We start from the raw sequence: 101,242 nt of genomic DNA, 5'->3' as shown, positions 1-101,242 counted from the left end.
CTGCAATGTACCTAGTCAGAAGGTGTGTCTAGAGTTCACTAGAACAATGTAGGAAGCCAAAAACAGATCATAATAGAACTGGAGAAATAAAATGATGGCAAGTGCCAGCTTGGGGTCACCCCTGCAGAATACACTGAGGTATACTGCAAAGTGCGGTTATTTCCTCAGGTGTAGTTGAGTCACCTTGTATCACATACAATGGATTCCAGTTAAATGGGCCATTGGTTTACTTGGGGCAGCCACTTATTTGGGACAATTCTTAAAGAACAAAAACTAATTGAGAAAATAGTCAGGGTTCCCTTCATTTATTTGGGACACTATGCCACTTAATTGAGATAGGAGACTTGCTGAACAGCTTCTAACTAGCATCAGTCATGTGCACTTGCGTGGCTGTTAGACACTATACCATGCTCAGAACAAACAGCTTTTAAATAGCATCTGTGTTCAAAAATCAGTGATTTTTGTCACTGATAGTTGGCTAGAAATAAGCAGTAAGGTAACATAATAGTATACTAATTTGATTATACTATTATGTTACCTTAGTATGTTATGTTTAAATTACATTGTTTGTATCACTTTTTTTTCTGTATTAATATTTCCTGTAATTTTATTATATTCTAACAGTGTATTAGTGCCTATATGGTTTACCATTTTGTATACTTATTCAATAAAAAGATTTAAAAAGGAAGAAATAAGCAGTAAGATAATTTAAAACTGTTTTGCTCAATGCTGTTTCAAGCATTCGGGTATGGAGATGCCAGAAATGGCTGGGAGTGAAAATAAAATGATTTCACTACTTCAACAAGTTAGGAACTATGAAGAATTTGAAGTTATTGACAATCATCTTGAATGTTGCAATGGAAGTGAAGATTTGTAGAACGCAATTGTCGAGAGCATTGTATGAAGCCACTCCATTATCTGCACTGATTTTGTTCATTTACAATCAATCAAAAAATCATGGCAGTGTACCCTGGATGAATTCCTCTGTCAATAACTATTAGGAACTAATACACAATCTCATAGTACTGTATTGGTAGGGTTCTAATTTGTTCTGTGTTTCATTTAAATACATATTTGGCTATTCACTTAAACAGTAGTTTGTCTTTAAACCTTTTTATCAATTTCCATGAAACTCTGGCTTTTTGGGGCAGCCACTTAATTGGCAGCAGGAGGTGCATTTGGCTGCAAGAACAGCCTTCTGTGCCTTCCTCCAAGCATTCTGTCAGTGGTGAACCAAGATCCTGGTGGACGGGACCTCCACTGTTGGCTCCACCATGGGGAACAATGGAGGTTGGTAGCCATGAAGCAATTCAAAGGATGACATACCTGTGGAGAGGAGGTGTGTAGATTGTGAGACAGTTCAGCCCAGCAGATACATCTTCCATGTGGAAGGGTTGGAGGCGGCGAAGCATCAGAGAAACTTTCCCACTTGTTGATTGGCTCTTTCTGACTGACCATTGGTCTGCAGATAATAGCCAGAGGGCAAACTCACTAAGGTGTGGAGGAAGGATTAGAAGGCTCACCAGAAGCCGGGGACAAATTGTGACCCCCAGTCTGACACAACATCCCGAGGGAAATTGAGGAGGTGACTACATGTTGGAAAATCAGGTCCACCATATCAATGACTGATGGAGGTTTGGGGAGGACAATGAAGTGAGCCGCCTTGGAGAGCTGGTCCACCACTGTCATGATCACCCTGGCCCCATCAGAAGATGGCATACCTGTGATGAAATCCATGGTGATGTGGGACCGCAGGTGTCCAGGGACTGGTAGGGGCCGCAGGAGTCCAGAGGACCACTGGTTGGAGGAATTGGACTGAGTACATTGAGAGCAGGCAGCGAGGAACTGATGTACATCTGTGATCATGGTGAACCACCAGGACTGGTGACACAGAAAATCCGGGGTTCATCACGAGCCTGGATGGCCAGAGAGGGGTGAGAAGTGGGTCCACTGGAGTACCTCAGAGCACAAGGCTGCCGGCATATACACATATGTCAACCAGAGCAAGCTTGTGCTGTTGGGCTGGGCGAAAAGGCTTCTCAAGATCCCAGACAATTGGATCGAGGATCTGAATCTGAGGGCAGGTTTCCATTTCAGCTGGGTCAAGCTGTTGTCACAAAGCATCTGCCTTAGTATTCTTGGAGCCGGTGAAGTTGAAGTGCTCAAAGAAGAAAGCACTGTGAGCCTGATGTGGGCTGAGTCGGCAAGTCTGCCGTATGGCTAGGAGGTTCTGGTGGTCAGTCCAGATCAGGAAGGGGTCAATGTTTCCCATCAGAAAAATGTCCCCATTCCTCCAATGCCCATTTAATGGTGACCAGTTCCCTGTCTCTTACTCCATAACAGCGCTGTGTAAAGTTGAATTTCCATGACAAGAAAGCTCAAGAGTGAGTCTTCACCTCCAGTCCTTGCTGAGAGAGGATGCCCCAGGGCCCACATCAGATGTGTCCATCTCTACCATAAAAGGTCCAGAGGGATTCCGATGGCGGAGAATGGGAGTGGTGGTAAAGCTGTCTCTTGAGCTCCTCGAAAGTGTGACTGCAGCTGCAGGCCAGTTTATCCGTGAGATAGGTGATATGGTGAGGGAGGTGAGAGGGCCAGCAATTCGGCTGTAATTCCCGATGAAACGGTGGTAGAAGTTGGGGAAGCCCAAGAAGTGCTGGAGCGTGTTCGGGGCCACACAACAACGGCGTGCACTTCCTCTGGGTCCCTAGATATGCCTTGGGGTGAAAGGACGTAACCCAGGAAGGAAATAACTGAGATGGCATACTGACATTTCTCTAACTTGGTTTTCAAAGAGATGCCGATGGAGTGAATGGAAATGACAGTGGTGGTCTTGTTGCGGTGGGGGTGGGGGGGTCGGTGGAGAAGATGAAAATGTCGTCAAGGTAGACAAACATATTCTTGTGTAGCATATCTCATACGATCTTATGAATGAAGGCTTGGATAACGGCTGGACTACTGGGAAGTTTGAAAGACACCACCAAGTATTCATAGTAGCCAGTGGGTGTTATGAGTGCCATCTTCCATTCATCCTACTGGCAGATGCCAATCGTGTTGTACACAGTCTGTCAATCCGGTATGGTGAAGATCTGGGCCCTGCAGAGTGTTTTGAATGTGCTATCCATCAAAGGGAGAGGGTAGCTGTCCTTAACAGTGATTTTGTTGATATGTATATATAGTGCCTATAAGAAGTAATCACCCCTTTGGAAGTTTTCATGTTTTATTATTTTATAACAGTGAATCACGGTGGATTTAATTTGGCTTTTTTGACGCTGATCAACAGAAAAAGACTCTTTTGTGTCAAAATGCAAACAGATCTCTACAAAGTAATCTAAACTAATTACAAAAATAAAACACTCCACAGCAAGTGTCCTAAATTCCACAGTAAAATGCCGCTCCAAGCGGGAGCCTTGACATAGGCAAAGTATCCAATCCTCTGCCTTCCTTCCACCTCCTAGGCAGTTGAAAACCCGGTGCATCTCAGCAGTGAATTCCATATAATGATTGCATATGGTGGTTTTATTGTACCATTTAGCAGTGGCCCAGTCAGAGGTCACCCAGTCGAGAGAGATGATAAAGGCATTCTTAGCTTAGTCCATAGAATACAGAGATGGCTGGAGCTCAAAATGTAAGATGCACTGGGATAGGAAGTTGTGGCGTCACGTTGGCGATCCATCAAAGCATTTGGGCATCGGGATCTGAGGTTCCATCGAAGGAGGCTGAGTGGCACAGGGTTGCTGTAACGGGACAGAGAATTGGTTGAGAGTGGTGATGGTTCTTCTTCAGTCAACTTCTGATGCTCTAGAACATCTTTAGCACGTACAAGGAAATGGAAGTTTGAATACTGAATGTCAAATAATGTTGACTTTGCTGATGGCTCAATCACTGAACGTTTAATATCAAAGTTCAAAGTTCAAAGTAAATTTATTATTAAAGTACCTATATGTCACCATATACAACCCTGAGATTCATTTTCTTGTGGGCATACTCAATAACTCTATAGAATAATAATAACAACAGAGACAATGAAAGATTGCCTATCTGGGGTATTCAACCAGAATGCAGAAGATAACAAACTGTGCAAATACAAAAAAAAATTAATAAATAAACAGGTGTAATGCCCTGGTTAAGATTTTTACTGCTGTGCTGTAAGTATCTCAACTTAGCAGTTCTGTAAGAATAGTCTGTTCTGCTTTCAGCCTGTTTGGGTTTGAGCTGAGATAATGGGCTTTGTTGCTCGACATCAGAATGTGGTGTCAGCCAATCAGGATGGTGGAGTTGGGAGAAGGTGCTAGAGAATGCTGGGCAGAGCATTTTTTTGTGAAGGACACTGTTGTGGCCGAGGTCTTTGTTGGCAAGAGCTGGGACAAGACAGGAGGAAGATGGCTGAGGATGCTGTCCCTGTTGCACAAGGTGCTTTGTGCAGATGAATGACTTCAAGGAGGAAGGACCAATACTCCCGTGGGCGAGCCCATTTGTTCGAGATGGATTCTGAGCAACGTTCAGAAGGTGCAGTGTCTACATCAAAAACAACAACTTCTGGAAAGTTTGAGCTCCACTATACACATGTGACTGTTTAAGAATAACTGGCACTTTTTGTTTTTTTCTTTCTTTCCTTTAATAACTGATTGCTTAAGTTAATGTTCTTAAATATACTTCTTTATGTACAATCTGATATTTCTTGCCGATGGGCAATTGCCAGGAGCATTGAATCACACAGCAGTCACACAAACCGGGGTTTGGGTGGGCAAGACATCCCAGCCTCATGGGATTTGGCGGGACCAAAATCATATGCACCTTAGATGTACAAAGCCCAAGAAAGGTGGGTTTCTTGCCACGGAGTCCAGAGGCTGTTAGCAAGGGCCTAACAAGCTGCATTTCCAGAAGGCACCCAGTAAAGAGCGTTTCACAAGCAATAAATATCATGAAATCCTTGACAGCAAGTCTGTAGGTTGAGGGAACATTTCAATGATGGGGCAAGTGAACTTGAGTGAAGTTATCCCCTTTAGTTCAAGAGCCTGATGATTGAGGGTGGTGTGAGTCCTGAGGCTCTTGTACTTTCTTCCTGATCATTCAGGGATAGTAACTGTTCCTGAACCAGGTGGTGTGAGTCCTGAGGCTCTTGTACCTCCTTCCTGATGACAGCAGTGAGAAGAGAGCATGTCCTGTGTGGTGGGGGTCCCTGATGATGGATGCTGCTTTCCTGCAAAGGCATTTGATGTAGATGTGCTCAATGGTTGGGAGGGCCTTACTCATGATGGACTTGGATGTATCCAGTACTCTTTGTAGGATTTTCCATTCAAGTGTGTTCACGTTTCCTTACCAGGCTATGGTGCCACCAATTAATATACTCTCCACCACACTTCTACAGGATATCACATACACCTTTATTTTTTGCTCAGGTTATCATTTCAGAAAGACATATTTTAGAGCAAGATTTGCCTTGGAAGGCTTTCCCGCATACCTGTGTGTGTGAGGAATTAGCTACATCTAATGGATGCTCAGCTGGTTCCCGGCTGTGCTCTGCTGCAGACGTGCTGGAACCAGTCCTGCCGCAAGGTGCTGACCCTGTATGAAGTGCTGATATGCTCTGGTCACTGTTGCACTCAGTGCCATGTGTGATAGCTTTACAGTCCCCTGTTTGGTGCTCTATTGAGGAACAACATTTGGAACATCTTGAATGCTCCTTTATAAAGCATCTCTGGTCTGCAAGTGGGTTTTCTCTGAATCCTCTGCATTTCCTTAAGGGGTGAGGTTTCTTTTAAACCATTCATTGTCTACTGGGGATCATGATGGAGTTTTCTACTTCAGTGTGGTTGACCTTAATAGGGGTTTTGGTTTCCCATGCTTTTCTCTTTGAATGATGAGTTACCAGAGTAGAGGGCATAAAACTTGGGTCACTTCGCATGACTGCATTGTGGCAGACAAATTTCATGAACAATGAAAATGGTGGCTAGTGAGCATGATGCTTTGTTTTATACTTGAACCCTTCAGTCATCCATTGTCCTAGGATATTGTTTAGCAGTTTCTCCACTCTAAGGTTTATTCCTCTTGCGGTGTCCAAAAAACTCAGTCCTGGTAGGTAACCCTCGATTATTGCAGTTCGCAGTTCCGACAACAGATCTGCAAGCTCCTGTAACTTCTGTGGTCCTTTGTGTGAGAACTTTGGAAAAATTATTTTGTCTGCTGAAGAGGGATTCTTCAATTGCCTCTGGAGAGCCATAACATTTGTCTGGTCTCTGCCACAGCATCTGTAAACCAGTAGATGGATTATTAATCTGCATTGCCCTAACTGTGTTGCAGCGACTCTCCATCAAGCCACTTGCAGAGAAGTTCTAGTTCTTCATCCAGTTTGAGACTGAGTCCTTACACAACATTTCAAAAGCTTGATTTCCAGTACAGATGACTGGCAGACTGGTTGTCTTAGTTCTGCTGTGACTAGGTCTTGATCAGCCAGATACCAAGCTAACTGAAATACACCCGTGGCTCCTGAATGAGGGCATTGTGGAGACTGGTTTGCCAAATGTGTGTCCTGGGATGGATGGAAGTTCAGTCTGTCCATGTCTGTGCAGATCAGACTGGCATCAATAGAAACAGTTATCTGAAGTGTTTGCTCTGATTAAATTGCTGAAGGGGGTGTTATGGGTCTTTGCTGGCTGTAGTCCTTGACTGTCAATATCTCAACCATATGAAATGCATGCTGGCTGTGTGGGGTGGACAACTTCTCCTTGTAGAGCTGGAGCACTGTCTTTTTCATAACTAAAATGCATTTGGACATCTCAACGTTGCTGGTGAACACAGCAGGCGAGGCAGCATCTCTAGGAAGAGGTACAGTCAACGTTTCGGGCCGAGACCCTTTGTCAGGACTGGCGAAGGGTCTCGGCCCGAAATGTCGACTGTACCTCTTCCTAGAGATGCTGCCTGGCCTGCTGTGTTCACCAGCAACTTTGATGTGTGTTGCTTGAATTTCCAGCATCTGCAGAATTCCTTGTGTTTGCATTTGGACATATTCTTTACTAAGCTGCATTGGCTGTTGTGATGGCAAAGCATGATAGATTCTGGTTGTAAACTCATCTGTCTTAAGTCAGCTGCTGTTTCATACACCTTTGCATCTGCTAAGGTAATCTCAGCCTCATGCTCTTCCTTGAGTGCACTTAATGTAGCTTCTACCTACCAATGCTCTCTTCATGTCTATGTGAGCTTTTCTGTTTGCATCTCAACTTCATGCTTAGCATTAGCCATTCTCAATCTTGCCACTTCGGCCCTGGCATGGGCACGTGCTACAGCTATTCTAATCATGGGTTAGTTTGAGCAATGCAAACTAACCCATGATTAGTTGACTTGACTTCCAGGTCTTGGCATTTGATGTTGCTTGGGTCAGAATCTGATGTTGTCATATACAGTGTTTAGTTGCCTCTCCAATCCATGGGCAATGTCTTTGAAGACAAGTTATCTTTTTCACTCTACTGGCGGAGGAGCTTAGGAGGACTAATGGCGCCTAACAGCGACTCCTTTGTTTGCATCTTCAGAAGCAGCTTTATTCCATCTTTAATATCTCTATTTTTGCCTTTCAGTGTTTTTTTGAAGGCACTGACCTGGAATTACACTGACTACGGTTCTTTGTGGGAATGGGCCCCGCTCTCGGGGTTTCACAACTGGCTGTTATTTGGCATGCCAAGGGCTCGGCGTAAGAGCTCAGCTCGCCTTCACAGGGCCAAGATCTCAAGGCTCTGGAGACGAGGGAATTGGGGGTTGGCGTCTGGGCGGGAGACCGGTGTTTCATGGGAGATGGAAGATCTAAGGCTGTGTGCCCAGAGACCTGAGATCTTTGGGCACAGAACTCAAAAAAAGTAATGCAATGGACTTTTAACATCATAAACCAGCGAGTTGTTCGTTATGCCTCCCCTCCTGCTGTGAAACGGAGACACCTCTTTCTCCCTTATTAGAGAGAGAGAGAGAGAGAGAGTCTGTGGTATGTCGAATACCGGGTGAGCAAGTAGTCTTTGGAGTACTGCAAGTCTGTATCTTTGCTGCTGTTTTGCTCACGCTTGAGTGCTTGGTGGTGGGTGCTGATGCTATTTTTTACCAGTGGGGGAAGGGGGGATTGTTGTTCACTGCCACTTATGCGTAGGAGGGAGGGAAGCTGGGGGGATCTTTGGGGTTCTAACATTTAACTGTCATTCATTCTTTGGGGAACTCCTCTGTTTTCGTGAATGGTTGGGAAGAAAAAACATTTCAGGATGTATATTGTGTACATTTCCCTGACATTAAGTGTACCTTTGAAACCTCGCAGTGCGGATATACAAAGCTATGCAGTGAGTTGAAAGCTTTCTCAAAAATCATCCGAGCTGGAAGCTTCCTTCATGGTTTTTAATGAGATCTTACTTGTGAAACTGCAGAAATTTAAGTAAAATACATATTAAGCTCAATACAGAATCACCACACACCTGAATATATTGATTGCTGATTATTCTTGCAATAAGTGTTAACCAAAGTACAATACAACACTCCATAACTATGCCATGTAAACAAGGGTAATCTCACGGTGCAACAATATCGTAATAATGATAGGTAATAAACAGAATACTTCCTTCAAAATATATCTACTAAAAGTCCTCCTTCAATCTTTTATAAACCTACTGAGTCCCACAGTTATCTTGACTATACCTCTTCCCACCCTATCTCCCTTAAAATTGTTATTCCTTTTTCTTAGTTCCTTCACATCTGTTCCCAGGTTGTGGCTTTCCCAGGATCAGAGATGTCCTCTTTCTTCAAAGAATGGGGTTTCCCTTCCTCCTCTCTTGATGCTGCCCTCACCTGCATCTCCTCCATTTCCTGAGCATCAGCATTCACCACATCTTCCCACCTCCTTAACAGTGATAGATTTCCTCTTCTCCTTACCTACAATTCCATGAGCTTCTACATTTAACAGATCATCCTCTGCAACCTCTGTCATCTCCAAAGGGATCCTACCACTAAACATATCTTTACCTCCCCATCTCTCTCTGCTTTCTGCAGAGATCACTCCCTCTGTAATTCCCTTGTCCATTTATTCCTCCCCACTGATCTCCCTCCCTGCACATCCCTACAGGCAGCCTGAATGCCACACCTGCCTATTCACCTCCTCACTCATCTCCATTCAGGGCCTGAAGCAGGTGAGGCAACACTTCACCTTTGAGTCTGCTGGGGCCGTGCATTGTGTCTGGTGCTCCCAAAGCGGCCTCCCCTACATTGGTGAGTCCCATTGTAATTTGGGGGACTGCTTCATCGAGCACCTCTGCTCCAACCACCACAAGTGGGACTTCCCAGTGGCCAAACATTTTAATTCCAGTTCCCATTCCATCACGTGCCAGGGTGGAGAAGCAACACCTTATCTTCTGTTTCGGTAACCTTCAACCTGATGGAATGAATATTGATTTCTCCTTCTGGTAAAAAAAATTCCTCCCCCACCCTGCAGATACACTAGTGAAGCTTAAGAGACTACTAGACAGGTATATGGAGGAATTTTGGGTGGGGGGTTATATGGGAGGCAGGGTTTGAGGGTCAGCACAACATTGTGGGCCGAAGGGCATGTAATGTGCTGTACTATTCTATGTTCTATGTTCTATTACCTACTCTGGCCTCTTATATCTTCTCGCCTTTCTATCAACCTCTCCCTGGGTCCCTTGCTCCTTCCTTTTCTCATATGGTCCACTCTCCTCTCCCTTCAGAATCCTTCTTCTCCAGCACTTTATCTTTCCACCTGGCTTCATCTAAAACTTTCTAACTATTAACTTCCACTACGCTCACCTTCTTATTCTGGTGTCTTCCCCTTTCCTTTTCAGTCCTGAAGGAAGTTCTTGGTTAACTATCAACAGTTAATTAATTTCCATTGGTACTTCCTGATCTGCTGAGTTCCTCCAGCTTTTGTGTATGTGACCAATAAATGTTTACCAATATTAACAAAACTTATAATATAGTAGTTTTAAGGGTACATAAAGAAAGAATGGAGATGGATGTCTTTGTTGGTGTTGGATTTCAAGAGGGGAATTTGTAGAATGCCTATGAGATGGCTTTTTAGAGCTCACTGGGGAATCAGCTATTCTGGATTGGGTATTGTGCAATGACCAGAATTGATTAGAGAGCTTAAGGTTAGGGGAAAGTGATCATAATATGATTGAATTCACCCTGAAATTTAAGAAGGAGAAGCTCAAGTCAGATGTATCAGTATCACAGTGGAGTAAAGGGAATTACTGAGGCATGAGAGAGGAGTTGGCCAGAATTAATTGGAAAATAACACTAGCAGGGATGACAGCAGACCAACAATGGCTGGAATTTCTGGAAGAAATTCGGAAGGCACACGATATATACATCCCAAAGAGGAAGAAGTATTCTAAAAGCAAAATGACATAGCTACAAGAGAAGAAAAAGCCAATATAAAAGCAAAAGGGAGGTCATATAATAGAACAAAATTAATGGGAAGCTTTTATAAAACAACAGAAGGTAACTAGAAAGTCATTAAGAAGGTAAAGATGGAATATGACAGTAAGCAAGCCAATAATATTAAAGAGGATACCAAAAGTTTCTTTAGATACATGAAAGGTAAAAGAGAGGTGAAAGTGGATATCAGACCACTGGAAAAAGATGCTGGAGAGGTAATAATGGGGGACAACAAAATGGCGGACGAATTGAGTAAGTATTCTGCATTAGTCTTCACTGTGGGAGACACTAACAATATGGTGGAAGTTCCAGGTGTCAGGGGTCATGAAATATGTGAAGTTACAATTTCTCAAGAGAAGATTCTTGGGAAACTGAAAGGTCTGAAGCTAGATAAGTCACCTGGACAAGATGGTGTACAATCCAGGGTTTTGAAAGAGATGGCTGAAGAGACGGTGGAGGCATTAGCCATTAGATTCTGGAATGGTTCCAGAAGACTGGAAAACTGACAAATGTCACTGCGCTCATCAAGAAGGGAAAAAGGCAAATGAAAGGAAACTATAGGCCAGATGGTCTGACCTCAGTGGCTGGGAAGATATTGGAGTTGATTACAAAGAATGAGGTTTCAGGGTACTTGGAGGCACATGATCAAATAGGCCATAGTCAGCATGGTTTCCTCAAGGGAAAATCTTGCCTGACAAGTCTGTTCTTTGAAGAAGTAACAAGCAGGATAGACAAAGGAGAATTGGCTGATGTTGTGTACTTGGACTTTGAGAAGGCCTTTAACAAGGTGCCACACATGAAGCTGCTTAACAAGCTATGAGCCCGTGGTATTACAGGAAAGATTCTAGCATGGATAAAGCAGTAGCTGATTGGCAGGAGGCAAACAGTGAGAATAAAGGGAGCCTTTTCTGGTTGGCTGCTGGTGACTTGTGGTTTTCCAGAGTGGTCTGTGTTGGACCGATTCTTTTTGTGTTACATGTCAATGATTTGATGATGGAATTAAAGGCTTTGTTGCAAAGTTTACAGATCATATGAAGATAGGTGAAGGGGCAGATAGTTTTGAGAAAGCAGAGAGGCTACTGAAGAACTTAGACAGATTAAGAGAATGGACAAAGAAATGACAGATTGAAGTGTCAGAAAGTGTATGGTGAACTGTACAGCAGAAGAAATGAAAGAGTAGACTACTTTCTAAATGGAGAGAAAATTGATAGATAGATAGATAGATAGATATACTTTATTGATCCTGAGGGAAATTGGGTTTCGTTACAGCCGCACCAACCAAGAATAGAACATAAATATAGCAATACAAAAACCACAAACAATCAAACAACAATATGCAAACTATGCCAGATGGAAATAAGTCCAGGACCAGCCTATTGGCTCAGGGTGTCTGACCCTCCATGGGAGGAGCTGCAAAGTTCAATGGCCACAGGCAGGAACAACCTCCCGTGACGCCCAGTGTTGTATCTCAGTGGAATACGGCCGGAGTCCAACAGCAAAATACAAAAAACTGAGGTGCAGAGGGACTTGGGCGTCCTTGTGCAGGATTCCCTAAAGGTTAATTTGCAGGTTGAGTCCGTAGTGAGGAAGGCAAATGCAATGTTAGTATTAATTTCAAGAGATAAAAGCAAGGATATAATGTTGAGACTTTATAAAGCACTGGTGAGGCCTCACTTGGAGTATTGTGAGCAGTTTTGAGCCCCTGGTCTTAGAAAGGATGTGCTGAAATTGGAGAGGGTTCAAAGGAGGTTCATGAAAATGATTCCTGGATTGAATTATTTTCATATGAAGTGTGTTTCATTGCTCTTGGCCTGTATTCACTGCAATTCAGAAGAATGAGGGGTGACCTTATTGAAACCTATTAAATGGTGAAAGGCCTTGATAAAGTGGATGTGGAGAGGATGTTTCCTGTGGTGGGAGAGTCTAAGACCAGAGGACACAGCCTCAGAATAGAGGGGCTATTTTAGAATAGAACTTAGAATACAGAATGGAGATGAAGAGGAATTTCTTCAGCCAGAGAGTGGGATTCTTTGCCGCAGGCAGCTATGGAGGCTGAGTCTTTATGTATATTTAAGACAGAGGTTGATAGAATCTAGACCGGTCAGGGCTGGAGGGGATATGGAGGAAGGCAGGGGAATGGGGCTGAGGGAAAGTTGGATCAGCCATGATGGAATGGCAGAGCAGACTCAATGAGCCAAATGCCCTAATTCTGCTCCTATATCTTATGGTCTTTTCACCATGCACTTTAAATTGAAGAGTGTGAGAGAGAGAGAGGGAGAGAGTGTGAAGGGCAGTGCATAAGGTTAAAATAAGAAAGATAGCTGATCTTGTTGGCTGTTAGTGATGATAAGATCCAGAGTGGGCAGAAGACTAGGTGTCCAAGAAGGAGAGGGTTGAAGTCAAGAGAAGGTGAGCAGTGGGGAATCTTTGCCAAAGAAGTAGGCTCAGAGACAGATGAACTTGGCATCCTGACGGGGCAGGGGGACTAAGATCGCCTCTGTTAGAGGGGAAAAGCTAACTAAGTGGAACTTAGTTAAAGTCGTGTACTCTGGGCTGCATTTATTGCTGACGGGAATGCACGCTCGATGCACGCGGTTGGTGGGGTAGGGCCTGGGGGTGAACGTGTGCGCGGACGGTGGGCGGGAATTGAACGTGCGCGCGGGCGGCGCGCGGGCAATGAACGTGCGCGCGGGCGGCGGGCGGGAAATGAACGTGCGCGCGGGCGGCGAGCGGGATTTGTTGTTGGCCTCCACGCAATTTGGAGTTGTTTATCGCCGGGATCGGCTGCAGTCTGTGCAGTGGGACGGTTTGCCGCCGGGAACGGTGTAAGTAAGGCACTGGAGCTCGGTGAATTGGCGGAGGGAACGATGACGGGCCGGGGAAGAGGTGAAGCACGAATCCCACGGCAGGAGTGCCGGATGCACAAATAACTGGACCCTCCGCCCACATACCCGGGCACTGCCCGTCGGTTGTAAAGACAATGCTCCACAAGCTTGCCATCGAAGATGCAAGCTGGCTGTATTGTCTGATCCCTGCCTTAGCTGTTCATCAACGCAGGGAATCAAAATCTTTTAAATCTCTGATGTAGCAAATCAGAAATGCAGTAGTTCCCTGGAAACACTCAGCAGGTGCGGCTCCATCAGTGGAGGGGGGAAACGGATGACGTTTGAGGTTGCAAACCTTTCCTGTCACCCACACAGGGAGCTTGAGGCTGATCCCACTAAGTACCTCTTCCTATACTGTACTCTCTCTCTCAGAGCCCGGAGAAACGGAGTGTTTGTACCGTTGAAAGGAGGTGACAGAAGTGGCTGTAAAGCAGAATTTTCAATTTTCTCCCCCAAAAGAGCAGATCCATCTCCCCCCCTCAACCACATTTCAATTTTGATCTGGGAAGGAGGCAAATACATGGAGTGGATGGTGAAGGAGCTGAATGGGGCGTGAACACTGAGTGCTATGTATTAACGAGTAAATTAGATAAGTGCCGGGAAAAATGTTTTTGTATATATATTCAATTAAATAGTAATAAATGCCACAGTCAAAAATAAATCTAAACACGGCGATCTGCAATTTAACGCATTCCAATTGTGTTCACAAAAACAGAATCTGTCTATTTCTAACAATTTGATTGGTGGACTAGGTTGCTAATCTATATTCCATGAAATGGTTACCGGTGACCAATCAGATGTGAGTACTCTGCCCTCCTATACAGTATTCCAATTTAAAAACTTAAGGAAAGTTAGAAAGAGCAGTAGGACATTTAATTGAATGTATCATCGAATCGTACGTAATCACGAATTAATCTAATTACCTGATTCACCTGATAAAAGATAAGATTGTGTATTTGAAATGAAGCCTGTTCAGCCACAGATGTGATAAAATGATCTCTGGCTGATAGTACCTGATGTTTCTCTGCCATTCGGGTCTCAGCCCAATTGCCCTAAACCACTTGTGTTATGCCATATTTTCCCTAGGCTACAAATGGAGAAAACTTGTGTAGTATATTAAACTGACAGAAACAGAAAGCCCCTGGTTGTCCGGTTTGTCATCACAAGTTTTGTTGTGGTTCCCAGTCATGGCTGAAGAAAAATGGTCTGGCTAATTTGAAATCTGTGAAAGTCTCTGAACCTAATCACCACTACTTACTTTTATCTTGACACCCAAGAAGCAATAAGATAATTTCTGCTGCTTTTGTTAGATGTGACCCATGACTCCGAGGGGTGGAGAGAAAAATAACTTAAAAAGAAAAAGCAAATAATCAAGACTCAAGGAGAGAGATGGGTTCTTATTATTTTAATTAGAACAATGCCCTGGGGAATCAACAGATATCAATTAATAGACACCATTGTTTCTTGGACAGGGAATTTATTGACTCATGCTAACCATGTGATTGTTAATCCAGTTTACCCTCACCCAAAGTGAACATACACTCAGTAGCCACTTTACGAGGTACGAGAGGTATATTGATGCCAGTATTAGTGGTGACAGTTAATCCAGTTTACCCTCAACATACACGTGCTAGAATTAGTGATAAACGGCAAAGTATGGGGGGGGAAATTGAGAAAAGGCTAATGTTTGTGGTATACAGTACTGGGCAAATGTCTTAGGCACATATATGTAGGTAGGTGCCTAAGACTTTTGTACAGTACTGTATTTGTCAACGTGGAGCAGAGAGCAAGTTTGTAAATCTGGTGGGAGCAAAGGATGTTGGGAATGGTGAGAGTGCATTGCCGGCAGAGGGGTGTGGGACAGGTGGCAGAAGAGGAGTGCCAGGGGCAGGAGGTGGCGTGGGTGCAGACACAAACAGCCTTGAGACACAAGGCAAGGTCATTTGATTCCAAACAATTGGTTTATTAATAATTACAGAATATCTCTTCGGTGCTTCCCACTCCTTCCCTCCCCCTTCCCATTCTCAGTCTCCAGTTGAGACCCACATCAGACTCAAGTTCATCATCATTGACGTCATAAAATTTGTTTTTTTTGTGGCAGCAGTACAGTGAAATATATAAAATTACTATAGTACTGTGCAAAGGTCTTGGGCACCCTGGCTATATATATATGTGTTAAAGACTTTAGCACAGTACTGTAAATTTGAAAATAGAATTTGCATTTTAAATGTAATGAGTTAATTGGCAACAGACTGTCCGTGTATCATGATTTTGTTTCAGTATTACATATATATAAGATTTAAAACAATTTAATCTAAAGAACAAGGATGAGATCGCTAACGAGATAAGTGTCCTGACCAGCTGCATCACTGTCTGATGCAGGAATTGCGAGGCATCTGACCGCAAGTCCCTACAAAGGGTTGTCAAGACTACTGAGTGGATCATCGGGGTCTTTCTTGCACCCATCTGAGATATTTATCAGGAGTACTGCATATTCAGGGCCCTTAGCAGTTTCAAAGATCCCTCCCATCCGTTCCACAATCTCTTTGTCCCCCTACCATCAGGTAGGAGGTACCATGGCATTAGGGCAGGGACTGTTAGATTAGGAAATAGCTTCATTCCTGAAGCAGTAAGAACTACTGAACTCCCTGCCACCATCCAGGTTTCATCAGGTATAAAGTACCAGTAGCATTATACTGTTTTAGCTTGTGTCGTAAATACATCTTATCCTAGATATCAGTCTTTTAGAATATATTTTATTTTTTGTCAGTTTATTTGTAGTGATATTACTTTGTGCTGTGTGTGAGTTATATGTACTGTGTTGTGCACCCTGGTACGGAGGAACATTGTTTTGTTTGTCAGTATACATGTATACGATTGAATGACATTGAACTTAAACTTGAGAAATCCTCTGTTATTTTAAATTAATGTCCTTTCCACTTCAATGTGCGACTATACACGTGCTTTGCTTTTGCAGGTGGAACCTTGTAGTTCTTCAGCAACTGGTACCATGACATTGGAGAAAATTATCCATGACTCATTGGCCCAGTTTGTTCACTCGTACATCCCTGATGCTGATCTCAGGTGAGTGATGAACGCAATGAAGAAGCTTCCATTTACGAAGAGCTTTTTCCAACTATGGATCATAGAGCATGTGCAGCCTCTTGATTATTCTTGGAACTATATTCTTTGATGGAAATTTGACAAAGCCTCGGTAATGAAGTACAATTGGGTAATCCGAAGTCAGGTGGAGGGTAGATATTGACAAGACAGTTGGGAGAATTCTTTTTATGATTCTTCACATTCAATTGAGTATTTTAACACCCCATTTGAAAGATATTACATCAGACAGTGTAGCAGTTCTCCTGTACTGGACAGGGCATGTTTACATACCTTGAACATTCTGATGCAGAGGAAAATGTCTGCAGAATACGAGTTCTCAGGATGACTGGAAACTCAATGCTTTTATTCATTTTTGCCCACATGAGTATTTTTACTCCAAACTTGAAATGGATTCTGACCAAGGCTTTATCAGTAAGTTTGCAGATGACACAAAATTAGGAGATGTTGTTTGATAGTGAAGAAAGTTGTCATAATTACAAGGGGATCTCAATCAGTTAGGGAATTGGGCTCAGCACTGGCAAATAGATTTCAATACAGATAAGTGTAAGGTGATGTATTCTGGAAAGTCAAATCAGCGTAGGACTGGTACTATGAATCGGAAGGCTCCAGGGAGTGTAATGGAACACAGGGACTTAGGGGTACAAGTATGTCATTTGTTGAAAGTGGTGTCACGGGTAGAGAGGTTGCTGAAAAGATATGTAGCACGTTGGCCTTCATCTGTCTGGGCTTTGAGCATAGAGTTAGATAAGGCATAGATAAAGAAAGATGCCTAAAGAAATCTTTTCCCCAGGTTGGGGAGCCCAAAAATGGGGTGTACATATTTAGGGTGAGGAGGGAAGATTTAAAAGGCAGCTGAGGAGCAAACGTTTACACACAGAGAATGCTGAGTATGTTGAACGAACTGTCAGGAAAATATTTGGTTGAGCTGCAATAATATAATTCAGGAAGCATTTGGATAAGTTCATGGAAGAGCAAGGATTAGAGGGATATGGGTGGGCACTGTGGTCAGCGTGCACTGTTTGAGCCCTGGGGTCTGTGTATTAGGTATAAGTATGCCCACATCAGGTTATGGACAGAGTTATGGTTTTGAGGATTTTTGAAGTGTTCTTTTCAGTGGGCAGTGATTGCCTCTCTGTGATTGTTAGGTTCACCTATATTTTTGGCTGTCATTGAGGTGGGGCCAGTGTCTGGGCTATCAGTGGCATGATGGTGCCCCCAAAGCTGAGTGTGTCATGGCAGTTGTGGAGTTGCTGGATATCTTGTACTCTTTCCACCCACTATCTGTTCTTCAGGTCATGGGCTTTCTGCTGGACCTCAGCCTTCAGGTACCTGCAGAGCTCCTTGGGTTGTGATGGAGTTTAAATGAATGCATTTGTGGTTAATGAACTAGATCTCCTTGTCATTCTGATCAAATCTTCCCCTGGTTTCTCTGGTCTTCAGGGCAATCCAAACACTGAACCAGTTGTGGCTGGAAATCATCAGGTTACCTATGAGGCTCTGCTGAAAAGAGCTACCTTTGCAGGATCCTTAAGAGCAATAACATCTAGTGTTTTAGTGTCAGGTTTTTTGATGATAACAGGCTGGATAAGGCAGTGTGCACTCTGGTGGTCTGGTTCCTGTCATGTTCTAACTTGCTGATGCTCTCCATTCGCCATCTTCACTCCTGAGCCTGGCCTGCCCCTGTCTGCCACCTTGCTGAACTTGACTCCATTGACCAGAAATCTGACTGTCCTAGGCTTGTTGCCTTTTCTGCCCAAGAGGTCACAAAGCCCATATATCAACTGAAAAACAAGAGACACTTTGGAGCAAGCTCTTTCACTGATGAGGTTCTAAAACGTGCCAGCGAGTGCTTCAGTCACAAATCCACAACATTATTGTCCAGTTCTGAGAAGAGGACATGCCAGGGAATCTTAGAGACTTCAAAATAGGGTGCAAATCTGACAGCAGTAAGTACAGTAACATCTTCCTGCTGTCATCCATGGGCATTGGCATTGCCAAAGTCCTCGTCAGCTGCCTCTTCTCAGTGGCAGAAGAGTTACTCTCTGAATTCCTTCCATCTAGAGGGCAGTGTGCATAATCTAACTCCCTATGTAACTAGACCTCAATTTCTTCACTTGCAGACCCCAGTCAATACAGATTGTCAACAACATCTCTTCCGCAATCACCATCAGCACACGTGCACCAGAAGGCTGTGTGCTTAGCCCCCTGCTTTACTTGCTTTATACCTATGATTGTGTGGCTAATTACAACTCCAATATCATATCTAAGTTTGCTGATGGCACCACTGTTGTTGGCCGAGTCAAAGACATCGGCATACTGGAGGAAGAATGAAAATCTGTTTGAATGGTGCCATGATAATAACCTGTCACTCAGAATCAAAGTGTTCTGGCCTCTAGAGGTGCAGGTCATTTTGAATGAACATCATTTCCTATACATAAGCTTTTGTTTTTATATCATTTCCTGTACTGGTTAGTTATTTTCCATTTGAAACGCACGGCAGAAAGTCATTCATCTCTGTCCACTCTCGATTTGCCCTTGAAGCAGAAATATCTTTTAACAAAAAAGAGATCTCACTTTCAAAACCCTGAAGAAAACTTCTGTCTTGACCGCCTCACTGTGTACATACACAGAGTGAGGGCAATAAAGTGAAAAGATAGCTTGTCTTCCGAGGCATCACCATTGGACTGGAGACGTCTGAACACCATGCACAGTAAGGTCAGCTTCCAACCCGAGCAATATCGATCGCCAAGACCTGGATCAGAATGTGACTCAATTGTTGTCTCCAAGATGCTCAAGCGACACCACAATTAGCAGAGCTACAGTACGAGCTAGTGCCGAAGCTGAAGTAGTAAGGAAGAGAGCAGCTTGAGCTAGGCATGAAGTTGAGATGCAAATGGAAAAAGCATGTATAGATATGGAGAGAACATGTATAGGGTTACATCACATGCACTCAAGGAAGAGTGTGAAGCTGAGGTGTATGACAGAGGAGCTGACTTAAAAAATGGTGAGTCTATAACCAGAATCAGTCATCCTTTGCCCTCACAATAGCCAATGCACCTTACTAAAGAGCATGTCCAAATGCATTTTGCCTATAACAAAAGACAGTGCCTCAGCTCTACAAGGAGAAGCTGCCCACACCACTCAGCCAATATGCCTTTTATGTAGTCTAAAGTATTGACAGTCAAGGTCTACAGCAGCATGACTCAAAATACCCCATTCCACAGTTCAACCACTACAAAGACCTCAGTCAAGATTTGCCACTGATAGAAAGCCTATTTGCATAGACATGGAAATTCCATTCATCCCAGGAAACACATTTGCCAAACCAGTCTTCACAATGCTCTCACTCAGGAGCCACACATGCATTAGATCTGGCTCGTCAAGACCTAGTCACAGTGGGACTGAAAGTGTTTAACAACTGGTCTGCCAATTATCTGTTCTGGGAAGTCAAGCTATCGCTATGCCTTGGAAGGTCTAAATCTGAAACCTAGCAAAGAGCTAGACCTCTGAAAGTGGCTTTAAGAGGAGTCACTGTAACGTGCAAGAAGGGTTAGGGCAGTTTGCATTAATAATCTATCTACGAGGTGTGTCAAATGCTGTGGCAGGGATTGGACAAATGCTATGGCTCTCCAGAATAAATCAAAGAGTCTCTGTTCAGTAGATTTGATCATTTTCCAAAGATCTCTCACAAAGAACCACAAAAGTTTCAGGAGCTTGCAGATCTGTTGTCAAAACTGCAAGCCGCAAAAAACGAGGGTTACCTACCAGGACTGAGTTTCTAGGACACTGCAAGAGGAGTAAACCCTACAGCGGAGAAACTACTGAGCAATATGCAAGAACAGTGTGTGACTGAGAGTCTCAGGTGTAAAATGAAGAATAATACCCTCTATCCTCCATTTTCATTCTTTGTGGATTTCATCTGCCACCACACAGAAATGTGAAATGATCCCAGTTTTATGCTCTCAGCTTTCAGCAATATCTCATTCAGAGAGGTCTCCAGCAAAAGCATGGTCAGCAAAACTAAAATGGAAAACTATCATGAACCCCGATAGACAATGCACTGCACTGTCCATAAGAAACCTTACCTCTTAAGGAAATGCAGAGGCTTCAGGGGAAAATCGACTTGCAGACTGGAGAAACTTTCTAAAGGGGCACTCAATATATTTCAAATATTGTGGTTCAACAGCACACCAAGCAAAAGACTAAAGTTATTATATACTACACTGAGTGCAACAGTGACCAGCATATATCAGTATTTCATTCAGGGCCAGCAACTTGGGGTACAACTGGTTCTAGCACACCAATAGCAGAGCACCGGGTGGAACCAGCTGAGCATCCATCGGATGTAGCTACTTCATTCACAGAGATATGTGGGAAAGGCTTCCAAAGCAAATCCTGCTCTAAAATATGTCTAGTCAACATCTACCTGAAAGGATATTCTGAGCAAAAAGTAAAGGCATATATGATATTAGATGATCAGAGCTATGTGTCTTTGACAAAATGAATATTCTTTGACACATTCAATTTTCAAAGCTCTGTTTCCCATACACTCTAAAGACATGTTTTGGAACTTCAGAAATTGCCAGAAGAAAAGCCAGTGGATTTGTTGCAAAGTCAGTAGGAGGGGAGGTCTGCTTACCGTTGTTAACCCTCATCGAGTGCGACTATATTCTGAATGGCAGGGATGAGATCCCAACTCCTGAAGCTGCATGTGGTCATTCACATATTAAGGCCGTAGCTGACAAGATTCCCACACTTGACTCTCCTGAGGTTCTCCTGTTACTTGGCAGAGACACCATTCGTGAACTTAAGGCCATGTGAACAGTGCGATAGTTGGCTTTATGCACCTTATGTCAAGCGACTGGACCTCAGTTGGTCATAGTGGGTGAAATCTGACTTGATGGTGCTCATCGGCCCACTGTCAGTACGTTTAAAACTGAAGTCCTGGAGAACAGGCACCCAAGTAATTTCAGACCCTGTGAGAGTAGATTGTAGGTAAACAAACAAAGTGTTGTAACATAACTCTGCTCAACCAGATTTAGACAAGCTGGTCCTTTGTCACTTGGAAGATGATTATAAGCTGGCACTTTCCATCGAAGACAAGGTCTACCTTTGAATCATGAGCAAAAAGTTTAGCAATGACGAGTGAAACAGTTGGGTAGCTCCTCTTCCTTTCTGCTCTCCTTGACAACCCCTATTGAACAAATCAGAGCAAGCCCTTAGTCAACTGATGTCCCTCAGTCTCACATTGAGAAGGAAACCAGAAATGAAAGGTCATCATGTGGAATTCATGGAGAGACTCTTCAGGCATAATCATACTGAGACAGCTGCTTCATCAGATCCCAACAAAGAAAACTGGTATTTGCCCAGCTTTGACGTTTACCACCCCCAGAAACCTGCACAAATATGAATTATCTTTAATTCAAATGTACACTTGAAAGGCATATTATTGAACAATGTGCTCTTGTGGGGTCCTGACCTCAATAACAGTCTGCTCGGGGTCCTCATGTGCCTCATGTCTTCCGCAGTGATGGCAGACATCGAACAAATGTTCCACTGCTCAGTGGTGAGAGGATCATCGAGACTACCTCAGATTCTTGTGGTTTTGTGACCACCAATTGAACAATGAGATTCTGTAGTACCAAATGATAGTTCATGTTTTTGGTAACTGTCCCTCACCAGCTGCAGCAATCTACAGCCTTAACAAGACAGCTATCGAGGGAGAGAAGGAATTTGAGACTGAAGCACGCAGGTACATAGAAAGGCATTTCTCTATAATGTCTATAATGGTTTTAAATCGTTTTCTAGTGCAGAATAAGCAGTCAGCATGCTGAAAACAGCACAACATAGCGCAGTCTAATTTCAGACTGCATAAGATCACACCCAGTAGTGCTGAGGTCCTGCTTGTGTCATGGTGTGCCATCAATGAACAACAGCCTATTTGACCCTCTTGAATTTGCTGCTTCAGTCAATATTCAGGGACATTTCATGTTAAGAGAGTTGACCTCGGACACTTGTGGGTAGAATGTCCCAATCCCTAAAGAAATACGTGAAGTATGACGACAGTGGTGTTCTTCCCTTTAGGATCTTATTGCTTGAAAATTTCAAGAACCTCCACAACAATTCCACTATCTACAGCCCACAAGAAAGTGGCCTGCATTATCTGTGATGAGTCGACTAAAGCTATTGCTACTGTTGCATTCCTGAAGGTCACAGAGACTACTGGATATAGTGAAGTTGGATTCATCCTGATTAAGGCAAGGCTCGCTCCCAAGCTAGATCTCCCCCTACCAAGACTTGAACTCAGTGCTGCTGTTCTAGCAGTTGAGATGGCAGAGGTGATAACTGGAGAGTGGGCACACAACTAGATTATACTGTATCAAGTTCTTAACTGACTGTAAGGTTGTGCTCCATTATATATTTAATGAAACAGGGAGATTCTACGTTTGTGCACATAATGGGATCCAGCGTATCAGGTGGTTAACCCAAAAGAGCCAATGGAACTATGTTTCTACTGACCTCAACCCATCTGAGGGTGCCATGCGACAAGCTAATTACCTCATCCTCTCCTTATGGTTAACTGGCTCAGCATTTCTTGCTAATCTGCAACATGAACATAGTCAGCAGGAAACTTTTGACTGAGCAAACCCAAAGGCAGATGTAGAAATACCACCTCAAGTGTCAACCAACATCACTTGATTATCACCACTCCATCTTGGCAGTACAAGTTGTTTAGTCGCTGCCCAGTGAGGGCAGTAGACAAAAAGCTGATTATTGACTAAGCAAGGAGGAAGCTAAAGGTTTGTGAGCCCGTTCTCTTTAGGGTATTGGAGGTGGAGAGTGCCAGTAACTTTAAATTCCTTGGCTTTACCATATCAAAGGATCCAGTCTGGATCAGCACACAAGTGTCATTGCAAAGGAGGCCTCTACTAAGAAGTTTGCATAGATTCTGCATTTCATCTAAAACTTTGACAACTGTCTATAAGTGCACAGTGGAGAGTATCCTGACTGGTTTCATCATGGCCTGGTGTGGAACACCAATAGGCAGAAATGGAAAAGTGTACAAAAAGTGGTAGGTATAGCCCAGTCCATCACAGGCAAAGCCTTTCCCATCATTGAGTACATTTACAAGGAGGTCTACCACAAGAAAGCAGCATCTATCATCAAGGCCATGCTCTCTGCTCACAACTATCAATGGGCAGGAGATACAGGAGCCTTTGCTCCTGCACCACCAGGTTCAGGGACAGTTATTACTCGTCAACCATCAGGCTTCTGAACCAGTGTGGATAACTTCACATACCTCAATTCTGAGTTGACTCCACAACCTATAGAATCACATTCAAGTTCTCTACAACTTAGGTTCTCAGTATTTTTATATATTTTAAAAAATATTTGCACAATTTTGCACATTAGTTGTTTGTCAGTCTTTGTTGTTTATAGTTTTTCATAAATTTTACTGTACTTTATTTTCCCCGTAAATGCCTGCAAGAAAATGAATCTCAAGGTCATGTATGGTGACATATATTCATAGTCATAGTCATAGTCATACTTTATTAATCTCGGGGGACATTGGTTTTCGTTACAGTTGCTCCATAAATAATAAATAGTAATAGAACCATAAGTAGTTAAATAGTAATATGTAAATTATGCCAGTAAATTATGAAATAAGTCCAGGACCAGCCTATTGGCTCAGGGTATCTGACCCTCCAAGGGAGGAGTTGTAAAGTTTGATGGCCACAGGCAGGAATGACTTCCTATGATGCTCAGTGCTGCATCTCGGTGGAATGAGTCTCTGGCTGAATGTACTCCTGTGCCCACCCAGTACATTATGTAGTGGATGGGAGACATTGACCAAGATGGCATGCAACTTAGACAGCATCCTCTTTTCAGACACCACTGTGAGAGAGTCCAGTTCCATCCCCACAACATCACTGGCCTTATGAATGAATGTATGACTATATGTATTGTGACGAGAATACACATAAAATTAAGATGTTTGCTGGCCTGGGTTAGCATCAGGGACATCAGCAAGTGGTCTGCCACCTGCCCTCAGGGGAAGGAGAGATAAGGAACAATGGAGCAGCGTCTGGAGATGTGTAATGAAGGGACGGGGGAGAGAGAGCTGTCTGGAGCGGCTCCCCCCTTTGAACCTTGAACTGTTTGAAGTGATGGACAGGCGATACCCCAGCAGGGGGATAAAAAGGGACAGGTTCGCTAAGGCAGGACACACACGACACCCGAGGTAACGAGACCCTGGAAGCGGTGCGCCTCTCACGAGTCGGTGAGAAGTATCAGACAACGGCCAGGGTGGAAAGGTACGATCAGCGGGAACCCGGTGTGTGTCCGCCCTTGCCTGGGTGCCGGGTTCACTGCAGAGGATCGACCGCATCTGGAGGAGGGGTCACAGTCGGTGACCTCAGGTGACATCACCAAGGACCCGCCCAAAAGTTGCTTATGAGCCATATCGCCGGTCTGTGAGTGAAGCCGTTCTGAATGATCAGTTGTTCCTGTTCTATCTCTCTCTTCCCCCACGTTGTCCATCGCCATGGCAACGATTACTGCGAACTGAACTACTAACTGGACTGAACTTTGAGTCACTTTGAAATTTGGTCATTTACCCCTAGACAACGATAGAGCTTGATTGATGCTGTTATCTTAATTCTGTGCACATGTGTGTTTATCATCGCTGAACTGTTGCATTTATTATCCTTTCGATTACTGTGTTGCTTGTTTCTTTAATAAAACTTTCTTAGTTCTAGTACTCCAGACTCCAACTGAGTGATCCATTTCTGCTGGTTTGGCAACCCAGTTATGGGGTACGTAACAGTATGAATGTACGAATATATGTTGATAATAAACTTACTTTGACTTTACCGTACAATAATCCGAAGAGAAATGCAGGAACCACTAATTACTCCACAGAACTCCATGCAATGTCATTAAAGCCTATGGCTCTCCCTGTCAGGAGCGGTTGTGAGAACTCTCCTTAAATTTGGCTCCCAGGGAAATTCACCTGTGTACAACCAAACAGAACAATATTCATCTGGAGCATGGTGCACCTACAAAACATATATCAGACACAGCAAGTAAAACAAAATATTATCACAAGTAAGTTAATAAAATATAATTCAAAGTGTATGTAGTGCGCAGCACAGCTAAACAGTAAAGAGCTTGCTGTCCTAGTGACCTCAGTGGTGGCAGGGTATTCATTAGTCTTACAGCCTGAGGGAAGAAGCTGTTACCCAGTGGCAGTTCTAGTCCTGATGCTCCTGTAGCTCCTTCCTGACGGTAGGGGCCATTGAGATTGTGGTGGTAGAGATCCTCAACGGTGCTTTGGGCCTTGTGTATACAATGACCCTGGTAAATGTCACAAACAGGAGGAGGGAGATTGCTATGATCTGTAAAGCCTTGCGGTCCGATGTGCTACAGCTTCCGTACCACATAAAGATGTCGCCAGACTGTACACTCTCGATGATGCTCCTGTAGAAAGGTTTTGAAATGGGGAGAGGGAGCCTTGCAAGTCCCAATCTCCTCAGAAAATGTAGACGCTGCAGTGCCTCTTGACTATTGAGGAGGTGTTGTAGGTCCAGGTTAGATCTTTTCATTAGGTGCACACCAAGGGACTTGTGCTCTTCACTCTTTCAACAGCAGAGTCATTGATGTGCAATGGAAAGTGGTCAACCTTGTGCCTTCCTGAAGTCCACAATCATCCCTTTTGTCTTGCCCACATTGAGACTCAGGTTCTCACACCATTTAACAAGTCACTATACCCCCTGTTAGTGTACCGACTCATCATTGTTGCTGATGAGGCCAACCGTTGTATCATCAGTGAATTTGATGCATTTTGAGCTGGAGCTGGCAGCACATTCGTGAGTCAGCAAGATTGAACAGCAGTGGGCAGAACATGCAAACCTGGGGGGCACCAGTGCTCAGCATGAGATGTTGCTGCCAACTCTGATTGACTGTGGTTTTCCCTTCAGAAAGTCCTAGATCCAGTTACAGAGAGGTGTTGAGTCCCATTGAGGACAGTTTACCCATCAGCCTCTGAGGGAAGATTGTGTTAAACACAAAGCTGAAATCGATGTACCTGGTGTATCAGATATCGTTTTCTAGGTGGGACAGGATGGAGTGGAGGGCCAAGGCTTGGCATTATCAGTGCACCGGTTTGAGCGTTAATCGCACTGGAATAGGTTCAATGTAACTGGAAGGTGGGATTTTATATGATCTATTACCAGCCACTTAAAGCACTTCATGATTGTTGAGGTCATTGCCACTGGACAGTAATTGTTTAGGCCAGTTACCGTTGTCTTTTGGGAACCAGAATGATGGTGGCTGCCTTGAAGCCTGCAGGGAAGTGGACTGTTGTAAAGATGTTCATTAAGACCTCTTAGCTGGGCCATACTATCCCTCAGCACCTGACCAGGTATGTTGTTTGGCCCCCTCAGCTTTGCATGGGCTTACCCTGGCTAGGATCCTTCTCACCTCAGCTGCAATCAGAGGGTGCCTGTTCCTTGGGGGGGGGGATGCTTTCCTCAATGTCACATCATTCATTGTGTCAAATTGTACATAGAAGGCATTCAGTCTATCAGGAAGGGAGTCATTGCTGTCATTGACGCACAGGTTGGTCTTGTAATCGGTTAAAGTGAGATCTTAAAAAAATGTTATCACTTTCCACATCTCTCCGCCAACTCAGCAAATGATGAAATTCAACATTGCCTTTATGCACTAGGTGAGGAAAACCTGTTTGAAGGGCAAGACCATAAATTTAAAGCAAAGTTCTTAGTTTATAAGTAGCAATGACTCCCCGTTCTTCCATTTACTGTAGCTTTAAGACCTGGACTGCCTGCAGTATGTGCTTCAAAGCACTGGAGATATACCATCAATGCTGACTTCATAAAATCCTCAAATCTACAGTAGAAGTGAACAAACATTAGCATCTTCTCTAAACCCAACCCTCTCGGCATCCTCTAATTGTACTCCATTGAGCAGACAAAGTCATTTGCATGTAGTAATTTGATAATCAGTGAGTACTGATTTAATTAAATAAAAGTGCACCTCATTTGCAGTGCTATAACTTGTCTGAATGTGCATGAGTGTGGCTTTTTGGGGATAAAATAGCTCTTGGAAGAACAAAAAAAATGTAGATGGTGGAAATCTGAAATAATAAGCTGAAAATGCTCCAAATACTCAACAAATCGGGCATTATATGTGGAGGGAGAAAAACAGTGGAGATTCCAGTTTGATGACTTTGCATCAGAACTAATAAAAGTTAGAAAGCAAATATGATTTAAGTTGTAGAGAAAGGAGGGTGGTGGAAAGAGTGGGAATATTTCTGGAAAAAGTGAAGACCAAGAAAGACTGCAGGCATAGGTGATGGCATTTCAGACCGAGAGGATGGCAAAGATTTGTTTATTGCAACTGATCTAGTTGCAGAGGGGAGGAGAAGATGGTGGCGCAACGCACTGTGCGCAGCGCTCCGAATTATATCATATTTGTGAAGTAGGATTGTGCCGTGCACAATCCTGATTTGATGGAGACAGACGTGAAGAAGCACGGAGGAACATCTGGAGAAACTTCTGAAATGCCTGCTTCGCTGCCGCTGCTACTGTGCAATTGAGAATCTCCGGAGGGAAAGACCCCAGATCCTCTGCTTTGCCTATTGCCTGTTGCCGGGGCCGGGGTCGAAGCGCTCGGCAGAGATGGTGCTCAGTGCTCGGTGTCGGAGGGCTGGTTGGAGCCTCGAAGTTTTCGGACGGACTCAGAGTCGGACTGTGGTCGGGTGCTTCCAGGATGCTGCATCGGCAAGTTTGCGGCACTGGAAGCTCATGGCAGGGAGGGTTTCTCCCTTCGACTGTCTGCGTGAGATGATGGGACTTTCAAGAGATTTTGAGACTTTTTTTACATGCCCATGGTCGTCTTCATCAAATTACGGTATTGCTTTGCACTGTTGTAACTATATGTTATAATTGTGTGGTTTTTGTCAGTTTTTTTAGTCTTGGTTTGTCTTGTGTTTCTGTGATATCATTCTGGAGGAACAAATTGTATCATTTCTTAATGCATGCATTACTAAATGACAATAAAAGAGGACTGTGTGTCCTCATAATCTAATCTAATCTATTTGGAGAAGATATAAAAACTGGAGGTGGGTGAAAACCAATCCAAACTGAGATGCAAAATATTGCAGATGTTGGAAATCTGAAATAAATTATCTCGGGTTATCAGGACTCGCTTTTCACCTGCAGATTGTGCTCCTCCCCTCCCCCACCCTCCACCTTTTTATTCTGGCTTCTGTCCTCTTTCTTTCTAGTCCTGATAAAGGGTCTCGACCAGAAACATCGTCTGTTCATTTCTCTCACAGATGTTGTTAGACCTGCTAAGTTCCTTCCGCATTTTGTGTGTTGCTCCAGATTTACAGCATTTGCAGAATTTCTTGTATCTCATTCTGACAAACTATTCTGACTGATTACCTACATCAATGTGATGTTCTGAGAGCTGTAGTTCGCTGTATTGTCAGATGAGCTGCCACTCCTTTGTACCTTGTCAGCACTGGGTTTTGTTTTAATATTGTAGGAGGTCAAAGACAAAGATGTTTGTGAGTTTGGGATGAATTCCAATTGGCAGGCAGCTGGAAACTCAAGCTCACTCTGATGTACAAAACAGAGATATTCTGCAAGGTGATCACCCAATATGCATTTCATTTCCCTAATGTAGAGAAGACTGTCATGGACATTAAATGCATTAAGTTGAAAGAGGTATGAGTGAATAGTTTCACCGGGAAAATATGTTTGGGTCCACAAACGGTAGAAAGAGGAGAATTCAAACTGCAGATGTTGCATCTCCTGCAGTTATGCATTAGGATATTGTAAACTTAAATTTGCCTGACCAAATAATCACACCACACACAAGTCCTTTAATCTTTTCACCAGTTTATTGTTTGAGCGCAGCCGGTGAGAACCTTGAAGCCGAACATCAAAAAGAGACAGAAATTCTCTCTCTCTCTCTCTTTCTGGCAGCTCAATGAGCTTCTAATTAACACTCAGAAACACTACAATTTATAAGGACTAGCGATACAAAGAGCAATCAGTTAAACAAAGAGCCAAGTCAGTTAGAGCAAAACTTAATTACCTAGTTAAGAGAATCCACCAAACCAAGGCCCCAGAAGTAAATGCATGTACTGTCAAATGCCCATCAGTGTCCTCCCTTTCATTAAACAATAAGGGAACTCAGCTCAGCTCCTGTGAAAACATAAAACAGACTGTGTGCCACTGATAAGCAGACCCCAACCATCAGAGCATAACATTCTCAGGACACCTGCAAGATCATTAGTCTGAAACCTGCCTCAGGGGATTACTCAGAGCAGAATGAATAGAATGTTTGTAGCAATTTTAACCCGTTGTTTACAAGAGTCCAAGAATCATTTCTTACATCCCCAACACCCTTAAAACTTCATCAATATCAGCTTGAATCTATGCAACAGTCCATGTTTTAGATCTACACAGGCTCCTCTTTCACCTTTTTTCCCAGTATGTTGGTGATTGAGTTGCTGCTGCTTCCTGATAATGGGACAAAATTCGCATATCTCATCACTTTTGCTGCAAGCTTCCACCCAACTCTCTTTCACATGGTTAGTCTCAGTCTCTGACTCTTCCCTTCCTTAACAAATCTATTTCAGTTTTGTGGATTAGACTCAAGATCAGCAATCATTATTAGCACAGTGACTCATGCGGCGGTTTTTACTGTATCCCTCACCATTTTCCCTGCAGCATTTCATCTTCCCATTTTTTTCAGTTCTGACTTCCCATTCTGTTGACATTTTTCATGACTGTACTTGCAAAGGTATTTATCCTTAATCACAGTCTCCCCTCCACCAGAATTGACATTGCTCGCAACTGCATCTGTAGCATTTCCTACATTTCAGCTGTCATTCTTTCTAAACCACCAGAGGAAGGTTAGGATTCTGTGTGTTCTTGCCTTCCATCCCACCAGTCTTCATAACCTGTTGACCAATAATTTGGATGCCCCAGTGGTTCAGTATCTCATTCACTGGCACTCTGGTTCATGCACCCCCTGTAATCTTGACGGGTCCACTGGAAGTTTTATTATAATGCTGTGTAACAGCTAGGAAGTCAAGTAAATATGTGTCTGGCAACACAGCAGCAAGCAGTTAGTGTAATACTATTACAGTATTAGCAACTCGGGTTCAATTCCCCTGCTGTTTGTATATTCTCCCCATGACTGCCTGGGTTTCCTCTGGGTGTTCTTGTTCCTCGATAGAGCTGGGACCTCGAGTTTTGAGGCTATGATTATAAAAGAACATCTTTGGTGGGCAGGGCATGTCATGCACATGAAGGATTCCCGAATCTCCAAGCACTGGGCAAGAGGAATCGAGTCAGGTCCCGTAAGAGGTTCAAAGACTGCACGAAAGCTAACATTGCACACACTGGACTAGTACCAAAACGGATGAATAGAGTGTATAAGACTGGGGCAGCTGGTGAGCCTTGGTTAAAACTGCTCACAACAACCTGGAGGAGAGACACCGAGCAGTACTAATTGCTGCCTGACAAAGAAAGAAAGCAAAAGCATTGGCTTCACTTCCAGATCCAGCACAGTTAGAAACATAGAAACATAGAAAATAGGTGCAGGAGTAGGCCATTCGGCCCTTCGAGCCTGCATTGCCATTCAGTATGATCATGGCTGATCATCCAACTCAGAACCCTGTACCTGCTTTCTCTCCATACCCCCTGATCCCTTTAGTCACAAGGGCCATATCTAACTCCCTCTTAAATATAGTCAATGAACTGGCCTCGACTGTTTCCTGTGGCAGAGAATTCCACAGATTCACCACTCTCTGTGTGAAGAAGTTTTTCCTCATCTCGGTCCTAAAAGGCTTCTCCTTTATCCTTAAGCTGTGACCCCTCGTTCTGGACTTCCCTAACATCGGGAACAATCTTCCTGCATCTAGCCTGTCCAATCCCTTTAGAATTTTGTACGTTTCAATAAGATCCCCCCTCAATCTTCTAAATTCCAGAGAGTATAAGCCTAGTTGATCCAGTCTTTCTTCATATGAAAGTCCTGCCATCCCAGGAATCAATCTGGTGAACCTTCTTTGTACTCCCTCTATGGCAAGAATGTCTTTCCTCAGATTAGGGGATCAAAACTGCACACAATACTCCAGGTGTGGTCTCACCAAGGTTTTGTACAACTGCATAAGAACCTCCCTGCTCCTGTACTCAAATCCTCTTGCTATGAATGCCAACATACCATTCGCCTTTTTCACCGCCTGCTGTACCTGCATGCCCACTTTCAATGACTGGTGTACAATGACACCCAGGTCTCGTTGCACCTCCCCTTTTCCTAATCGGCCACCATTCAGATAATAATCTGTTTTCCTGTTCTTGCCACCAAAGTGGATAACCTCACATTTATCCACATTAAATTGCATCTGCCATGAATTTGCCCACTCACCTAACCTATCCAAGTCACCCTGCATCCTCTTAGCATCCTCCTCACAGCTAACACAGCACACGCCATTATTGTGGACGTCTATGTCACTCACAGCTTGGACTCAGCAGCCCCGACAAACACACAACAGAACTGCACAAATCTATCATCATCAGATACAACGGATAACCAATCATTACAATACCAATGGCTGTGGTTCAATTCTCCTGCGGCTTGCAAGGAGTTTGTACATTCTCCCCCTGACTGCACAAGTTTCCACTGGGTGTTCCTGTTTCCTTCCACATTACTAAGATGTATTGATTAGTGGGTTAATTGTTCACACAGGTGTAATTGGTGGCGTGGGTTTGTTGAGCTGGAAGGGCCTGTTACTGTGCTGCATCTCTAAATAAAATAAAATATCTACTAGTCTGGAAACTCCACTGGTCTAGCTCAAGTATAGAGCATGCCAGACTATCAGAGTCATGAGGTATTTTAGTTCCCCCCATTCCTGCAAGGGAATTGTAGAATATTAGTGGGTTTTTTGATTGACCAATCCTAAATCTATTGGATATCATTTTCTTACAAGCTTTTGCAAATATCAGTGTAATGAAGCTAAAGGTGTTTGATGCAAACTGTTCTTTGATTTAGAAAAGCTTGCTAATGCATTAGAGTTAAATTAATGAAAAGTATCTTGCACTCATTAAGGATGCTTTAAATGCTATATATTTGGTTTTGACAAAACCATTCCTACATAATAAAAGATAATATTTATATTTCCTTGCCCCCACAGTGTTATGGATGAGGTAATTCTTTCCTACATCACTGGTGTGCTGGAGGAGCTTGGATCTCCAGACTCGTCGGAAGAGAATTTTGATGTGGAGATGTTTGTCGAGATGATGGAGGCCTACATCCCAGGCTTTGCAGAAATAAGTAGGTAGGGGATTCTTGCTAATATATCTCATTGCTGGATCTCTAAAGTTTTTGTGGTAGAACCTCAGGACAGAAATGACCAACTGATTTGACTAACGTTTAAATTAAGAGGAAAAATGCTTTCTTTTGTTATTTTCTTGACAGGTGGAATATATTAGTTTTTTTCCCACAAATTTGCTGCTTTCTTTCTTTAAAGACACTGTCCGGAGATCATTGAAGAGTGACTAGAAATTTCATCTCGGGTGTGTTGAAAAACAGGAGAGTGGTTGGTAATTATCACTCAGCCGGCAGGGTCCACTGTGATTTATTTGGCTGTACTTTTATCTTTGAGTTGCAGTGTTGGAGGTTCCAGTTCCTTTTCAGTGATTAAGGCACATAATCTTCAGGAATATTACAATGCAATGCACTAGGAATGCTAGGCTTTCAGAGTGCCTTCTTTTGGATAGGATGTTAGCTCAGGGTCCACATACCTCTCTGATGTATGCAAAAATAATCAGCATTAGTTTGAGGAAAAGCTGTGGAGTTTTTCTAAAATCATCACTAATATTTAGTCTGCTAGCCATACTGGCTGTAAAGGCTTGGGACACCCTCAATGTGAAAGACAATTCTTGTTTAAAAACCTCAGATCAGGGACGAGAGGAAACCATGTTCATTCTGTATTTAGCAGACACTATCTAATATTGATCAGTGTATTGTTGTGCACTTGCGCAGATCTTTCACCAGTCATGAATAGGAGATACTTGGAGAGATGAGGCAAAAGGGATTATATTACATAGGCACCTTGTTCAGCATGGATGAGTTGGACCAAAAGGCCTGTTACCGTGCTATGTGTATATTAATACTGCATGTACAAGCAATTTGGGTATTACTGTGCATAATGCTCCAAATGTACACAGCCAAATTATCTATTTACAAAAGCAGTAATGACGATGGGAAGTACTAATAGGAAGATCCTGAATAAGATAAAGGATTCTGCTGTCCTTATGAAAGAACATTGATTAGGTCTCATCTCTAGTAAGCCTGATTTTAGACCACCTAATTTTGAATTATTGTGTTTGGTCACAGCAAAAAAAATTCTCCTGAAGTAAATGTGAAGTATGCATAATGGTAAGGGATAGTTATAGACTGATCACAGTCATCCAGTTGCAGTAAAAAAGTACTTTTGTAATTGCCTTTTCTCTTTTATTTATGCCCTCTTCACATAAAAATCAATAGAATTTAAGATAAGTTCCTGATTTCCCATTGAGGCTGTTTACTTACTTACTATCTGACCAGGAGGTGGGAAAAGTTGGCTGCTTGTTCTCATCTGAATGCTGGTTCATTCAGTGGAGTTAAGCAGTGCCTGAGAATCAGTCACTCGTGCAATGATCAAATCTTGAACCTTGTACATCTGTGTAGCTTGTCCATTGATAAATGTAATTAGAAAGGAACTTTCAAGACGAATCGTGCAGATTAAAATGAACCTTTTTCATTTTTCAGTGTCGCTATTTATGATATGATGTTTAATTTGGCTGCACAGTTAATTGAAGCTCGTAACAAAGGTAAGTCCCAAAAACTGCTGAGTGAGACTGTTGTAGAAACATTCCAGAGCAGGCTGAATGATCTAGGCCAGAGGGTCTTGGGTTTAGTCCCTGCTCAGAGTGAAATTGAATCAGTGTAATAGTTTGGTGTGATGTAATTGTTATCATTGTCTGTTTCCCTTTTTTCTATCCAGTTTTGATGCTATTTGTAATACACACAAAATGCTGGAGGAACTTAGCCGGCCAGGCAGCATCTATGAAGAAGAGTAAGCACTCAGCATTTCAGGCCGAGACCCTTCATCAGAGCTGGGGGGTAAAAAAAAGAGAAGTCAAAGTGGGGAGGAAGAAGAACAAAGTGATAGGTGAAACTGGGAGGGGGGGAGGGGTGAAATAAAGAGCTGGGAACTTGATTGGTGAAAGAGATAAAGGAGAAGAGGGAATCTGATAGGAGAGGGTAGAAGGTAGAAACGGGAGGTGCGGGTTAGGGGAGCTATGAGGTTGGTGGCAGTGAATGGGAGATCCCTATAGATAATAAGGTTAGTGATGTTGCAAGTGACAATGGCCTGGAGCTTCTTAGTGGGTTCTTGTTCAAGAGGTAAGTAAGAGGAGAAGTCTGGGAGTTGTCACCTAGCCCTAGCAGGGTAGAGATCAGTCTGCTAGACTACTACAGCAACCCCCTTATCTGCGGGTTTGATGGTGAGGTTAGGATTAGTGCGGAGAGAGATTATCAGGTTAGGGTTAGTGTGGAGAAAATATTTCTCTCTCACTTTTTAGGCGATGTAAGTTCTATAACTTAAATTATCAAAATTTACATCAAAATATGGGCTTCAGCTCTGCTATAACAAATAGTGCTATTTGCAATGATAGATTAGTGATTTTACTAGGGCAGGATCTTGATCTGTATATGCAGTGAGAAAGTGAGAAAGAAACATGCTCTGGTAAATGCTATTACTCCATGTGCAGGGGTGTAAACACCAACACTAATTCATTAAAACACTAATTTTGCTTGAGGCTATCAGTCATGTTTATGACCTCTTTTATCTCATACACATTTCTATGAAAGCAATAATACAGTGACATTTCAAAAATTTATTGTAATGACTGGAATGAAATGAATGTCTATGCAGCAAACTGTGGGAGGATTGTAAAGGCTGCATTTCATCCCCCATCCGTTTTTTTTAAACAGTTTTGCAAATTATCAGTCCAGTTTTGGGCAATGTAAAATATGTAACAAAAATGATGAAAATTTACATCAAAATATGGGCTTCAGTTCTGCATTATTTATGTTCTGAAAAACAGTAAGAATTGAATTGGGATGTTTCTACATAATTTACCATTAAATTTGTAAGTACTTGGTGCTAGTCATGTCTTAGATCATGGTTCTTCAAGGAAATAACAGCATTAAGTTAAAACACCCTGTTTAACTCCTAAAATAATACCAACTTGGGCAGTCTTCAGGGTTGGGGAAGACTTGTTTACACTGATTTTATGAGTTCAGAGGTGACCCATGAGTTGTCTGCAGGGTCCATGGACTCTGTCACAGGTGGAGCATGGAGCTCAATGAAGCAGGTTGATGGGTATTAGAATATTGTATGCTCTCCACTGTTTGCATTTGACCTCCACAAACTTGCACTGGGGAGATTTGAAGAGTGCGGTGTGCTCATTTATGAGCTTTACTGCTTATTTGGTGGTTTTGTTCTAAAGATTTCCAAATCAGGATGAAATGTATTTATTTAAGGGGCTTTAATGACATCCTTGAAGTATTTTATTTGTCTTGGGAGTGATTAACTCTGCTTCAACTGTCTAGAGTCCGGTGTATAGACAATGTGATGTCCTCAGAACTGTTAGAGTGTGATCAGAACTGTGAATCTGAGGTTATTAATCTGGAGTAGACACTGTCACTGGTTCACCTATCCTGACAGTGTGTTTGTAAGAATTATAAAGGCACGATTGATGGATTTCTCCAGTACTCTGTATTTAGTTCATATGTCCAAAGTATATCTGCTATGTGGTGGACCATGCACTCGGTGATGTGTTTGTGTTTGTGTTTGTGGTCTTTGACTCCTTGGGCTGAAAATTCTCCTTGACCATCTGAGGTAGTGGTGTACATGGGGACTGATGAATGATCTTCCAGCATCTTGTTAGTGATCCACTTTATAATCTGGTGAATTGGGGGCAGATTTGTCATGGCCTTGTCTTCAGGATATTTAGTGTAAGACCTATCTTCTTGTATGCTTCATTGAAGGAATTAAAGTTCAAAGTAAATTTATTACCAATCTACATATGTCACCATATGCTACTCTGAGATTCATTTTCTTGTGGGCATTCATAGTAGATAGAAAGAAATACAATGGAATCAATGAAAAACTACACATAAAAATAATGTGCAAAATATGACAAATTGTAAGTACCCCAAAAAAAATAATGAGGACATGAGTTGTAGAGAATGAAAGGGAGTTGAAAGTGAGTTCATACATTGTGGAGTCTGTTCAATGTTCCACGCTGGTTCAGGAGCCTGATTGTTGAAGGGTAATAATCGTTCCTGAACCTGCTAGTGTGAGACCTAAGGCTGCTGTATCTCCTTCCTGATGGCAGTGGCGAGAAGAATGCATGGCCTGGATGGTGGGGGTCTTTGGTCTTGTGGCAGTGTTTTTTGTAGATGTAGGCTTTTCCTGTGATGGATTGGACTGTATCCATTACATTTTATAGGCTTTTGAAGTTTGTGTGGTAAAGGTACTCGCATAAAGGTGTTAAGTTTGGGGTTCCAGGACATGGATCCCATGACGATATATTTCCAAGTTTGCTACCTGCATTTCTAGGTGATAGAGCTTGCACCTTTTGGAAGATGCAGTTGGGAAGATGCGGTAGTACATCATTTATAAATAAAACAAACCACAGTTACTGTGCTGGTGGTGAAAGCAGTGACATTTTAGAGGTAGGTTATGTGATGATCAACAAATCTGTTTTCTATGTTGTGTTGGAGCTGCACATTGGCAGTTTATTCTGTCACATTCCTGTTGATGGTGCGATGGCTGTGAGGATTAGAGAGTGAGTGTCCCATTGCAGCGTCCAGCTTCTGATTGCTTGGGTAGCTATAAAATTTGTGATTGGTTCCATGTGTTTCTGGTCATTGGTTTTCCCAGTTGAAAGACAGGCGAATACAAGAGGGAACTGCTTAGATTTTCTCTTGTTAGAGATGGTCAGTGTCTGGTACTGTTGGTGTGAATGTTACACATATCATCCCAGGTTTTTGTGTTGTTCAGATGTTGCTGCATATGTAGCCACTTAAGATATCATTATTTAACTGTGATTAGAACAGCAGACCCCACAACTATCAGTCAGTATTCATATTCCTAACATGGTGGGCAGGAGGTCATTAATGAATCAGATGTAGATGGTTTATCCCAGGACACTTTATAAAGTTCTCTAACATAGATAATAGAACTGCTGCCTCACAGCTCCAGTGATCCAGGTTCAAAGCTAAGCTTTGGTGCTGTCTGTGTGGAGTTTGCATGTTCTTGTAATTGGGTTTCTCTCGCATCCCAAAGATGTATGGTTTGTTAGACTAATTAACCACTGTCAATTGTTGTTGTATGTGGGATAGGTGATGGGAATGGGTCTTGATGGATGTTGTAGACCTGGACCTGTTTCTGTGCAGTATGACTGCGTCTATTCAGCAGTGTCTTGAGGCTGAGATGATAGACCTCTGTCAATCACAACCACCCCTTTTTATGGCATTTTCTTTCTCCATCTCTACCTTCTGCACGTCCTCTCTACATATGACTTTGTCATCTCCCCCTCCATATCCTACTTGCTCCTTCCTTGTCAACACCTTCTTAAGTGCATATCTGGTCAAATACTGTTTTAATAGTAGATATTTAGATAGTCACTTTAGCCTAACCTCTGGAATTCAGCTCCTTTGCCTTTGGATGGAGACCAGTGGTTAAACCAAAACTGAGTGTTTTATATTGGGTAGGTGCTGTTTAGCTAGCGCTTTTGAAAGCACCTTTCATTACTTTGCTGCTGATTGATGATAAGCTGGGCCATAATTATATGTATCTGATTTCCTTTCTCCAGCTTTTATGTGGAAAAGATCTTCTTGAATTTCATGCACTCTCCTGTTTCTTGATGTAAAATGGAGTGCATTAAATTTGATGAAGATTGTTTTCTATGAAGGTGAGGATTTCAGGGTCACCCTCACATGAAAGGTGGTCTTGTTATCTAGCAGAAAATGTTTGTTAATGCTCACCATGCAAGTTCTGAACTTAGCCTTCACTGAGCATGGGAATATTTGTTGTGCAACTTTCTTTACCTTATTTATGATTGCAAGTGAAATGATTGTAGAGTTTTGATGTGAGTTATCTATACAATTGCTTAGCTCTGACAATAGTATGAGGTACTTTATCTTCAGTATGCATGTGAGCCTGCTTGTAACTTCAAGTTGGTATTTGGGATAATCTTTAGATATAACTGTAGTTCTCCTTGGTGTGATCTTCTGCACTGCTCATTAGACTATGGTGGATTCCCAGCATTAGAGTAGGCAATTTACCAGGACATGGCCTTGGATTGTGATGGAAAAATGTCTGCTAGTGTTGATAGGGCCTCAACACTTCATGGCCCACTTTTGAACTGTTGAATCAGTTGTGAATCTAATTAATCTTGCTCCATAGAATAAATGTTCCCAGTGTGAAAGTGGAACAGTCTCCTCAAGCACTGCATGGTGCTGTGTTTTGTCATGGACAGATGGAGCTGCAGTTTGGTCATTTATCTCTGTTTGCGCATAATTTGATTGCCAGATTTACCAATGAGAGAGCAGTTCACAATCCTTGAAGAACTTTGCACATTAAGAACATAAGAAATAGGAACAGGAATGGGCCATCTGGCCTGTTGAGCCTGTTCTGCCATTCAATAAGATCATGGCTGATCTGATCATGGACTCATCTCCACCTACTTGCCTTTTCCTCATAATCCTTAATTCCCCTACTATGCAAAAATATATCCAACCTTGTCTTAAATATATTTACTGAGGTAGCCTCCACTACTTCGTTGAATTCCACAGATCCACTACTCTTTGGGATAAGCAGTTCCTCCTCATCTCTGTCCTAAATTTACTCCCCCGAATCTTGAGGCTATGTCCCTTAGCTCTAGTCTCGCCTACCAGTGGAAACAACTTTCCTGCCTCTATCTTATCTATCCCTTTCATAATTTTATATGTTTCTATAAGATTTCCTTTCATCCTTCTGAATTCCAGCAAGTACAGTCCCAGGCGACTCAATCTCTCCTCATAGTCTAACCCCCTCATCTCTGGAATCAACCTGGTGAAGCTCCTCTGCACTGCCTCCAAAGCCAGTATATCCTTCCTCAAGTAAGGAGACCAGAACTGCGCACAATACTCCAGATGTGGCCTCACTAGTACCCTATACAGTTGCAGCATAACCTCCCTGCTCTTAAATTCAATCCCTCTAGCAATGAAGGCCAACATTCCATTTGTCTTCTTGATAGCCAAGATTTTGTGATTCATGCACAAGCACTCCGTCCTTCTGTACTGCAGCATGCTGCAATTTTTTACCATTTAAATAATAATCTACTCTTCCATTTTTCCTTCCAAAGTGGATGACTTTGCATTTACCAGCATCATACTCCATCTGTTAGACCCTTGCCCACTCATTTAGCCTATCTTTATCCGTCTGCAGACTCTCCTTATCTTCTGCACAATTTGCTTTTCCACTGAATTTAATATCATCAGCAAACTTAGGTACACTTGGTCCCCTCTTCCAGATCGTTAATGTATATTGTGAACAGTTGTGGGCCCAGCACCGATCCCTGTGGCACACCGCTCACCAGCGATTGCCAACAGAGAATCACCCATGTATCCCAACTCTGCTTTCTATTTGTTAACCAATTTTCTATCCATGCTAATACATCACCCCCAACTCCATGCATCCTTATCTCATGAATAAGTCTTTTATGTGGCACCTTATCGAACGCCTTCTGGAAATTCAAATAAATAACGTCCACCTGTTCCCCTCTATCGCTTGTTATATCCTTAAAAAACTCCAGTAAGTTTGTCAAACAGGACCTGCTTTTGTTGAGGCCATGCTGCGTCTGCCTGATGGATCTATTTCTTTCAGATGCTTCACTATTTCTTCTTTAATGATAGCTTCAAGCATTTTCCCAACTACAAATGTTAAACTAACTGACCTATAGTTACGCAACACACATCAAAGTTGCTGGTGAACGCAGCAGGCCAGGCAGCATCTCTAGGAAGAGGTACAGTCGACGTTTCAGGCCGAGACCCTTCGTCAGGACTAACGAAGTCCTTACGAAGGGTCTTGGCCTGAAACGTCGACTGTACCTCTTCCTAGAGATGCTGCCTGGCCTGCTGCGTTCACCAGCAACTTTGATGTGTGTTGCTTGAATTTCCAGCATCTGCAGAATTCCTGTTGTTGACCTATAGTTATCTGCCTTTTGCCCACATACTTTTTTGAATAGTGGCGTGACATTCGCCTTCTTCCAATCTGTTGGGACCTGCCCAGAATCCAGAGAATTTTGGTAAATTATCACCAAAGCCTCAACTATAACCTCTGCCATTTCTTTCAGTACCCTGGTATGCATACCATCAGGACCAGGGAACTTGTCTATCTTTAGGCCCACAAGTTTGCTCAGCACTACCTCTTTTAGTGATAACTATTGTATCAAGGTCCCCAACTTCCATCGCATCCATATCCTCTCTCTGACACAAGGCAGCATAATTTATCTGTTGGATTTTTTCCCCTGTTTAAAACTTTTACTGTCTATTGCATTCATTCTCTATGTCTCTTTCCCTCACCTGGTAGGGCATGGTAAGTCATGTCTGAACAATCAAGAAAGTTGATGAAGGAAAAGCAGTGGGCATTGCCTATACGGATTTTAGAAAGGCCTTTAACAATGTCGTGTGCTGAAGGGTCCGTTGTTGTTTATTAACTTTATTACTAATTTAGGTCAGGGGTTCCCAACTTGATTGGTGGTATTGGTCCACGGTGTAAAAAAGGTTTGGAAACTCTGATTTAGACAATAATATGGTAAACTGAATTAGCAAATTCGTGGATAACACCAAGGTTGGGGATGTAGTGGACAGCAAGGAAGGGTATTAAAGTTTGTAGCGTATCTTGACCAGCTAGAAAAATAGGCTGAAAAATGGCAGATTGAATTTAATGCCTACATGTGTGAGATAGTGCACTTTGAGAGGACAAACCAGGCTAGGACTTACATAGTGAACGGTAGAATTCTGTGTATACTGTAGAACTGTGGTTCCTGAGAATACAGAAATTCCTTGAAATTGGCATCACAGATAGATAGGATTGTAAAAGGAGCTTTTGGCACATTGGCCTTCATAAATCAAAGTAATGAGTACAGCAATTGGGATGTTCTCTTGAAGTTGTATAAGATGTTGGTGAGGCCAAATTTGGAGTACTGTATGGTTTGCATTTGTGGTCTCCTACCAAACAGGAAAGATGTAAATAAGAGTACAGAAAATTTACAAGGATGTTTCCGAACCTGAATTATAGAGAAAGGTTGAATAGGTTAGTACTTTATTCCCTAGAGCAAAGAAGAATGAGGGGAGATTTGATAGAAGTATACAAAATGGAGGAGGATAGATGAGGTGAATGCATGCAGACTTTTCCCCCTCAGGTTGGTGAGACTAGAACTAGAGGTAATTGGTTTAGTGTGAAAGGTGAAATATTTAAGGGAAACTTCACTCAGAGGGTTGTGCGAGTGTGGAATAAGCGGCCAGTGGAAGTGATACGTGCGGGTTCAATTGTAACATTTAAGGGAAGTTTGGATAAGGTGCATGAATGGGAAGGGTTTGGAGGGATGTGGTCCGGGTTCGGGTGGATGGGACTAGGCTGAAGATCAGGTTGGCATGAATTGGATGGGCAGAAGGGCCTGTTTCTGGGCTGTGACTCTTATTGCTTTTTCTCTCTCCAGTACCCCATGTACTGAAGTCAGTATTAATATAGTGATCTAATTTGATTGCAATATGTCTGTGGTAGATCTGAGGGGAAAGAGTGTCTCACCTCATCCTAAGGCTTCAGTTCCTCTCTCACCACACCTCCAACTGTAGTAGAATGGGGGTGGGGGGAGTCATTTTTTCTTGATGGCAACACTCCACCAGAGACAGCACATGAAACCTGATCCTCTCTACCCAGCAGCAGAGCGGGCAATGTCATTTTCCAGAAATAGTTTTCACCCTTGATATCCTAATGTCGGAAGTGAATACTCATTATTAAAAATAAAAGCTGGCTTTGCTTGAATGCATAATTTTTGTAGAGTGCAGATTGTTGTATATCTAATGCTAACAACAATAATAGCACTTCAAAAGTGTTTAATTTTCCGGCTGGCAAGCTGTAACTAGTTGCGAGCCACAAGAATCAGTGTTGGGGCCTTGACTATTTATAGTCTGTTAATGACCTAGAGGAAAAAAACAGTGTATTGCATCCAGAATCATTGAACGCGAAGAGATTGATGGAAAGCAATAAAATACCTTATAAAGCTGAATAAAGACAAAACAGAAAAACAATCAGCATATTGGAGTGAGATAGGACGCCTGTTTGAATGGTGCAATATTAACAACCTCACGTTCACTGTCGACAAAACTGAGCAGCTAATCATTAACTTCAGAAAGGGGAAGTTGGGAGATAACATTACCTGTTTCCATTGGTACATTAGTGGTGTGTAGAAGAGCATCTCTGAGCACACAACACATCAAACCTTGCAGTGGAAGGGCTTCAGCAGCAGAAGACCAGAGATGTTCACTTAGTGGCCACTTTATTAGGTACTGGAGGTGCCTAATAAAGTAACCACTGTGGGTGCAATATTCTTTCCTAATAAAATGAAGGGTCATTTCCATAGAACAATGCAGTGAATGAACACAAGTTACAGACCAATAATTTATGTAAAATCAGTTTGTCTTTTATAGTATTGCAGTAGACTTGACTGCCAGTATTGACCACAATCTGCACTCTGTTTGGGAGCAGCATTACCCCTAAGTGCAGCCTATTCCACATCCTTTTTATAGTATGACATCCAGACCTATTCAGAGTGCTTTGTATGATCAGGACTGGAAATTTTGTCCTCCTCTTCAGATACTGCCGAGAGATCGTCACCATTCATCTGAACCTATCTGGCAGAAGAACTAACAAATGAACCTTGCACAAAACTAAATGATGTATGTTATATGAAGTTCCTTTCAATGTATTGAGCAAAACTATATTTGGTTACCTGGTTAGCCTATGCCTGTAATAATGTGTGATTTCATATTGTATTAGATTCCCATTTCAAATCCAATTTGTCACTGCTCCCCATTTCCAGCCATCCCTAAAAAGCAACCTTCTCCAATAAGCAAGAAAAGTTCTGTGGATTCTACAACTTAAAAATTAAAGACGGTGGTGATAATATCAGCAGGTCAGGCAGGACAAATAGGTTTATCATTTCAGGATTGACAATGTTTTATCATAGACAAGAAAATTTAGAAATATGTTTTAAAATGTAGTCTAAAATCAGTCTACCTTATGAAATGTACGCCTTCAGTGATCCACTACACTCTGAACTTCATCCTCAATTTCCTATACTAGTCCAGTGAAATTCAATATAAGATCCACTTTAGGCTTAGTTAATTATTCTGCTATTCTCGTTTACACCTTGATGTTTTGGAATGATCCTATTAGTTGGCAATCTGGCCCTTGCTTGTTATTGATCGATGGTTTGTGACCTTGTATTAAAGATAGTTTAGCTTATAGAAGTAATTACGGATACAATATAGGAATAATTGGTATTAGTTCTTGCTTTGCACATTCAGTGGAGATTTGCATATATTGAAAGGTGGTTAAATGAATCTAACATTTTTTTTTGTAAATTTACAGAAAATGTTCCACCTCCTGCAGGCTTGCAAGATACCGTACCTTCTTTGAACAAGCAATCAAGTGACTGGGAACAGAAATCATCAACGGAGTTGGAAAGTGGTTTGATGCCAGGAGTAGGAGCCACTGCAAAGGTTCAGTATTCTACAAATTATAATGGACGCTGACCATTGATCAAAGCCCTTATACCTTGTACTGAGAGCAGAAGGCAAAGAATACAACAATAGGGAGTTCATTCTTCAGTCATACAGCACTTTGGTGAGACCCTATCTGGAGTGCTATGTCCAATAAAAGGCTCCTTGCTTAAGGAAGGATGTAAATATTTTGAAAGCAATCCAGAGAAAGTTTGCCAGACTCATTAAAGGATATACACTGGAACCACTCAGTAGGTCAAGCAGCTTTGATAGAGGCTCCCCATTGGTCGGGGTTGACCATAGATATTGCATCCTAACTTTCTACATGATAAACAAGCCAGAGCAGTACAATATGGAGTGCAAGATGTTGCTATTTGAGACTCATGTCTTTGGGAGCATTTAATAGGTAGTGGGAGCTTATCCCCGCTACCTTCCCCAGCTATGACAACTTTAAGGAATCTACTCCACAGCATCAGCAGGGAGAGAAACCATCAAGGACTCTTCATCAGCAGAATCAAACCCAATAAAGGCTCCTTAACTTTAAGTATCAATTCTGCTTCTGTCCTTATTAATGCTATTTAACCTCCTGAGTATGGTTCCTGATTTTGTTTCAGATTTTCAGTATCTGCAAATATTTAGCTATGCTTAATGGACTGTTAAGTGCAATGGTGTGTTTTATGAGAAAAGATTGAGCAGCCTAAGTAAGAGGTGACTTCATTGAAACATACTGTATATCTTGAGTAGTCTTGATGTGGAGAGGAAGTTTCTCTTTTAAGAGAAGTTAGAAATAAGGGATACTTTAAGAATAATGACAACCAATTTAAAATAGAAATGAGGTGATTTTCTTTTTCTGCCAGGGTTGAATCTTTTATCTCTCTGCTTCCACTGCTCTTTTGAGATGAGTAGGTTCTTAATAAGCTATGAAAAGTAGGTGGGAGCTAAGATTGCTGTCAGAGGAACCATTCTCTAACTGAATGACATAACATACTTGAAGGATAAAGTAGTAACCTAATTCACATGATGATATAAAAGTTCTACTGCCTTCCAGATTTTTTTTTATTAAATACATGACAGGACAGTAAGGACTTTAATGGAATACTATCCACTTGCCTGGATGAGTATAGATCCAACATTTTGTGCTAACCTCTTCCAGATGAACCAGCTCAGAACACCCTCCATGAGCCTCCTTGCCATTGTTGCTCTCTGCTTGCACTGTGCACCATCCACAGAATGCACAGGAGTTACTCAGCTGGTGCATGGCAACACTGCCAATAGTTGCTTCACCATCTGAACATCTTGCTTGGGAATGTTGTACTTCTTCACCATTTCAGGGTCAAGATTATGGAAGACCCCACCTTTTATTGAAAAACTGCAGCTTTCTGCCACTTCTAAATTATTAATAGCAAAAATTGCTGGGAACAATGAACAGCTCATGCAGCACCTGTAAAAACAAACAGTTAGTGTTTCAGGACCAGGACCCTTCATTAGAACTCATGATGAAGGGCAATGGAATTGAAATGGTAACAATTTCTCATTCCACAGATGCTGACTGACCTCATGATAATTTCCAGCAATTTGTGTTTTTATTTCAGTTTTAAGTATTTTTAAAACATTTCACCACTTCCTCAAGGGTAGACAACAAGTGCAGACTTCCAACAAGTACTTCATCCCATAATGCTGAGTTGAGTGGGGCGAACATTAAATCAGACAGAGCTGACTCTCTTATTAATGTCAGAATTTGAAGAATAAAATCCAGTGCAACTTATTAGGTAATCATGATCTTACTGCATAGTAATAGGTCCTTCAACCCAACTGCTCCTTGTCAACCAAGACGTCCAGCTTAGCTAGTCCCATTTCCTAACGTTTGGCCCATAACCTTCTACACCTTTCCTATCAATGCACCTGTCCATCTGTCTTTTAAAAGTTGCTCTTGTCCCTGCGTCAACCACTTCCTCTGGCAGCTTGTTCCAGATAATTTTTTAAAAATTGCTGCTCAAGTTCTAGTTCACTCTCTTTCCTATTACCTTAAACCTGTGCCTTCCAATTCTTCATTTCCCAGCCCTGAGGAAAATACTGAGTGCAGTCACACTATCTGTGACCAGAAAGATTTTAATAAAAAATTATTATGGTAATAATACTGTAACTTTATTTATAGAGCACTTTTCACGCAGATGATGTTGTTCAAAGTGCTTTACAATGGGATAAAAGTACAAATGTGAAAATAAAATTTTAAAAAATAAACATGAAACTAAAAGACAAAACGATGTTAGTTAAAAGTAAGGTTAAGTAAACAGGTTCTGAGCTGGTGTATAAAAGCGTCAACTGAATCTGCATCCCTTAGAGCTTTAGGTATTGAATTCCACAATTTAGGATCGTAGTTCAAAACAGCTGACCTGCCAATTATCTTTCGAGGGAGATTGTTTAAATTTAAGAGACTGGCAGAAGAGGACCTGAGCTCAAGCAGGATTGTAAAACAAAAATGATTCTGTGATGTACTGTGGTCCCAAACCATTAAGATCCTTACAAACAAGTAAGCAAACTTTAAAATCAATTCTAAAAGATATAGGACGCCAACGCAGAGTAACTAGGATGGGAGTGATACGTTCCCTCATCCTGGTTTTACTTAAAGGTCTAGCAGCAGTGTTTGGACGGAATTGAAAATTGTCAATAGATTGCTTTGGAAGGCCAATAAAAAGTGCATTGCAGTAATCTCTAGTCTATTCGATATAAAGGCATGAATTAGTTTATCAGCATCATTCTGTGACGGTAATGAACGTACCTTTGCAGTATTTCTTAAGTGTAGAAATGCTGCTCTGGTCACTTTCTTTATGTGGGATTTAAAATTCAAGGATTAACATCCAGGCTAGTTGCTTCCAATTTTACAGGGGGAGCCAAGTTCCCAAGTTTATCAAGAAGTTTATCTTTCGGTTGGCCCTGAAGCCAAAAGTATTTCAATTTTATCTTCATTTAGTTTTAGGAAATTATTCATCCATTTGTTTATTGCAGCTTTACTAGACATCAGAGAAGATAAGGTGTTATCATCGTCAAGTTCAACTGAGGTATCTAATAGTGTATAACTCTGGAAATCAAGTTTATGCTCTCTTACGATGTCTCCTAAGGGGAGCAAGTATGAGAAGAGTAGGGGACCAAGACAGCTTCCCTGAACAACACCAAAAGGTACATTCTCTTCAAGACAGACAAAAAGATTTTTCTCTCTCAAATATATGAACCAAACCAATTAAGGTCACTACCAGAGAGGCCAACCCAGTTCTCAAGGTGATTGAGGAGAATGTGTGGTCAATTGTGTTGAAGGCAGCATCTAGATCTAGAAGGTTTAGAATTAATCACATACTAGAATTCAATTGTATATTGTAACCAACAAATAAACACAGTCTTTTGAGAAGTGGCTCTGTAACTGTTAACACCCTAATAAACTATGTGGGCATCACAGATGAGCTGTTTGGCTGGAAGAGTCCTTGTGAGAACATAGAACAAAGTCTTTGCTCAGTAATTCTGAATAGACAATATATTCTTTACTAGGGCTTTGATAGAACTGGATGGAGGAAGGAGAAAAGTGTTTTTTAAAGCAAAGTGCACATTTAAGTGTTGTAGAAGTACTGCAATTTTTCTAGGGAAAGAGGAGGTAGTTTAAAAATGTATGATCCCTTGGCTCTATATTCCTACATAATAAAGAAAGCTCACCAATGCCTCTACTTTCAGAGGATGTCGAAGAGAGCTAGACTGTGCACATCAATGCTCACAGCCTTCCACAGATGCACAGTGGAAAGCATACCAACATGCTGCATCACTGCATGGTAGGAAAATTGCACTGTGGTGGACAGGAAGGCTTTACAACAGGTAGTCAAAACTACCCAACACATCACTGGCACTAGCCTACCCTCCATTAAGGATATACAGTATATGCCAGGAAAAGGCCAGCAATATTATGAAAGATCCCACCCACCCCACTCATGGACTGTTTGTTCCACTCCCATCAGAAAGGAGGCTATGTGCAGTATCATCCATGCTAGAACCATCAGACTCAAAAGCAATTGCTTTCCCCAAGCAGTAAGGCCGATCAACACCTCCACCCTCTAACCCAACACCACTAACTTATCATTTACTGTCAGTCACTTTATGTATAGACATTCCTGTACTTAGCATCACTTTATATACATATAATCAGTCTATGTATATAAGCTACCTTACGTATTTATATTTATTGTTAAATTAAATTATTGAGATCTTAATCTTAGTGTGTTTTTTATATGCTGCATCAGATCTGGACTAACAATTATTTTGTTCGCGTTTACACTTGTGCACTAGAAATGTCATTAAACATTTTTGAATGAATCCCTGTGACAAGTTGAATTTATTGTGCAATAGCTCCACCTGTTGATGGAATAATGTCAGAATCAGGTTTAATATCACCGGCAGACATCGTGAAATTTGTTAACTTTACAGCAGCAGTACAATGGAATACATGATAAATATAGCGAAAGAAAACTGAATTACGGTAAATATATATATATATATATATATATTAAATAATTGTTAAAATAAATAGTGCAAAAAACAAATAATAAAGTAGGTAGTGTTCATGGGTTCATTGTCCATTTAGAAAACGGATAGCAGAGGGGAAGAAACAATAGACAATAGGTGCAGGAGTAGGCCATTCAGCCCTTCGAGCCACCACCGCCATTCACTGTGATCATGGCTGATCATCCATAATCAGTATCCAATTCCTGCCTTATCCCCATAACCTTTGATTCCGCCATCTTTAAGAGCTCTATCCATCTCTTTCTTGAAAGCATCCAGAGACTTGGCCTCCACAGCCTTCTGGGGCAGAGCATTCCATACATCCACCACTCTCTGGATTGCTGCTTCTGAATTGCTGAGTGTGTGCCTTCAAGCTTCTGTACCTCCTTCCTGATGGTAACAGTGAGAGGGCCTGTCCTGAGTGGCGAGGATCCCTAATGATAGATGCCACCTTCCTAAAGCACCGCTCCTAAAAAATGTCTTGGATACTACAGAGGCTAGTACCTATGATGGAGCTGACTAATTTTACAAGTTTCAGCAGCTTACTTTGATCTTGTGCAGTAGCCCCCCCACCCCCCCCCCACCATACCAGATAGTGATGCAGCTGGTAACAATTCTCTCCATGGTACATTCGTAGAAGTTTTTGAGTAAAACCAAATCTCCTCAAACTCCTAATGAAGTATAGCTACTGTCTTGCCTTCTTTACAGCTGTATCAATATGTTGACACCTGGTCCAGATTAGGTCCTCGGACCCAGGAACTTGAAATTGCTCACTCTCTCCAGTTCTGATCCCCCTGTGAGGATTGGTTTGTTTTCCCCTTTCTGAAGTCCACAATCAGCTCTTTGGTCTTGTTGACGGTGAGTGCAAGGTTGTTGCTGCGACACCACTCAACTAGCTGGTATACCTCGCCTCGGTACGCCCTTTTGTCACAACCTGAAATTCTGCCAATGATGGTTGTATCATCAGCAAATTTATAGATGACATTTGACCTATGCCTAGCCACACAGTCCTGGATGTGGAGAGAGCAGAGCAGAGCACATCCCTGAGGTGAGCCAGTGTTGATTATTAGGTGGAAATGTTATTTCCAATCCACACAGACTGTGGTCTTCTGGTTAGGAAGTCAAGGATCCAGTTGTAGAGGAAAGTACAGAGGCCCAGGTTCTGTACCTTTTCGATGTGGACTGTGGGAATGATGGTGTTAAATGTTGGAGGAAAAGTAGCAGGTTGTATTTGTATAGTGTCCTTAACTTGCAATAAAATTTCCTTGGTTGTTTTGGAGGACAGCGATGAAACATTTGACTAAGTCATATGAGGAGATTTAAATTACTCGATCAAATGCTTGGTCAAAGATGCAAGGGCTCTTTTAAAGAATGGAACTGGGAACAGAGAAATGGAAAATAAGTTTAATGCAAGGTATCAAAAAATTACTGGCTCATACAAGTGGGTATTTCAGCACACTACCACTGTCACAATTCCTTGGCGAGCAATTCAGTCACATTTCCTTGTGGTCATGTAATTTAATTTTCTTCAAGTACCTGCCCAATTTTGAAAGCTCTGATTCCTTACAACTTTTAATGTGTATTGTGTCTCCTTATTCCTTCTGCCTAAATATGTCACTCCACACTTCCACGCTTGTCTGCCAATTGTGCTAGCCCATGTCCCCTTGCAGACTTAAAAAAAAATTCATCACACTGTTTACCACACCTCCAGTTGGGTGGTTTTGCCAAATTTTTAAACCTTAGCCTGCTCCTTTCATGTAAGGATAAGGTTGTCACTGACTTTATTCCATAAGTGGAACAGCCAGAATTGGATTCTCTTGTAGATCTCAGAAATTTGTAAGATGTGAAGATGGAAGGAATGGGGTCTTGGCGGGATTTAAAATGAAGCTAACAAACTCGAGGCATTGCTCAGTTGGAAGCCAGCAGTTTTACATATGTTTAAGATTTGGAGGGGAAAAAAAGGAAGGCTTCCAGAAGTAAGTTGGAATAAATGTGTCAGCAGCAAATGAGCTGAGTCAGCAGCAAACAATAACCATGTAGTTATCGGTATTTATGTATGCCCAAAGCTCAACTTGGTTTGTCACATCTGGGAAGGGGAGTAAAGTTTGAAGTGGTAGAGAGAATGGGGTGGGAGGATTACGCAAAGGGTCAAAAAGGGAAATGCTGAGAGTGAACAAGGAAAACAAGTCGGACTGAAATCAGTTTGGAGAAAGGGCAAGGTAGGCATTTGGAAAAAGAAGTGCCATTGAATTCAGCGGCAAATGAAAATCTGTAAAGCTGCAGTTGCTTGTGTGTTTCTAGTATTCTGTGGTTTTATTTCAGATTAATGGTATCTGCAGCTTTTATCATTTTCATCAGTTAAAAATATAGTGCAAGTGTGGTTTAGTGGAAAAACGTTCAGTTCTAGAACTGATTTTGACAAACAGTTTATAATTTACAATCTCCCAGTTTGTAAATTACATAGTTTTTAGTACTGAATCCCCTGAAAACAAATGTGGGATTTGTGTTAGTTTCTTGTTTCCTTGAATTTTAAAATGAATTTTGCCAGGAAAATTAGAAATTCTGATAATTCAACAAATGTTTTGCTGGCTGCTGATTCTTGCACTCATTTTCACATGCTAGGCCTGGTTTTCCTCACTCTATTTTAACACAGGCACCACTGGAATTAGTATTCCAGTGTATCAAAAAAACATCAGTGAATTAACCGTGTTAGAATTCTAATAATCGGGGAAATTACTCATCCAGCACCACCAATACTCTGAGTGTATTGAAATCTATTGAAAAGAACTTTCCATAATTTTAATTGAACTGCAATAAAGTCCTTTTTTTCTGAAGAATTATTAAAATTGTGTGAATTTCTTTCCATAGTTTAAGGTAAATTAATAATCAAGAATATGGCAGTTAACACAACTTTATATAACAAAAATCTTTGCTATTTTCTTGAATCATTTCTGTACATAAGATTTATAAAACATCAAAATAGTAACTAAACATGAGAAAATATATACAAATCACATATGGGAAAATGCTTCTGTAAGATTGCGAATTATGTTCTGTTTGGCACAATCAGCTCTGGCACAGAAATTTCCTCCAATTAAATTTGAAGACAATCGAGGCCATTGTCTTGGTTCTTAGACCAAAATATATTTTTTAGTTTCTAATATAATGACTCCTCAGCTGGAACCCTTGGGGAAGCCTGTGTATTTTATATGTCAACCTCAACTAGACCTGTTTTCAGTTTAATGCCCTGTGATTGACGTCATTTCTAAGAGTGCAATAGTTCCTTGGCACTTAAACTGGGTTTTTTTTCATGGTTACTGCAGTGGGATGGATAATTTCCTGCAGGTGTACTAGCTCCTACAATGGTGCTGATGAGGAAAACAAAATTAGCTATTGCAGCAGATCATCCTTTTCTCTAAATCATTTTGTAGATAAGTGCTTGGGAAGATGTTGGAGTCAGTCAGTTGTTAAGGATGAGGTTAAGGAGTACTTGGTGATACAGGACAAGATAGAACAAAGTCAGCATGGTTTCCTTAAGGGAAATTTTTGCCTAATGAGCCTGCTGGAATTCTTTGAGGAGATTACAAGTAGGATAGATAAAGGGGATGCAGTGGATGTTGTATATTTGGACTTTAAAAAGGCCTTTGATAAGGTGTGACACGTGAGGCTGCTTACCAAGTTAAGAGCCCAGGATATTACAGGAAAATCACAGGCATGGTTAGAGCATTGGCTGATTGGTAGGAGGCAACGAGTGGGAATAAAAAAGGATCCTTTACTAGTTGGCTTCCAGTGACTAATGGTGTTCCGTCGGAGTCAGTGTTGGGACAGCTTTTTATGCATTATATCAAGGATTTAGATGATGGAATTTATGACTTGGTTACCAAATTTGCAGATGATATCAAGATTGATGGAGGGGCAGATAGTGTTGAGGAAACAGATGGGCTGCAGAAGGACTTTAGACAGATTAGGAGAATGGGCAAGAAAGTAGTAAATGAAATACAATGTCGGAAAATGCATGGCCATGCACTTTGGTAGTGGAAATAAATATACAGGCTATTTTCTAAATGGGGAAAAAAATCCAAGAATCTGAGTTGCAAAGGGTCTTGGAAGTCCTTGTGCAGAATACCCTAAAGATTAACTTGCGGGTTGAGTCAGTAGTGAGGAAGCCAAATGCAATGTTCGCATTCATATCCAGAGGTCTAGAATACAAGAACAGAGATGTGATGACTAGGCTTTATAAGGTGAGGCCTCACCTTGAGTATTGTGAACAGTTTTGGGCTCTTCATTTAAGAAAAGATGTGCTGGTATTGGAGAGGGTTCAGAGGAGGTTCACAAGGATGATTCCAGGAATGAAAGAATTATCATAACAAGGAATGTTTATTGACTCTGGATCTTCCTCGCTGGAATTTAGAAAGATTGGGGGGAGGGGGGGAATCTCATTGAAACCTTTCAAATGTTGAAAGGCCTAGACAGAGTAGATGTGGAAATGATGTTTCACATGGTGGGGGAGTTTAGGACAAGAGGGCACAGCTTCAGGATAGAGGAGCCCCTATTTAAAACAGAGATGCAAGGAAATTTCTTTAGCAGAGGGTGGTGATTTTGTGGAATTTATTACCACAGGCAGCTGTGGCAGTAGGGTCATTGGGTATATTTAAGGCAGAGCTTGATAGGTTCTTGATTGGACATTGAATCAAAGGTTGTGGGGCTGAGGAGGCAAAAAAAGGATCAGCCATGATTGAATGGTGGAGCATACTCAATGGGTCAAATGGTCTAATTCTGCTCCTGTGTCTTATGGTCTATATGAATGAATATGTATGGAATTTTGAAGCAAACTGTTCCTGAGCTTCTGATTGGGACCCTTCCTGCATAACATCCCCGCCCGTTATGTTTTTTAGGAAAGTTCTGATGAAAAGGAAGATGGGGTCCAGCTGCTGGTTGAGATGTTTCCATCCTGCAGTGTATCTACCATGCACCGTGCTCTTTCTGTGGCCAAAGGCAACCTGGATTATGCTGTGCAGTTAATAATGGAAGGGGCAGTGGAGCAGCCTGACCCTGCAATTTCAGAGGTTAGTCCATCAGGTGTGTGAAAAAGAAATTGGAAATTATTTGTTATTGTTGATAAGAATCCTACAAATGATCACCTCTGGCAATAACAATTCTGTACTCAGAATGCTGCAATCTGTTGGAGATGATGCTTTGGATTTAATAAAAACAAAGTCTTAATGGTACTATTATATAAAAAGACAGATTTCTGGTGATAGAAATCCTTCAAACCACATTTAATGGAAATTTTCCACAAATTCTATTGTGTTAAGTTTTGGTTTACTTTATTGAGCAATTCTGGATGTGAAGGGCATAATGTAAATACAGTCCAGATCATTTAAAATCCCTCAGATGTAGTCAGCATATGAAATACTTGAAACTCGGGCATGGCACAATAATGTTGTTACAGCCTTTGCAGGAAGATTTTTTTTCATTTGTTGTTTCAAACACACCTTTACCACCACTGCCTGACCTTAACCAGCAACAGAAGCCTGGTACTACTTACTAATGTAGTGCAAACTCCCCATTGGTGGTCTCTTGTCAGCTCATTAGTAAGGTCCATTATGATTGTTTATTAACCATCGTAGCTGATAAGCCACAATTAATGCCTGGTAAAAGAAACCACACAGCTGTGACTTGTAGCAGTGTCTGACATAATAATCACTATGCCTATTATTGCTGGGGTATTGGATCCATTGATATTGATGTTACCAGCTGGAGTGAGATGTTGAGCAGGTTGGTTTAGAAAACCAGGCAGTAGGCAAATGGGAGAGAAATGGCATCTTCACAGAGTAAGTTTTGCCTCCAAGAATGAGCTTCTCCATGGTCTCAGTGACTCCCCCTGTGGAATTAGTGAATGTCTTCTGACCCTTCCCCTCACTCTAACGCAGAAATGTGAACCCTCCAATCATCACTATATACATCACAGCCCTGCAATCTTTGAATAAAACCAAGGTGAACTCTACTCCCTGTTAACTAGCTAGTCTTGTATCCATAATTATATGTTGACTCTTACACTAAGTGCTTTGATCTTCATGCAATAAGATAGCACCTATCGTATGCCACAGAAATGAACAGTTTATCCATTGCAACACTCACAACACGCTGGAGGAACTCAGCAGGTCGGGCAGCATCCGTGGAAAAGATCGGTCGACGTTTCGGACTGGAACCCTTCGTCAGGACCGTTCCAGCCCGAAACGTCGACCAATCTTTTCCACGGATGCTGCCTGACCTGCTGAGTTCCTCCAGTGTGTTGTGAGTGTTGCTTTGACCCCAGCATTTGCAGATTATTTTGTGCTTAGATTATCCATTGGTTCCCATTATCCATAGCACATTACTTCAAAGAACTTCAATAAATTTGTCAAATGACATTTCTCTTTCATAAAACCACATCAATTTTGTCTGATTACATTTAATTTTTGTAGGAGCCCTGCTAAGCTGTCTTTTGGTTCCGACATTTCCAAGTGCAGATGATAAGCTCTTGTTCAAATTACGTTCTTAGTCTTTGTTAATCTCCTGAGTTTTCATCTCCCTTCCAATTCCCGATGTATAATGATTTCTGGGATGTTACTTGTCATTTATAATTAAGACTGATGCAAAATACATGTTTAATTCATTTGTCTTTTCTTGTTTTCCGCTATTAGTTCCCCAGACTCCTCAATTTCTATAGGACCAAAGTTCTTCATGAAATCTACAAAAACTGTTTTTTCATTTCTGAATTGTTCTTTGTTAATTTTTTGGAATACCTTGCATTTCCTTCGATGATACCACAGAAGCTCTCCAATGTTCAGAACAAGGCTGCCTGCTTTAACTTGGTGTTCAATCTGCTGAACATTTGTTCTGCACCATCAACTCACTGTGGCTGCATTGTATGTCCTCTGAACAAAAAGCACAGCAGCACCTGCCAAAACTGCTTCATCAGCACTCCCTAAGTGGCAAGCAACACCACCATCTGCAGAATCCATTCTAAACTACATACTGCTGACTTGGAAATGTATTGCCACTGTTGTTGCATCATAGCCCTGGGGACTCCCGACTGAATGACAGTATGGGAATACCTACACTGCATCTGTTTCAGCAGCTGTACAGCAAATAAGTTTGGGCATTAAATACTAGTCTTGCTGGCAACATCTATATGTTTTGAATGGGTAAAAAACACAATCTTGACGAGATGCTTTTCTATACCAAAGTGGTATTTTCATACCCCCGCATGCCCTGGAGTCTGTTGGATAAGAGAATAACATATTGATGTAGGGCAGCCTTATGATTGAAAGTTGCACTCACTGAAAAGTAGGATGAAACTGTCTGAAGCACATTCACTGAAATGAGATTCTGCTGATACTGGAAATCTTAAGCAACCAACAGAAATGCTGGAGAAGCTCATTAGGTCAGGCAGCTTCTATGGAGGGCAATTATTCCCCTCCATAAGTGCTGGCTGATCTACTGAGTTCCTCCACCATTTGTGTGTATTGAACTTCTGTTGCTACCAGAGTTGGGGGTGGGCCTGTAGAGAAGAGATTTCATTCAGTTTACATTAATTGAATCTAAACCTGGATTCCTTGTTCGGATGCACTGTGTTTCATGATACGTCAGTGTTTGCTCATTCAAGCTTGAAACCTGTCCAAGTGGCTCCTCTTGCTTGATACACAGGATTGCATTGTGTATTGCCCAAGTGATGCAAATCGCCCAGTAAGCAACAAATGGGCAGTGGGGCTGACTCTCAAATAACGATGAGTCAGAACACACGAAGGAGTTTAGTGGCATAGTGTCGTAACAACAACCTTTCCCTCAATGTCAGCAAAAAACATCCAATCAATGACTTCAGGAAGGGAGGACGATGCACAGGCTCCTGTTTTACAGCAATGGTCCTGAGATGGAGAGAACTGGCAGCTTCAAGCGTGAACAACACCAGTAGCCTGTTCTGGTCCAACCGCATAGATACCGTGGACCAGAAAGCTCACTAGGGTGGGAAAATTTAGCGCGTCCCCTTTGATCATTACCAATCTTTATTGATGCACCGTAGAAAGCACCTTATATGGATGCATAACACCTTGTAAGGTACCTGCTCTGCCCGATTCTGCAAGAAACTGCAGAGATTTGTGGACACAGCTCAGCACATCACAGAAACCAGCCTCTTGCATGGACTCTTCCTATTTTTCTCTCTGCCTTGGTAAACCAGCCAGCATAATTAAAGACCCCACACAGCCCAGGCATCCTCTGTTCTAACCACCCTCCACCCTGACCCCAATTTGTGCTGAGGATTCAAAAGCCTGAAAGCACATACCACTAGGTGCTTTCTCTGTGACACTTTATTTTGCATTCTGTTACTGTTTTTCTGAACACTATTTCAAGGCACTGTTGTAATGACATGATCTTTATGGATGGACAAGCAAAACAAGCTTTTCACTCTACCCTGGTAATAAACTAATTCACTAGTTTAAAAATGCTTGGAACCTCATGAGGGCAGGAACTATTGATCTCAATTTATCAGTTAACTGTGAGCCTGTCTAAAAGTAACAGTGTGAATATAAAATTGTATGTAGAATTGTGGATGTAGCAAGTACAGTCTTAATGTACAGTGGATTCCATGGTGCATTACTGCTATTTGCTTTGAGAACACTTTTTCTCTTTTTTTCAGGAAAAACAACCAAAAACAGATAAGAAGATTAAAGCCAGCATCTTGGAAAAGTGAGTATTGTCCACTGAAAGCATGAATTTCTTTTTGGACTGGGCAGACGACAAAAATGGTTTATCTATTCTGGAGAATGAAGCTTGAAAGAACAGGAGTTAATGTAGATACTTTCAGATGTAAAATCTAGTTAAGCCGAACAGTCATTTGTGTGCCTTATGTAATAACCATATAACAATTACAGCACGGAAACAGGCCATCTCGGCCCTTCTAGTCCATGCCGAGCTCTTACTCTCACCTAGTCCCACCGACCCGCACTCAGCCCATAACCCTCCATTCCTTTCCTGTCCATATATCTATCCAATTTAACTTTAAACGACAACATCGAACCTGCCTCAACCACTACTGCTGGAAGCTCGTTCCACACAGCTACCAACGATACTATATAATTCCTTGCAGATAAACATTCTATCCACAGCACCAACAATACTTCCCAAGGGTTTTTGGTCTCCGAGGACCAGTAGGATAATGTGAGACAACTTTGAAATGAACAAGTTAAATCAGAGGATATACAAAATGTAGGTGGTCCAACAATACGTCAAGGAAGAAAGATACGTCTTTTGTTATAGACCCTTACACAAAAGCTAATAATGGAGGGACTTGGAGCATCAACACTTAAAATGTTAAGCCACAGAAGCTTCTATATATTTCTTGTATTTTATTAATTAAAATACATGAGAGTTTAGTTCCCTACATAAAACAAATGTGAATTAACAGAAACAAGTGAACCTCAGATGTTTGTTTGTATGATATAACATGCTCAGTTTTACTTCAACTCTTGATGATATCACTCCCAAATTCATTGATGGAGTTGTTGTTAAAGTCTGATTATTTTACTACAGCTCATTCTATGCAATGCATTCAAACTACCTGTAAATTTGATATCAAGCAACATGATATATTAGGCGGATGACTATAAGTTTGGTTAATGAATAGAAAAATACTTTTTAAAGTGGTTTAAAGAATGAAAGGGAAGTAAAGGCAGAAAATGTTAGGGAAGAGATTTCAGAGCTGTAGACACAACTACCAACAGCAGTGGTTAAGTTTAGATTGATCAATAGGACAGAACAGGTGTAGATATTTCAGAGGACTGTAGAACTACAGGAGATCAAAAATAGTTAAGTATGGGACTATGGAGAAATCTGGATGGGGGTGGGGGGGAGAGGTCAATTTTTTAAAATCAAGATTCTGCATAGTGGGGATCCAGCGTAGCCTAAGCAATCACCATGCATAATGACTGAATGGAAATTTCAAACAAAAGCCGAAAAGGTTGGAAGCAATCAGCAGGTCAGGCAGCGTTTATGTGAGGGGGAATAGTCGTTCAGGCCTTCATCAGAACTGGATTAGAGGGTAGAATGAACAAGGTCGTTCAAGAGAACATTGTAATAGTTAAAAACAGGGATAACAAAAGCTTGGGCAAGTGTCTTGCAGGTGTGGTGAGATGGAAATGGGCTTAGAGACACCACATATAGATAGTCCAAAACTCTTCAAATAAAATGTGACATTGAGGTTGTAATACAATAGTTAATTTCCAGACAGTACTGGGCAGAAGGATGGAATGAGTGGCTGTGAACAAAGTTCCTAACTGTGACTTTGGAATTCCTGATGCTTCGTAGGAGGGAATTTCTAATCATTTGATCATATGCCCCAAAAAAAGAGCCAGACAATTTAGAGAACTAGTTGGATACAAGTGAGTCTCATCATCTGAGTTGAGGGAACTGAAATAGAAGAAGAGCATAAGAGAGACAGCAGTGATGGGGTGTGGAAACCAACAGGTTGGTTTCTGACCATGGCTGGATAGATCATAATTGAACTTGGCAAGAATGATTCCAACCAACTCAGCCACAATGCAGGAGCATTGGAGAAGATTGAGTCACAGAGAATGGAACTGGGCTGTTCGGCCTATTGAGTTTGTACAGATTGTCAAGCATCCATTTACGCTAATCATGCAATAATCAGATGTTAGTCTCTTAGATTCCCTTCAACTGCCCTCATATTCTACCACTTAGCTGTACACTAGCAATCCCCAAAGCTTTGCGCCTGGAGGAAATCCACCCAATCACAGGGATAACATACAGACTCTACCCAGACAACACCTGAGGTCAGGATTGAATCCAGGTTGCTGGAGCTGTGAGGCAGCAGCTCTACCAATGGCACCACAGCCATTGCAATGTCTGAAGTTTAACCATGTATTTATCATCTTGATGTCAAATATTACCTCTGGAGAGACTTTTGAAGGTCCCACACAGGAGATTAGTGTGCAAACTTAAAGCACACGGTATTGGGGGTAAGGTATTGGTGTGGGTGGAGAATTGGTTAGCAGACAGGAAGCAAAGAGTGGGAATAAACGGGACCTTTTCAGAATGGCAGGCGGTGACTAGTGGGGTACCGCAAGGCTCAGTGCTGGGACCCCAGTTGTTTACAATATATATTAATGACTTGGATGAGGGAATTAAATGCAGCATCTCCAAGTTTGCGGATGACACGAAGCTGGGTGGCAGTGTTAGCAGTGAGGAGGATGCTAAGAGGATGCAGGGTGACTTGGATAGGTTGGGTGAGTGGGCAAACTCATGGCAGATGCAATTTAATGTGGATAAATGTGAAGTTATCCACTTTGGTGGCAAAAATAGGAAAACAGATTATTATCTGAATGGTGGCCGATTAGGAAAAGGGGAGGTGCAACGAGACCTGGGTGTCATTATACACCAGTCATTGAAAGTGGGCATGCAGGTACAGCAGGCGGTGAAAAAGGCGAATGGTATGCTGGAATTTATAGCAAGAGGATTCGAGTACAGGAGCAGGGAGGTACTACTGCAGTTGTACAAGGCCTTGGTGAGACCACACCTGGAGTATTGTGTGCAGTTTTGGTCCCCTAATCTGAGGAAAGACATCTTTGCCATAGAGGGAGTACAAAGAAGGTTCACCAGATTGATTCCTGGGATGGCAGGACTTTCATATGAAGAAAGACTGGATGAACTGGGCTTGTACTTGTTGGAATTTAGAAGATTGAGGGGGGATCTGATTGAAACGTATAAGATCCTAAAGGGATTGGACAGGCTAGATGCAGGAAGATTGTTCCCGATGTTGGGGAAGTCCAGAACGAGGGGTCACAGTTTGAGGATAGAGGGGAAGCCTTTTAGGACCGAGATTAGGAAAAACTTCTTCACACAGAGAGTGGTGAATCTGTGGAATTCTCTGCCACAGGAAACTGTTGAGGCCAGTTCATTGGCTATGTTTAAGAGGGAGTTAGATATGGCCCTTGTGGCTACGGGGGTCAGGGGGTATGGAGGGAAGGCTGGGGCGGGGTTCTGAGTTGGATGATCAGCCATGATCATAATAAATGGCGGTGCAGGCTCGAAGGGCCGAAGGGCCTACTCCTGCACCTATTTTCTATGTTTCTATCTATCTGTAGCATCACTAAGACTGCCAATTTCCATATCCATTCAACACAGCTCACCTGCAAGCTTGCCCTTAGTGTGCCCACTATATGTCAGAGTTGCATTTAGGTTAAAAATAATTGAGAGGGGTAGATTATCTTAGCCACTATTATGTGGGATGTCATTAGTGTCCTTTAGATCTGTTTTGATAATACAAGGACAGAAAACTTGTTTGGTGAAACTTAGAAAAGGAGATCCTTAAAGGTAAGACTTCAAAGAGAGGCAAAGATTTGGAAACTGTTAATTTTCAAGGACTTAAGGCATTGGCAACTGATTTTAAGGGAAGAATGGAAGAACCCAAGAACAAAATTATTAGCTAACTTTATTTTTATATTTTAATAACCATTTTTAACTAAATTAGTAATGTAACTCCACATAATTAAAATTGTCCTAATGTTCAAATATATTTGCTGGATCGTGTTTTATAATTCTATACCACTACACAGATGCTGATATTCCCCGTTTAAAATGTTATTTCAGATATATGATGGTGGATAACGAGGAAGATGTCAAAACTCACAAACCTATTGCACCTAAAGAGGTAAGAAGTTATTTGGAATGCCATCAGATCAGTTTCATGAAACAAACCTTAACTTTCAGTGCTGTCCACAGTGAACTTTACACACTCCATTACCCATGTGAGATCTGTTTACAGTCTAATTTAATCACCTTGATTTTAGTCAATCTTTTGCCTCAGCTTGTGCCTAAATCGTTTAGTAAAATTGTTGCAGTGGAGTCTTCAGTCATAATGTCTTGGCATTGTGGAAATTTTCTGACTACTCATAAAATCTCACTATTCAAGAAGTGTTCATTTATTCCCATTGTCTTTGAAGGAACCCCTCCAATCATTTTCATGCCTTTTCCCCATTGCTCTACAATATTTTACTCTCCATTTACTTGGGTGCTGCTTGGGTCTCATGATTTTGTAATTTTTTCTATTTTTCATTTGCATTTGTCTCGTGAGTTTTAACCTCCCCCTCTTATTGGCCTTGAGAAGCAGAAGATTTGTTATTTTTCTGCACTCACATCACATCAGGCAACTTGATTTTATGAGCAGAGAAATGTTTCAACATTGGTGTCTGTTGATTTGTGATTCCATTAAGAATTGCCATCCCAACTTAGTAACTTAACCCCCTCCCCTTTGATTCCTTAGAGGGGAAAAATTGGAATTTAAACCAGAACATGACAACTTTTTAAATGGAGCATCTGTGGATGGATATTATGCCCCATATCCAAGAATGAGGGTGACAGCAAAATTGACACTATGGCTTAGCAAGAGTGATGACTTTGTAAATCAGAGATGAAAGGAGGTTGAAATATAATTTGTTAAGTTTTAGCATTCTGGAAAAAAACTTATTATAAAATGGAAAAGTAGATGGAGATTGGCAACACGTGGAAAAAATATGGTGAACAATTTGATTTTGATTTTTAGCACTGTAGCACTTGCAGATTCTGGTTTGAATTGTGTCTGCCCTAAACGTCATGATTTTCTGTTGCCATTAGTTTTTGATCAAGAGTAAATGGGTCAGTGATCAAGAGTAAATGATTTGCACTGGTTCAATTTTAATAAATTACACATAAATGAAATATTTTCATAAGAGGCAGTATGATACCCAAAGTGTGATAGTCCAAGGATGTTAAACAACAAACACACTTCACATAATTAATCAATATTTACTTGGAGTGAGGTGCTAAGGATTGTGGAAATGAGGAAGAAAGAAGATGTATCTGCCTCGTCCCTTCATTGAGTTTCTTTTTGATACTTGTACAAAAACAATTAGTCTCTATTCAAGTATCTTGCAAGGAACAAAATTGAGTTAATGAACAGATAAGCGGTACATTTCAGTCAGAACCAGATCTGGGCAATTAAAATCTGTTTGGAGATGTAGGCTCCTTCCTTGGCCTAACTGATTGGTAATATTGATTTTTCATCAGTACAAGTAGCTGCTTTTGCCGGAACAATGGTTGATAAAGTTTTCAGGCCCTGAACTTATGCAAAAAAAAAAGATCTGCTCTTAAGGGTCAACCTGGGGATTGTTTTAAGAATCTGACCACAAAGCAAATTCCAGTTCAACCTGGAAGAAGTGCATTTCATCTAACACAAAAAAACGATATTGGATTGGAATTGGGGAGAAAGTGGATAGAATTCTGCAACTGCAGTGAGGTCAACCAGATTGAACTGCAGATAACTGAGAAATAGTGCTTAAATACAACAGAACTTGCCCTGTAAGTTCATATAATAAAAAAGATAATTCTGAATATACTTAACAGGCAAACGTGTGAAGACGGAAATCAGGTTTTACTTTTCATCAGGACCAACATGGGCTAACCAACCTAAACTGCTAATTTGTTTCTCTTGGAAGATGTTTCACCTGCTAAGCTTTACTAGCATTTTTCTGTTCCAGCGTCTGGAGTACTTTGTTTGCATCCAAGATGATGGTAGTTCCTGCTGGTCTGTAGAAGTTGACTTCTCACATATTGCTGTTCCTTTCTGCGCTTTGTGGTGCGTCGGGTGGCTACCTTGCAGTTTCTTTAGCATTTGTCTGTTATTTTTCTTTTTATGAGGCCAAGTTGCTAGCTCGATGCTCAACCCAGCATGGATGGAAAGCGTGCAAGAGTCTGCCAGATTTTAATCCGGGTCCACTCACCTCGAGTTCCAGTGCGCAGGCCACTACACCACTGGCCGGCTCCGCATCTGGTTAATCTGTTAAATTTGTGCTTCAGCCTGTATGTCAAGTGATAATTTTTTTTCCTCCAGGGTGAAATCTAAGTATTGGGTTTAGTTACAAGTTGCTTTGATTTGTGTTCTACCATTCATCCTTAGCCAGGGGGTTAGGTGGGCTTCACTTATCCGATACCACGTTCTGCTGTACCCTTAATAAACTCCCTCTCCAAATATCGTGAATTTTCCATCTTTACCCAAAACAGTTGATTTTCAACTCAGATTGTGTTGTTTGTGGTTTTGGTTTAGGCCTGCGCCCTCTTAAAATAGTCTAAATTTTTCCAGAGATGTTAGAGAATTAACAAGAAATCTTCATCTCAATCTTGATTTCACCTTGCCTTTGATTCCTCTCCACTGGTTACTGCAGTCTCAATCAACCACGATGAGAAAGTTTTAGTTTACAAGGAATTATTTACAGTGTTGTACAGCTTTTTTACTGCATGTGACTAGTAAATCAATTTTTTTCACAAACCTGTTGTACTCTTAGATCTAAATTCTATTCATCTTTGGAAATCTAAATTTTTACACATCTATTTTTTATAGCACTTGCAGAGACAGACTGTGATGATAGTGAGGTTACATTGCCCCTTAATGAGCTGAATTACTTCCTTGGCAAGAGATTTAGCTTTGACATAAAGGGTAGATTCACTTGTCTCCCATGAAACACACTTCATCTTTAACCTAAATTAGTACACTTTGTGGTGACTTATTCTTAATCCCATCTCAAAGCATATTGTAACCTCATATTGCATCTCCATACATTTTGGAGACATGTATAGTGTGCAAACATTATGACTTGGATTTATGATTGATATGGTTGCATTGTCTGTTTCTTAACAGGCTCCCAAAAAGCTGATTCGATACATAGACAACCAGGTAGTAAGCACAAAGGGTGAAAGATATACAGAAGTGAAGAAAACCGAAAGTGATGAGATGAAGAAAACCTACATCAATCTTAAACCAGCCAGAAAATATAGATTTCACTGAGATGCTGATAAAGTATTTCATGGTATTTTGTTATATTGGCATGGATTAATCTTGATTTTAATCTTGACTTGCCTTGACTTGAGCACAACTTAGTCCTTTCCTCCATTAACTGATTAGTTAAAAGTGGAAGTACTACATACTGCTTTCCACCAGTATAAGAAACTTATTTGAACATGGATTTCCTTGAAATCCCAACAGAATTCTTTTTCTTTCTTCCACTTATTGCAGTGTTGTTGTGTAGCACTGTGGTCTGGATTTTGCTTCTCGTAGCATTCAAAACACAGTAGCATACTACTGAGTACACCATGGTGTGCTGAAACTGTTAGTCATTATCTAAATATTTGTCTATTTAAATTTAACATCTTCAATATCTCTCAGGATTTAAAACTTTATAAAGGTTTTTACTTTTAAGCTTGAACTGCAAGTGAATATATTTAAAATATTCTGTGTTCTTTTGTCCACAAACTGAACAGGCCATGGCTATCCATTTACGGTGGAGGCAACTGTTTTACAGTATCCTTGTCAAGATGATGCTGCATGTCAGGTGGGGAAAGTTCCAATATCTGTCTGAACAGTTGTGCATCTTAAATGGACTCAATAATCATTTCAAAAAGATGTCTTATAGATGATCACATCCAGTCTCCTCAGTGTGAACAGATTGTGCATGCTGTGTTATGAGAAATGGTTAAGATAAGTTACCCTACTAATGCCTTTCAAAATAATGTGGAATTATCTTCTCATTTTTAATTATTTCATATTGTTTGGTCTAAAATCAAGTTTGTTACTAAACATAATTGTTATATCTTACATATCAATGAAATGTGTTGATAGCACCTTCAATGGCCTCACAGAAGTTGTACTAAATAGTTAATGATGAAAACTCAAAATTTCTGAACTGTCTTCAGATCTGTCTTCAACAGCTGATTCATAAATGTGTGGTAGCTTTACAAATTAACATTCTTAATCATTTAAAACTTTTCTACAGTGACAGGCTTAGTGCAGATTCCCAAACCTCAGGAAAGATGGCATTCTCTTTTAAAGTAAATCTGCTGGATCACTGTATCTTCCTACGAACTGTGGTAATCAATAGACTACACATGTCATTGTATTTATGTTTGAGTGTGTATGAGTTTCCTTTTGATGCTACAATCAATAAGTGCAGTGATGCTTTTAAATAATAAATTGCTTTTTGTATTTTTGCTTGGTTATTGATCAGTCCTACTGCCAGAAGTGTATAAAACTGTTCACTTCCAAGGAGTGATTCAAAATACGTAATTTAAAAGAAATATATTGTTATTAGAAATTGAAGCTGGAGAAAAATCTAGCTGATGTGGTCGAAAAGGAACCAACATAAGTAGAAATGAGAGGTCTGCTAAATGTTTAAAAAAAATCCCTGATTTACCCACTGACCAGCTGCCATAGGATTGATCAGATCAAATTGTTAAATGCACGGGGTATAAGGAAGAGTTTTGGAGAAATGAAGCCTGTTCCGTTGGGACAGCTCCTTTCAACCAAGCAGAAGCAGTTCCCCTTGGAGCTCAAGATGCAGGTTTCACCAGACTCCTAAAGCTTCTGACTTGATGGAAATGTTATGGTGCTGGAATCTGGCTCAGTAGACAACAACCATTGATCATTGTAACCACAGTATTCAGACTTGTCCACAATTTTCTAAAATAGTGAATTTCAAGCTAATGAATGTAGGAGACTCAGTGATGGTTTTAACATTGAATGTCTGGGGCAGATAATTGGACTCATGGAGATGTCTGACAATTGGTACAATTCAAGCAAAGTCAAAGTTGAATTTATTGTCACATGCACAAGTACATAAATGCACCAGTGCACTGAAAAACTTACTTGCAGCTGCATCACAGGCACATAGCATCATATAAGCAGCATTCATAAACAAATCAAACAAATTATATGCACTTTTACAAGAAAAATACAATTAGAACAAAATAACAAACTTCATTTCTGTGCAAAAATGGCCATAGTGTTGATAAATTGTAGCGATTAAGGTTTTCCAGTTGGTTCAAGAACTGAATGGTTTAAGTAGTTGTTCTCAACCATGGTGGTGTGGAACATCAGGCTTCTATACCTCCTGCCTGATGATTTAACTGTGAAAAGATAGTGTGTGGCCTGCCAGAATGGTGGACATCTCTGATGATGGATGTTGCCATCATCAGGCAGCACTTCCTGCAGATAACTTCAATGGAGGGGAGGGATGTGTCCGTGATCTATTGACAAACTTCAACTCAGTAACTAAATCCAAGATGAGGGAATGTATCATTCCCATCCTAGTTACTCTGCATTGGCTTCCTGTATCTTTTAGAATTAATTTTAAAATACTCTTGTTTTTAAAGCTTTTAATTGTCTAGGACTGGAATACATCATAGAATCACTTTCGTTTTATAATCCTGTTCGAGCTCTGGAGTCTTTTTTTGCCAATCTCTTAAATCTAAGCAATCTCCCTCAAAAGACAATTGGCATGTCAGCTTTTTTTTTGAACCATGTTCCTAAACTGTGGAACTCAATACCTCAAACTGTAAGGGATGGAGACTCAGTTGACACTTTCAAACACCAGCTCAAAACCTGTTTACTTAATCTTTTTGTCTTTTATTTTCATGTTTATTTTTAATTTTATTTTCATGTTTGCACTTTATCCCATTATAAAGCACTTTGAACTATATTATCTATATGAAAAGTGCTCTGTAAATAAGTTATTATGATACTCCCAGTTAAGATACTTTCAATAGTTATCTGCCAAACTTCAATCCATGAATAAACATTTTGGCTTGTTTCTTTTACCCATGGGTTGCAAAACAATGAAACATTGGCAAACATCAAGTTTTCTGACATGTAAAAGCAATTGAACAGCTGCAAATATTTGGGCTGAATGACACTGCCTGTAGTGACATCCTAGAATTGCGGAAGATTGACTTAAGAAATTGTGCCAGTACCTGCCTAAAGGGTTATTTAGATATTTCCCATTTCTCAGTTTGTAGAATGTGCCTCTCATTTATTCATTTAGCCCCTCTTCATTTAGTACCCTACCACATTGTGTATCCCCCTCACCTTTATGCTCCCCGAATACATTGCATTGTATTTCTCCAGTTTTTGTTCCATTCGGCACTTTTGTGCTTGCCTACCCATTAGTTATTTGATATAACTCAATCCTATATCATGTATGCTTAAAATTAACTACAATGCCTTTTCATTTCAGTTGCTCAACTTATCCATAGAACATTACAGCACGTGATATGGAGGGTAATGTGGAAGCGAAGGGTTAGATTGATTTTGGAGTACGCTGAGAGGCCATAAGATCAATCTAACCCTTCCCTCCTACATAACCCCCCATTTTTCTATCATCTATTTGCCTATTTAAGTGTCAAAAATGACCCGAATGTACCTGCCTCTACCACCACCTCCAGCTGTGCGTTTCATCCACCTAGTATTCTGTGTAAAGATCTTGCCTCTGACACCCCCCCTGTACTTTGCTCCATTCATCTTAAAATTATGCCCCGTGTATTAACCATTTCTGCCCTGGCAAAAAGTCTCTGACTGCCAACTCTATGTATACCTCTTATACAACACAGGAGCCCCTCACGGCTGTGTACTGAGTCACCTCCTTTACTCCCTGTATACCCATGACTGTGTCACCAACCACAGCTCTAATTAAATTTGCTAATGACACTACATTGATTGGCCTAATCTCAAGCAATAACGAGGTAGCCTACAGGGAAGAAGTGATCTCTCTGACATAGCGGTGTCAAGAAAACAACCTCTCCCTCAATGTTGCAAAAACAGGAGCTGGTTGTGGATTACAGGAGGAATGGAGACAGGCTAACCCCTATTGACATCAATGGAGATGGGGTTGAGAGGGTAAATAGCTTTAAGTTCCTCAGCATCCACATTACCGAGGACCTCACGTGATCTGTACACACCAGCTGTGTGGTGAAAAAGGCACAACAGCATCCCTTTCACCTTAGACAGTTGAAGAAGTTTGGTATGGGTCCCCAAATCCTAAGAGCTTTCTACAGGGGCACAACTGAGAGCATCCTGACTGGCTGCATCACTGCCTGGTATGGGTACTGTACCTCCCTTAATCACCGGATTCTGCCAAGAGAGGTGCCCAGTGCATCGGTAGTTGTGAATTTCCCAAATTCAGGACATTTACAAAGACAGGTAAAAAAAAGGGCCTGAAGGATTATTGGGGACCCGAGTCACCCTAACCCCAGTCTATTCCAGCTGCTACCATCCAGGAAACAGGAAATTATAGATCAGTTAGCCTGACCTCAGTGGTTGGGAAGATGTTAGAGTCACTTATTAAGGATGAGGTGATGGAGTACTTGGTGACACAGGACAACATAGTACGAAGTCACCATGGTTTCCTTCAGGGAAAATCCTGCCTGACAAACCTGTTGGAATTCTTTGAAGAGATTACAAGTAGCATAGATAAAGGGGATACAGTGGATGTTGTGTATTTGGACTTTCAGAAGGCCTTTGACAAGGTGCCACACATGAGACTGCTTACCAAGTTAAGAGCCCATGGTATTATAGGAAAGTTACTAACATAGTTAGAGAATTAGCTGATTGGTAGGAGGCAGCAAGTGGAAATAAAAGGATCCTTTTCTAAGATGAGGGGCCCAAGTGACTTGTGGTGTTCGGCAGGGGTCGGTGTTGGGACCACTTTTTTATGCTGTATATAAATGATTTAGATGATGGGATAGATGGCTTTCTTGCCAGCTTTGCAGATGATACGAAGATTGGTGGAGGGGCAAGTAGTGTTGAGGAAACAGGTAGGATACAGAAGGACTTAGACAGATTAGGAGAATGGGCAAGAAAGTGGTAAATGAAATACAATGTGGCAAAATGCATAGTCATGCACTTTGGTAGTAGAGGTAAATATGTGGACTATTTTTTAAATGGGGAGAAAATCCGGGAACCTGAGATGCAGAGGGACTTGGGAGACCTTGTGCAGAACACCCTGAAGGTTAATTTGCAGGTTGAGTCGGTGGTGAGGAAGGCAAATGCTTTGTTAGTATTCATTTCAAGAGGTCTAGAATACAAGAGCAAGGATGTGATGCACTGGTGAGGCCTCACCTTGAGGTATTGTGAACAGTTTTGGGCCCCTCATCTTAGAAAAGATTGGAGGGGGTCCAGAGGAGATTCACAAGGATGATTCCTGGAATGAAAGGGTTATCATATGAGGAACATTTGATGGCTCTGGGTCTGTACTTGCTGGAATTCAGAAGGATGAGGGGAGGATCTCATTGAAACCTTTTGAATGTTGAAAGACCTAGACAGAGTAGATATGGAAAGGATGTTTCCCATGGTGGGAGAGTCTAGGACAAGAGGGCACAGCCTCAGGATAGAGGGACACCCTTTCAAAACAGAGATGCAGGGAAATTTCTTTAGCCAAAGGGTGGTGAATTTGCAGAATTCATTGCCAAATGCAGCTGTGTAGGGCAGGTTGTTAGGTGTATTTAAGGCAGAGATTGATAGGTTCTTGATTGGACATGGCATCAAAGGTTACAGGGAGAAAGCCAGGAACTGGGGTTGAGGAGGAGATACAGAAAAGGATCAGCCATAATTGAATGGCGGAGCAGACTCGATGGGCCAGATGGCCTAATTCTGCTCCTATGTCTTATGGTCAAAAAAGTATTGCAGCATAAAAGCCAGGATCAACAGGCTTCTTCCACCAGGGCATCAGACTAATTAACTCATGCTGATTTGAGTGTATTTCGCTGTTACATTGACTGTTCTATTATAAATTACTATGATTGAACATTTAGTCAGAAACGTAACAAAGATTTTTACTCCTCATGTATGTGAAGGATGTAAGAAATAAAGTCAATTCAATTCAAGTCACTCATCATCCTGAAGAGATAAACCCTAGCTTGCTTCCTCATCTAAGTAAGTTATAAAGATCTCAAAGTGCAGGGATCCCAGAACAGATTCCTGCAGAACACCACTGTCACTGACCTCCAGGCTGAGTAATCTCCATCTGTCTTCTATGGGCAAGCCAGATACTATATCTACACAGTCAAGTTTCTCTGGATTCCATGCTTCCTGACTTCCTGAATGAGCCTACCACAGGGAACCTTATCAAACACCTTACTAAAATCCATATATGCCATATCCATTGCTGTACCTTCATGAGTGTGCTTTGTCACATCCTCGAAGAATTCAATCAAGCTTGTGATGCATGACCTGCCCCTTACAAAGCCATGCTGATTATCCCTAAACAGACTACGCTTCTCCAAATAGTCGTAAATCCTGCTTTTAAGAATCCTCCGATAATTTGCCCACCACTGAAGAAAGACTTACTGGTCCATAATTCCAGGGTTATCCCTTCTCCCTTTCTTGAACAAAGGAATAACAGTTACCACCCTACTCCTGTGGTCAGTGAAACACAAAGATCACCACCCCACCAAGGGCACAGCAATCTCTTCCCTCACTTCCCACAGTAACCTGCGGTATACACCACCTAGCCCTGGGGACTTATCTAGCTTAATGTTTTTCAAAAGTTCTAGCACATTCTTTCTTAACATCAACATGTTCAACCATATAAGCCCGTTTTACCATGACCTCATAATTGTCAAGGTCCCTTTCACTGGTGAATACTGAAGTAAAGTAAAGTGAATACTGAAGTTAATTAAGGACCTCACCTACATCCTCCAGGCACGTTTCCTCTACTACCATCATTCTGCCCATCCTTCTTCACCTATGTGTAGAATGCTTTGTTCTTTTCCTTAGTGGCCTTCTCATGCTCCTTTCTAGCTCTGTCCATTCTTGAGCTCCTTCCTGGCTACCCTGCAATTCCCTTGAGCCCTGTCTGACCCTTGCTTCCTAAACCTGAAGAAATCTTCCTTCGTCCTCTTGACTAGGTGTTCCACATCTCATCAACCATGGTTCCTTCACCCTGCCATCCTTTCCCTGCCTCAACGGGACAAACCTATCCAGAACCCTCAGTAAATACTCCTTGAACTAAGGAGGTATGATCAAGGGAGATAATCTTCAATCTCTCCCTGCTGCAGCCAGAGCTTCCCATCAACTTCAAAAGGGCAACGATCATACCAGTGCCCAGGAAGAGCAAGGTGAACTGCCTCAATGACTATCACCTAGCTGCACTCACATCAACTGTGATGAAGTGCTTTGAGAAGTTGGTTATGGCCAGAATCAACTCCTGCCCAAGGAAATATCTTGGACCTGCTGCAATTTGCCTGTCACCACAATAGGTCTGCAGCAGATGCAGTCTCACTGGCTCTCACTCGGCCTTAGATCACAGAGACAATAACAATACCTATGTGAGGCTGTTGTTTATTGATCACAGCTCAGCATTCAACACAATCATATCCTCAGTTCTAATTAACAAACTGCAAAACCTGGGCCTCTGTACTTCCCTTTGCAACTGGATCCATGACTTCCTCATTGGAAGTCCACAATCTGTGCGGATCAGAAATAACACCTCCTTCTTGCTGACAATCAACACTGGTGCACCTCAAGGATATGTGCTTAGCCCACTGCTCTACTCTACACCCACAATTGTGTGTCTAGACGCAGCTCAAATGCCTTCTAAAAATTTGCTGATGACACAACTATTGTTGGCAGCATTTCAGATGGTGACGAGAAGGCGTACAGGAGTGAGATAGGTCACCAGGTTGAGTGGAGCTGCAACAACAACCTTGCACTAAACAGCAGTAAGATTAAGGAAGTGATTGTGGATTTCAGGAAGGGGAAGTTGAGGGATCAGCAGTGGAAAGGGTGAGCAGTCTGAAGTTCCTGAGTGTCAACATCTGAGAACCTATCCTGGCCCCAATATATTGATGCAATTACAAAAGAGACACAACAGTGGCTAAATTACATTAAGAGTTTAAACAGAATGGGTATGTCACCAAAGACTCACAGATTTCTACAGATATACCACAGAGAGCATTCTAACTGGTTGCATCATTGTCTGCTATGGAGGGGCCACTGCACAGGATCAGAAAAAACTGCAAAAAGCTAAAGTCTCATTCATGGGCTCTAGCCTCCCCAGCATGCAGGACATCTTCAAAATGCAATGCCTCAAAAAGGCAGCATCTATCATCAAGGATCCCCATCACTTAGGTCATGCCCTCTTCTCATTGCAAACATCAAGGAGAAGCCTGAAGGCACACATTCCACATTTCAGGAACAGCTTCTTTCCTTCTACCACTAGATTTCTGAATGGACAACAAACCCATGTACACTGCCTCACTTTTTTTTTCTGCTCTTGTTCTGCACTTATTTATTTTTTTATATACATTTTTATTGTAAGTTATAATATATATATTGCAATGTACTGCTGCCACAAAACAAATTTTATGACATATGCCAGTGATACTAAACCTGAGTATAAATGTACAAAATGTGTAACTAACACACAAGAGCTGCAGCAAGCAATTTGGAAGAAAAAATGGCACATTAATCTTTATTGTATGGGATTTAGGTTACATGAGTAACAACATTTTAAAGCAACTAAGCTTTTAGTAAGATTGTGTAGTTTTAACACCAAGAGCACAAGGACAAACTTGCCTGAGAAATTGTTTAATTATTTCAGTCCAGGGTTGAGCAAATTGTCTTACGAGGAAATATTAAGCATTGTGAAGCCACAGTCAAATCTGAAAAATTCTTAATGAAACACAGAGGATTTAACACTAGACCCTGAGGCGTTTCCTCTAGCTAGGGTATTTAGAACCTGGGATCATTGACTCAGTAACTAGTCAGCCATCTAGACTGAGACACTTAGAAATTTCTTCACTAGGGATTATGAACCTTTGGAATTCACTGCTGGAGAGCACTCCACTTGCTCAGGCACTAAACTTATCCAAGACTGAGATCAGTATACCCAAGGAGTCAAAATAATTAAGAGATATGCAGATTAGAAGGGAAAATAAATGAGACTGAGGATCAGCTCTGCACAATGGTGGAACAAGGTTGAGGGATCATATAAATGTTTTGTTCTTACTGCCATGTGGTCAAAAAGCAGGTGATTTTTGCACATCAAGTACTGACAAATTAATGTGCTTGTTAAGAGAATAAGTTACTCTCTTGAATACTGCTAGTGAATTATTAACATCCAATTGATTCAGTTTAACAGTTTATTGAAATGCACTGTACATCACCCCTTAAAATAATTTCAGCCATAGGTGCTGGAATATGGCTAATTTTGAATCAAGGGGCCATCAAAAGATCATTAGAAAAGCTGGCTTCTGCATTTCAGTCCTGAAGTGGCAATGTAATAACTTTGTTAGGTAAAGATTGAAAATAGCTATATAGGCCAGCTATACAAGTACTGCTAGAGACAGCACAGGAATTTACCAGACAAATATAAGGAACAGCAGGGATAAAGAGGATGAAATGTTAAGATTTCACATTTCCAGCAATTTTTTATTGAGATGTTTGAATTTTCTCCTCAGACATAGGATAAAAGGAAATTTAATAGAGGTGTTCAAAGTTACAAGAAACATTTTCCACCAGCAGGATTATTGGTATCCAGAACTACAAGATTAAAAAGAACCAACAGAGATTAAAAGAAGCCTAAAGGAAATTATGAACTAGATTTGTTTAATGTGAAAGAGTATTGAAAGCCATTTCAATAATTCACAAAATGAATTTGGATATATCAACTACAAGAAACTGCAGTACTGTGGGGAATTAGTCCAAAATTAATCCTCCTTTATCTATTCCAAATGACAGATACATACACTAAGATTATATGAAGAGCTGGTTGGAACTTGTCAGCTGTTATTTTAGGGCCAACACAGAGAGGCCATGTGCAATAAGGTACAAAGCAACTTTGCCAGGATACTACAAAGCATCAGCAATTGCAGACTTCAATAAGAGTTGTAGTCATACAAAATAAGGAAAGTTAAGGAAAGCTGCTGGTGATGCAAATTTTGAATGTATTCAAGCTAAAAAGAACTTTAAATTATGGAAATACACCATATTACTCTCTGGTGATGAGTGGAGTTTCAGCTCAATTCCAAACCTTGATATCATCAAGATATCATTTGATAACCTTTATCATTTAACAATGTTATCTCCCCTCAATTTTTCTCATTGGTTGATGGGGTTTCCATTTACTGCTTCCCTGTGCCATTGGCAATTCACTGCCAACATCAACACTTGAAGAGCTCTGCTCAAGTGAACCACCTCTGGTGCAGCAAATACGAGCAGTGTAACATGGCCACTCTCCTCACTTCACACAATCAAAAAAATAATAACAATGAATTAGGAGTGGTGATTCAATGCAGTGGCAAGCCAGAATAAAATCTGTTTTCATGCACAATATTACAGGTCTCAACTCATTTCATCTGAGGAACAAAATTGGAAGTGCTGGAAGTTTGACAAAGGAGCAGCAAGACCCTCATGGAATATTATACAACCTATTTTAATCTAAGTTTACATTACCACAAAAATGGAGTGCAATTGTGTCAGGGCTATGGATAACTGGTTTTCCACAATATTTCTGTTCAAATCTGGAGGTTGAGATATGGTGCAAAGCCCACAACATCCTGCAGAAGTACCAGTGCCCGTTGGAAGGGAGGCTGTACGTCAATGTCTACTCCCTTCTTACGCAAAACTTCTAAGCTTCCTTCAGTGATGTTATGACAGTGCTTCACTTTCAGCGAGTTGAGTTTCGTGCAATACTCTGCAACAGTCCTGGAAAAAAACCATTTGTTTTATTTTTTAAAAAATCACATCATGGGCGTGGTTGCTAACAATAAACTAAGCTTTAAAAAGAAAGTGACTTGCATTTATAGGGCACTGATGAAAGATGGCAGTATACACAAGAGAATGCAAGCCACCTTCTTCCAACATCAAAGTTGCTGGTGAACGCAGCAGGCCAGGCAGCATCTGTAGGAAGAGGTGCAGTTGACGTTTCAGGCCGAGACCCTTCGTCAGGACTAACTGAAGGAAGAGTGAGTAAGGGATTTGAAAGTTGGAGGGGGAGGGGGAGATCCAAAATGATAGGAGAAGACAGGAGGGGGAGGGATAGAGCCAAGAGCTGGACAGGTGATTGGCAAAAGGGGATACGAGAGGATCATGGGATAGGAGGTCCGAGAAGAAAGACAAGGCGGGGGGAACCCAGAGGATGGGCAAGAGGTATATTCAGAGGGACAGAGGGAGAAAAAGGAGAGTGAGAGAAAGAATGTGTGCATAAAAATGAGTAACAGATGGGGTACGAGGGGGAGGTGGGGCCTTAGCGGAAGTTAGAGAAGTTGATGTTCATGCCATCAGGTTGGAGGCTACCCAGACGGAATATAAGGTGTTGTTATAATATAAGGCCTGAAATGTCGACTGCACCTCTTCCTACAGATGCTGCTTGGCCTGCTGCATTCACCAGCAACTTTGATGTGTGTTGCTTGAATTTCCAGCATCTGCAGAATTCCTGTTGTCCACCTTCTTCCAAGTCATGTACAGTACTTTTGAAATGTAAGCATTGTTCTGCAGAGACATCTTTTATATTGCTTACATTAAAATGTAAACCAGGGTGGCCAACCTTTTACATTCCATGCGTCAATTTTTTCACGCAAGAGTTCAGATGCGCCATACAACTCTTGTACCCCCATTCAATTCTTGTAAAAATGTTAATCTAGGTATTTTTACATGATATATTGATTTAATATAAAAACAAGATAAACATTACTTACCTTGAGACGTTTAACAAATATATGTCTTCTTTTTCTTAATCACATATTCTTTCTGTAACTCAGACCCAAGCACTAGCTTCAGTTTTCCTTCTATTTCAGTCTGATGCTGTGTTTTATAGTGTCTATTAAGATCATTTCTTGTATTATGTGAGAAAGTGTTTTCACAAACAATGCACAACAGTTTTCCTGATGGACCCACTATAAATAAGAACTCATTTTCCCACTGTTCATTGAATTCATGCTTCCTATCACTTTCTGCTTTTCTTTTGCACTGTGATGGGTAACTGAATGTAAAAACAAGGCTTAATTTTTGAAAAAGTACAAATCTGCAAATGTTCACAAAGGATGAACAAAGCATAACTCCGTAGCGCATGAGTGCCAATTGTAAACTGACTGGCAAAAACCTGCGACGCACCGCTAATGCAGACGCCTGGTGCCTCAGGATCAAACAAGTATCAAACGTGTATTGAACAGTTATGGAACGAATGCAGAAGAGAAGTCCTTCTTTCCAAGTTTGATTCATTGAACATTTTTTAAAATTGAAAACAGATTAATGTGAAAGAAGATAACATTCGCCAAAAGATGTGCACGAAATAATAAAATCGCTAAAAATGATTGCTAAGTTTTAGCTTTACTTCTCAGTAAAACCCATTTCTAGCTCTAAGCTACTTGAATTCCTGTTATAATTTTTTTTCTACAAATCGGTTTTTGGTTAATACTTTTTGCTTGAGTAGGCTTACTTTTTAATTATTATCACTGGGGTGTGATGCACCACTTAACTAATCACCCAACGCGCCACTTTGGCCGCATGCGACATAGGTTGGCCATCCTTGATGTAAACCAAACCAGTTTGTATGTTAAAAAACTGTATAAATACTATGTGAATTTTTGCCTTAACTTATACGGTCAGCAAAAACAAGAGCCTGAAGAATTCATATTTTTATACTTTGACATTAAGCAATTATGCAATAGATTACTTCTGGAGAGGCTGGAATCCCAGGGACAGGAAGCAATTCTGTATAACCCAAGACCAAATTCCAACAGGGTTACTGATTAATCTTAAATTACTTTTCAGATCTGTCTACCCTAGATCACTTGCAAATTGGTGCCACACAGCACCATTCTATCAGGTACCATCAGTACGAGTTTAAAAGTTTCCTTCTGTGAGCCTTAGGACTTTTTTTGCCACAGAATCTGAATACTGATGACAAGGCCCATTCCTATTGGTGGGGATGAGCTGCTTTTTCAAACCAAAACAGTTTACATATTAAAGGTACAACATCAGTACAGTTCAGATATATATATATATATATCCCATATTGACATGGTTGGTCAAGTTGAATTCCTATTTAACACTGATTCCAAGATGTTGACAGTGGAAATATCTGACAATAATAACGTACTGACTCTCAAGACTAACCAGTCGGGCTCCCTGTTCAGAGTCATTGCTGGACACATGGCATGAAAAGCTATCACATCAGTCCAAATATTGTTTCTAGGTTTGATAAATGTACAGACCTCTTTATAATCGGCAAAGCTGTATACACTTATTCAACAATCAGTAAATATTCCTACTTCTGACATTATGAAAGACAGAAAATTATTAACAAAGCAGTTAAATGTGGCTGAGCCAGAACACTGCTGAGAAGCTCATGCAAAAATATCAAAATGATGCAACCATCATTTTCCTGATTCTCATCAACTTCTTGATTTTTCTCTTTCATATGGCTATCTGATGTGGAGCAACAGATTTGTTTTCACACTTACATGTTGAAGCCCCATAATTGGACATGGGAAGGACAGAATGCTTATGTCATTCATATTCATGAATTAGATACATAGTGGGTTGTTTTCAGATCTGTAGTTCCAAGCATTACAGTCCAAATTAGAGATCTTCATTTCTATTTATATATTTGTTCATTTCTGCCATGACTTGTACAGATGCATTTTAATTCAAGGGGTCAAGTGACCTAGAAAGGCCTGCACAATTTCTAATCAATGAGACCATGAGAATGTGCAGGTGTTTATTTTCTTTGATTCACTGGATTGTGCAGAAGGTAGCAGTATTATGATGTGTCCTTCCCTGAAGAATGTTAGCCATAAACACAGATTCTGAAAATGCTGCAAGTTCAAAGCAATACACAACAAAATGCTGGAAGCACTCAGCAGGTCAGGCAGCATCTATGGAGGGAAATAAATAATCAATGTTTCTGGCCAAGACCCTTCATCAAGATTAATAAACTAGTTGGGTTTTTTTAAGATAATTTGATAACTGTTCCACAGATACTTTATACTGATACTAGTTACAGATAATTTTAACTGATTTAAATTGCTATGGTGGGATTTCAGATTCAATGCTGGGACTGGTAGCTCTGCCAGTCATAAATTCAAATCTCACATTTCCAGCCCTGTACTGACTACCCTACCAAATATCCTACAAACTTTCAATAGTTTAGATAGAAACATAAACAAAAATACACAGGAGCAGCATACTTTAGTCCTCACCTTATACATTCATTCCTGAGGCGGAGACAGCCAGTCAAATCCAGGTGTTCGAGCTCAGTGCATAGTTTGGCCACTTCTTGCACAGAACTATCACTAAGGTTTGCGTTGACTGCCAGGGACAGTGACTTGATCTTTGGACACTTACGCACCAGGTAGCAGACTGCTTCATCATTCAGTTGCTTACAAGCAGTAAGATCAATCGACACAAGTCGGCTACAACGATCAGCCAGACTTCGCAGGGAGAGGGGATCCACCCAGTCGCACTGCCTGAGAGAAAGATACTGCAAGTTGGGGCAACTTAGCGACAAGGCCACTAGTGTCCGCCTGCTCAAGCCACGGCATCCCGTCACATCAACCTTCTCCAAATGATGATTCTGACCAATCACTGGCAAGAGCTCGAGGTCTGTTAGCCAATCAGAGCAGCTGTGAACAATCAAGTGGTGCAGCACTGTGTTATCTTTCAGTATTCGGCAGAATGCATGTTGAGGAATGGCAGCCCCGCACTGAACTCAATCAAGAGAAAAAAACGTTGTGAGTAAAGATTTTCTTTTTCCAATGTCTTTTCTCTTTCCAAATATTCATTCCAAGTTGGCCCGCACTCCACCAATCACTGTTTCCCAACCCCCATACTCATTTCGAGCTAGTCCTCACTCACTCATTGCCCAACATGATTTAGCAACCCAAAATACCGATATTATAGATAGACTGGATGTGGAAAGGAAGTTTCCAATATGGGGTGTCTGAGACCACAGGTCACAGACTCAGAATAGAAGGGTGTTCCTTTGGAACAGAGATGAGGAGGAATTTCTTTAGCCAGAGGGTGATGAATCTGTGGAATTCATTGCCACACACAGCCGTAAAGGCCAAGTCACTGGGTATACTTAAAGCGGACATTGATAGGTTCTTGATTAGTAAGGACGTCAAAGGTTATGGTGAAAAAAAGAGGAGAAAGGAATTGCGAGAGGTAATAAAACAGCCATGATAAAATGGTTGAGCAGACTTAATAGACTGAATGGCCGAATTCTGCTCCTATGTCTTATGGTCTTCATTCAGAGCACTATTCTATTTCTTCCTCCTGCTTCCCTTTAAATGGCCAAAAACTCCACCTGCCTCTCCCCGAGTTATTGAGCTCAATAAGTTACAGTATTGAACAGCATAGCTGACACTATAGAAAGGCATTAATTGGCAGCCTTTTTATATACACCCAGCAATTACCATCTTTTTTGATAACTGTGCAATCCTTAGATTCTGGCGTGGCTTTACAACGCTGCAATTCTTCACTGTGTTTCAGCTTGTATATTCCACCCGGATTCTGGTGTTTCATTTAATTCTCATTCCTCCAGCTGCTGCACTCAACACTACTATATACAGCCTCTAGGGAAACATCAGTACTTTATTCTAGAGCAGGGTTGTAGGACATGACTATCCAGACAACCCCCAAGCTAGGCCAGGGACAGACAGTAGAATATAGTTTCCATCAACTATAAAGAATAGTGGATGAGACATCCCATTGCTGCAGTTGGAGAGGAGGTAAAGTAATTATTTTAAATATAGCCTCACTTCAAAGTAAACTCATACAAAGACACGACTTGCAACTAATAATGTATAAAAATAGCATTAACAGAAACAAAACTTCAACATTAAACGTTACCATCAAAAGTTAATTGTTAAAAACAGCAAATGGTTGATGATAAAAGCCTATTTCTTTAATAATATGCAGTCATTCTCATAAAAGAGCCCTGATCATAAACATTACGGGATGCCTGTACTGGTTGTTTGAGAAATTCCATTCAGCCTTCCCTTCCATCCCACCCCACCTCCATTGTTCAAATATTTCCTTTCCAAGTATTTATCCAATTTCCTTTCAAAAGTTGTCTCAATTTGTCTTATCAGGCAATGCTCAGTCTCTCAACCTTTGAAGGGCTTCTAGGTAGTAAAGGGAGGCATATTATCCTTGTTGCTCTGACACATTACCTGGGAGGTGTCCAGACTGTGACAGTTTGCCAGGTAGACCTGAATTAGAGTGTGAAACTGTTTGCTGACACGCTGCAGGCAGACTAGTTGGCACAGGGGCAGGTGGCAGAGGACGTGGGGAACCAAAACATCCTCCCAGGGCAACTCCAGAAACTGGCACCTACTGTCAAGAGAAATTAATTTTAGGAAGGAAAAAGATATGGAGAAAACCACATTGAACCCCATATTTCCAGCTGCAGTCTAATCAAGAAAGGACCTGAACTCATGTACAACCCAATGCATATCATAGAGACATAGTGAGAAAGAGTACAGAAATAGGCCCTTTGGCCCACTGAGTCTGTTTGTCATCTTCCATCCTTTTTTACACTGACCTGTCTGTACCAGTTTATTCTTTCATGTAGAAGAGTGAAAAGAATGAATTTTAAATCAGTATTTTACTTAAAGAAACAATGTAAAAGATTTATAGAATAGTGTTTATTTTGAAAAATAATGAACACATGATAGGAAATCTTTCATGGATGATATTCCCTAATTAAAGATTTTGAATTCAGCAATATACAACACTATAGAATTCAATGTTATGTATTTTTTTAAATGTGGATCAACGTCAATTAATTTTGAACTAAAGGAGCTCACTCAATCCACTTGTTCATCACTAAAAGCACTTCTCAGGAAACTGGTGGGTCAAGTTGTGTCACTGCTGTGATTCAAAGTTAATGGTTTAGGAGGAAAATTGCACAGTTCACAAAATTCTATTTAGCACCTTATTTATGGTGTGGGGTAGACAGAGAGCATCTTACAGGATATCAGTTATCACACAATGTTCCTTTAGAACATTTTTAAATGCACTCTGAAGCATACTGTTCTGCTTTGGTATCATTGGTTGCTCAAAGAATCAAGTTTCATAACACTGACTAACAGCTACTTAGAACTATTCAACAAAATTATGGTTATGCAATCTGTGGTTAACAATTCTGTCAGAGCAACTCGGGCTTGTGTTGGTCCCAATGGATGTACTGCTTAAGCCTCAGAATACAAGGATGTCCCTTTATAACAGAGATGTGGAGGAATTTCTTTACCCATTGGATGGTGAATCTGTGGAAGTCATTGCCACAGACAGCCGTGGAGGCTAAGTCATTGGGTATATTTAAAGTGGAGGCTGATTGATTCATGATTAATGAGGGCATCGAAGGTTACAGGGAGACGGCAGGGAAGATGGGTTGAGAGGGATGATAAATCAGCCATGATGGAATGGTGGCACAGACCCGATGAGCTGAATGGTCTAATTCTACACCTGTCTTATGAAAGCCACAACAGGCACCTGAAGTACGACTTAATGCCTCAAGACTACGAGGAAGATGAGAAAGGTGTGACGCCCTTACCAGCCTATCCTCAAGAGCATTCAATGAGCCAAGCCCCAACCTGCAGCTCCCACCAAAAGGAAAATACCTCCAGACACCCGGGAATATGGGGGAAGGGCTAAGTCTATACAATACTATCCCCAACAGCTCTCAATGTTATGGTCCATTCTGCAGCACTCTTTTTTTTAAACTGAGAAACTAAAGACAAATTTGTGAAGTTCAGCAGATAGAACTTCAGCCACACACCTGACCTTATAGCATGTCAGCTGAAGCTCTGCCTGCAAAGCTGTTTGTAGAGTCAAAGTTACCATTGCCATCACTCCCAATTTCCACTAAAGACCCTCTTCCTTCTGCATAGAAGATCAGGCAAAAGTATACAAATTTGAGAGGCGTCTGCAATGGCACTCTTACTACATAAGGGCCCCTGTATGACCAGATCTCTCTGGGCAGTTTGTAAATGATCATGAGAAAGTAACATTCAAATGCCACGGACCAAGGAAATTTGCACGACTTATTCATATGTAGTCTGCTTTATCAGTGTTCCAGGGAAGTTTAAATCTTGGAAGTTAGAGATAAACATCTCTTTAATGTTCCTTCTCTGCTGCAGCTATTTCAGAAACATTTTTATTTGAAGTTCAAGAAGATGACCACCAATGTATCAAAAATGTATTTTGGCATCTCTACTGCTCTATATCATCTGGCCCCCATTTTCATTGTTCAAGTTCTGATTTCAAGAAATAATCACAATAGAATTCAGACTATAAAGGAACCCATCTACTGTTAACTTGGAAAATCATGACCAACATCTTTACATAAAACTGTAATAATCTTACATACAATTGCCTATGACAGGACAGGTACCATAACAGAATTCATCAAATGGCCGTCGAACAGAGACAACACTCTAGTTCAAGTTGTTTATTGTCGTTCAACCGCACACGTGTACACTGCCAAATGAAACAACATTCCACCGGACCCAGGTGCTCAACACAGTACATACAACTCATGCTCATAACACATAAAGCAATATTGCCCTCAATAAGATAACAAATAATGTGTATTTATGACACAAGTTTAAAAGAATCATCTACAACTGTTTTCTTACATGAAGAATTTGCTCTCCTAAAGCAGCTAAATAGCACCTGGAGCCTCCATCACCAATTACCCTATCCACCCAGGATGCTATAGGGGTGAAGAGCAAGAGAAAGGGGGTTACACAGATCAACGTCAGCTGAGAGGATGAAAGTCCTTTGTAAATGGCAACTAATCTCTCTGGGAAACTAAACAGAGGCCAAAAAAAGGAGAGAAAACAAAAACCATTCTAACTTTGAGCACATTAGTTGTTGGAAATTTGAAACAAAGGGGAACGTTAGGAAAGCCTGGCAAGTCAGGTCGCATCTCTTTAGAAGGAAATGGAAATTAAAGTGACAGATGACCAGAATCACATGGTCACTCTTAGAGAGTAATGACGGTCTAAAGTGGGATTGGGAAATATAAGGCAGGGGGCTGAGGAGAGGAAGACAGAAAAATACAGTAAGAAAACTGTTCAACAAGCAACAAGTATAAGCTACTGTTGCCAAGTGTGAAGTTTTAAGTGAACCCTTGCAGACCCCAAATGAATAATTCACTGGGTTAAACTCAAGCATAACATATTACTCTACAAACCTGCTATTCCAACACAGATAACAAATATGACTTTTCTAACACACTACAGTCTTGCAATGTTGTAAATGTTCCTTCGGCAAGAAATTACGTCACATACTCTCATGTTCCAATTGATCTTTTTAAAATACAGTATCAGAGTTAAAAGTGACAAAGGACAAGAAGTTCAAGGACATATAATCAGCTACATGAAGAAAGACTAGGGAAATTGCTGTTAGTTACTGATTGAGATACAGTGTGGAATAGGCCCTTCAATGACAAATTAACTACAAACTGGTACATCTTTGGACTGTGGTAGGGAACTGGAGCACCTGGAAGAAACACACACAGTCACAGGAAAATGTACAAACTCCTTACAAGCAATGCCGGGAATTGAATGCGGGTCGCTGGTACTTTAAAGTGTTGTGCTAACCACTACCCTACTGCGCCACCCCTTGCTGAAGCAGGATAGCTATGAAATTTTGTAATATTGCAGATTGAAAAGTTATGTTAAAGGAAACCAAGAAAAAAATTTCTACTGTAATCTATTATCTGGAGAAGACTAGTTTAAGTTCAAAAGTACAACAGCATAATTAAAATGCAATGAAAGGGAGGGTAAATGGGTCTAGGATTGCAAAATTATCTGCTGGGAACCAGCAAGAAAACTTTCAAAAAGCCTCCTTCTGTGTCACAATGAGTGGCAAAGCCTGTTATATTTATCAGAAATCATTTTAAAATTCAAAGATGACTTGAAAAAGTATTAAATATTTGGTAAGGTTATAGGGAATATGTGGAGGCCAAGTCAATGGGTATATTTAAGGCAGAGGCTGATAGATTCTTGATTAGTCAGGACATGAAGGGATATGGGGAGAAGGTGGAGATTGGGCTGAGAGTGAAATGGATCAGCCTTGATGAAATGGCAGAGCAGAAACGATGGGCCAAATGGCCCAAATCTGCTCCCCTATCTTATGGAATATGTTTACCTATTAGTTTTGTGACAACAGACATATAGAAGCACCTTTGTAACATTCTCGCTATGGAACAGAATTCCTATTGGACAATACTCTTTACTTGGCAGAGTTCAACTCACAGCAAGTGTTTAAACCCATCAGACAGACATGTGCATAGAAACATCACAATAGTTTCCAAGAACATTTAATGTTACCATCCGCAACATTATTGCAGTAGGCCGGACAGATTTTTGAAGAATATCTGGAAATTCTAAAATGCAAATCAAATAGCAAACGCCCAATCTTCACAGATCTTGAATGTTACTTAGCTTCCACCAGCAATTAAACAAAGTAACAGCAGGCAGCCGCAAGCCCATCTAATGCCCTATTTCTGAGCAACCTAAAAACACCTTCGCTGCAGCTAAACATGTAACAGAGCCGCAGAGACAACACATCGGCTTTAGGCTCGGCATTTAATCCTATAATGAGTACCACACTAAAGCGGCTGGACTGCCAAATTTCCTAGGAACCAACATTAATTGCTGGCTCAAAGATAAAACGATTTGCTGTAGCAACTCAGCGGGTCGAAGCAGCATTCGTGCGGGAGGGAATGGACAGTCGACGTTTCGAGCGAAACCTTCATCCGGACTGATGTGACAAGTAACGAACCCCGACCTTCAAAGGGCACAGAGGTGTGTGGGATAATGCGAATGATATGGGACATGATCCCCTGGAGTGGGGCTTTGATATCAGGGCCCTGTGAGGAAGGGTAACTGAGGGAGTATGCGACCCGGGGGGGCAGGTGGGTGGGGTCCTCAGGGGGCGGAGTGGAAGGAATACCTGGAATCTACCCTCAGAATCCATCAGAATTGATCGAAAGAGCATTTGAAACCCCCTAATCCATCCCGCCCTATACTCCAAGGGCACGGTCACCGGCAGCTCCTCACCTGCTGCTCTCACCTGTCTCCATGGTACTCACCCCTCCTCTTTCCAGCCCATCACTTCCGCCGGTGCAACCACCCTCCCGTCCGTCTACGTGGTGTAACCGACTTTATCTTCCCCTACTCCCCTCCATGCCCGGTCTTTCTAGACTGTTTACTGTTCAAAGCGGTCTTTGCATTCATATTTCACTCAACGTGCTTCAACAAAAGATCAGTATTTGTGGGGTACCGTGTCCAAATTAGATCTGGCTTTTTCTACATTTCACCTCAAAATATATCATTGCCTGTAGAAGTTCGTGCCTCAGATTCAATTCAGCTCAGCCTCAAGGGCATTACACCCCTGCATCAGTACTACATCCGTATAATACATTATGTGCACAGGTCTAAGAGCAAGATTTAGTAGTTCAGGGACAAGGTTGCTAGCACTGGGCTGTGAATAAAACCTTATTAGAATAGAGGTAATTGGTTTAACTGGAAAGATTCATCACATTGGGAGGAAGCGCAGCAATTGAGTCCCATGAATGTCGGTGGAAATGTTGAGAGGACACCAGAGCAGGAGTTTCTATGAACAAAGAGCTGGAATATTCTAGGGTGTCATGTGTTGACATTGACGTTTCCTTTCAGCCACACACATTTGTGCTATAGGATCCAGACTCAGCAAAAATCCCTGTTGATTTGATGTAAATCATCAAATTCCTGGCTTGGTCTGCAAATACGAACAGTGGCAACGTGATTAAAAGGCAGGAGCAGGGCTTGAAGCAAGCTTGTTTGTGAGAAGAATTGATTTGAAAACCTATCAATAGTGTATTTATGGTCTCAATATCCATTGGCAAACTGGGTGAAATTTTAACTATTTCAACAAGTTACACTTACATAAGGAAAAATTAAAAAAGAGTTTGAAGCTGGGGCTAAGAGAGTCTTAAATTTCTTCTCTCAAAGGATTATGAATCTTGGGAAATTTGTGTACTAGCATCTCAAATTACTTGAAAGGCGTATCGTATTGGAGCATTGTAGACATGTTATATGTGATTGTATTGATTATATTGATTGTAGGGCATTTCTTGTATATAATTTTATGAATAAAATTTATTTTTGAAAGAAAAATGTTTTTCCTCAGCTGTGAAGACTGAATCATTGAGTGAGGTAGCCGGATGTTTGGTCCAAGGTGTCCAGGAAATTAGGGAACAATGAGGCTTGGATCAGATGAACCACGATCTTACTCAATGGTGATGCTGAATCAAAGGGCTATGTAGCCTACTCCTGCTTCTATTTTTATGCAACAGACAGGGCATCACTTGGCAATAAATTCAGTAACATAATAACAGATGATGTAGGTAAAGTTAGCATTACAATTCATTTTTAGTCAGGCCACAATGTTGGGATAAGATTGCAGACGAATGTAATCACAGTCACTGGAGAGACACTGGTGATATCGAAGTCTTTATTCATTACCAGCAGGCATCATTCTGGAAGCACTCTCGGTAAAGGCACACAAACCCAAAAGTACATCACGTATTTATATCCTTAAGATCAAAGGTAACGGTAGGTGATTTAATACAATTTCAATAGATACAATGACATTGCTCACTTCAATATTTTGGGTTGACAATGCTTCCTTTGAATTAAGTATCTACAGTGACAGACACCTCTGAGTATTCAGAGACATTTGTCACAAAGTAATTCACACAAGCAGTCTAAAAGTTTATAAAGAAAGAGGGCCAGACACACAAAATTAATGTTGTGAAGGCTATCTCTGAGTAGATACATATCCTGAGTACACAAAAACTATTGATTGCCTATACCTGTAGCCAAGTTTGATATGCTAAGTGACAACATCCATCTGGTCAGCCAGCTTGAAATCAAATCACAATGGTGCAAATAACTTAGCCCATGTTGCCTGGTTTGATGCAGGTAAACTAACACAACTCCATTGTCTTAATGTTTGGCTGAAGCATATGCAAATGTCTCATGGTCACCATTTTGCAAAACATATCTCTTAGTCAGTGGGCTTTTAACTTCAGTTTCCTGCTTTCAATTTACAATAAAAACTGAAGACTAGTTCTTGATTGAATTAATATCTACTACATTCATATAATTCCAGAGTACTCCCTAACATACCCTCCTCTTGGCCCCCAGAGAGCAATCTGAAAAAAAAGGGCCAAACTTTAAGGAGGTTTACATTGTGGTTTACATATCTTTATCTTCACCCATTCAAAATCTGATAATTAAAACTCTGCAGAGGTTATCAGTAGTTACTCTGTGGGCAGGGGGAGCTTTGGTTCAGCTTCACAGGCTGAACATTCTATACTAGGACAGAGGATTGGCAGAGTAATCTGACAATGAGTCTCAGCCCCTTTGATTGGTCTGCAGGAGGGTTTGGGGTGATCTCTATCTGAATGGCTGCAAGGACCTCACCCCACTGGCACCACCTCCCAGACTGCCCTTTCGATTGCTGGCCCAACCACGGAAAGAGCCTGGCTTATTTGTATTCAGTTCCCATGTCCCCATTCAGGCTGGGGTGGCCGCCTTCTGATGCCATATGTAATTTCTTCTCTCTTCGTCGGCCTGCCTTGCCATCGAGGTTGAAGTCTCTGCTGTAACTCAGATCCCTTCCATTGGCTGCGTACACAAACAGAACGATCATTTGTCAGAACCAGTCCTATCTACCTGGGAGCGAACCCTGCCTTTTCAGCAGGTAAACCAAGTCATGGTAAGGAGAGCTTTTCAGGCAGTTTCCTTACCAGGACCTGTCCTACCTGCTGTGGAAGGATTATCATCTCTCCCTCTGGCTCTCTCTGATCAGCAATACTTTGTTGTTGTTTGCTTGGTCCTTCAACACTTTAAGCTGATTACAGAGGTCCTTTTTGCTTGGTTTTTGTGCGGGAGGATGGACTTGAGGGTTGAAATGTCTGTTCCATTTTTGTTCTGTTTTTGTGGGGAGGTGGGATCCGGGGTCGGGGGGTTGATGATTGTGCTGCCTTTCTGTTCTTTCTTGGTATCATGGATGCCCAGAGGATTGAAGAATTTCAGAGATTTATACTTTAATAATAAATGGACCTTTGAACCTTTACTTATTGGGTCACTTTATAAATTCCAGGCTCACCACAACCCATAATCACCCCATAAGGGAGTTGCATTGCCCGTGCTGTCAGTAATTCGTAGGAGCTCAGACCCAGCATCCAGTTTGGGGTTGCTCACAGTCTCAACGGGATTCCTGGCAATATATCAACCCATGTTTTTCCCTTCTCTGTTATTGCTTTGGCTAAGACAGCTTTGATTGTTGGTTCATCCTTTCTACAATCCCTGAGCTCTGAGGGTGGTAGGGTACATGGAATCATTGTCACCCCTATCCTTCATCTCTTTCCTGTGGAATGTGCAACCTGATCTGAGTCCACCTGGGACCTGGGAAGGAGTCCCAGAGCTCAGATCCGTGCTGCTGTGCTGGCAGGACAGTCTCTCACTGGGAAAGTTTCCGTCCACCGAGTGAAGTATCCATGGTCACTGGACAGTGGCTTACCCCCCTGCTTTTTGGCATGATGTTCACTCGGACACTTCCCCAGGGCCCCCTCGAGTTTGCTAGCCACACCTTTGTTGCCCCACTGTGGTTACATTGGGCACAAATCACACATGCCCAACAACATTTCTCAATGTCCCCGGCCACCGCCAAGTCTGCTGGAGAGTCGTGACCATGTTGTGCCTTCCCTGATGCATTGCCCAAAGATATAACTTTAGTACCATCTGTCTAATACTGGGGCTACGACTACTCCCTCCCCACGTGTCCAGCTACCACCTGGTCCCTCCTTTGCTCCTCCTCTTCTCCATATCTCCTTCTCCTCTGCCTCCATATCCCCACAGAGTTTAACCGGATTCAGTAGGTTTTCCATCTATGCTGCTCTTTTTGCCCTTTGGCCTGCCCACTCATTCCCTTTCTGCTCGTTACTGTCCCCTCTCTGGTGAATCTTTACTTTAATCACTGCCACCTCTTCACTCCTTCTATCGGTTCCTTTATTAGGCGCCTGTGCTGAATACCTGAGCCTTTAGAGGTTATGAACACCCGCCCCCCACTGTGCTCGTGCCATCAGTAATCGTGCACCACCCCAAAGGTATACCTGCTGCCTGTGTCTGCACTCCCCCTCCTCCCCCTGCTGTAGAGTCATGCCTCTATTAAACCACAGGTTCTGCCACCAGAGCTGAGCATCCTCCCAGCAGTGCTCCTGCTGGTAATTCCTCCCTGTCACTGTCATCACGGCCCATTCAGTCCATAGCTTCCCATCTGTGTAGCTCCGGAACCCACCTGTGAAAATATCCTATACTTACCCCTTCCAGCGGTGTTTCGTTTATCTTCCTCCTGCTCTACTTCCAGTTGACACTCATGTGTCTCATGCTCTGTCAGGATGGCACTTGCGGGGTTCACTCCAATGTCTCTCACTATTGTCTTTGGGGATGAGGACTGCCCCCCAAACTACCCTTTGACTGTGACCTTACACAGCCTTCCTGTATTCAGGAGTTCCACAACGGCGTGTGGAGTGTGTGATATGAGCTCACAAACCCACACGTCCAAGGCCGTGACACACTGGGGAAGTCTGGCCACAACAGGAGTCTATTTTGTCGAGTAGTATGCTACTGGTCTTTTTGTGTCCGCGCAGTCCGGTGCTACTGCTGCATAGTTGTACCCTCCCTCTGTGCTGCAGGAGAGGTGAAAAGGGTGAGTCACACCTAGTAATCCTAAAGCAGGTGCAGAAATGAGGGCTTTCTTAATATCCATGATGGCCTTCTCCTTTACTGACCCCCCCACTTTACTACCTCCAGACTGAAGCTTGTATTCTAGTGCAACCCCCAGAGGGGCAGCCACTCAGGGCAGTATCCCAGCCAGCACGGCGCATGTCAACCATTGCTGGGAACTGGCAGCTCCTGCTCTGAGTCGACCATCTGTCTCTCACCTCCTGTTGGGTGTGATGGAAGCTGCTGGATCGCCTCTTTGCTTGCCCTTGCCTGCACAGCCCTCCCCAGCCTGGGGATAGCTCTGCCATAACAAGCAGAATTGCCAGGGCCCACTGTTGGTTGCAGCTTTGCGCTGCCCTCGCAGCAGATTCCCCACAGTGAGTTGTGGGTAGTTCCTCGCTGTAGGCGAGTGAAGGAAGACAGGGATTCCACTCGGCTCTCACTACAGCTATTTTCAAAGTTCAGGGTTCACTGAACTGAACTGAATGGAGCATTTCTAGGGCGCGGTTTGACTCATAATATTCTGTGTGTATTTCACTCGTTTTTAGTCATCTGCACAACTTGTTCTTTTTTAACGTGCCTTGGGTGTCTGATGCTTTCGTTGGATGTGTTCCATGCTGTTTCTTTCTTTCGTGGCTGCCCACAGGAAGATGAATCTCAGTAGAATTCTGTATACAGACTTTGATAATAATTGTACGTTGAATCTTAGAAACACAATCGGATGGGTGGGTGGGGGAAGTCTTTCAAATGAGGGAGCATCACAACAGAAGGCCGAAGGAAACTTCTATCCTTATGCGAGGTGACTAAAACAGGGACCATAAACTTGGAGGACATCTGAGGGCGTCCTATTTTACCAAGAGAGCCTGAATGCCTGAAATACACAACCAGAGAGTGGAAGTGGGATGTGGTGCTGCCAAACTCTGACATAGCATAATTTTTATATTTAATTTTAGTGATACAGCACCGAGTAGGTCCTTCCAGACCTTTGAGCCCCACCGTCCCGGCAAACCTGATTAACCCTAACCTGGTCTTGGGACAATTTATAATGAACAATTAAGCTACCCGGTACGCCTTTGGACTGTGGGGGATACCGAAGCACCTGGGGACAATCCATACATTCCGCGGGGAGGGCACAGAGAGACTCGTTACAGGATGGCGCCAGAACTGAACTCTGAACTCCGGACTCCGGAACCCCCCGATCTCGCTAACTGCTACGGTACCGTGGTGCCCCAAAGCACAATGCTGTGATAAGATGGTGCAATGCCGACTCCACTTCTGAAGCTGAGCAAGTGTCATACAGAAGTGTGTGGTTGAAGATGTAGAACGGCAGAGGACCCCTCATCATTCTCTACCCCAGAGGGCTCTGCTCATCCAGTAAATCAGTTCTTTTAAAACAGAGGTTGATAAATTTCTGGATATTCAGATTACTGAGGGATATTAGAATCCTGTAGGAAAATAGTGCTGAGTACAAAATCAAATCTCAATCACTCACTGACATTAATCCTGTATTAATCCCATTTCCCCCCCACCCACCCGCCCAGATTCTACAACTCATTTACACACTGGAGGCAATTTACAGCAGCTGATTTACTTACTTTGGGTGGTGAGGTGGAGATATGTCCCTACCAAAGGAGGTGTGAGGCCCTCCTCCCCTCTGCTAGCCTGCAGGTCACCCTTGGGCAAGGCGTAGCACCTGATTAGCTCATCCCCGCCCCCAGGATCAAGGTCACGTGAAGCCATGGGAGTGGGTGGTGGATGGTCGTATGAATAACTGGTACATATCACAAATCCTGATTATGCCAGGCAGACAACCTCTGAAGAGAATGGATAATGGCTGGGGTTGCCCATCTTGTAAAGACACTGCCCAGAAGAAGGCAATGGCAAACCACTTTTGTAGAAAAACTTGCCAAGAACAGTCACGGTCAAAGACCATGATCGCCAACGTCATACGACACGGCACATAATGATGACGATGATGGTGATGAATCAACTTACCAACCAACACATATTCAGGGTCTCTGTGGAAACCAGAGCGCTAGGGTCCTGACGAAGGGTCTCGGCCCGAAACGTCGACTGTACCTCTTCCTAGAGATGCTGCCTGGCCTGCTGCATTCAACCAGCAACTTTGATGTGTGTCACTAGGTAAATTCATGGGGAGAATATGCAAATTGTACATAGACGCAAGCAGAGATTGAACTATGCTAGCTGAAATACTGTGGCTTTCCGAATTCTTATTACTTCATAATATTTCGGTATCATTTGTAAATAATTGCACAGAAGTCAGTTTAGTTCTGGCTTAGACCTAATTGGAAATCCGTAACAGATTCCAAAATTGATTCAAGCAGTCTTTCTCCATGGGACAGTTGATAGAATTCTCACCTGATGTTGTGGGTTCAAATCCACTCTAGAGACTGAAGCACAAAGATCAGTAACTTTCAGGTTGGTGATAGGGAGTATGGTTACTGTTATTTTACAAGTGAGGTATTTCCAAAGTTACATCTGCCTTGTAAAAGACAGGAGAGTTTTCCCTTGTCGCAACTGAACTGAATTAGTTTCAATGAAATAAATGATTACGTGCAGTTTGTCAGACTTTACTTTCACAAATTGACAATATTACAACAGTTACTGTAGGTCAAAAGCACTTCATTGGCTATAACATGCTTGGAAATATCCTGAAGCTGCGAAGTTGTAAAATAAAAATGCACATCCTGTCTCTTGACAATATTTCTGCCCTTTTGTGACCCCATTCACTGTGAATCCTCCATTTCTAGTCACTATCCTGCAGCACTCTCCTCCTTTCAGATTCAGTCATCTCCAACCCAGGCATCAGTTGTTTCGTCCCAAACTCTAAACACCACTACAACTTCATCTATCACTCATTCCCCCTCCAAGTTCTGTTACCTCAAAGGCCTCCTGCAACTTCCGTCTGTGTATGTATCAAGATCAGGCTTATGGTGCCAGTTTGTGGTCAGCAGAACCAATTGCCTCTCTTGTGTCTGACATTCTCATCCCCGAGATTATTATCTTCACTGGTGACTACCACTGTGATCTGGCTTATAGCTTTACGCCTTTTGCCTAATTCCAAATGCCTTTCCTTACCCCAGATATGAGTTAACCTACAGAGTTCACATTTAAAATTCCAATTTTGAAAAACAGGTAGATGTTGAAGCAGCAATCATTCTTCAAGTTGGCTGGTTTGGAAGGCAAAATTATGTTCAGATCGATGACTCAGGATTATTTGCATTAACCGACTCCACAACCTATACACTCACTTTCAAGCCCTTCCCCAACTCAGTATTATTTATTTTCTTAAAAAATATATTATTTGCATGATTTGTCCACTTCTGCACATGGTATGTTTGTCAATATTTGTTATGTATAGTCTTCAATAATTCTATTGTATTTCTTTATTTTCTTGTAAGTGTCTGCAAGAAAATGAATGTCAAGGTAGTATATGGTGACCAATGGTATAAATATTTTAATATTATATTTATTTTGAAAACTGGAAACATTTTTTTAGGCATGTGTGTTACTTTTAACTTTCAAAGGGTACTCCCATCACTGGAGCTGGTTTCATTAAACTGGACCTGAAACATTTGTTTCTCTCTCTAGAAGATGCTACCTGACCTGCTGAGTGTTTTTGGCATTTTCTTTTTTATTATTTCAGATGTCCAGCATCTGCATTTTTTTCTTGTTTCATTATTGTATAACTGCCTGGCCGATTTCTCTGAAGGTTTCAATTTTACGTTTACTTGCAGTTCGCAGAAGACACCAGTTGGAGCCACAGAGAGTTTAGGGCTTGCGCTGAGTTAGTTGCCTCGCTGCTGCCATCTGGTGGGCCTTGCTGTTTACCACATATTTGTGTATGCTTGAAAGGCTGAAGAGTTAATAGACAGGACTGAACACCCCAACATGGGTAGATTTTTTTTACTGTCTATACTAATAATCCTAATACTGTCTATCCTCTGTCAGCTCACCACTCAGGTTTTCCTTCTTTGTGTGAATAGGTTCCTATATGTCTGTATAATTAATTAAGAACATTGAGATTTTTTTTTAATTCAGTGTTTCTTCCTCCTTTACTTTGGCCCTCTGTCCAATTCTAAGGTTCAAAGGTACAATTTAATGTCAGAAAAATGTATACAATATACATCCTGAAATGCTTTTCCTTCGCAACCATCCACAAAAACAGAGGAGTGCCCCAAAGAATGAATGACAGTTAAATGTTAGAACCCCAAAGTCCCCCCCAGCTCCTCCCTCCTGCATGAAAGCAGCAGCGAGCAACAATCCCCCTCCCCCCACCAGTAAAAAAAAAGCAATTATCGGCACCGCCACCAAGTACTCAAGCATGAGCAAAGCAATAGCAAAGGCACAGACTTGCAGTTACCCCAAAGACCACGTTTCACCCGGTATTTGACATACCGCAAGTTCTCTCTCTTCCTAATAAGGGAGAAAGAGGAGTCTCCATTTTCCCAGCAAGCGGGCAGACATAACAAACAACTCGCTGGTTTACGATGTTAAAAGTCCATTACGTCACTTTTTTTGAGCTCTGTGCCTGAAGATCGCAAAGGTCCCGGGTCTCCAGCCACACAGCAGCTATCCTGACTCCCCCAACGACACACGGGTCTCACGTTGTGACACCACCCCTCAATCCACCCATCTCCAGAGCCCCGAGATCCTCGGCTAGCTCCAGGTCAGGGTCTTCAGAAGAACCCTGAAAGGGAAAAATAGAGATATTAAAGATGGATATAGAGCTGTCTCCGAAGATGCAAGCAAAGCAGTCGCTGTTAGGTGCCATTAACCCTCCTAAGCTCTGAGCCTAAGATCTCCAATGACTGGAATCAGTGCTCTATAAAGAGCTTGTTGATGTCTCTGAAATCAGTCTGCTCTAATGGCACCGATGTGATCTGGGAATTTGATTCTCAAGTTGTTCCCTGTTCTCCCTCTGTTGTATGTGGCATTGTTTGCACTGGATTGCACAAATGACATTTGTTGGTTGCATCTGGTGCCCTTATCAAAGATAAGATATACATGCTTGTAGTGGTAGTAGACCAGATGAGATTCACTCATTCCTCAGATGAGAAGGTTATCTTACCAAAAACTACTGAAACCTTATTGGAACATACACTCAGTGGCCACTTAATAATATAGATACACCTGTACCCCACTCGTTAATGCAAATATCTAATCAGCCAATCCTGTGGCAGCAATTCAATGCACAAAAGCATGCAGACATGGTCAAGAGGTTCATTTGTTGTTCAAACCAAACATCAGAAAGGGGAACACATGTGAGCTAAGTGACTCCGACTGTGAAATAATTGTTGATGCCAGATTGGGTGCTTTAGGTATCTCAGAAACTGCTGATCTAGTATTTTTGCACATACCAGTCTCTAGAGTTTACTGTGAAAAACAAAAACGTCCAGTGTTTATTTAGCACCTAACTCCCTGAACTCACCTTGCAGAGCCTTATCACCCTTCCTACCCAAGACATCAGTACCAACAAAGGCCACAACCTCTGGCTGATCACCCTCCCTCTTAAGAATGCTGCAGACTTTATCCGAAATGTCCCTGACCCCGGCATCCAGGAGACTATATACCCCCTGGGGATCTCGTTCTCATCCATGGAACTTCCTGTCTGTTCTCCTAACCAATGAATCACTATAGCTCTCCCCTTCTCTTATGAACCACAGAGCCTGACTCAGTGCCAGAGACTTGATCGCTATGGCTTTCCTCTGCTAGGTCATTCCCCACCAACAGTATCCAAAGCAGTATACCTGCTGTTGAAGGGAACGGCCACAGGGGGCACTCTGCACTGGCTGCCAGTTCCCTTTTCCCCTCCTGACAGTCACCCACCTACCTGTGTTCTGCACCATGGTGCAACTGCCTCCCTGTATGTCCTGTCTATCAACCACTCAGCTTCCTGAATGATCCAGAGTTCACCCAGCTTCAGCTCCAATTCCTCAACTAGGTCTGGAAGAAGTTACGGCTGGATGCACACCTTGCAGGTGTAGTCCTCTGGGACACTGGAGGTCTCCCTGCCTTCCTACATCCCACAAGAGGAGCATTCCAGTGTCCTGCCTGGCATGCCTGTTGTTCTAATTGTGAAAAAAAGAAAGAAAGAAAGAAAGAAAGAAATCCAACATCCCGAAAGAAACTGTGGCACACAGAATATGAATTCTGATCATAAAGGACCCCACCGATCTATGATATGGACCATGAGATTTTAAACTCCATCAATAAAAACAATCAGAAATGTAAAAATTACCCATACATATCAACAAGCAGAACTTAATGAGGAAGTTATTAGAAGGTATTCGAAGGGACTGGATAGACAAGAACTGATTAGGAATAGTCAACATGTATTTTAAAGAACCCTCCTGACTCCAGGCATCTCGTTTCTAAGTTTGTACATTTGTTTGATAACTGCACTGTAGCGTCTACTGCGAAGATTAGAGATGCCTGGAGAGAGGATTTGGGCATTGAATTATCTGAAGCTGCCTGGGATAAGTGTTTGTCTATGATACAGGCAGGCACCAAATGATCCAGTTTAAAGTTGTCCACCGTCTCCACTACTCTAAACTTAGATTGCACAGGATTTACCCTTCTGTCTGGCCAATGTGTGATAGATGCCAAGGGACGGAAGCCACGTTGTCACACATCTTTTGGTTTTGCCCATTACTGACCGGATTTTGGTCCAAAATATTCGACTGGTACTCAAAGGCCTATAAAAGATCTTTCCCCTTGGAAGGAGGTCTCGCCATATTTGGCTGCTCGCAATCTACTATTTGTTTCCCTGCAGCCATACAACAGTCTCTGATGCTGGGAATGATTGTTGCCAAAAGACTTATCTTGATGGAATGGAAATCACCCTCTCCCGCTTCCTTTCGGAGATGGATGGCTAATATGATCTCAGTCATACAGATGGAGAAACTTAGGTTCTTGAGAACCAATTCTATTAAAAAATTTTCGGCTATCTGGGATCCATTTCTTGCCTACCTGGACGAGATCGGGGGCGGATGAGCAATTTCCCCCCAGCTGATTTCTCACGGCCCTCATTTGAGATTTAATGTTTAGTATTTTTGAGCACTTTGTACAATAGGTATCCCTCTAATATTATGTCCCTTTTGTTTGCTTATTTCTTTTTTATACATGTCTGAGCTGGTATGTTTTTGTTGATCTCATTATTTTTTTTTGAAAATTTTGAAAATAAATTATTTTTTAAAAAAGTAATAGTCAACATGGTTGTTTTTTGCATGACGGGTCATGTCTAAGTTTTTCCGAGGAATTTACCAGGAAAGTTGATGAAGGCAAGGCAGTAGATGTTGTCTACATGGACTTTAGCAAGGTCTTTGACAAGGTCCCACATGGGAGGTTAGCCAAGAAAGTTCAGCCACTTGGAATTCAAGATGAGATAGTAAATTAGCTTAGACATTGGCTGTGTAGGAGAAGCCAAGGAGTGGTAGTAGAGGGTTGCCTCTTTGACTGGAGCTTTGTGACTAGTGGTGTGCCGCAGGGATCAGTGCTGGGTCTGTGTTTGTTTGTCATCTATATCAATGATCTGGATGATAATGTGGTAAACTGGATCAGCAAATCTGTGGATGACACCAAGATTGGGGGTGTAGTGGACAGCAAGGAAGACTATCAAAACTTGCAGCCGAATCTAAACAAACTGGAAAAATGGGTTGGAGAATGGTAAACTGAATTTAATGCAAGTATTGCACTTTGGGAGGACAATCTGGGGTTGGAGTCACACAGTGAGTGGTAGGGCACTGAGGAATGTGGTAGAACAAAGAGATCTGGAAATGCAGATTCATAAGTCCTTGAAAGTGGCATCACAGATAGCCAGGGTTGTAAAGAAAGCTTTTGGCCTTCGTAAAACAAGGTACTGAGTACAGGGATTGGGATGCTATGTTGACATTGTATAAGACATTGGTGAGGCAAAATATTGTGTGTAGTTTTTGGTCAGCTACCTACAGGAAAGATGTCAATAAAATCAAAAGAGTGCATAGAAAATTTACAAGGATGTTGCCAGGATTTGAGAACCTGAGCTATAGAGAAAAATCAAACAGGTTAGGACTTTATTCCTAGAGGGGAGATTTGATAGGGGTACACAAAATTATGAGTGGTAAAGATAGGATAAACACAAGCAGGCTATTTCCACTGAGGCTGTGTGAGACCAGAACTACAGGTCATGGGTTAAGGGTGAAAGGTGAAATATTTAAGGGGAACGTGAGGGGGATCTTCTTCACTCAGAGGGTGGTGAGATTGTGGAACAAGCTGCCAGCGAAAATGATGGATGCAGGTTTGACTTTAATATTTAAGAAAAATTTGGATAGATACATGGATGGGAGAGGTATGATGGGACTAGGCAAATTAATAGTTCAGCTGAAGGGCCTGTTTCTGTGCTTCAGTGTTCTATGACTCTATGAATCAAATTAGAATCAGATTTATTGTCAGTGACTTGCTTATACAATGTGAAATATCTTGTTTTGTGGCAGCAGTGCACTGCACTGATATAAAATTACTCTAAGTTATAAAAGCAGATAAATAGTGTTAAAAAAGGAATAATGACATAGTATTCATTGGTTCAAATGCTTTTTAGGAATCTGATAGAAAAGGAGATGAAGTTGTTCCTAAGTTATTGCCTGAGGGTCTTCAGGCTCCTGTACCTCCTTCCTTATGGTAGTAATGAGAAGTGGCCATGTCCTGGGTGGTGAGAGTCCTTAGTGATGGATACCTCCTTCTGGAAGTGCTGTCTCTTGAAGTGTGAGTGGGTTTTTAAGAACTTCCTTAGAGGACAAAGCAGTTTATTTTTGATATTTCTATGAAATGTACAGTATTTAAGTTCCAACTGGGTCTGTTCTGGGGTTTGGAGGTTAGGCCTTTAATTAAACTAACTCCTTGGGTTCTATGGGCGTAAAGAACTGGAAAATATTAACAATGGTTATTCCAGGCTCAGACCTCTCTTTCTTTGTGGTGTGACATTTTATCCAGATACTGATGACGGTGGCAGCAGGGTATCTTTTTTGTCCCTGTGCCTGGAATCACAGTGAACCCCCCACCCCCCTTTCTTTTAGGATGCAGGTCTGTAGTGGGAAGAAATGATGGTGGGTCTACTGTCCTATCAGCACTCCCCTTGTATGTCTGCAGATAGATCTGCCAGACATGCACCTCCCATTTGATGGTGGTCTGATCAGGGGGCTGGAGAACTGATGGTTGGGCTATGCTTAATGCTTTGGTTCATTATGGTTCCTCTGTGGTAGGGCCTGGCATGTCAACTTGATCCCTGAGCCCCCATTCTTGGTGGAAGTTGCTGGTAGATCTGCAGGTAATCGGCTGTGCAGATTGGTATCTCCTACTGTAGCTGAATGCATGGAAGGCTCAGGGATGAGTGTTCATAAAGGTGGGCCGAGATTTGTGTGTGTATCCATAATCTATTTCCTTAATATATCCCTATTGGCCAGACCCTATCTGGCTAGGTCACTGAGGAAATAGCCAAAATGTTTTAAGTCCAGAGTTGTGGCCTCAGAGGAAGATACACAATTCCAATGGTGGGGTGAGACCTTGCTTATTCATAAATTCACCCAATGCTGCCTTATGTTCTGTCATTAGAAGTTGGGCAGGCATCTCAATTTCAGCCAATATTTGATCCCAATCTTGTCAGCTAGTTTTAGAATGGAATTTGACCTATTTATTTTGCCCAGGTTTATGAATTAGAAGCCACAAACTACCTGCTGGAAGAACTCATTGTGTCGAGCAGCATCTGTGGGAAGAAAAGAATTGTCAATGTGTTGAATGACCTTGATGCAGGATTTTGATCTGAAATGTTCACAGTTCCTTTCTTTTCACAGATGTTGCTCAACCTATTTGTTTCCTCCAGCAAATTATTTGCTAATCTAGATTCCAGCATCTGCAGTCTCTTGTGTCTTCATTAAAAAAAATTAGATGCCAATTTTCATTTTTCATGGTGTCTTGAGCTTGGCTTTAAAGTGGGTTAACGTACCAGGCTGCCTCTTAATGGTCTTGCGGGCACAGGTTTGCTAACTCTAGCCTTTTTTGATCTGGATCTTTTATATAGTGAACATAAAACTGTCTGATTGCAGAAAGTCTCATATTTACCACCACTGAATTTGGCTGTAGTTCAATGTGAGGCAATGGGTAAATTCTCCACCAGTTACTCATCCCTGGGTGTAGAAAACACATGCAATTCAAAGCTATGAGCTTCTGTTAGTACTGGTAATTTTCCACCAGCAGCAAATACTTACCACAGCAAATGTTGTTTTGGTACAGCCTGCGCTCTCAAAAACTTCTCTGGAGAGTGAATGATCACATTTTGCTCAGCTTTGCTGGGAAGAGAAACCTGAAATTCCACAGGCACATTTAAAGTTTACTCCTCAGCTGGCTCTTGCTCGTACAGTACTAAGTCTCTTTCAGCCACCAGTACACAAGTTTCTGGCACTGTGTGTGGAGATGCATGACCAGATTAAATGCTAGAAGGTGAATAGATTCTGCAGAAGCCCTTGAGATTTAATGGTTCACCATGTTGTCCTTTCTGTTAATTTTTATTTTATAAAGTCTTCATAATATTCCTGCTTTCTCATGCTCCCAGTGCAGTATTCCCTGAAATTCTTTCTCCAGTCTTCTTGTACTTTAGTTATATTATTCCTGAAGTTTAACACACTTGATTTTCTACATTTTCAGACATG

The 101,242-nt window shown here is 41.7% G+C and overlaps 2 protein-coding genes and 1 long non-coding RNA gene across 5 annotated transcripts; 1 reads left to right on the top strand and 2 right to left on the bottom strand.

Annotated features, from left to right (window-relative positions):
* Positions 1-13,125: 13,125 nt before the first annotated feature.
* Positions 13,126-65,965, top strand: cuedc2 (CUE domain containing 2). Its single transcript, XM_063070193.1, has 9 exons — positions 13,126-13,244; positions 16,282-16,388; positions 32,659-32,802; positions 34,278-34,339; positions 44,221-44,351; positions 53,786-53,956; positions 57,571-57,620; positions 61,539-61,599; positions 64,621-65,965. Exons 2-9 carry the CDS (start codon positions 16,315-16,317, stop codon positions 64,765-64,767), a joined length of 840 nt encoding a protein of 279 aa, XP_062926263.1. The 5' UTR covers positions 13,126-13,244; positions 16,282-16,314; the 3' UTR covers positions 64,768-65,965.
* A 597-nt stretch (positions 65,966-66,562) lies between these two features.
* On the bottom strand, positions 66,563-85,880 carry fbxl15 (F-box and leucine-rich repeat protein 15). Of its 3 annotated transcripts, none has more exons than XM_063070710.1 (4): positions 85,856-85,880; positions 80,925-81,087; positions 78,951-79,453; positions 66,563-75,453 (listed from the first exon to the last, which is right to left on the bottom strand). In XM_063070710.1, exons 1-4 carry the CDS (start codon positions 85,873-85,875, stop codon positions 75,264-75,266), a joined length of 876 nt encoding a protein of 291 aa, XP_062926780.1. In that variant the 5' UTR covers positions 85,876-85,880; the 3' UTR covers positions 66,563-75,263. The 3 variants fall into 3 exon arrangements, with proteins under 3 accessions (XP_062926780.1, XP_062926781.1, XP_062926779.1); XM_063070711.1 differs by having other exon boundaries at positions 80,925-81,084; positions 85,824-85,863; XM_063070709.1 differs by lacking the exon at positions 85,856-85,880 and adding an exon at positions 85,824-85,848.
* A 6,684-nt stretch (positions 85,881-92,564) lies between these two features.
* Positions 92,565-100,998, bottom strand: LOC134358197 (uncharacterized). Its single transcript, XR_010020825.1, has 3 exons — positions 100,802-100,998; positions 94,959-95,250; positions 92,565-92,677 (listed from the first exon to the last, which is right to left on the bottom strand). It is a non-coding gene; the product is annotated as an uncharacterized LOC134358197 (long non-coding RNA).
* Positions 100,999-101,242: the final 244 nt, after the last annotated feature.

Source organism: Mobula hypostoma, chromosome 18 (genome assembly GCF_963921235.1).
Source record: "Mobula hypostoma chromosome 18, sMobHyp1.1, whole genome shotgun sequence".
NCBI classification, from domain to species: Eukaryota; Metazoa; Chordata; class Chondrichthyes; order Myliobatiformes; family Myliobatidae; genus Mobula; species Mobula hypostoma.
Note: the sequence above shows the minus strand (reverse complement) of the source record. Positions and strands in the feature narration are given on the sequence as shown.

Coding starts and splice junctions, on each gene's coding strand:
- cuedc2 (XM_063070193.1), top strand. CDS start 16,315: ATGACATTGGAGAAAATTATCCATGACTCATTGGCCCAGTTTGTTCAC. Junction 16,389..32,658: donor ATCCCTGATGCTGATCTCAG/GTGAGTGATGAA, acceptor TTGCCCCCACAG/TGTTATGGATGAGGTAATTC. Junction 57,621..61,538: donor AAAGCCAGCATCTTGGAAAA/GTGAGTATTGTC, acceptor ATGTTATTTCAG/ATATATGATGGTGGATAACG.
- fbxl15 (XM_063070709.1), bottom strand. CDS start 85,846: ATGGAGACAGGTGAGAGCAGCAG. Junction 81,088..85,823: donor GAGACAGGTGAGAGCAGCAG/GTGAGGAGCTGC, acceptor TTCTCTTGACAG/TAGGTGCCAGTTTCTGGAGT. Junction 75,454..78,950: donor CTCAGGAATGAATGTATAAG/GTGAGGACTAAA, acceptor GTTTTTTTCCAG/GACTGTTGCAGAGTATTGCA.